Consider the following 144179-nt stretch of genomic DNA (forward strand, 5'->3'; position numbering starts at 1 on the left):
CTTATGATGTTGCTTACTGTTCTGGCTGTGTTGTTGATAAATAGTGTTGACTGCACAGTAATTGCTTTCCTTACTGAAACTTGAATTTAGTTTTCATTTAGATTTGGAGTAGAAGGAAATTACTTCCCCCCCCTCTCATTATTTGGGAAAGAATGCAATAACTGTCTCCCAGAAAGTAAGCTGAGTCATGAGCAAAGCACTCACCTGCATGGAGAACCAGGTGAAAGGACGGGGTCATTATGCTGCTCAGGAATGGTTCTTGCTTGTGCCTCTTTCAAACCACCCCAAACCTAAATTATTCTCCTCAGAATACCTGTATCAGATTGTCACTGTTTCCACAGAACTGAATTTTGACCAAGCCTTCAATTTTTCAGTGAGAAAAACATTCTATTGAAGCAGTTTTTGACCACTTCTAATGAAACCTGTCATTAATTTTACGAATATAAAAAAGTAAGGGCAAGACAAATCTTAGGACCTAAGCATCTGTGCTGAAAATCTACAGATAATAAAATACTGATGAGTCTATGAATCAGTAGGGCTACAGGGCTCTAGTTCCTGGGATTCATCTGAAGGTGGTTTCCAACACTTGCAGTTACAGATTTGAAATATCTCTTTCTATAAACAGGACTACCAAGGAGTATCTCACGTGTAGTATTTACTTTGAAATATCTGAAGCTGAAATAGATATCTATCTCAGAAGAGCGGGCTCAGGGGAGCTGTGGGAAGTGTGCTGGTAACTTGGAATAGGATGAGGCATTCTGCTTTTTAAATGAGAAAGGCTTTTAGAATGCATTTTGCATCTTTACTATGTGGTTCTGATCATATTGAATCTGGTGATATAAACTGGATTTCTTCCACATTCTGAAGAGTTTTGTTGTGTATCTGCAGTTCAGGTCCTCCTCTCGCAGTTATCTAGCCAATGTACGTTCAGCTTATGGTTAAATGGAAGCTTATTGCTGTTTAGAAAGAACTCAGCTTGGAAAAAGCCTGCTTGCAAATATGAGAAAGTAACAAAATGTGGTAATTATTTTCTTAAGAAAAAGGACAAGCACTGAAACTTTTCACACGCGGTATTTCTCCAGGAAGCGTGTCGGTGTAATGTATAGACCTACACACGGTCTCGTCTGCGCGACGGGGAGTTTTCAAGGGGAGTGGGGACTAACATCTCTTCCTTGCACTGAGTCCTAGAGACACGGTATGAGCACAGACCTTTAGGGCTTTTTCTTTTTTTCCCCCGTCTTTTCACACAATGGGGTAGTCGCCCTCCAATGTTGATGGCTCGTGCTTATTCAGGGCAGGATTGGATAGATAAGATATGCTATGCAAAGCTTTGCCGTGAATACGTTCAGTCGAGGAGCTTGCTGAAAAACATTATTGCAGAAATCGAGTGGGAGGTGTTGCCCGGTTTTGTGCTGAAACAGTTAATTGCAATTATTCACCATAGTTTACTGTGAGTCAGTTTCTCTTTTAGTTTGTAAAGGCTTAAGGTGAGCTGTGTGGGGGTAACAAAATGAGCACTTGGTGAGGGGGGGGTGTGACCGTGAGCCGCAGAGCGGGCGGGGCGCGGGGGGGCAGGTGAGGAGGGTCGGGCTGGGAGGGTCCCGGGGCTCGGCGGGGTCCGGGCGGGGCTGAGCGCGGGGGCCGTGCCGGGACCCCCCACCGGGCGGCGCTGCGGGGCCGGGCCGGGCCGGGCCGGGCCGGGCTGGGCTGGGCTGGGCTGGGCTGGGCGGCGGCGCCTCCGCCCCCCGGGCGGGCGGGGAGGGGCCGGGGCTGAGCCCCGCTGCGCTTCTCGGCGCTCCCCTCCGCCAGCTCCTCGGCAGGGCAGGGCTGGGCAGCGTTCGCCGCCGCTCGGGGCGGGAGGCGTCGGGAGGTCGTGGGACGGCGGGCAGCGCCTTTCGGCGGCACAGGTACAGCCTCCCCCGGGACGCCGCACGGCTCCCTTTGTTCTGCGGGACCGGGGCGCTCCGGCAGCCCGGCGCGATGGGGATGGACGGGGTCGGAGCTGCAGCGGCTTGGGATGGTGGTGTGGGGGGCTCGGTGCCCGCTCCTTTGCTCGGTGCCGGGTCCGGGAACCCCTGGGCGCCCCTTCCCCTGGCAGAGCTGCGGCTGCGGGACGCTTTGCGGGCTCTGTGTCTTTCCTTACCATTGAGGGGTGGTTGCGGGCTTGGGGCAGCTTCACTCAGGCACGAACGCTGGTGCGCGCACACGCAGAGACCGTCCGGGGCTCTCACCCCCTCAAATATGAGTGTGTGTGTGTGTGCGCGCGTGTTCTTTCTGGGAAGAGACCGTGGCATCTGTTTCTTCTTGTCTAAAATAATTACCGTGTGTGTGCGGCTTCGCTGAAATCAAAAGAGCGGGCTCGAGTGTAGGGCTCGGGGGGACCGTGGGAAGTGTTCTGGTAACTTGGAACAGGATGAGGGATTTTGCTGTCGGATAATGTTTGGAGAAGAGGCTCGAGGAAGGGCTTTCCAGGGCAGGGTCATTGTCCCGGAGAACTTCCCTGAGGGGACGGGTTGGTATAGCCTCCCAGCGAAGACCGTCTGTCTGCGCCCATGGAAGCTGTTGGGATGCGGTGCAGGACATCTGCTGCCGCTGTGTGTTTTTGGGATGGGCATCCCTTTGTTCCTCGGAGTGGCCAGACTCCCCGGTGGAAAACAATGGCCTTCCTAGCAGAGCCACAGGGGCTGGCGGTCCAGTCACGAAGTGCAGAGGTTCCTCGTCTTGCCGATGGTACCTGTGTGCTCACACGTCTGTGCACACACGTGCTATTTGCTTTTTTGAGTAATTTAAAGCTTTGGAATTTCAGACCATGTCATTACGTCAGTTGCTATGTATTTAATCAGGACCACTGTTCTAAAGGACAAATACAACCGTTAACAAAGTAGAAGCTAACTACTCTTAAAATTTATGTTATAGCAGCTATTTAAAATATAGTTGGATAAAAAGTTACCACTGGAAAATGTAAAGGTCATGTAAAATAGCTGACTTTGCAATTTTTGTGTTGAATCATGAGTCTTCTATATCCATCTGTCCTATTGTTAATTGTGAATTAAGGCTGGCAACAAGCTGCCCGTGCTTCCCTGGATGAATCATCGCTTTGTCAAGCCCTCTGTTAAAAACAAGGCTTTCCCCAAAAGTGTGCAGTGTTAGAGAACAGAAATAGTCCAACTCATCTGTTAAAGTACAGTTCAGTGCTTGGCCACTTTTAAACTTATTAAAGGTAATGATGCTTTTCTCATGATGTGCTTTTATTTCCAGTTGTCCCAGGCCTGAGTTTAAGAATGTCTTCAATTTAGTGCCTAATGCAATGTGGTTTGATTCTGTGTGAAGGCGTAATGGTTGGACCATTCCTGTTATTCCCAAAGTAACATAAGTGCTCCATGTCATGCTGTCATCATTACTGATGTGTTAGGTTGCCGCAAGTTCCCCCATGTCTTTAGGAAAGAGGATGTTTCTGAAACACCTGTGTGGGGTTGAACATCTAAAAAGCTTGTTTCCTCATGGGCACCAGAATGAGTGCTCAAGCAGGGTGAAGGTGAAAGGACTCATGAAAGCATCTTAAATCATAGCAGCTTGCTTTTTTAATTTCCTTTTTTCTTTTTTTTTTCTTCAGTAAGAGACCTTGGTAAATCACACCTGTGGGGAGGAAGTGTTAGAACATGATGCTGGGGGCCGTAGTTTATCTCTGTGTTAGCCCTTTCAAGCATTGTGCAAGACTTGATTTCATTGCTTTTAGAAGGGCAAGTGTACTTTGGAAGCCTACTAGTGCTTCTGAGGGAAGAGAAAAAATTCTGGTAAATGAGAGGAGGAATTGGGAGAGAGAAATTGGAAACATAAGCAAAGCTATTAATTTTTCCCACTGTGCACTCTTTAAGAAATGCTGCTGGCAATATACAGAAGATACTCTGCCTCATGGAAGTGTCATGGACTTGCTTCACACGATCCTCTGAGATCATCTGGTTTCCCTGAGCTCTGTGGGAACAGAAATTCCGAATGTTGGAGTCTGATCTCATCTTCCTTCAGCAGCAGTAACAGCAGTGGCTTGGGAATTGGAGAGGAAGGTGAAGAAAGTGCTAGTGGAACAGAGAACAGCTTAGTTCTCATGTAGGCCAAGCTGGACACTGTTTTTTCTCCTTTCTCTTGCCCTGTGTGGTCAGACAAACACTGACATACCCACCGAAGTTAAGTGCTTGTTGGACTGCTAGGCTTATTTAGCACAGCTTGTTTATCAGACTGTCCTATAAATCTTACCCTATCTTTCATTCATCCCTTTTACTGTACTAGTGAAGAAAAAACTTAATAGAAAGTGGTGACTCGAGTGACTGTATGCATCAAACCTGAGGATTTTCCTGAGTTTGATGTAAGACAAAAATAAAGACATTTTCCTATGTACCTAGTCTTTTAAATTCTCAGAGCCTTCCAAGTAGCCTCCCGTGTTTGTTGGGGGACTACTCGCAAAAATTTTAGGAAGGCTGCAGTAGTGATGACTAGCCCTCGAGTCTGTAACCTGATCCACAGCTTTTTCTCTTCAACCGGGAAAGGAAGTAACAGCTCTTATTACACCCTTATGTAACCTCTCCATTCATATCGTCCAAAAGAAGGAAACCAGAGCTTGATTTCTGATGTCTAAACCAACATCAAGGCATGCTTTGTCATAAAGAACTAGTAAAGAATAACATTAATTTTATTTTGTTTTGCAGAAAAAGGCTAAAACCCACAACCCTCAAAAAAGTTAAACATTTAAATTTTATGCTGCTGGGATAGTGGAAAACTCAACAGCTCTTTTGTCATATGCAGTGAAGTAGCTGTCAAAGAGGATACTGGAAGTGCAACAAGGTTCTTTTTGTGAATCTTTCCTGGTGGGTTTCAGCACTAGTCTCAAAACATTCATCCTTTGCAGTTGTGCCCCAGTTTGCTTGTGGTTATGCTGTTGGGCAAGAGGACCAGGAAAGGAAAATATACCAGGAAGCAAGTAAAAGCATGTATCAAGGAGAAAAAGAGGAGATAATTACAAAGAATAGATGCTGAGCAAAAGAAAGGGTTGGTGGGTGCTATTGGAATTATTTGCTGTAGATTTCTGTGACTGTTGGGGATGGTCCTACACAGGGCTAAGGGTTAGACTCAATGATCCTTGTGGGTCCCTTCCAATTCAGCATGCTCTGTGATTCTGTGACTCTTGATTTTCTAAATACAGCCAGCAAGGAAAGATTCATTTTTCTCTACTGTCAGCAAAAGCAGTTTTTAAAAGTCAGTGACCACAGCCTGGTCAGCTGTGGTAAAAGTTTCCTGGGTCCACAAATATGCTCTGTATGTGAGCTCTCTTGCTGATCAGTTTTGGTTGTGTTTGTTTTTTTTTTTTTTTTTTTTTTTTTTTTTTTTTATTTATTTTTTTTAAATTTTTTTTTTTTTTTTTAAATTTTCCATAATTTTCATAGTTTGTATGCTCTAAAGTGCTACTAGGGATATTTTGAATTATGAATAACTAAACTATAGGTTTTACTACAATAGAAGGAAAACCAGGTAGAGAGCCTGAAAAACATCCCGAAACATTTCTACTCTTCAATGTGTTTTCTTTCTGGAGTCTGTTCTCCTCATGTCTACAAGGAGAGCACTGGTGTTTGAAGATCTTTGTAAGAACTTGGTCTAAGGTAACCAGTTGTATGCACAACAGAGCATATGCTATGTCCTGAGACTGTGCTTTATCATTGCCTCTAACCTTTGGGAACCTGGACCTCAGAAATGAAACGAGGAGACTACTGGGTCATGAGGTGTTGAATTCTGTATCTTGGGAAAGCACAAAGGAAGTTGTGCTTACTCTCTGTATTTTAATGCCTTTGTGTAAAAACAACTTGAAGCCCAGTTAAGGGTGTCCTTTTAGATCAAAGAGGTGTCTTCGAAATCCTTATTGCATAAGGCCTCTTTGGCTGGCACTGGAGTGAGAAGTTAGCTTGCTTTTAGGAGAGCTGTTGAAGGGAGTGAAGATGGAATTAGTCCTCTCCATTGTTCCTCTTTGGAAGAAAATAAGCATGTTAATGTAGAGGCACTGGTGACGCTGGTCAAGCGGTGAAAAGGTGCCATTTCTTCTGGGATTCTGGGGACCAGTTCACTGCCCACTGAATAGCTTTGCTAGAGCTTTGTGTCTGAGGGTGGAGAAAAAAGCTTTTCCTAACAGAGCTCATACTTATCCCATTGGATGTCTAACTAGCAACAGAAATATCAGCTTGGAGAGAGGTCAGCAGGATGGTGCTAGAGGTTGAAACACAGATTATTTCTAGGAATAGTTAAATCTACAAGCTAAACAAGTAATCAGTTGGTTACTTGTGTGTCTGGAGACCCTTCCTAGCTTTTATGTATGAAAGTAGGACTGTGGCTGATGGAGCAGTTGAGCCTTGTTGTTCAGGGTAAGCTAGGGAAGTGCTAATTCCTAGTTAAATTTTGGAGAAGGAAAAACTGTTGTGGAGGAGGTAAAAATGAATCCCTCTATCTATGAAAGAATATTCCTGGTTGTGGTGAGGAAATACCACTGCCGTGATGTACCAGGAATCCTCTGTACAACCTTGGTTAACCCTGCTCAACAAAGATGGGCTCAAATAGGGTAGAGAGCAGAAAAGGGTGATTGGGATGGTCAGGGGGATGGAGAAATCACTGAGAGGGAAATGACCAATACCAGCTATATGTTATTTGGAATAAGGTTCATGAGATGATCCTCCCTAAATATTTTCTTGTCGGGGAGAAAACACGTTTAAATTTAAAAACCAAACCCTAGTAGCATTAGCAAAAGCAAGAAGAAGTGGATTTTAACTGATCATGAATAAATTTAGTCTAGAAATTAGGCACACTGTAAGAACTATTTCTTGTAAAACAGTAGAAGGCTGAAAAATCACACTCCGGAGTAGTACAGTATCGCAGTCATGATTGTAGGATACAGTGGTTTTGGCAGTGGTCTGGAACATGCAGAACATATATAGCTATCATGGCCATTGTTCAGCTCACAGGCTGTCAGGCTGCGGGAGTTAAAAGGGCTCTGGAGATTACCTTCAGTGATCAAAGAGTGCAGGGCTGTGTTAAAAGCAAAGTTCACTCCAGGAGAAACCCTGGAAAATCTTTTGGCAAGCAAGAGTAGAGCTGGAGCTCCTTGTACCTTGTAACAGATTTCTGGAACAGGGGAAGCCTGCCTGTATCTCACGTGAATAGATCTTTTTACGTCCTAAAAACTGCCAGATGATAGTTCTTGCAGAAAACTCAGTAGCTGTGAGTGTTTGTTGAGTTTGTCTGCCATGAGGCTGACTGTTTTCCTTTTGTGTGAGGGAGTTGCTTTCTGTTGATGTTTTAGGAAGGTGTCCCTCACTATAAATCTGTGAAGTGTTTTATTTCATTTGGAAAATCTCTGTTTATCATGCTAGTTGTTAATAAAAACAATGTCTGCTGGTGTACAACTTCATGGATCTCTGGAGAAGAGCAATTACTGTGTGTTGAAATGCAACTTCATGAACTGCTCCCATGGTCCGAAATATCTCTTGATACACAGGAAGAGCTGAAGATACTTTGATGTAGAAATTGATGACTTTTATTCTCTAATTTCAGGTGTCCAACTGAAAATGACTGTTGAGAATGAAAATGACAAAACTGGATATAGTTCAACACTTGTCTAAACAGTTCTTGTAATTAATCTAAGCCTCCTCTTCCCCTAAATAAATGGGGTTTTAGCTTTGGTTTGGGCAAATAATGCTCCCTTTTCCTGCAACACTTGCATCCAAGTTCTTTTATTCCCTCTTTTCATTAAAAAATAGCAGTGTTTTTCTGGACAAAAATTGATGTGCAGAATAGACAGTGATGGCAAATGGTAGGGTGAGACCTTGCACTACTGTTTTACCTTGACAGCTAGTCCTGGGAGAAATGGAACTAATTGAGTCTGACTTCCTGCAGGTTTTTCTCTTGTGATGAATTGACTTGAGAAGAAGTAATAATTTCCATTCGAAGTTTTTCAACAGCTAGGGAATTTTGTGGAGCAGTTTTTCTGCAATGGCTCTGTGGTATTTAATAACGGGTTTGTTCTCCTTACAACCCATGTCTCTAATGGGATGCCTCTGCTCCAATCTCCTCTCTTGCTTGCTTTTAGAGACGTGTGGAAAATCAGCTACTCACTTGTCATTTACTCCTCTGTTCTTTTGAAAAATTCAACATTAGGCATGTGAGAGAGAGTAGATGTATAGACCAAGAAATGTACAGCTGGTCTAATGTGTCTTATTTCTATGAAATACTAGGCTAAAAACATTCCAAACTTTATTTACTAATGTTAAGAGGACCCTGTAGTGAGATTTCCAGGAGGGGAAACTGCAATAGGCAAAAATAAGGTCTCTGGAGTGATGTCCAGATGACTTCTTTTCCTCTTATTGTAAATGGAAAAGAATAGGGGATGGTGTGGAAACACATGGTGCTTTCAGACATTCAAATTTGGGCTTTACCCAGACTTTTACTGCTTGGAAGGGAATATGGGTGCATAGAAAGTTAGACCTTGCTCTGTGGGTAAATCTGTGAGTGCAGTGGTGAGTGCCAGGGGCTCCGGGTATGCTCAGTTGTTGTCGCTGACTTGATGGTGAGTAGACAGGGGCACCAGTGCCTCTCCTGGGATCTGGATTTCCTGAAGCTCCCGATTATAGTTTTGTGTTCGTCTGTGCCCAGTTTTAAGTCTGGTTCAGTGACTGTTGTGATGACTTTGTGGGGCAGCTTTTCCTTCTGCTGTTGGCAGCAGAGTGAAGCTGTTGTGTTACCTGGCCTGTTATTTCATATTCTGCATATCTTCAGGGCTTATCACCGACTGCTTAGCAGGCAACCCACGAAGCATTTGAGGAGAAGATTATCGTGTACTCTGGTATTTTAACCCTGTAGTATTGAGACATCTCTTAGTACCCGCAGTGTAAATTAACGTTCACTCTAGTTGTTCCACCGTCAGCAGTTCTTTTGCATCAAGGCTTGCTCTCTGCCCACGTGCTTGTGTGGAGTGGAAAGTAAAAATCCTATTATAATGAAAGTATAAATGAAAGATCTTGATTACAGTTGATTGCTGGATTGCTCCCAAAGGAGTGAAACCTCAGTTGAAAGAAGTGATTTGACTTTGTGAGGGCTGGTTGTTTTTAAGTAGTATTTTGTGAGGATCTGCTACTGGAAGATTTTTTGAATGCAAGCTCTAGTGCGGTAGCAAGTTACTGGTGTGTGACATACAACAAACAAAGAAGATCCCCCAAAATAAATATAAGCTACGTTGGTTTTGGTGTCCCTGTTCTGCAACAGCTATGCAAACGTAACCTTTGGATTGGGCAGATTCTCCCAAATTGGCAGAAAACTTTGGGCGGCAGCTTGAAAGATTAAGATAATCAGTTTAAAAGGGCACCCACCACTTAGTGGAGTTTGGCTTTCCAATAGTTTAAGAAAATTTTTGTGGGTGTTTTGTTTGTTTGTTTGTTTTATTATTATTTTTTTTTTAAAGAATGAAGGTTTTTCTCTGTGTTCATATTCTGTACTGGCAACTTTTTAGAAAGTCATGTTGTCCCAAGAACATTTTCAGTCTGAAGTCTAGTCTTCGGTTTAGGGAAAGAAGGCAGGACCTTTGACAACTTTTGCTTTGCAGTCGTGTTTTGCTCCTTATTTTGAAAAGATTCAAGGAGATTTAATAAGAAGGTCTATGCCAAAAAGAGACCCCCTTTGTCCCTGAGTATCCCTTTCTGTAGATGTGGACCTGGAATGATTATAAAACGCTGTGGTTCGGCAATGACTAAGAAAAACCTAAATATAAGAAACCACCATGGATCCTGTTTCTGCTGAAGTCAGTGGGAATTTAACCATAATTTGGCCTGCAAACAGCCTGGTTAGTGAAGATCTATTTCCAGATGCCTTGAAAGTGCCCAAGGTGTTTTCCCCACTAAACTGAAGTAATTAAAAAAAGAAAAAGAAAAAAACCCACCCAGACTCCAGAATAACCATTTACAGAAAAAGCTGCTCCACACCTATATTCTTTGAAACCTGTCAATATAATCCAAAAAGTAAAGGAATGATTGCAGGCTTAAAATGAAGTACCAGACATATGTCGATTGTATTTTCACAGCTGCTAAAGAAGAGTGCTTAAGCAGCTTGGAGAGACCCAAATGTTTTTCCCAAAACCTGGTATGACTGTATGACTGATACAGATGAGTTAAAGCAAGGCAGCAAGTTGACTTAGGAAATAATATCAACCCCTGAGTGCGATTACTGGTGGCAGTTATTGTGTTGTGGTTGCAAAATAATTATTAGAAGTAATTGAAGACATTACTGCTGGGACTGTAAAGTAGGAATAGCAGAATAGATATACCCCACAGTCTCTTAGAACAGGTAATATCCATGCTAATGTTATTCAAACCAGTATGAAAAAAATAACAGGAAAAAGCCTTAAAGAAATGCAAACACAACCCCTCATTCCTTCCCCCAGGCCCGTGAATTAGTATTTTTTTTAAGGAAGAGAAGGAGGGCAAAGCTGTATCTTCTACATACATGGCTCATGTGATTTTGGTTTTGTGGTGAGGTACTGTGCACCTCTTAGGTGAAACCAGAGTTGTGCACAGTCTCATTATAATGTGAACAGAGGCACATCTCCTTCACTTTTATGGGACAACTAATTACTACTTAATGTGGGTTGTAGCCAAGCTGACTAAAAACAAAAGAATCCCACAACAAAACAAAAAAACCTTAGTGCCCACCCTCCCCAACCCCTAAAGAACTGCAGCAACAATCAAACCTCTCTCCTCTGCATATGTAAAGGACTTGAGTCCTTTTAATGAAGAAACTTTCAGTCATTGTTTGTCAGGAGGAGATAATGTCCCAGCAAACATTTTGTATATGTCGTAATGAAGTCCAATTATCACGCTACCAGTTTTTCTAAACTGCAATTAAGTCCTCATTGATAAACTATTTAAAAGATGATATTGCTTCACCTGGTTACAGCTGTTTGTTCAACAGTACCTTAAGTGGCCTGATTCTTTCTTGAAAATTACCCAATCTCTACATAAATGTGTGGTAGCAGAGGCCAGTGGAGCATTCGTTTCTCCTATGGAATTCTCTGATCAAATCTTCTGTCATCTAAATTGCAGGTAGTGGTGCGAAACTCTGTCCTAATCTGATATTGCTAAAGAGCTGTTCCCATTTAGCTGATGCTGAATACAAACATTCCTGTGGTCCTAATACAAATATACCCTGTAATGCCGCATTTTATTTTTGTAATTCACCAGAGCTGTTCGTTAAGTACTCAAGGAATCCGGTAACATGCGTAATTTTCAATGCCCACAGAAATTAAAGAGAAGTTGCACAAGGCTTCAAATAATAGCTCTTGCTTGGTAGGTAAGATGTGAGAAACAGTGGCTGATTCAAAAGCTCCAAACTATAAACTCTTTCAGTTTGGAAAACATTGATTTGTTCAGTAGGACTGTGGGGGAAAAAAAGGGAATTCAGAAGCTATTCAGACATTGGCAAAACCAAAAGTGAAGGTGGAGAGCCAGAGGAAGCATTTTAGTTCTTTGAGTGCTTTTACTGCTATTGTGATATCTATTAACATTCCTTCCTGCAGTTTGTCAGTCAGATTTCTCAAGTCCATTTTCTTGCAGGAAGAAACCAAGGGCTGCAACATCATGCTGTTTTCTGCATGCTCTTTTTTTCAGCACGTTGATAGCGTCAGAGCAACATCTGTGAGCAGTCACAGCTGGGCAGGAGGGTGCAGGTGTCCCTGGCTGACCACAGCCAGACAGCAGATGCTGAGTGCGTTGCTCTCCTGAAGCATCCAGAGACTAAAAAGTTAGGGGGTCAGGAAGGAAAGCAAGGATTTCCTTAGGATGATATCAATGTTTTTTCACACATACTGATGTCGGGAAATCTAGCTCTGAGTGAGAAGGGCATTGTAATAGTTCAGCTGCAGAGTCTACCTCAGTTTACCTGGAGAACCAGCACAAGGTGTTGCCAATGAACTTGTGCTTTCTGGGCAGCAGTCAGAGACTGGTGAGATGCAGGATGTGCTGGGCAGCAGAACAGGATAAGTTTAAATCCTGCCTCCTGATAAATTGGTACTTCGGCTTTTCATGGGCAGTTTGAGATTATGGTTGCAGTGCCTTTCGGTTTTGTTTTGTACAGATAATGACACTATGTCTGTGGCTGCTTTTTGCAGCAGTGGCCTGTCAGTGTCCCCACTCTGTGTGGGCTGATTGCTCCCTGACAGAGAAAGCAGGGAACGAGTGAGCAAACATAATTACAGTCTGATGGGGGCTCAGGATCAGACCTGGAACATGAAATCAGTTTGAACTCTGCTATTGAATTACTGATGTTGTACATTTTCTCTGTTAAGACTTATAAAAGAAAAAAAGGGGTTATTTTCTTCAGTGAGTTGGTTGCAGTGAAACCAAAGGCTTGAGGTTTTTTTGTTTTTAAGTAGTCTGAGCTTGAAGCATATGTGAGTACATCTGTGTAATTTTGATGGTAGGGAAATTGTCCTTTTGCTACAATGCCAGGAAAGAAATGAAACAAACCACCTCTACATCCAACGATAGTTCCTGTGGAGCAAACACTAAGTGTGTGATACAGACGGCACAGCTGTAGGAAGCTGCTGACAATTGTTGCTGCTCTGCTCGAGGGTGATGTGGAAAACCTCAGCCAATTCCGTAATATACTGTATGCCAATAACAGGGTATTACTTCATTTCCCCCACAGAGAATGTGTGCATTTTATTATATGAGGCTTTGGGGAATTTACCTATTCTCCATATCATCTTCTATTTATAGTTCTCATTAGCTGTTGTTTCAGAATGGCTGATGATAGGGCTGCTGTGGCTGTGGGTTAGTGTGATTATTTTTAATTTGCTATCTTTGTGGCCAAGAGGGGCAATAAGGTTATAGATTGAACTGGCCTAGCTGGGTGGTATTCCCAGGCACTGCAAATAGTAGATACAACAGTCTGTTTTAAAAGGCTCTTTGTAGTGTGGGAGTGTGTGGATGAAAGCATTTTGAAGACATAGCCTGCCCAGCACTTCTCCTCCCGAGCATGTTGTCCAACATAAAATAGATCAAACTGTGAAGGATTACTGAATAATCTCTTTTTATTTTTCTGAGAATGGAAATGTGTTGAGAATGTTCTCACTTTGGGATAAGAAAGGTAAATCAGGAGAAGCCTGAAGTGGTAAGTGGGTGTGGGAGAGATCAGGGAATTTTGAAGGAAGAATCTTAATTTGCAGACTGCAAGCATTAGAATTTTAGTTGGGTTTTTCCTATTTCTGAGCTAATTTGTTGCTATATTAATAACTTGCAGCAGTAATCTTTATACACTTGTTTTTCTTGATGCTAGCAAAATGAGATGTTACAGTCACAAAAGTGTTATAAGTAAAATGAAACTGAGTTGAAATATAGTAATAAAAATTTATTGAAGATTTATAGAAAAGGCAAATAAGCAAAACAGCATGCTGGGTGGCCGAGGAGTCTCCTGCTCCACTCACGGCACGCAAGTGTAGTGAACAAAATCAGTAACTTTTATTCTCTTATTAGTTCCCCTCCTATAGTTACTTGTTCTCCTTCTATTGGATCTGAGTTTGCAGGTCTGGTTCTGGTTGGTTTCTTTGCAAGTCCGTCTTAGTTGCCAGGTGCTTTCCTGTCCATAGTTTCAATCAGTCCTTAGACCTTGAGGCCTAGTATGCAGGCATCTCTAGATGTCCATCTTGGATACTCTGTATTGTTTCAGTTCCTGACTCTTTGGTCCTTGTCCTTCTTTCCTTTACTTTATGCGTGTTGTGAGACAATAAGCTTTTTATAAAAGTAAGATACAAAATACTTACTCAGTAAAACACAATAATTTGTCTTTCCAGCTTAAGAATTGCAAGCTGCATGACTATTAGCTTAACCATTCTGTAACTTACAGTCTCCCAATCTTAACAGAACATTGATTATAATAACATATATATGTATATAAGAATATAACATGCACTATAATTTAATGAGTAAACTAGTACTACTAATTTGATGAGTAAATTTAACTACTACTACTTATTACAAAAGCAAGGTATTATGTAAATTGAGGGAGTACCACTTATATTTTTAGGTTACTTTTTATTGAATTTCCGGTTTGAAGTTGCAGCACAGTTCAAATAGAGCCTCACAGCAGTACCTCTGTCCACCTTCCACCATTCAGCAGTCTTCATTTGAAAAACACCAGAAGTGTTGTTGTTTGATAGGACATGACCTGTTATGGTTCTTTCCTCAAACCCAATTTCCTGTTTCCTGGTGTTTGCTCTGTCACCAGCACAGCTGTGGCTTTGGTCACTCCTGCTCTCTCAGGCACTGGGAGCGGGTTTTGGTCCTGTTCCTCTCATAGCTTTGGCTCTTGAAAATGATTCTTGAGAAACATTCATCTTTTTAGAGGTGCATGAATACAGGCACAGGCAAAAGTCACCTAGTTTTTTGTACTGCTCTCCAAACTCTGGTGCACAGGCTGTCACCAGTGCTGATGGGAAAAGAATTCCAGCTGCAAGACATCTTTGAGTATATGACAAATACAAATAGTTGGATGTGAATTTGGATTGACTTTCTGAGCTTTTTCTGAAGTTTAGCCATGTAATGTTGCAAGGGTTTGATTATTTTTTTTCCTGTGTAATGTACTGATTTTTGACATGTTTTTTTAAAAACTACTCTAAAAATGGGTATTTGGTATTTTGAAGGTGCTGTGTATACTGATCTTCTACTGAAGATCTAGTAGATAAAGTTATTAATTCAATTCTATCTCATTGTATATAACATATGTTTAAACATCGTTGGCTTTTCTAAACAGTACTTTTTCCCCCACTTGTTACCTTAGATAGGCAACCAAATTATCCCACAAGCTTACTGGATTTTCCTTTGTTGTTACCTAAACCAGAGCAGGAATTATGATTGGATTCCCCCAAAGTGGAGGCTGACAATACTGGTATGGCAGAATACTCTTTCATACATAAGTGCATGAGATAATCTTCAGTGAGTATTTTGCAAAGGCGAAGCTATTGCAAATGATTTTGAGCAGTCAATGTTAAACAAGATGTTTCTCGTATTGTCCAATTTTTTCCTCATTTATGTTTGTCTTATCTTCTAACTCGCAAGTTAATGGAAATATTTTAGCCATAGTATGCTGTAAATTATTGTGGAAAAGCAAGCTGAAAATTGATCTTTGACCATAAAACTGAACCTTTCAAATATATTGATAAATTAATATTTGTCATACAGTTTTTTCATTTGTAATACAACTTTTTCATCCAACTTAGTAGTAGATATAGTGTCTTTGTGCACCTCTTCTGCAAAATGTGCCACTGAGCTTGGGAATACATGAATATTCTTGATGGGTTTGGCTGCTCTTGGTCCTGAAATTCCTGAGCAATGATGCATGAAGTGTGGTAGGTGGTATGTGATTTCACAATGGTAGATGAGGTATGCTACTTAGAACCTAAATTGTAGGTTGGAATTGCCCTTATTAGGATTTTTGTGTTGGCTTCTTTTATATATTTGGCCACAAACCCAATATTTAATAAGTTCCATACTTGAGAAAGGCTTTATTTTTTCAGCCTTCAAAAATTATTTGAGCATTAGTTGATGTATGGGAAGTAATTAGGTCTCTGAAACAAGACTGGTAGTTTAAAGAATTTGTCCTAATGGGATGCAGAAGTTGAAGTGGTACCTCTGAAAAGATTCTGTAAATGTTTAAAATTTTTTTGGTGATTCAGAGAGGTGAACTTTTAAGAGTAAAAGTATCTTTCTCTACAAAAATATTTGCTCAGTGTTTTTGTTTAAAATAAATGCTCTTTTGTTTGTTTAGCAGAGTTGACTCAGCTTTGGTTGGTTACCATAGTTCAACACTGTTTTTGAATTTCCATGTGAATTTCTATTAATTCCCAGGCTTGTTTCAGGTTTTGGGGGTCTTGTTGTATGACTTCTGTCAGCTGCCTGTGGAGCTGTGCTTCTCTTCGTTGAATTTGGAAAAACATCAAGCACGACTTAAGTTTTGATCTAATATCCCTCAAATGTCACTCACTGCTGAAAAACATCAAATAACATGTAGTAACTTAGTGGCTGTGGGCAGAAGGAAGAGATAAAAGAATTTGCTTATTTTAAATTACTTATCTGATGGAGAGCTACTATGGCAAGGTAATGCTGATTGGATAAGGTAATACCTGCTCAGCAGCATTTTGGAAAACAAGAGGGGATACAAGGAAAGCCTGATGGCAGTTCATGGCTGGGGGGGTAGAGCAGACTGGTTCAGCTGTTTAGTGTACCTGTGCAGTAGCTAGTTCTTGTTTTGTGTGGTCAGCAGAGTTGTTCTCTCACCTCTGGTTCCCTGTTTACCTCCTGCCGCTGTGAATCTGTTCATTTTTCAGTCTCATCACGAAAACTTAAAGCTGCAACTGTGTGCCTGGAGTTCTTGAGGAGCTCAGTGATCTTTTGTAGCGTTTGGATTGGAAGGGTAAAAGGCTGGGAGGATCAAATAAATGTCAAGTTTTGACCTGACCTTAACTTCTTTGTCTAAATTACTTCCTTTATCAGACTTGGTTTCTTTGTTTGATCCTGGTCCTCTGTTTAAGCCCAGCTTCTGACTTTTGCCACTGCAGTTGTATAGATGCAGGGTCTTCATTTGTCAGCTGGATTGTTGCTGCCCCATGAAAGTGCTCCCTTAAGCAATAAAGTTACAAATAAATCTGTGACTTAATTGAGTCTGATTAGGAAATGAAGTAATTTGGTAGCTTCAAGTAACCAAGAGCAGTACTGTAGTAGAATATAGGCACTCTAGAGTACAGGATTCATTAATTAAGATCAAATAGTGTGGTTTTTGTCTCGGAGTGGGTTCACTTATTTGGTTTCCATTTCAAAGTTGATGGAGTTGTAGAAATGCAAGTAAGGGCGAGAAAGAAATTCAGATTAGGGTACTGACAAATTTAAACCCTAGTTTGAACATCTTGGTGAAGCTTTTGATAAAATGTGGGTTTGCGACACTTGAACACTGTGTTGAAGTTGTCCGAAAAATCTGGTTGTGATGCCCACTGGAATAATCATTCCTGTTTCTTGCAGTTTCACATTTAATATATGGCGGACCAGAAGGCATTGTTGACAATTGGAAGTTAAATTTTTGGAGTTGTGTGGGCTACCTGGATAGAAGCAATGTCTTTGAGAATGTTCCTTGGAAAAATAATTTTAAAGTAGTGTCATTCGATGGGCTTTTAACTTTTATTCTTTAAGTAGTGTTACTAGATAATATCTGTGAATAACTGGAATAACTTTCAGCTAACTTAACTCTTTGTTTTATTCTTGTTTCTTTATTTTCCAGGAGGAAATGGCCAAAATGGAAGTCAAGACATCACTTTTAGATGACATGATAGGGGTGGGAGATATGGTTCTTTTAGAGCCACTTAATGAAGATTCATTCATCAATAATCTGAAAAAGCGCTTTGATCACAATGAAGTTTATGTGAGTATATGTTAAGAAATAACATCCTATGGGGAACTGTTTTGTCATTCTTAAGATATGTGTTTATTTATAAGGATACACATAGACAAATGCCTGAATATTATCTATTGTATTAGAGATGTTTTAAACCTTATTTGTGCTGTAGTCTTTCCCGTGCTGCATTGTTTGCGTTTGATCTTTCCCATCTGGGATATTTTTCCATTTTCTTTTTCCCATTGTGCGGCATGGGGGACTTCTAATTTTCATTAAGAACACTTCCAGAACTGCTGCTGACAATAACTTTGATACTGATGTTGTCAGAGGACATTCCAGTTATAAATAATTCACTTACAGGGAAGGCACTTCCAGGATGTTAGAGCAGGTTGAAGTAGGAACAATGCATGCTTAGAATATGCTAAGGCTAACTTAAATGTGTTGCCTGCTATCTTTGATTTGCAAAAGGGTTGTGTTTATTAGAATGACTGTATTTTAAACTAGATACAATGAGCTTGGGTATATGTGGAAGTAATCAAAATCTTCAGGGATATTAATCTCTGAGTGATGATCAACAGGAGAGATGTTGTAAACTGGCAATTGAAACATAGGCAGGGAATAAAGAGGCAAATTGTGATTCCGGTTAAACCTTTAATTTCCTTTTCCATCTTGGTTCCAGTTTTGCTAAAATGTGCACAGTCTTGTATCTGTTTTCCTGTTTGAGCTGTGTGGACTTAATGATATGTAGAAACTTTCCAAGGCTGCTGGTGAAAGATAAGTCTTTTAAGAGTAAAAGCTGAAATATTTAAGCCAAAGTATAGCTATGATCTGCAAGCAATTGTGTCTACAGCTTATTACAATCAAATAGATATGTTCTGTACTTAATTATAATTTAGCCCTCCCCCAGTTTTAATTTTTAGTGTGATTATACTTTTCCTTCTTGCTAAGCATTTGAACCTTTGTGGTCTCATTATACCTTCTCCTTTCCATCCTCCAGTATGGGAGGGTCTGTGCTATTTTTGTTTGCTTCTTCTATCCCTTATAGTCTGTGCTTTTGTATCTCTACTGTCTCATCTTTCTTCCCAAATAATTTCTCTGTTCAGCCATGCCTGTTCCCTTTCTGTAGTTAGGTTGGTAATACACAGTTACATCCAACTGCTATTGTATCACCTCTACTGGTTTGCTCCTTCAGTTTAACCTGACAAATTAAACAGAAAATGAGAATAAGACAAGGACTCTCAGTATCCGTTAAAACCTTGGAGAGGAAACCAGAACAATATGTATTTGTGGGAAGATTTCTTCCACAATGCTTTAAAAAAAAAATCTTCCTGATACCTTTGAGAGTTACATTTGGAAAACTTTGTGTCAAATTTTCCTTGTTCCTTGAAGATGTGTTCTGTTCCTTATTGATAACCCTTCGATGTTCGTACAGGCAGATAGATACCAGACTTCTCTTTTGTGCTCTTTCATCTTGCCAAAAGGCGGGTCCTCCATATTCAAAAACTGCAGTCACTGCCTCTTATAGGACTCAGAGGCTTTTTCTTTTTTTTCCCAGTCAGTGACTTGTATAACTAACATTTCCCCCATCAGTTTTAGGGTTAATGCTATATTCCTAATGCCTACAGTAAAAGTGGGTGATAATGAATCACTTCATTCCACTTTAGCTCAAGATAATATGAAGGGAAAGAGAAGGAAAGGGAGCTATTTTCCCAGAGAGTAAGGAAGACAGTACCACTGCCCAATCTTTGGGTCATATTTGAAAGTTTTACTTAAAGCATTAAGGATACAAACATGTTCTGTGAGGGCACCCTAAATTATGTAGTCTCTTAAGAAGGGTTGTTATAAGTCATATGGATTTCTTAGGGGTTTTTTTACTGTAAACTACTATGGATTGCAAAGTATTTAATTACACATTTCTGCTTAATTCAGACTGAATAGTTTTTCCATGAAATACATTTGTTTGAATGACAAATGGGTATTCTGTTTTGCCGACAACTGTGTTCAGACACTGTTCTTTGAGATGGTGACAATGAAGTATGTATTTCCCCCAGTTTCTGATTTGGCTGGGCCTGGCACTTACATGCAATGTAATTAGCTGAATTACGTGCTTTGGTAGGTGATATGAGATGTCACTTTTCTCTTGCAGTGTAGGATCCTTTGCATTGCAGGTGGGAAAGCCTAGTACTTAAATGTGCTCTGTTAAGAAGTGTGAACTGCTACCAAAACCAAAACTTTTTTATTTCTTTTTAATCATTCCCTTGTAGTTTTTGCTCTACCATTTACCCTTTTTCTCTGCAGGTTTGTTTGATCATGTGATTTATTTTTTTAAGGTCTTTCAGGTACTGTCTGTGAATGTACAATATGAAGGCAAAATGTTGCAGATCTTTACTAGTATTAAAATACTCACTACATCAGTGGTGGAAAGAATTAATGTTTATGCCTGTGCCTCATGCTGCTACCAAGTATGCATGTTACTTGGTTTGGGATACTGTGTGGTTTTATTTACCAAATCACTTGAGGAGTATTATCTCCTTACCGTGTCAGTTGAGTTCTGCTGCCCTGCAAATTTCATGCTACTGTTGCATATTTTAAAAAAACTTGTAAAACAGTAACACTTGGAATGGTGCTCACTGTACCAACCACATTAATTTTCAAGTACAAACTCTCCTCTACCTTCTTCATATTTCCACCTACTGTCGTCTCCCCAGTTTCAGTCATGACAACTACAGTTTGTGTTTCTAATTTTAAACTCTGGTGAGGACAATGAAGACTCTGTTAGACCTGGAAGTAGTGCTTGTTTTACTGTGTGAAATCTGTCATTTGCATGCTGTCTTGGGGAAAGCCAATTGCACTGTTAAAGAGCTACCTTAGGTGCTTAAGTAACCAATAGTGCAGATTTCTGCAGCTCCAACAAGCTACATACAGAAACAGGAATGGATCTGTCCTTTAATGGCTCAGCTGTGGGCTTAAGTTCAGTCCTCATGTCAGTGCTCTATTCTAGGTATTACCAGAAATTGTATCCAGGTTTAAAGAATGAAGTCAAACTGAAGCTGTGTGAACAGAAATGTTTCTCAGCAGTAAACCAGGCTTACTCAACGTCAATTTCTAAGCAGTTTCCTGCAGACTGAAGGGTGTATCTGTGCTACATATGTTAGTTTTAAAATGGAGTTACAGTTATAACCTTCAGAAGAGTTTCTTGTGAGGAACAAGACATGCAACATGCATAGCTTTGAAAATGCTTTGGTTGGCCAGATGTTGCATGATTGTGTTAGCCAGTCTTGGTAGGTAAACCAATTAAGGGGACTTATAAGAGTGATGGGGACAAACATTTTAGTAAAGTCTAGTGTAATAGGATGAAGGATATTGGTTTCAAACTAAAAGAGGGTAGATTTAGACTAGATAATAAGGAAGAAATTTTTATTATGATGAGGGTGATGAAACACTGGAACAGGTTGCCCAGAGTGGTGGTAGGTACCCCATCTCTGGAAACATTCAAAGTCAGCTTGGGGCTGGGCTCTGCTTGATGCCTCTGCTTATTGCAGGGGGGTTGAACTCTAGAGACCTTTAAATATCCCTTCCAACCCAAACTATTCTGTGATTCTATGAAAAGTGAGTCAGATCGAGCCATCAGTGAACAATGCCAAATCTCTCCCCATAGCCAAAGATGACAAGATAGTTGGGCTCATTCCACAGAACACTTTTTTTTTTTTTTCCCGAGTCTCTTTCACAGTTATGTTTGATGCTGAATGTTTGATGTTGGAGATCTTAGTGCCAACTCCCCAACTCCATTTACCTCTTTGAAATTCTACTCTGTAAGAGCTCCCCTAGCAAATGCATTCAGATCTGGATCCTCTGATGGTCCTTTTGTATCATCCCGGGCATGTTCACTGTAAGTCCTTTCAGAACCTTAGCTAAGTTTCATGCCATGGTGCAAACAGGGTAAGAAGTGTACTCCTAACTATTAGGGAACAGACTGCGGCTTGATTACCTGTTGTTCAATTTTATGTGTGTTTGATGGAAAGTTTAATAGACTTGGGTGTTGTGTTACATACCAGAGCGCAAAGCTGGAGGCTGTGCCTATAAAAATAAGCATGAAGGCTGGTGGAGCTGGAGTTTGGCCAAATATTCTACTAAAGGCCATCACATTCTGCAGTAATCTCATGCTGAGTGGCTTTGGGGGGCAGGGAGGGCTCATTGGGTAACATGCATTAATTGGAAATGGGAATCTTGGAGGTTAGTCATGTCTGGAAATGTCTGAGGTATGTCTGACCAAGAAAAATCTCATTAGAAAGCTGTAATTGTTTATTATATTGTTTTTGCAACTCTTAAACTTTTCATTGATAAAATTTGCATCGCTGTTCCACAAAAGTTCTTTTCTGTAACTATTGGTAACCAAAGCCCGTGAGAGTTTTTCGTTAACTTTGCAAAGTAAAAAGTGGCTCATGGGCAATGCAGTTAGCAAGTAGAAAAAAATCCCACGATGCTGATTATTGGAAGGTTCTAGGGAGCAGTTTGTCAGTTAAAATGTGTGCCCTAGAGACCTCATGGAAAACTTTAAATACATTCGTAAAATTCAGTTTGTGTGTGACTGCTGAATTTTTGACTTTTGCTGTTGAACTCCCTCCCTTAACTTTTTATTTTATTTTTTCTAAGTTGGCTGAAATATGCTCATCCAATCCAGCTCAGCAATAATTTTTCCTTTGTATTTTGGGAGGCAGACAAATGGGAGAGGGGCATCTGTCTATATGTGCATTTGCAGTGACTTATGAATGGTAGAGATTTGGGATAAAATGTAGTGTATGTGTTGGTCTGAAACTAGGTTTATTGCTTTGTGAGGCGTGTGGAAGTGTCAAGGGAGGTGTGAGGAGTCTGGAGGGGAGTGGAGCTGCGTAGGCTCATGGGAGTCAGCCTTTAGAGGTCAGATAGAGCTTTATTCTGCTGCCCTGCACATTTTTCCCCACAGTTATGTTGTTTCTTGAAGTCTTCCCAAATTTGCAGAGGTCAACATTTTGTTCCTTACAAGAAAATGTTTGTTTGCTTTTTTGTTCTTACAACAGAACAGAATCTTTCTCTGATGTCAGCGTTTAATTTGTATTTTCTGGTGCGTGGAGTCTGTGGGCTGCTTTGGGCAGGAACAGCCTTATGTTACTGAACATTTGTTGTTTTATCACTGAAACATTAAATATCTTGCATTCCAGTGTAATAACTCAGTTTTATCTGTTTGAGGTACCATCCTTGTGGCTGCCTCCTGCTGGTATGGCTCTTCTGGTGTCCTTGTTTCACAGACTTATCTGCTTCCTGTTGATCCCTATTTTAATATTTTAGGGGGAACCTTTTTGTTTCTGACATGCCTTTACTCCACTGTGTCTGTATTATTGATTCATCCCTTTTTCAGCTACCTTACAGTATTTAGGACTTCACTGAATTTCTGTCAAGCATAGGTGCTTTGTTCCTGCCGCACTCATACCTGCTATTCCAGATGCTGCATTATGAAAGAGTAGAGTAGGGAACAGAATTATGTGAATGAGACCAATTGTCCTGGTCTGCATCAGCCTTGTGTGACCATCTCTCGATATAACTCCATTGCTGCTGTGAAGAACAGAATGTTGTGGTATTGGGAAACAGAAATGCAGCTTGCTGGGAAAATCTTTGTGGTAATAGTGACCGAGTGATTGTTGAAGTTCAATTTTCTTCTCAATTTAATTACCTTCTGATGTCAGCACGATCATGTACGTCTCTAGTATGCTGTTGTTGAGGCCAGGTGGAGTCCTTCGTTGGGTTTTAATGAGGGTTGTTGTCCCCTGTGGTTTTGGTATGTCCTGGTTGTGTGGTTGTGTTGGTTGGTAGCTGCTCTGTGCTTTGCTGCTCCTGCAGCAACATGCAGAAGAATCTTTCCTCCTGCCAGATCTGACCCTGCTCTCTTGTACTTTCATGTATTTACTTGTGTTTATCCAACAAGTCCAGCCTGGGCTGCTGGTCTTCCTTCGGGAGTTTGAGGAGTGGCAGGTGTGGTGACTGAATAGTTTCTTAAAGGCAGGATGGTTTGAGAGCTGGAGCAGAGCAACCATCCATCCATCCTGTGATGGGAGCCCAGGGGACCTGAGTTTCCTCCCAGCTCCTTCTCTTCCTCCCTTGGGGAATGCCTGTGTCAGTTTGAGCAATTTTCCCATCAGTGCCTCAACAGTTTTACCCTTTGAGGGAAGCTATTGAGTTGTAGTAATAATATTGTTGCAGCTGCCACAGGCTAGGACCTTGAAGCCTACTGCTTCTCCTTCAGATGTGAAAAAAGGCTTGTGTGCCCAAGGCTCATCTTTTCCTGTGATAGCTTATGGTCTAAGAAGTATTCTGCCTCCCTGCAAATCTGACTTTGCTTGTTATCTAGATAGAAATCCTGTGAGTCCTCTGGCCCTTCAAATCAGCCTAATCTGGTAAAACAAACCTTATAACTTGCCCAGAGTCAGGAGTACAGATTTTCACAGGCAGCAGGTTGGCTGCTTTTTGCCTTGAAGTGCTTTGTGGGAGGAGAGTTATCTTAAGGCAGTGCTTTGTTTCCTTTTTATGCAGCTTCCACGATGCTGAGTGTAGTGTTTGAGGCACTGGTTTGTAGGACCACATGCAGTGCCTGCATAGAGGGGTAAGAAAACATTAATAAGGATCACAGAAAATTGTATACAGTTAGTGGGTTGTGTATAGGCGTCTCCTTCCCTACACACTCTTTTCTTTTTTGCCTCTGATGTGAAACCTTAAAAAAAAGTGAGAAGGTGTGGGAAATGCCTCCAGTAGGGCTCCAGGGATTGTTATAGTGTTGGCCCTGCCTCAAAATACTGTGGATTTCTTCACTAAGGCGATGACAACATTTGGGGAATTTATTAGTGGCTTCAGTGCACATTATATGAAATAAAAACACAAAAGAAAGATTAATGGAAGATTGATAAATGACAGAAATAAAAGCCAAAGTGTCCAAGTGCTGTAAAAACATGGTTTTCACCCAGAAGACTATAGGTTAGCCTTGGCTGCAGCGTGGCAGGAGGCATATCTCCCCTCCCCCCCTTCCCCATTTCATTCATACAGAAATAATGAAACATTTTTGAATGAATGCTCTCGCTAATGTTTTTACCAGTGGTTTATTGGCACAGACACTGTCCAATCTCCAGCTACTGCTTGCTTATGAAAACAAGTCTTTATCTTTTGACAAGTGGGCAAGTACTGATGTTCAGGGGTATGTACATGCTGTCTTTAAAATTCCTCATGTCACCTTTGGGTTGACTTCTTCATCATTTACTTTACAGGTTTGCCTGTAATTTCGTCCTGTGTAGAAATTCTGTTTGTTTGTATAAAAACATCTCAACTTAGTCAGAGAGGTGACCAGCAGAGATGATTAGTCTGCTTCATTAATAATAACACTGAAGTCTGTCATAATGATCTTGAGGTTAGCAGCAATATTCACTGAGCAGGAAAGAGATTTCTGTGCCCTGAAGAAACTCAGAAGAGAAACCCAACAATCTGTGCAGATGCATCCACTCGCTCCAACTTGCCGTGTGGGTGTCTTTCTCTGACAGATGACCCGCTCTTACTTCAAGGCTCGGATCTCAAACAGGTTGCAGTGTGACTCAGGGCTTGATCCTGGCCATTGTGGGTTGGCCACAGCTTGTTCAGACTGCTGCTGTTTGCACGGTGACTTGCAGGATCAAGCCCATATTGAAGAGTATTTTAGTGGTGTTGTTGTCCTCTTTGGCATAGGTGGCCTGTGTTGTGATTGCTTGCTCTGTGATATAGATGTAGCTTCTGCCTTTGTGTCACTTGTGTGAGCTTTGTTTCTTGGGTCATGATATCAGGCGTTAATGTGTTTGGTACAGGGCTGTTATTTGTCTTCTCTAGCAGTAAGGTGGTTTTGCTTGAACTGTGGATCCTATTGATTCAGTTTCTTATTTTTCTTGAATTTTGTTTTGGTTTGTTTTTTTGTTTGTTTGTTCTTTTCTCTTCCTAATTTCAGGAACTCATCTACTGCTTTCCTAGTTAGTTTTTTTTTAGTCTTTGCTCTCCCATCCAAGTTTTACAAGGCTGCCTGTCATAGTTAATAACTACATTAAGCACATGCACTAGCTTACCAGGATTGGTATTACAACATACAGACTTTGTCCACTGTATTTTGGGGACTAAAATGCTTTTTCTGGGAAGATGGTCTTGAGCAAGAGAGTTTTCATCATCACAGAGAATACACTGTGTCTGTTCAGAAATCCAGTGATATATTTCTTTAGTTATACAGACACAGTTATAAAGAACTACATCCAAGGTAAGATGAAAAACAGTATCAAGGAGAAGGAAAGGTTTTTCCATGTATATATATACGTGTGGGTGTATGTATATATATATATACAGAGAGAGAGAAAGAATATGTATGAGAGCCTAGTTTGTATTTCCAGTTTACTGCAGACTAGCTTTTAGTTCCTGTTCGTTCCATTTGACTGTTGCTCTCGGGGATCCTGGGGCGGTGTTGTGCCTGCGAAGTCTCTTGCAGAGGCCCTGCTCATGCTCCTGGCTCACTGAAGCTCAAGGGGAAGTGCAGCTCTTGGCTGGAATCACAGGTAGAGTTTTTGTATGTGTTGTCCTGAAGTGGTGCAGGCAAACCCTGGAGTGTTACAGGATGAAATTCTAGTTTGTTTGTCTTTTTCAAGTACCCAGCCCATCCCTCTCCACCAAGCAGCACAAACATCTACACTGTCATACACTGGAATACAGTAAATCAAAGCCCCAGAAACAGTAAAGGACTCAGGTGGTTTTGCTTTTAGTCTTGATGTTACTCTTTTCCTTACTCTTTTCATATATTGTCTCGCAACTGTTTCCAACGTGAAGAAAACCACATTGGACAGTGCATTTAGCTGTTTTGTTGCAGCCAACCACAATGTAAAACAAAATTTGAGCACACAGCGTGATTGTTCAAATAATAGATGATATTTTATTAAAGTACTGATCTAGTTGCTAATGTTTATTAAAATGGGAAACTTCATTATGGAGTAAAGTTGCAGTGTTAAATTTGCCAGGTTCTGTTTGAGATTGAGACTGTTCAGAAAACTTAGAACATGTAAGCACAGGCTGCCTCTGCCACCTTCTTGGCCTCAGCTGTTCTGAACATGCAGCGGCACACGTGCTTATGAGTTGGTTAGATCCAGAACTCCAGTAATTCAGGCAAATACAAAGGAAAATGAACATTGTATTAAAACTATAATTTTGCATATGTCACATTAAAAAAACCCCACAAAACCAAAACACAGCCCTCCCCCCCAATGAAAACAGTGCTGTGTAAGCCTTGGTTCTGGATTCATTCCAATAAAATCTAATCACATTTCTCTTTGATCTCTTTTGTCTTTATTTTCCATGAATTGTTTTAGTGACATGATCTGAAACTATTCTAAGTCATAGGAACCCAGTATGTTTGAGCATAATCATTACTAAAGAAATGTGCATTGTGCATATCTGGAGTGTTAAAATTGGTCTGCATAAATGGAAGAATCAGTATTTTACTAAATAATCTTATTTTACCAGAATTTTTTTGTTTTCTATTTCCATGCTCCAGTGTTTAAAAAATTAAATAAAGCAACCTTATTGTCCCCTGGGAATTTAGTGCACTTGAAGGGTACATCAGATGGGCATTTTACAGCAGGACTGACTTGTGTGCAGCAGCAATTTCTCTAGATTGTTACAGGCTACCACAGGATTAGAAGCTGTGGGTTTGTTTTTAACAGAGCTGGCTAAAAAGATGTACAGTTCCAGAAGGTTACAGAAGTTACAGCAAATCTGTGTAGCTGCTTAATGATTTTAAACTCTGCAAAAGGTTGATTTGCAGAGATCGCCACAGATCCAGAAAAGCTTTTAGATACGGAGCAGACTTTTACAACAGCCTCAGCTGTGCAGCTTCTGTGCTGCAGACTCAACTAGTGTCAATAATGTTCCCTGGCTTCTGCACATGTAATCTTCTCTCTTCTGGGCCCTTGGGGCATTGCAAGTCTGATTTTGACGGGAGAAAAAAATAGCTTTATTACTATACTGTATCCCAGGGTGTGAAATATTCTCACATAACCTGTATTAGTGCTCTTCCAAAAGCTCCCCTTCTTGGGTTGACCGGTGCTGCCTCTTCCCTGTGCATCAGATTTCACTGCAGTTCTTGAGCATCCTGGCTGTGGAGGTGTTTGGGGACCTTCCACTGGGCTCACTGTAAGGTTTTTGCAACCTCTCAGCTGAAAATGTCTAGTTTCTAGCAAGAACTTTACTCAGCCCTTGGCTGGGAAGAGGCTGGTGCCTGTACGTTTCTCGTTAGCAATAAGAGCTTTGTATCGTCTTGCTATTTCAGGCTTCTTCTTAAGGCAGGGTTGGCTTAGGTTAGAAAGACACATAAGGCCTTGCAAGGTGCCTGTAAGCTTGAAGTAGCCCCAGTATCTTGCCCCAAGTGGTTATGTTGGCTTCCAGTCCTAGGGGTAAAAAATGGGGCATCAAAGTGTCTTGGTCATTGCATCTCCAACAGTGCTTAGAAGTGACGTGTAACAAATGTCAACAGCTTTTCCACTTGAATTGGGATTTGGAATTTTCTTCCTGCTTGGGGTACAGGAATGAGTGGTATGTGTTGTTTTGTGGAGAATGTAGAATGCATTGTCGTTTAAGCTGATAAAAATTTGAATGCTCTTTTCTGCAGGTGAAATGTTAGCCCATTACAGGGTCTCCATGCTACATGACAGATGCACTGATAAATGCCGAGTGAGAGACCCTTTTGCTTTGGGTTCTGAACAAACACTCCAAGGAGACAAAAGTTGCCTTTGTGAGTTATTGCAATAAGGTAGAAACTGGAAAGAAGGAGGGAATATTATCAAGAGTCTAGTTAGCAAAACTTGAGGAGACAGCAGATCCCGTCCAAACTTGCATAACGAGACCATGTCAAGATCAAGAAAGAAATCAAATCTCCTGACTGTATTCTGTGCGTTCATCATCATGAGGCCGCTCCTCTGGGGTTTCATTTTTTTCCTTAAACAGGGAAAATAAAGAATGTCTTTTGTCCCTGGGGTGCTGTGGTATGGTCTCCCACTACTCTTGGGTGTTCTGCTTTCAGCAGTGGAATGTTTCTGCGCTTGTCACTTGCTCAAGGATTTAAGCCATTTATTTTGTTTGTTTATAATAGAGTTCTGGTGGGAAGACAGATGTTATGTGGGAAAGCTATTTTCCGGATCTGTTTATCCCTGTTATGTGGAATCTCTCAAACCGCTATTAGCAAGTAGCTATTAGGCATCAGCTTTGAGAGATTGGCATATATAGAAGAGGAAATGTATTAGTTCTTGTAAGCAGCTTTGCAGCAAAAACAGTGATTTCTTGGCACATTTTGGCTTGGTGTTTAAGATGGAAAGGAGCATGTCTTTGTTTCTATATGGTCATTTGACCTTTTGAAATATTGGTGTTTTAGGAAATGGTCTGTATTTGTTTGTGTCTGACAATAAAGAGCTGACTTGAATTCCCAAAATACGTTGTCTAAACAATACTTAGCTGTCGTGGTTTTTAGCTATGAAGAGATGCTTCTAAATAAATCTCATTTGAATGCCTGTATTTAAAAATAAAAATCAAGGTAGTCACTTTCACTCATCTTTCTTTACCTTGACATCTCAAGGTACTTCAAGGAACTTAGCAATTAAATTGTATGCTATTAAGGTAGCAAAATAGGGGCAAGTCTTTGCTTTCTGAAGAATTAATGTTTGAAAATACAGTCTTCAAGATTTGGCCTTCATCTCTCTTCTGCTGATACTTTCCAAAACTGATTTCACAAGACACTGAATTCACAAATTCCTAAGATTTAGAAGGAAACAAGTTAACATGTTAATGTTTTATCAGGGAAGAGTCCTAATTAGGGTATCTATGCACTTGGGAAGACTAGAAAGCTTCTTACTCTTGGGTATCTGTTACTCTTGCCAAGAATCTGTAGACTTGCAAATTGCCAAGGCCTCATGTGTGCAGAGAGAGCAAAGTAAACACTGTAGAGAGGCAATTTTTGCATTTTCATCTTGTTCGGCCAAAGAGATTAGACACAGTTGGAAAACACTTTTCCTCCATAGGGGGAGGATGACCACAAAACTAGAACAGTTTTTTCTCTGTTTGAAGAACACGTACGTAAGCACATGCTGTGGTTTGTGTTTAAAACAAGCAAAAATCTTAATTATTTTGGGGTTGATCTCAACAACCTGTATCTGAATGCCTCTAGGGGTGCCACCCTGATGAGTTGTGGTGTGAGGCAGATTGGAGCTGTCCCTCGGTTGGGTTGCAGCCTGACTGCTGAGGTGTGAAGCAGCTCCAGGCTTGCTCCCCCTCACAGCACTCAGCATGAGCCTTTGGGGTGAAACCAGCCTGTCCTAGGGTATTGGTTCTGTTCTGGGCTTGAATGCATGTCAGGAAACGCTTTGCAGAAGGTTTCTGGCCAGTTGAAGGGAGAGGAGGAAGTAGAGGTTGTTTAGAAATGGTGGGTCTTGAGCCCAATGGGTGAAGTGCTGTGTTTCATCCTAGCAGCACGGTACAATGAGCTGTCAGCAGTGGCTGCTTCTAATTCATCCTGTGAGTAGTAAACACTACAAGGCTGAACTTTGAGAGTCTTTGGAGACCTCATGCCACTTGTTTTGTCACTGCAGTCTAGTTTGTTCCACTCAGTTTGGGAGAGAAAACGCCACGTGAGCTCACAGATTGCCTGCGCATTTGTGTGCTATGGAAAATAGGAAATATTGCTCTCCTTGGTTTCTGCTTAGGACCAAATTTAGTTAGCATTTAGCATGAAATTGCTTTAGACTTGAAAGTTAGATAGGGAAGGGTTGCAGCAATTAATATTTTTCGTTTGTGACTTCAGCTCTGGCAGTAATTTGGTGCTCTACTGAACCTGTTGGTCAGTAACTTGGGTTCCTCATGCCTCTCCTCCCATTTAAAACTGCAAATTACAGCACTTTCCTCTATGAAATGTTAAGGGGTGAAATCCACATAGTGATTACAAGGTGCTGAAGTATCACTGCACAGAAGCCATTTAAAATCATAGATCATTATAAAAACTTTTGTGTTTTTCTTCCATCGTCACTGTAAATGTAATCCAAGTAATGGGAACCTGTGGCTTTTGTGTACAGCTTTACACCTCCCAGGTTATCAGAAAATTGTGTTTCATCAGATATTAATTATTTATTTCATGGTTGTGTAAAGAGATACCAAACACTTGAGGTTTTATTAGTCTTTAGTCCATATCTGCAGGAAGGATGGAACGGAGTTTTGGCATTTTTTGCCCCTCTGGTGTGTTTGGATGTGGCCTTTGCAGCCGGAGGGAGGTATAGAGAGGTGTGTGACACCCCGCAGTAGGCTCAACAAAGACAAGTTAATTTTGTCATGTGCAAAATTGGTACTCGTGGTGCACAGAACTGGTCTTCATTCAGCTCAGTAGCTGAATGAATGTGATCTAACAGAGTAAAATAAAAAGCTCTCCCTGTTTTTCAGTGGTAATGGTGAGTATGTTTAGAACCTGGACATAAAATTTATGCTTGGCATCATGGTAGGACTTTGTCTGACTTGAACTCTGATGGTAAATCTCTCCTTTGATGGAGACCTGTCAGAGGCTATTAACCTTCAGGTTTGTCCTCTGCAAAGCTGTTCTGTGCTCAAGACTTTCACAAGGTGTCATAAAGTTCCTCCTTGGGTAGGGGAGCACGGTGCAACTCCAGCATTTTCTTACGTGGTTTTGTGTGAGTGCCCAAGGGCTCCAGCAAAACTCGTGCAACATTTGCCATAGAGATGGAGTCAGTTCTTTGTGAACATCTGTGTCTTTTTTCCTTTCCTTCCCACAACTTAATTAGTCACAGAAATATAGTACTATTAGGCTTTCTTTTAAAAAATGTTCCTAAGAGGCTTTCAGTTATGTAGGAATAGTTTCTTGGTACCCAACAGTGATTTTTGAGAGAGTTTTAAAAGACATTTCAGGGTGTATATACCTATTTTATTTATTGCTACAATTAGGTGGGGTTTTTTTTTGTTTTTTAGGGGGTTTTGAGGGTTTTGTTTGTTTGTTTTTCCAAAACAGTAAATGGGCAAACAATATATAAGCAAAAGTATGTTAAAGAGAAAAATTCACAATAACTTTTTTTTCCTTTGACAGACATACATTGGCAGCGTGGTGATATCAATAAATCCCTACAGGTCTCTACCCATTTATACTCCAGAGAAAGTGGAGGAATACAGAAACCGAAACTTTTATGAACTCAGTCCTCATATGTAAGTACAGCAAAGAAGTTTTAGTTTTCATTCTGTCCTGGAACAGATGGTACCAGCTGTCTCTCTTCTCAAAAGCTCTGTTGATTAAAGCAAGCAAAACGAAAATCACACCACCACTCCCACAAAATGAATTTTTGGTAGCTCATCTATATTTTAAAATGAAGTCAAAATGAGATACTCTTTCATGCACTTAGGCTCTGGTATGTGCATTTCAGAACATCATCCCCTAATTATTAAAAGTAGTCATGATTACTGCATTGGAAAGTAAGCAGTGTGTTTTCAAGGAAATCTCTTTCTTTCGAAGTCCAGACTGCCTTGTGGAAGCCTCTAGAAGTTAAATATGTTTGACTTGTATAGTGTTACTTTTGATATCTGAAACTCTTAATTTATCTTTGTGCAATGCAAAAAAGAAAAAGAAAAAACCCTCATGATGAATGCAGAAACATATTGGACGTGTCTGAATGGTAACTGTAGGGAAAAGAAAGCTTGGTCTTTTCTTCTCTGTGCTGGGTGGAAATGAACTCATTCTAAGAGGACAGACAGAACGCCATAAATATATAATGCAAATTTTAAGGCTAAAATATATAGCAGAATTATTGGTCAGAGCTATTTAGAGTAAAGGACCATGGTTAAGCCCTGTGCATAATAGGACAAAATGTTGCAAGTATGGATGCTGTGGCTGAAAATGAGGTACCTGGGCTTCAAGGTCTGTATGTTGCAGTGATTACTTTGTCTTGTCAGACAAAGTGGTGAGGCTAAAGCTAGCTGTTCCTCTCCTCTGCATGACACTAAAACAGAGAAGTGTTTCCAGCTTGTTGTGAAGTTGTACCTGACTTTGCAGCCACAAACTCAAGGAGACTGACCTGAGTGATCAAATTAAGTGTCTAAGCATGGCCATAAATTTTTCATCTTCCTTCAGTGTTAGCTTTTAGGTTAAAAGGAAATTATATGTGGAAATAGTTCTGGAATTTATTTTGTTCTGATTAATTTTTGCCTTAAAACTTCATCTGTAACATTTCCACCTGTGTTGGGCTGAAATGCAAGTAGCCCCTTAATCAGATAGAATAAGCTTTTGGTAGTTGTTGGACCTCTTCGATCTGAACTCTGGCTATATTCAGGTTTTCTTTCTTCACAGTTTTGTTTAGCAAGCACAGTTGCTTGTTAAATCAATACAGTTCCTTGCTAAAAGAACTTTCTGCTCTGCTAATTTTGTTCAGCTGCATAAAATTTGCTGTCAAATGATGGAGCATTTTAAAAGTAAAATCTGGGAATTAAAGTTTGTCTGACATTCTGCAAGTCAGTACTGTGCCCTTGGGTACACCTTGAATTGAGTACATAGTAAAGTATTGATCTCCACATTTTTCCATTTCTCTTAAGAGATGCTTTTCCAGAACAAAAGTGGTCAACAATCGTTCTTGTGTGTATTAACTTGTTTTGACTTGACAGAAATATGTTACATGAACATAATTCATCACTAATGACAATAACTGTATGGTCAGGCTGCTGTCTCACAGCAAGAACTTCTGGAGTCCAAGTGCAGGACATGGAAGTGAGAAAATGTTGGCTTTAGTGTTAGGAGATCTTAACTGCACAATAGTAGTAGACTTGCCTTGCAAGTTTGGATAGAGTCCCAAGTCAAGAAAAATGTAAGCCTAAATTGTCTTGGACATCTATGATCTCTCCACAAGTTTTCTTTATTTGTTATTTCTCCTGTATGAAAATGTCGTCTTCTGACACCTGCTAAGTAGACAAAATATCTTTAAAAATAGAAGATTAGGAAATAATATTTGTTATTGTTTCTTTTACTGATACAGTGTTTTCAAACTGTAGAAATATAAAATCATCTTACTTTATGGTGACCTTGCTTCCCTTCCCATCTGCCTGTAGATGCTTATGGGAATTGCCGAATCAAGAGAGTCAATTTAGTCTCTGCTAAAATTGGTAAACTTCTCACCATCTTCAAAAGATATTTGGAAAGTATTGTAGGTGTATAAAATAAGTGCTATGTAGGCTGCCTTATGCCATCTCTGACAAGCCTAAACAACTTTTCATCCCCTTTAATGTGTAATGCACTGTGCTGTACCTAAGGATTCATGCCAGTGCAGTTGTTCAGTGTGTGAACATGCAGCTGGTCCTTGAATGCTGGTTGGCAGACCATGAGGTTAGTGCACAGGTTGACCCTATAGTCCTGCTGGAAACAAGCCTGGGCTGTTCACCAGTGGGGTGCTTGCCTGTCACACTGGTAAGTACAGACTAAGAATGGGGTTTGGGACAGAGCTGGCATCATTCCATCCTTAGAGCTTGCAGCTAATTCGAGGGTTGACTGCTCTGGCAGCAGCAGGCCACTGCTAAAAGCAGGGTTCAGGAGTATCTGAACCTCAGGGGAGGCTGCTGTCCTTCCACAGAGACCTTGCAGTCTTCAAAGTGGGTTTTTTTTTTTTAGCTGCTCAGGAACTTTAATGAAGAGATGCTGTGAGACAAATTGCAATTTGTGGTATTTGTTCTGCCGTGGGGGTAAGAAACCCCACATTGATTTGTGGAAATGTGCATACCTACTTTTCTTTGATGTGTAAATCTCATGGCCCTTCAGAGGTATTGATTGTGGGTAAGCCCACTGCACCATTTAAGTGTGCTTTGGGAAAAGGCTTTTGGTTCCTGTTGCGTAATCCTGTGCAAAGCAAAACTCGACTTCTTATAAAGAAACTAATGCATACAACCTAGAAAGTGTGTCTAGAAATAAAATTACATATAGTGTGGTTCTTATTTCAGTGTCTCTTTTGTACAAATAAGGTGCTTTTGTTACTAATGTTAGCTAGAAAAATGCAAATAGTTAATTGAAAAAATTTTTAGTGGTGATTTGGTTTGAGATTCCTGTAGAAATCAGGTCAGTATGGTACCAAAACTCTTCTGTCAGAAATAAATGTGTTATCGCCTGTTGGCATGATAACTCATGTTCTCTGAGGTCTGTAATTTTGGAGAGAACCTTCAGGTTTGGGAACCCCAGGTTTTAAGCGTCAGCATCTCTAGACTAGTCTGCCATGGGACATTCCTGCAGCTCTGGCCCTGTGTGGGAGCTCCTAGGAAATAAGGAACATAAATTATGGTTTGGTTATTTTCCAGTAGTTTTGTATGACCTTCCACCTATGCTTGAGGTACATCACATGTTCCGGTGCGATGGATTGATACAGGGAGGGTGTGCTTGAGAATGCCACCTGTCCCAGTTAAATAGCAGGCTTGGTAGCAAATGAAAACAGAAGGAAAGAGAGAAGTATATAATGCCATGAAGGAAATCCATACCTGGAGTTTTTTTTCCATATATGGTCACTGAAGAAAACACACGGGAGTGAAAAATCTGTTCACATGTTTTCTTAGCCCTAATCTCAAAGAGGAGGGAGGGAGGGAACACCTAATCATCTGCTCTGTGTTTCCTGAAGAGTGTCTATGAGAGTGATTGACTCTTTCAGTGACGCCAGTTAATACTTAATTGCAGGGTTTGAACAGGGTTGTTTTGGTGTTTTGTTTTGTTTTGGTGGCTTTTTTTTTTCTTTTTTTTTTTTTTTTTTTTTTTTTTTTTAAGTACAGTAAAACCACGGCCACACTTTGAATGGGCAGCCAAACTGAATTTCTGCGAGAAAGTTTCTGATCAGGTGATTTTGGATACAGTTACACCTTGATAAAATTTGACCAAAGAGATTTTATTTTAGTAGTTTGTTTCTCTCTAAATACACTACTGTTGTTGTGGCACCATGTAATAAAGTGTTACTTTTCTAGGTCTTCTGGAATACTTGTTTTCATAGTCTGTGGCTATTTGCATAGTTGTAATAGGAAGTTTACCAAGCTTTTTAATTGTTGGGTTGTTGGGGTTTTTTTGATGTTTTGTTAATCCTGCTGGTTTTGTCTTTATCTGCAAGGCAGGATCAAACTTGTCTGTGAATTGGCAGGGCAGAGTATGACATTTCAGCGTTCAAACAGTTTGCTGCTTGATTTGTGCAGTCCTTACATTTCTGTTCTGCTCTCTCAGTTGATGTAATTACTCTTTCAGTTGATGTAATTGCTACTTTGCTTACCTTGTGGGTAGACTGGTCATGAGAGCAAGCCAAGCTGTCTATCTTGCTATTTTACATTGATTTTCACCAGTGACAAAGGCAGCTGCTGGCATCTTTGAAGAGAATGCAGTGGGAAATCAAATAGATTATCATACCACATATTTGTAACCATCATGCTGTATCACTTTCCTACCAGTAATAGATTTGCTTTAAGGCATTGCAGAGTAGGTGCTTTCATGCATTTCCTATCTTAACAATCGTTCCTGGCTACTAGCAGCTCTCTGTCCCTGGGAGGCAGGGTGGAATGTGGCTTTTTGCTCCCCTTTATGTTCTGAGATGCCTTACCTGCTCGCTCTGGAAGAATCACAGAATATTTTGAGGGACAAAATAAAAGTGGCAGCTGTATTGCTAATGGCAAGCTGCAAGCAAATAAGAGTTCAGTCAATGTGCATTTGTTTTAGCTATGCACTGAAGTTTTTATGGTGAGTAAGTAGGAGCGCAGTAAAAATCTGGAGAAGGCTTTTATCAGACGTCTGTTGAATTCCACTTAGGCAATTTTGCTGTATATATTATTTACTTGTTATTAGTTCTTTTAAATCAGGCATTCCTGAAGAGACAATAGTTTGCATGTAAAGCTTTCAAATTTAGAGAAACCTAAAACTTTTACAGGCGACTCCACAAATCCAGCTTGCCTTTATATGGAATACAAGCACAAATATATCAACCTGATATCTGTTAACATGTAAGAATGAGGAACTTACTCATGTTCCCCATTTCAAGGATTGTCATATAGATAATTATTGGGTCAAATCATTGTCTTGTGGATATCTGCAATTACTCTGACAATAGATAGCATTTGCTGTTTCCTTTTCAAGTTTTGAGCTGATGGAAGCAGTGAATATAGAAGTTATATTTTTGTTTCTTTCTTTTTTTTTTTTTTTTTTTTTTTTAATTGTGTTCCAGGATTACATATCTTCGGAAACACCAAGATTACAGTAACTCTTTTTTCCTCTATGATGTAAAGCAAATATTTTTGTCTGAAGTGTATGATAAAGCCCCAGCTGTGAAGGATAGTTTTTAACTATATGTAAAACTAAGCTTTTCCCCATAGATATGAGACTTGTAAGATACATAGTAGCTGTCTTTATTTGTTGAGGAAAGGGGTGGTGGGGTGAGAGCCTGTGCTATGGATAAGTGTCCTTCATTGCCCCAGTATGTTTATTTTAACGTTTCAGTTTGTACTTTCCTAATCTTCATTTGCCTGTTTTTTGTTTGGTTTGTGTTTTGTTTTGTTTTTTTTTTTTTTAACCACCCCCTCCATGGTATTGTTCACCTTGCAGTATCTGCTTTTTAGAGACATTTTGTTCTTATTCCTAATAATTCCTGACTTCTCCAGAGACTCAGTCTTTGGACTTGTTCATGTGGCTCAGCAGAGTGCTGCTTTCAGAAGAGATATATAGTTGAGGGAAAATGATCAATTCAGAGGTTAGCTGGCAAAATTAACCACTGGGCAGGGAGGGAACGTCTGTGACTAATAGAAATCATAAATAGCAATTACGGAGGACTGCCAATACTTAATTGTTAAACCCATGCTAGGCATTAGTTGAAAGAGAACGGGGGTGGAAAAAAACCCCTACAGAGAACACTGAAGTCTTATTTTGGCAGGGGTCAGGATTACTGCTCTCATAACCTCTCTAGCAAGGTAGCATTGGATATGGTGTATCCATGAATGTAAGTCCCTCAAGCATAGAGATGAAAAGAGGATGAAGCATCACACTTGCTTCAGGAGTTGAAAGACTTTGTGCCTGAGAAGAGCCTCTTCTGTTGCAGTCTGCTCTCAACACCACCCATGGGATTCACAGTTTCCTGTATTTTACAATTGGTAGGAGACTTCAGAAGTCCTTTTGAGAAAACAAGAGTTTTGAGGATGGCAGTTATGATGTGGCTGTATTGAAATGACTGTCTCAGTCTCTGAAGAGCATTTTGGAAGTGATTTGCTGACTTGAATGCTTAGGATATAAAGCAAGATTTCTCTTGCATACAACAATAAATTTAGCTTTTTCCTGAAATTTGAGCAGGGCTGTTTTAGCGGGTTTGGATAGCTCATAATGCAGCCATCTCACCCCAGTGCTCCAGAGGTGGATGTAGTCTTATTGACAAGAACAGTAGTTGCTTGTTTGCTGCTGGTATTAGATTGCATGAAAATGTGTAATAATGCAGAATAATACAGGAAACGATTTTTAGTAGGATGTGTGGCTGTAAGGAGGCTCCAAAAATGCACCCAACATCCAAGAAGTATAAACAGCCTGAAAAAGCAGTGTACAGATGAATGTTGTACTTTATTTGAATTTTTAGAATGGTCTGGAGTGACATTTAGACTGGATTCCAAAGTTTGGTGGAATGAGCCTTTCCATCAGTCCTCTAAGCAGCGCTGTCTAAATTAAGGAATGAAAAGGCCCTTTAAATCCTTTTTGTATGGCACTGGTGCTGTCATTCTTCTGTGAGTGTCAGGAACGTGGGATGTCCAAGATGAGAATGTACAATGCCGTGTTGTAGCTGCAGAGGTGTCTCACAGATGAGGTGGAGCTGCCAGAGCTGCTTGCACACAGGCTGTGTGGAGTCAGGGTGGATTTCTGTGCTCTTGTGGCATTCAAACACTTCCTAGGCTAGGAATGAGTATATATAGAGACAACAGGAGATATAAAAAGCATCAAGACAAAACTATCTCCGAAAATACCCCAAGGGTTGGAGAGTACTGGCTGCTGCTGATCTCGATCTTCTGCATCTCTCCATCTTTTAGAAGCTACAGAAGCAAATTCTGCCATGACAAAATTATTCAAAAGCATCAGATCCACTGGCTCACAAACCATTGGAGTGTCCACAGCTATGCCAGTTGGCAGTGCTGTCAGCCACAGCTCCTGAGGTCCCACTGCCAGATATCCCTCCTCTCTGGGCAGGACCCTCCTGGCTCCAGTAGAGCCTGCTCATCCATCAGTGTCTCCTTTGGAGAACTGTGTGTGGTCCTAACCAACACTCATGTGTCCAGTGGGCTTTTTGAGGAAGCAAAATGTAAGACTTTGGGTACCTTTAGAGTGTGGTGAGTTTGTAAGGAAAACACTTAACTCAAGATCTGTTCCAAATGCTTTTGTAACTCTATAATGGTTGTTATGGTGTACAAAGGAAAATAATCTTGAAGCACCCTTCATGAATTAACTGCTGGCTTAGAGCCTCAACAAAATAACTTCATTTTCAGAACTGTTTTCAAATATTTACTCATACCTCTGTACACTGCATACTTCACATTTGACTTCAGTCATGTTGGGGATCGAGAGTCAAATGTTTTTAGTCATCTATGATGATCTCTCTCTCTCTCTCTCCTTTTTTTACATGTGAGTGCATTTGTCATAGTCTGTGTTTATTTGTAAGCACAAAAAAGTTAGGGGGTTGGCTAGATTATTAGACCAGAGATAATTAGGAAAAAAAGCCAAAAAAAAAAAAAAAAGCCTTTATATATGTTGGAGATGTGTGTAAAGGCTTCAGTAGTCTAAACTAACAGTAACTTTTTTGCCAGATCCTATTTCTCTCATTTTCCTGGAACTGGATTGTTCTGTCTAGCATTCATATTATGCCATTGATATTTTTAGGATATAAAACGCTGAGGGTTTTTTAAAATTAATTCACATTGTCACGTAAAGTAAAATGTTCCAATAGCTTCATTTTTCTTTTCATTAGAATTTTGGGGCTTTTTGCACACTGAAAAGAATGGGTTGTACTTACAAAGGAGACACTGCTATGTTTCGCTTTTTAAATGCCTCTGAAAAGTGAGGGCAGGTAGAGGCCCTGTCAAAAATGAGACAAATCCCATTTTATGCATTGTGTGTCCATGGACCAGAATTTTCATTACACCCTTCCTGCACTGGCACCATGGTACTCTCTTAAGATCTGGGATTTCAAACTGCAATTAAGAACAGCTGTTGTCCTTTCCATGGAAGTGTCTCATTGTGTTTAATGGTTGTCTTTTTTTCTTCTTCTTTTTTTTTTCTTTTTTTTTTAAAAACAATTTAGAGCACACCAGGAAATGCCCATCTGCTCTGTGAGGAGCCTTTGTTGTGACTTTAGATACAGCATAAAAAAGGCTAATGCTTAAAGCCTTAAAGAAACTTTAGTAAAATTTCAGATATTGTACCACCTTTAGCATCAGATCTTTTTCCATTCAGTCTCTTTTTATGGGCAACATTATGCAAAAGGCTGCTTTTTTCAGCTCTGGATACATCACAGTTAATGTAGTTTGGGTTATTAAAGATAAACTTTTTCATGTTAGGAATCAGGAAATACACAGTCTTAATATTTACTGTCTAGTACACTGAATAATCTTTTACTTATGTTTTGAACAGATAAGAGAGCTGGGATTGGGGTTTACAAACAAAGGTCTGAACTACAAAGACAGTTTAATTGTGGTCATTTCAGTAAATTAGTTCAAATCTGCATTTTTTTTTCTATACACAGTTTCTGTTTTACATATTAAAGAAATTGTTTTTAGTTGCTTAACCTTGTGGAGTTCAAACTGCAACTAATCATAATTACTCCAAGATGACTTACAGTGAGAATGTGTCCATAGGATGAAAAAAACTGTGCTGACATCCTCCTTGAGCAACAGCATTCCAAACAAGGATGTAGGTGCAATACATTGACCCTGGAAATAGTCCACATGGGCTGAACTGAAGCCTCGTGTTTGAGCAGTCTGAAGAAGGCTTTCATTTGCTGCTTTGACCATTCATAGAAAGATAATTTTGGACATATATCCACAAGTTTCATTCACAAACTTGAGCAAATGCCATTTAATACACTGAATACACACATTAGCTCAGTGTTGTACCTGAGCTAACAAGCTCTCATAAGCTTTAGTGCCTACTTTGCCTGGGGGTTCATGACAGGTATTTTGTTTGGAAAAGAGAGCTGGGAGGCAGTAATTAAATTGGGTAAGCCTTCTTAACTTCTTAACAAACTACTTGGTTTGTTAAGAGAACTTAAGAGTTACTTGCAAAATTTAAAAAGATTCAGTAACTCCTTCTGAGTAGAGTAGCAGCATAACTATGTAATTACATAGTGTTGACATTGCCTGTCAGATATTTTCCAGATAACTGAATTACTTGTATTTGCAGTTCTGTCTCTGTTGTCTCTGATAAACTTGTAGGCCACTGCATTCTAGCTTTTGTTACAGAGCCTAGATTTCAAATCTGATGATTAGCAACTTACTTTAGCTTACAAATGGCTGTGAGGATGTGTGAATACTCCCATTGCCCTTCTGCTCTGATGAGCCCCACCTGCAGTGCTTCGTCCAGCTCTGGAGTCCTCAGCTGGATGCAGCTGACAGGAAGGACATTGACCTGTTGGAAGGAGTCCACACGATTAGAGGGATGGAGCATCTCTCCTGTGAGAAGAGGCTGAGAGAACTGGGATTGTTCGGTCTGGATAAGGGAAGGCTTTGGGGTGACCTAAGTGCAGTTCCTGAAGGGAGCCCACAAGAAACATGGAGGGAGACTGTTGACAAGAGTGTGTAGTGACAGGATGAGGGAGAATGGGGGAATGGCTTCAAACTGAGAGAGAGTAGGCTTAGATTAGATAATTAAAAAAAATTCTCTTCTGTGAGGGTGGTGAGGCACTGTAACAGGTTGCCCAGAGAAGCTGTGGATGCCCCATCCCTGGAAGTGTTCAAGGCCAGGTTGGATAGGGTGTGGAGGAACCTATTCTTGTAGAAGCTGTCCCTGTTCATGGCAGAAGGATTGAACCTAAATTATCTTTAAGGTCCCTTCCAACCCAAGCCATCCTGTCATTGTATTTCTCAGATACTGTGATACAAATTTGATGGAGTGCTTGGGGTTTTTTTCTGCTGGCAAACTGTTGCCTTCCACTGCAGTGCATTGCACTAAGGCATGGCTGACATCTCTTCACCTGTCTCATCATTCCAAGATGTACCTTTTTGTGTGAGATGTTGTAGCTCTTGGGTGTGTACTGCATTCTGGAGTTTAGTTGTGCTGTTGTCCTGTAAGGCGAGACCTCTTAAAGCATGTCCCTTTCTATGAAGTGAGTATGTGAAACTGCACAACCTACTTCACTGTTTTTCTCCCCCCTGAGTACTGGGACACGTTTCTTTACTTTAGAATAAAGGAATAAATTTATTTTTCACTCCTCGGTTAGCAAAGCAGAACAAGCTTATTTGGAAAGCACTGATACATCTGCAGCAAAATTATTTGCAGTGAGAGAAGTCCCTGCATGAGCATGTGATAGCAATAAACACATATTGTGGAAGTCAAAACTTGACTTGCCATATCTCTGCTGTTACTGCACTGGGAGGAAATTATTCCTGCCTTCTGACTTCAGGGTGATGCTTCTTAGGGCTGCAAAAAAAGCAGGATTTTCCATTTGCTAAGCAGGAGTATGTTTTTTGAGGCAGAGACATAAAACACTATGTGCTAAACATTTTTCCATGTGAAATCATAAGAGCAGCACTCTCCTTTTCCCTGCCCTAGGAAAACCCCATAACCAGTACAGCCCTACTGTGGTTTGATTTGTGAGACCAGGAAGTCATTGGCATTTTTAAACGGAGCAAATCAGTGCTGTGCCACTGACTGGGACAAGCACAAACTGTAAGCCCCCAAAATACATCCTATTTAAATAATAAATTAAAAAAGGAAAGGAGAAAAGTGACTAACAGTATATTCTCATCTGTACAGGAAGAGCCAAGTTATACTGATCATTGCACCTCTAATGGGGTTATAGAGTCTTGTTTTCTAAGTATCTCACTTAACCTGTACCCTGGGCCTGTTTTTTCTGAAATAGCTATGGATAATTTAAAGGACCCATGTTTAACCATAGTCTGTGTTTTAAAAATGAGGAATAATTGTTTTGCAGTGTTTTATTGAGGTGGAAAAGATATTACTTGTAGCCACCTAAGTAAAGATGAATTACAGTGTTATTAGGGGTGTCCTCTTATAGCATGCTATTCTCATGGTGCAGTAGCATAATCAAAGCATTTCTTGTTCTGTGGAAAAAGATTTCTTTCATGTAAAATTTGGTTAAAGCTGACATGAACTAAGCATGTGTGTTTGACCAGTGAACTTCCCTGTGTTTCAGACAAACCCTGTATTGGGTACAGAAACTAATTCAATTTTCTGTAAAAACGTTGAGAGTCTGGATATTTCAGTGCAGAAGGGGAATGACTGTTCTCCCCTGCTCTCTACTTTCCTCACTGTCCCACCAGCCCTTCATTTCCACATATATGCAAGAGCACAGAGGTGCAACTCAAATCTACTACTGCATAGATGGAAGAGTAAACTGGGATTTTAAATAATTCTGTGCCCTCTAGTTAAACTCTGACAGAAGCCAAGCATGGCAAATCAGTTTGCACCTCTGTTCCCTTACTGTTCAGCTGTCTGATCTTGCTACTCCATCTGAACTGGAGAAGTGGAATAAATCCTAATTTTTTTCAAGCCCAGCCTCAGGGACTGCAAAGCTTCAGAAGGTCCATGGAGAAACCCAGATAGCTTGTTATCAGCACTTCTGGTGAGCCATGAAACTGCTTTCCCTGCTGGTGGCCACAGGCTCATGTAGTGCAGTTGGGTTGGCAGTGCAGGGAAAAACCTCAGGCTTCTGATGCAGAATATGGCTATGAATATGGCTTCTGCATACAGTTTGGAAGTAAAAACACTGAGCTTAAGGGGTTGGCTGGTTTAGGCAGTCATTAAATCAAGCGTGCAGTTGCTGATTTATCTTAGTAAATAAACAGCTAATTAAATAAAGTTTTTGATAAAACAATAGAAAACACTTCCTGTACTTCCCTTCAAGGGGACAGTAAAATTATTGGGTTTGTAAACAGGAATGCCTTTTCCCCCAAGAAACTTGAAATCCTCGCAGTGCACATTACAGCAGACTGATTTGGTGTAGGTATGTGAGAGGCCTGACTATGTCCTCCTGTGTGACAATGTAGGAGTGGTTGGCTACCTTGGATAACACAGCCCAGAATTTGGTTGGGGTGAGGGATTATTTTGGTTACAAACTCACTGGTAAATGCTGTGGAACTGGGAGTTACCAGCTGATGCTAGTGTGGGTGGGGAGATGATGGTTATGTGCCATCCAGGTGGCTGACATAATTTCAAGGAATATGGGACTAGTCAAGGGGGCATCCAAGTCAAGCTGCTCTTCTGAAAAGCAAGGTGGTATTTGCTTCCCAGCCTTGATTTATGTGTATCTTCACTTTAACTGACAAGAACCTGCTCCACATAGGAGTTTGCTGTTTTAATTCCCTTCTTTAGGCAATCTGAGTCACGAGTTACACCTGTTGCTTGTGTGCAGCTGCAGGTGTTTATGGTGTGTACAGCTGGCATTGGTCCATGTTGGTTTGGTTTGGTATGCCCTGGAGTACCAAAATCAGTCTGATGTTCCATGGCTAATGTGTCACCAGGACAGGGGGATGGACTTGTTGGCTGCATCACCAAGGCTCTGCCTACTGCTCCTGTCTGCCACCATCTTGCATTACTTTGGGGGACCCAACCTTGGGGCCATGCCCAGGTCACTCTCCTGATGGTCTGCTGGGTGTATTTCCCTACCAACTGACAGGACTGAGCTGTTGAATGGGATGTTGACACGCTTACCAGGTTTGCTAAAAGTTAGATGGATTGTAGTGTGGATGGGAAGGTGGTGGTGATCATCCTCAGCTACAGAGATCCTGTTTTGCATGAGTTGAAGGAAAATAAGGCAACAGCTGCATCATAGCCTCCTGGTAAAAGGCGCTTCTTGTTTGCCATCATACTAATGTGCAGCTCTAACAAGATTCCTTAGATGTTGTTGAAATAGGCAGAAAATCAATGGCTGCATTTTTGGCTCTTGTGTACAGTGTTGGGGAAAGACCACTGTTGGTTTAAAAAAAAAATAGTAATTTTTTTTTACTTATGGTAAAAGGAAGTGATCAAAACTGATAAAGCCTCCCTTGAAATGGAAATAGGTGCCATCCTGTGAGAGGGAAAAGAATCAGGCTGTGATGAGCTGCAAGGTTGTGCGGGCACAGTAGTTGGGGAGGAATCATTGGCTGAATCATTGGTTTTTGAGTTGAAGTCCATTGAACATGTATGAAAGTTGCCTCAGTCTGAGAAAGATGAGCTTTTCAGCAAAAACATTTTTTTTTCTCTTTTTGTCCAGACCTCAGACTATTGGCCTGAAACAAGTCTTCTAAACCGGCAGTGTATATATGGGCATCGGAGGGTATATTATATTCCCAGCCTACCGGAACAGAAAATAAATCTCTCTGGCTTAATATTAGCATGTGTCCTGAAGTGTTTTACTCTTAAAAATCAAGAGTGGCTTTGTCCTTTTCCCCCTCCCTTTTTCTCTGTCCCTTCCCTTCCGTAAATTACGGCTACTTTTTACGAATCAAATAGGCTGATTTACACAGCTTTGGGCTTTATTCTGCATCTAATAACGTCACAGTTGCTCATGTGAATAACAAAGCAGAAAAGCCTACGCAGGAGGTACCCTTCTGCTGCATGTATTAGCCACATAATATTGTTGATCAAACAGGTTTCTGTGCTCACCAGGAAAATAAAAATGGAGAATATGAATAGGAGAAAAGGCTTTCCATCTGTCTTAGTACACCTCTTTATCATCATGTTTAAATTTGGAGGTTTTTTTTTTTTTTTCCTGATTGGCGTTATTGAAAGAGCAGCTGCTTGTCTGTGAAGGTCTATCCTTGCTGATGCTCCATCAGTTCAGCTGTTACTTTATTCACTCCAGTGGCAGGCTAATCAACCTTTTCTTTTCAAGTGTGTCAAAGTGCTGAACATGAGACAGTTTGTAATTATGGAAAATGGGAGTACACTTTTTATCCTTAGGGCAATTAGATTAAATGATTCTGTACTATGAGCTAATACTGTAAATAATATCTTACAGTTGTTTTTCCTGAATGGTGAATTTTCCACTGAGCTTCTATGTGCAGGGGAACATATATAGCATACAGCGATGATTTACAATGTAAAGCCTCAAAGTACCTTATAAAATTTCCTTCTACTCTTTCCAGCTCAGGTTTGTTTTTATACTCAAATAAACTCTGATTCTGATGTTTTCCCACTGCATATTATGAGAGAAGGAAATAATTAGTTTGCTGTTACCCTGTTACTGAGCCCTTCTGTGCATTCAGAAAGAGAAGGAAGGAAATTAAATGATGCTGTTAGTTAAACCTGAAATAATTAAATTATATTTTATGCAACATATTAAAAGTGTATGTACTATTTACATTTTGCTGCTGTTCTTTTTAGTCTAGCATGATATATAGTCTTTGATAAGCTTTGATAAGGATACTTTTAGTATCCTGCCAGTGTGTTTAGACACAGTTGAGCAGAAATGAACCCTGGTACCAGAGCTCTGCTTCATGGGGAATTGGAATGGTCAAGAAGAGAGGTTTTCCTAATTTTTTTTGTAAGTAGCAAATGAGGTGTCAGTTGCCAACCAAGATTAAGCAATAGATGTTCTTAAATGGGGACCAAAAATCTCTGAATCAAAGTAACAGCTGGTGAAGATGGGATGAAGTGAATTGACTCTATTAGTGCATGAGAAGAGCAATTGGAGGGAATTTAAAATAGTGCTAACTAATTACTGTTAATTGAAAATACTAAGGAAAATGAAAGAAAGACTGAAAGTGATAGTGGAAAGAAGAACCAAAGGCTGGCAAATACCGATTCTTGTGATTTTTGGCTTAAAGGAAAAAGATGGTGGAAAAGCTGCTCCCGTGAGCTGAATTTCTGACAATAAGAGCAAGGTGTAATTGTGGGTGTAATCTGGAGGGTTCAAATGCAACCCTAGCAATTGGTTCTTGTTTCAGGGTGAGTGCATGGGAACCTTGCTCCTCTCTCTTCCTGACCCTGGAGTTATGTTTTAGCATAGAGATGCTGAAAATTGCCAGAGCCCTTTGGAAATCCCCTTTGGAGGCCTACGCTGTTTCCCTTTGTTAGAATTTTTGGGTTAGGACTTAGTGACAGATCTGGCCATCTGGAGCTTGTGGCTGACAAAGCCTTGCTATAAAAAAGCAGAGCCTTCTTACTGAGCTAGGTGTGGGTGGTGTTTCGATTTCAAATTGCTTCTATACTTAAGTCTTAGCTAAAAGAGAACTCCAGTAAATATTTCTGTGTTTGTTGTGGTAGGAGAATGTCATCTTCTTTTATGAAAACCTAGAAATCAAAGGAGAGGTTATTATAAGGTATGGTAACTGTCGCTGCTGACACACTCACCAGCTAATTTGAAACACATGGCTTATAACTGCTTTTTAAGCTACAAAATATTCTAAACTTTTACTTAGGCTCTGTAATTGTGAGGTGGCTCGAAGAGTGGTATGTGGTTTAAATCTGTAGTTGCAAATGTTGACTTTACAGAGCCATGTCTCTTAATGTTGCTAAAAAGAAAAGAATAGGATTCCTTGTGGTCTACAGATCACTAAAATGTGTTAAACTAAAATAACGTTGAATGCAATTATTTTTTAACAAATAGGGGACAGCATGAAACTATATTTTTTGCAGGTAGAGTTTGAACTAAAAGACTCAAAGTTTTTGTTTGGTTTTTCTTTTGTTGTAAATATAGAAGGCAAATAATAGATAGGAAGGACTGTGAGGCATAATGGTGTGCTATGGAAGTCAACATGATATTTTAATAGATCTGTCTTTTTCTTTTGGATAAAGATCTTTGTTCAGACTCTGGCATAAATGTGCTTATGCTGTTTCTTCAGTGCCAGAAAGACAAGGAAATCTTAGTTGTTAAAATAGATTCTTGGTTATTCCTCCTCCAGTTGAATTGTTGGAACAGTTGCTGAAACATCAGCAGTAGATTTTAGAACACTTCTACGAGGTAACTTTTGATAAGTACGTATGTAAAATTAATTTTGAAATGAGTGGGCTTAATTTTTCTTTTGTCTGTAGTAGATAATATTTGATATACTGGTGGAGTATTAGGCTTTGGTGGGTTTTGTAAGTTGTATGCCAAGCATCTCTGACTAGAACTGGATGAAATTCCCCTCTCTTCTCCAGCTTCAGAGGCCTCATTGCAATATTAGACTCTCTCTGTGGAAGGAGAAGAAGCATCATTTGGGGTTTTTAACTATGCAGTGCAGGCAGAGTTAATATATACATCAACCAGTAAAATATATTTTGACAGAGGCTGTTGAGAAACTTAAATTCAATGTATTAGAAAAGATGAATGGGTACTAAGCTGATTAACTCGTAACTCAGTGTATCAACAGAGAGAGAATACTTTCTCTGTGCTTGATGTCAACTTCATTTTCTGGTGTGAAACTACTGCCAAGAAAGTTGTTTCAGCAGTGAAAACCTAGTTGATGGCTGAGATTGTTTGAGGGGCAACAGACACAGAATGAGCCATCCAGTCTCTTAAGTTTGAAAAGCATCTCAGAGTCTTATCTTCTTGCTAAAAGTCAGTTTCCTCAGTCAAACCTGTGGAAATCACAGCATTGGTGTTGAAGTTGTCTCACATAGCCCATGAATGCTCAGTGCAGTTTATTCCTTTCGTCTTCATCCGGTTACTTTTTATTTTTTCCTTGCAGAAAGGAAAGTAATGTGTGCTGGAATAAGCTTTTCTGAGTGCTGTGCCTTGTACTCTTTGATTTACAAGTATATCTGCAGCAAATATTACTAATTTCCTAAACACGTCCTGTAAGGGAGTCTGGTAAAGTGTTATTGCTACTGTAGTTTGGATTCCGAATGGTGAAATGGATGCCAGAAATTGTGTCATGGTCTCACAGCAGCAGCAGAATATTATTTTTTTAGCTCATTCTCCAGCATGTTGACCACTTCACAATCTGACTTTGTTGTAATGCTAAAAACATTACAGCCTGCTACTTTCTCGTAAACAGATTTTCACCTCCAGTTGAACTACTGGGTTTAAAGGCTTCAATCACCATAGCAATATTAAGGTTTGGGAGATCAATCTTTCTCCTGGGTTCAGTGGTATATGTATAGAAGGAGTTAATGACCTTTGATCATGGGTGTTAAGTGGATGGCCCAACCATCTGTGCAGAGAGAAGAATTGTGATTTAGTGCCTTGGACAAAGTAAGCTGGTGAGAAAAGCAGTGAGAGAGATGGAGCCCTGGGTGGGTCATGTAACTAGGCAGGCAGATGTGGTGTAGGAGAGGAGAAAGAAGAGGGACACAAAAGGGGGGGAATCGATGGCTTTAAGCATCCTTGGTAAGTACTAGAGAGGGAGGGGAAGATCTTATTGTTTAGTAGCAAAAGAGCTGTAAGGTATTTTATTTACCCATTTTCCAAACTTTTCAGAATACCCCTCGCTTGGTAGGCTGGTCTCTTGCAGGGTGGTTGAGCTGGTAACATGATGAGACCATGAAAACAAACATGCAAATAAAACCAAAACCCAGCTAGGCAAATATGTATTGAGTCTAGTACTGATGAGGGATGAGGAAATAGAAATAATGTTGCACATGTGTGTGATGATGAACTGGGGACAGCATGACACGCTCTTCATAAACTTTTTGGAGAGAGAGGCCTGGAACTAAGGAACAGTGGTAGTAGTAAGTATTAGTATATGTAGGTTTAATATTTAAAGCTTTCAAACTGCAGCAGTGGGAGCCTCTAGAAAAGGCTCTCATTGCTTGCATTGTGTTGGTCGTGCTTCCCCTAGCTGGTGTCCTGACAAAGAGCTTGCTTTTCTATAAAGGGGCCGTGATTGCCTGTGAAAACACTGTACGACTAGTTGTTCAAAACAAATACTTGATCTGTTTGCAGTTATCAGCTGAATGCAAAGCTCCTGAACTGTTGTAGAATGAAGAATCAAGTTTCTAAAAAGTGTGTTGAACCTGCAACAATTATGCATTTTATGTTGACCTAAGAGTTCATATCTGTTTTTCATACATGGCTTGTTTGCTATAAATAATAAACAATATCCACTTTTAAGTACATACAAACACTAAATATTTTACTAGATGAGGTAATATAACAAAGCTCTTGGTCTGTTGAATAGATGTTTATTTCAAGTAAAAATACACCATGTTTAACTATCAGATTTTTTCTTCAATTGTGTAAGGCCCATGTGCCTTTCTGTTTGGATTTTGCTTTTATGTCCTTCTTTCCAAGGTGTTCTTATTCTTAGTTTCTAGAGTCCTTTATTCCATTAATTAAAAAATGCGTTTGAAAGAAAACCTTTACTCTTTCTCTGTCTCAAAATTACTGCTAAATAAAACTAAATATAAGGATGCATCTGCATGTCTGCAAAATATATGTTGCTGCAGCAGAGCACATCTGGATTCAAATTGCAGCCTGGGAATTTCAGGGTCATGATGTTCAGAGCTCCAGGAAAAGACGTTTTTGGTACAGGAAAGATGTTGGTTCTTATTAGATGCTTTAGGTTCACTACATGACACCATGCTTACTGAGTTAAGAACACAGTTATTGGGGAATAATTCTGCATATTCATGCAAAAGTCCAGCTATACCCAAAGGCTTAAAAAGCTTTATAAGGCTGTGAAATTGCTTCATACTGAATTGAAATTGCAGCTTATGGTATTGTTAATACTCAGGATTCTCCTGTTTCCTTTTTCTTAGATGTCTTCACAAAGAACATGTCCCTGCTGATGCATTGACATTTTTTCAATGAAGTATATGACATTTTGTTTAATGAAGAAAACTTGCTACATTTCCCTAAAATTCTGTTATTTTGTTTTGACTTTACTATCTTAAGGAAAACTTAAGAGATTATGCTTGCATGTTCCTGGAGAAAGTCTGAGTAAGCCTCTGAGAAAAAGTACCCGTTTTGCTTCTGTGGGGCTTTATATTCTGAAAAGTGAATGCCTCACCACTTATGGAACATCAGCACTTGGAGGGGTTTGGTTTGTTGTTTTTTTTTTTCCCCTGCCCAGATGTGTGAGGGACAGATTGTAATTAGTGTTGGTATTTGTGTTTTGGGTTTTTTTCTTCCATTTCTCAATTGACTCCTTCTTTCCTTGCAGCTTTGCTCTGTCTGACGAGGCTTACCGATCTCTAAGGGACCAGGACAAAGACCAGTGCATCCTTATCACCGGAGAGAGTGGAGCTGGAAAAACAGGTAAGGAGCAGTTTGGATCCTATTGAAAAACATTCAGAGTTATTCAGGGTCTTACAAAGTGATACCAGAATTTGTAAGAGTTGAGAGATATCAGTATCTTTTTGTGTCTGGCTGGTGCAGAAAATGAGTTGCTGTGGGTGTGAACTCACATAAACTAGTGTTTTTTCACATTGTCACCATGATGAAGTCCTACCCCATGTTAATACAGTGTCCTCATCAGTATACAGAGTCATACCAAAGTAATGCTGGTTTTTGATAGAGTACTGTAAGGGCCACAAAACATTTAGGCTGTGCTGGTGGGAAACATGAAGGCGTAGAAAATGGAATGCTCTTCGGTTTCTAGACTTGATGCTTCTACTTGTCTCTTAATAAATAGATGCATTCCAACTGGATTATGCTCTTTATCTAAGGAAAAGAAATAATAGTACCTGATTACTTTGGAAACTTTATCAGCCTTTTGCACACTATGCTCAGCTGCAGTTCTAAGATAGGCTTACGTTCCAGAACACTCTGTTTCTTAGGCAAAGCTGAAATTTCCTTGAAAACGATGCTAGTTTTTAAACTGGAATGTTAGAAATCAAGTGAGGATTGCATAACTGCAGTACATTTTAGGTAGACTTTAAAAAAGAAAGAAGCCAGTTATTTTCTAAAATAGCAGTTTAAAACAGAGGTGACTTGCAAAAGAGGCAGCGGGTAGGAAGGCATACATCTGTTTTCAAGTAATTTGAGAGATTTTTCCTTTGAATCTGAGAATATGTGGAGCTTTGTGTGCTTATTCTGAGCAAGATTTAAAGTGGGTAATAAGAAGTTGCTTTCCAAACCTTTTGTGAAAATATAAAGTATAGGTTTCATCTTTGGTTTTCTTTGATCAGTGGCATCCAAATGAGAGATCCCTGAAGTTTTGTAATATAATCCTTGTTTACAGTTCAATACCATCTAAAACACATGAGTTCAGTAAAAGTGTGTATTAAAACAATCAAGTTCTTATTATTGTGATTCTGATGTTCCGTCTAGAAGTTCAGACTTCAGAAAGGAGTTCTATATTGGTATTTCTTAATGTCTTGATTTCCTCAGGAACTGTGAATTATCAAGCACCTCATACAACTGAGGTACACGTTTTATTCATTTATTCATTTGAAAGGTAGATCAGTGGTTGAGTTATTGAACTTCTATATGTTGATGGTAGATTTTGTTTTGTATAGAGATTTTGACTGTTCTGTAATTTTCATAACTGTATGGGACATAATATGAATTGTTCCTCCTTTTTAAAGGTAAGTAGAAAATAATACAGTGTTTGAAATTCAAACCAGTAATCAAGTTGGAATCTGTAGTATTCTCTGACGTTTTGTGTAACTAATGTTGCTGAAATGAGGCCATTAGCTGAGAGATCAGGTTTTCATTTAAAAAAAAAAAAAGAAAGGAGGGCGGAGAGGGATGCAGAGCAAGTTCCTGGAGTTGAGGAAAGAACTTCTCAATACAGATACTATGTAACTCTGTTTTAAATTTTTGGTAGCCAGAACATTTGGCATTTTTGCATTGGAAGAACTGAAACTCACCTATCATCAGTTGGATCTTTTTATTTACTTCTGATTTTGTTTTTTGTTTCACTGCTTGTTTATATTGTTAAATGATAGTAACATTGGGCAAGAAAAGATGATACATAGCCAGAACAAGTTGTCTGTTTTAACATTTTGAGATTTTAAGGTGATGATTCCCTTCCTGATGTCCTTCTTGGACCAAACAAAGTTCCTATTAAAAGAAAGGGCCTTTATTTTCTTTCACTGATGTTCAAAGCCTATCTTACAGTCATTGTGTGTATACTATAATAATAGCCTATTTGCTGCTTCAGTGCATGCTTCTCTCAGTGACTGAGTAGCTCTACTTAAAGATGTCAACTGTTTTAGGAAATATTTCAAATTAAATAATTTGATAATTTCAAGCTCTGAAGGGAACAGGTTCTTAAAAATGAGAGCTTTGTTTGAGGTGCAGTTAAAGGAGATGGGAGGCCTTTTGGACACACCTATAATTCTTGTTCCTCATCTGCTTCCTGTTTGCAGGTTTGCTCAGTTTTCTCTGCAGTATTGGATAGTAGTATAATACTAGCAAATAAATTTGATTAAATAGGAAAAAATCAAAATCCAGGGGGTAGCTTCTCATCTGCCAGTTCTTTCCTGAAATGAGACCCTTAAATCTGTAACAGATCTCTGAAGATCTGTTACAAATATAATGAAATGATTTTTTTTTATGACCACAGTCATGAGTTGACAGGGTTTCCAGCTGTCAGTAATTACATTGTATTGTATATCAGCCGATATTGCCTCAAATTTCACTCTCTTGCATCATATTAACCATCACAAGCTCTCTTTATAGACAGAATCCTTTTTCAGGTCTTTGTCCTGACCAGGAAAATAGATAAGGATTGGATGGATTATTTAATATTTGTTTCTGTCTGTAAATGGGTGCTGGACATCCATATGAACTCAGCTTTGAGAGTCAAAAAATTGTTCCAGACTTTGTTAAAAGTTTGTGCCTTCAAATTAATTTCATTGTTTAAATGAATGCTTGGCTTTCTCTATTGGTTATACTTTCAAACAGAGTGCAGCACATCATGTGATGTTGCAGTTACTCAGTTGTTTGCAGTGTACTTTAGAGTAGTAATTACGCCTGTATGGGTGTTGTATGTTTATAATTGTTGTGTGTCTGCTGATATAAACTGATTGAATTTTGTGTCTTGAAACTCCTTGAGCCTGGGTTTTTTTTCAGGCTAGATTAAAACATTTCCAAGATGTCAGCAAAGGAATAATGTTCTTTCTTTAAAGAATGCTTCTTACTGAGTCTAAATGAAAAAGTAGCAGGTAATGTGCCAGTGGTGGCTTCTTTAGTTTGGGCAGGCTCTAGGTATTTAAATCGGGAGGATTGCTGATGTAAAGGCATGGGTCTCATGGCAGGATATGCTCCTCCTGCTTTTCCAGATGGTACAACAGTGTAGAAGAAAAGTGAAATTAAATGTATTTACAGTTCCTGTCTGGTGTTGACAAAATGTGATGGAGATTTAGTCTGCAAATAATTTTATGGCCTTTTTGCCAATACTTATCGCTGTTTTATTTGGCTTTCCCCCCACAGAGGCGAGCAAACTTGTCATGTCCTATGTAGCTGCTGTGTGTGGAAAAGGGGCAGAGGTTAATCAAGTAAAAGAACAACTTCTGCAGTCAAATCCAGTTCTTGAAGGTAAGAATCCGATAGAGTGTGTACAAGTGTATAAGCTCCATGTGTATCAGTGTTCCTGCTGGTTTGGAAAACTGTGCCTGTTGTTGTTTCATTGTTATCTGGTGTCCAAAACCATAGGAGATGCTCTCTGTGAATACAGTTGCAAGATTTTATTCAATTACGAGTAGGTTTTCTTGAGAAGAAAATGGTTTCCCTCATGAAGGGAAAGATTAGGAAGTTAGGTCATACTTCCCAGACTCCTCCTGCTGCTCTCTGAGGGCTTACCCTTTCTTAACCCTGCCTTGATGATGCTTGGCTGTATCAAAAGACTTGACTTCAGTCCCTCTGATTCATTTCCTTCCAAATCATATTATTGTGGTCTCTAGTAAACAAACAAGCTCTGTAAGACATTATTTTTCTTTGGGGAAAAAAAAAAAGGGTGAAGAAATGGGTCTTAGAAAAAACTAAGCCAATCCATATGCATGCCTGTTGTTCCCTGAGACTTATTGTTCCCTGGGTCTAGTGACTCTGTTGGCCTGTCGTCCTGACAACTGCCTTTCCTGCTCTCCCATGAAAAAAATTTCTTTTTTTTCTTTTTTTTTTTTTTTTAATTAGTAATTTTAATTTAAAGGTGTTGGCTACCAGAAACAGGATCTTCATTTTTTTCCTGGAGATAGCATATATATAATCCTCAAAGCTTGCAGATTTGTCCTATTGTCTAATAATTGCCTTCAGAAGTTCCTTGGTTAGTGTTGACTTATTTAGGTCTATTGTGTCGATTCCTGGCTGAGTCTTTCTCAAAATTCTCAAAGCCTGACAAAGTCTCAGGACTACTCTGCAATAATTTTGCATTATGGCCAGATGATATGTGGTGTTTGTAAGACTGTTGAGTGTCAATGTTATATTTATTGTCTAGCTATCCAGACAGCTATATGGTGATTTGGAGTCTACAGGGGACGAGTACTCTGCCAGAGAGAACAGGGGGAAAAAGTGAAAAAAAGAAGGAAGGGGAATGCAAAAGTGGGCAGAGAGCAGTGGGGAAATGGATGGTTATAACGTGGTCTTTGACTGTACACAAACCAAAATTGTAAGCAAAGGCTCACAAAGAAAGGATGAAATGTTAACATTCAAGAATATAGAAATGCTGGATAAGCCTTTCTCTGATGATCAGCTACGTTCCACTTAAAGCCGAATGGGGGGATTGCAACCTTCCATTGTTCTGGATTCACAGAGAAGAGCTGTGTTGCTTTTATCACCATTCTGGAAGCAGATTTCAGATATAGGCAGAAATAGCATGGGAGGTATGAAGGCTTTTCTTGCCAAAGCTAGATTGTTCCCCAGGGACTGCCAAATGTATTTGATTTCTTATTGGTTTATGAATCTTTGTTTTAATGCAAGAGGAATAGACTAAGCTTACAAAAGATTGCCTTATTGTTTTAAAGGATTATTTGTTCTACTTGACATGCTAGTAATTGCCTTTTTAGTCTTTTGGAAGGTAGGACACCGGATTATTCCACAAGGAATAAAAGCTGAGCAAACTGGGCTGCTTATATATGTTTTAGACAGAAATTAAGCATTTGTGGTCAGATTTATTTTTCTTTGGTTATGTAGTTCTGTTACAGTCAAGCTGCAGTGCAAGAAAATGACATAAATGTTACGTATGCATAATTTGTCTTATGAGATTATTTGTTTTTAAACTACAGTTGCTACTGTAAATTAACTTTAAGAAACAATGAACTTAAGGGAAACCCAAGAAATGTGTCTCCTTCTTTATAATGGAACGTTTGTGCTTGACTCTGTGCAGTTATAAATGACTCTACTGTTCAGCACTGTGTTTTAGAAAATGCAGCTCAGAGATTTGGTTGTTGAAAAGATGATTTGTTGCAGGGCATAAAGATTTTAAAAACAATTCTTTCACTTATCCTGGCCTTCAGGAGGAACAAACTTTTCATTTCGGCTCTAGTTCTTTGGTCAAGAATGAGTCTACTCATGCAAGTTTGTAGAAGCCTAAAGGCATGTATTTATTTCTGTCCAAAAAATATTGACTTTACTTGATCTTTGAAAATATATATGCTATGTAAATAAATACTGGGATAAATAAAGTCTCTCCTGTTGGAATATGAGTGTTATACTTGATGTAGTGGATATTCCTGTTTGACTCAATGTGCTCAGACAATGTGTGATGTTTAGAGCTTGAATCGTCCTCCAGTCTGAGTTCTTGTCCTGCCCATGTTCTAAACTGGTGACTGCCCATCTGAATGTAGAATTGCCCATCATAAAACTGGACCTAAAGAAATTTAAACCAAATGATTAAGAAAGCTAGTTTAGGCCAAGCTGAAGACAAACTTTCATTGTAAATCTTACTTATTTCAGCTGGTTAATATTCAGCTTAAGGTAGGATAAATGTGTTGAAGTAGCATAAATAAATCAGTTTCCAAGCACTGATTAAACTGTCCCATGCAAAAAGTTTTTAAGAGTAATTTTGAAATTTTCCCAGTTCATGACCATCTTTTAACCTATTCTGTTGTGGGAACTAAGTTTTGTTTCTTTCTCTGAATTGAAGAGAAAGAAGTGTTTCCTATGTTTAAAGTTATTTGGGCAATAAAATTTTTAATTTGTTGGTTCAAACACTAAGGATACACCCTTCATCTGAGTGCAGTTTTGTTTTGAAACCATTTCCCATTGTATGTTTTTCTTTCACTTTTTTAAACAAAGGAAGTGTTGAGAAGAAACTTCTTTGGACTTCCGTAGGTGTTTTCTCATTTATGGTCATGTCTGTCACACTCTGTCCACAGTGACTGATGCCTATACAATGAACAGGGTTTCTCAGAATTCTATAATTCTTTTAAATATATAAGCAGACACAGATATTTTAGCATTTAAATATTTTTTATTGATAGATTTGGTTGTCATGTTTGTTTTTCTCTTTCTCCAGCTTTTGGAAATGCCAAAACTGTGAGGAATGACAACTCCTCTAGATTTGTAAGTATTTTCTTCAAGGCTGAATTTGAAATTCTTTAATGGGAGCATGTTATGCTGTTGGCTATTTCTCTTTTGCCTTGTATCAACCATCAAGGCATCTATAAGGAGGGAATGAATAATTTGGAGAGAGAGCTTTCTTGCAGTTGTCTGAGGACTGTGGTGTTTGAAGAGGGCAAACACCTTCAGCAACAATCAGAATTTCATTTTGTACATTTGAGCGTGTTCTCTTTCCCCAGTGCGTTTGTAGATTATTATTATCAGTCAACCCTCTTTTTAAAACGTTTCACCTCCTTGTCAGAAATATTGTTGGTTTCTGGTGCGGGCATAGAGATCTATTGGAAATCCAAGTAGAGGCTAAAAAAGAAAGAAAAAGATTAGGATGTGGCAGCCTGTGACCAGATGAAAATGTAATTAAAGTGCGGCTGGATTCTTTAATTTTCTGGCACTGGTGGCTTTAATGTCAGTGACCATGTGTCTAGCAACTGGTCTGCTTAGAAAGTCTATCTTTTCATGTGATCTTGTGTTCCATTCATATGTATATAATTTTTTTGTTAAAATTGCTACTTTAGGTTCTCATTTGCTTTCTGTGATGTTTCCAAGTTTGTGTACAGCTTTGGTGTTAATATAAACACTTATAACTTTACTTTTTTGCTTAAATTCTTTATAATCAACTGATTGAATTCAGGCTTTTTCAGTGTGAAACTGAATGTGAAATTATTGGGATTGGAGGAAAAAAAAAAAAAGAGTTGAAGCTAGAGTTGGGAGATTCAGAAGTGAGAGTGCTCATCATAGATTCTCCTCCTAAAATCAGGAGGCTGAATGCAACTCTGTCATTTGCTCACTTGTGTCCAGAAGAGTAACATTGTGAGATGTGTAAAGCAGACAACAGAGGGCGAATCAATACACTGGAAAAATGGTGCATTGTGAGTAAAAGCAAATGAATAAAATTGTGGGATATCGTGAGACTGGAGGGCAGCTTTTTTTTTTTTCCATGTGGGGGACTTCTCTCTATGCTCTACGTCTATGAATGGTCCTTCTGCAGCTGTCATTGCCTCTGCTTGTGAACAGAAAAAAGGGTCTTCATCACAAGGTCAGGGCCAAAATTTGAGGCACCAGTAGAGATTTTGGTTTTTGGTAAAAAGGCTAGAAACAATGCAGTTATCAGAGATGATGTACTACATAACGGAGGAGGAGACAGCCAAGAGAAGAGTTTGCCTTTTGCAAAGAGAAGTCTTTCTAGGACAAAGTGCAACAAGCTACTATTTTGCCTTTCAAGTCCTTGCTTATAAACACCAAGCTAAAAATACTTCTGGAAACACCCAGCTGGCCCAGTCCTTGGGAAATGAAAATTTAATTATCAGATATAAGTTTTTATCTCTGAAATTTGAATCGGCTCAGAATTGTCTTCGAACAAGACAGCACAAGTACTGTCCTCTCTAGCCTGCCTCAGCTGCCAGCAAGAATAGAATTTAAGTATATTCAAGCCAATCTTGACAAAATACACCATAAATTAGCAAGTATCTTTGAGTCAACGTAAAGTGCCTGTTTTTATGTTCTGTAATTAAAAGCAAACTAGAAAAACAAACAAAACATAGTCTCTTTCTAAATCCAGTGAATAAGGAAGTACAAACACAAGGCTTTTCAATATGCAATTTTTGTCATAGAAGCATAGAATGTTTAGGGCTGAAAGTGACCGTAAAGATCATCCAATTCCAACCTCCCTGCTGTGGTCAGAGATACCTTCCTCTTGACCACGTTGCTCAAAGCCCCATCCAGCCTGACCTTGGAACACTTCCAGGGATGGGGCATCCACATCTTCTGTGGGCAGCCTGTTCTAGTGCCTCACCACCCTCCCAGTGAACAGAGTCCTCTGTTAAGTATGTGCCAGAGGGTGGAATTTAGTTGAATTCCTACTAGCACTTTTTATCGTTCTAAACTTCCTTGCAGGGCAAGCTGCTCTGCTTTTGCCTTTTCTACACAGTATGGGAGAAAACCAGTCCATTTTGTCACTGTTAAATGTAGCTGTTACTACATTAAACACTTGTCAAATAAATTAAAATGATACAAAGACCAGAGCAATCTTCTGTGATGTGGAAAAGTCAAAAAGAAGTCAAGGAAACACACTGCGCCAGTGCAGCTAAAATTGAAATCACTTTTGCGGTGACAGTCTGTTAATTGTTGCCTCTGGTCTCCTGAGTTACGAGGGAGAGTTCAGCGGGAAAAATCCATCACTTTTACAAGGCAGGCACACGCTTAGAGACAGACATCCCATGATTGCCAGCCAGTCCTCCAGGCCAAACTGAGTGGCTGTCCTTCAGCTTGCTGTGATTCATGCTCCAGTAAGATTTCCCAGTGAGAAAATAAGTCTGTGTGGAAGATAATTTCTTCCTGCATTCTTCTGTTAATAAGCATGGTAATACCTAAGTGGCTACAGGTATTGTTTGGTGTTCTTCGCATTCTGATGGAAGTTTGTATACTGTGCATTTTCTTCATATAACCTTAGAAACTGAGCAAATTGCTCAGGTTGCTTTACAATCCTGATTAAAGGTGTCCCCATAAAAATCTCTGGCTGTGGTAATGTCTTAGAAGATTTGAATAATTTTCTGTTCTTCAAAATTCTGATGGAGTGTACAGGAGATGGCTGATCTTTTAACTCTTTTAACCTTTTAAAACAACCAACTAACTAAAAAATGTTTTGAGCATTTTTTCTTAAACACAACTGACAGTCTTAAAATATGTTGCTTTCACAGGGAAAATACATGGATATTGAGTTTGATTTCAAGGGTGACCCACTTGGAGGAGTTATAAGTAACTGTGAGTATTACTTCCAATATCAGCATATTTAACAACTTAAAATGTTTTGTTTAAAAAGGAATGTGGTTCAATTATTGAAGAGATCATCTGTGTTTGTATAATAAAATCTCTCTCCATTCCGCTTTTTAATTTTGTTGCTGTTTTGGTGCTGAATAATGTACCTTAGAGTAAGTGAAAATAGACTTAAAGAAGTCAGCATGAATACTGAATTTACTGTATTGTTTCAAACATACTGAGTGATGTGCATGGGTTTGTGTATTATCTCTGAAACTGGTTGGCAGATGGATATGGGTATCTGAGCATCTTTTTCTGCATGAATCCCTGGTATCAGTTGTGTTGCTGTGTTTGATGAGTCAGGTATTTTTGGTGGATGATGTCCGAGATACGCTGCTTTGTAATTTGTGAGGGTGATACAAAGTGTGCTGGAGATAACCATGAGATGGGTATGTTTATTTGGAACCAAATCCTTCCGTGCTAATTTGTACACCTCAAAGTGTAGGAAAAGGCTTATCATAAGAGAGGATGGACAGCTTTTGAGTTTAGGGAGGCAAAGGTGGCCTTGGAGGTTGTTCTATGAAACCTATAGCAACTCAGAAAATTTAACCAGCTCTCTGTTGGGAACCAAGAGGCTGGGAACTGAATGGCAGCTCAGAATGCTTTCACTTGCTTTTGTTTTGAGAGTTTAAATGCAGCTTTTAAAGGAAATTGCTCCTCTGTGCTATATAAAGCTGTATTTGTTTGGTTTTCTTATTTTTAAAAGGGAATGGAAGAGGGCAGTGACTGACTATACTAGGTGTCACTGACCTAGCCTTGACCCCTCTTTCCACACAGCCAAATTCGTTGCTTTTTCTAAAGATGTGACTTTTGACTCCATCGGCATTTTACTGGTTGTGAAATAATGAGACTCACCCAAGGTGAACTGTACTCTCCATATATAACATAAACATTTTAAAAACACTGAGAAGAATTTTACACATAAATACAGGTTTTGGCTTTTTTTCAGAGGGCAAACATATTTTCTTGACCAGGTCACTTTTGGAACTGTGCCTGAAAGAGCATGATTTTTGTGACAGAGTAGATCTTGAAACTCAAAGCAGGCACAATTTAAGTGTTTATGGCTGTCTATTAGCTTTGACATTTGGCAGTCAACAAAATTAGAGGCCAAACACAGTCAGTGTATTCATCAATAATTAAGTGTGAACAAAAAGCTTCTAAAAGGCCGTGTTATTTGTTTCTTTTTATTTTGCATTCAAAATAGATACATAGAAATGAACCTTCCTTTGTAAGAGTGGACATTCAACAGTTTGTCTTTGAAAGTACCGTGCTGAGTCATCTAATTAACATATTGTGTCATACCAAAGGGAGATCCAAATAGTTGCTCTGTAGTTTATCTGCCCTATAAATCTTTGCATGGTGTAATTATAACATTACATTAATTGTAATGATGTGATGACATATGTAACAAAGGGCAGGCATATTTTTAGGTCTTTCTAAAAGATACCTATTTTGGGCATTCTTTGTCTTGTCACGTTTAACAAATTTCTCATAGCAAGAAAATTAATTTCAATTTAAAAATAAAGAGCTGATGTGTAAGCCCTGTTGTGGAAAAGATGTTACTTGTTGAACTATGAAACAGCCCATGATTGTCAGGGTTTGTCACTGGTAAATACTGAGTTCCTGTAGCTGCATGTTAGTACATCTCATCTTTGATTTAATGTTTGCAAAATTTGATAGTCCATCCAACTCTCTATAAAAGAGAATTTAAATTCTCTACCATTTCAAAGCAATTTGGTTGTCCTGCCTTAGATTTTTCCACGCATCTGCAGCATTGCATTGCAACACAAATGTTTCTGTGAAGCATCACCATTCGGAAGATATTTGGGGGCCTAAATTCTTTTACACTACTTAGAACTTACTCTGGTGTAAGTCAAAATCAGGATTTGTCTTCATAATTCATCAAGCATGAAGTCAACTAGTGCCAAAGTTTCCTATCCTTAAAAGGGAAAATGTAATTATGAAAAATATTTGTAAATTTTTTTTGATTTCTGACCATGTGTTAATATGATGTGAAGATGACATCGTAATGTTTTGATTAAACTTTAATGGTCGTTTCTGACAAGCTTGATTTCCGAACATCAATTAAGTTAGTGGGCTTTCTGAGGCACAGCCTGTGTCAGCAAGCTATAGCTCATACTGTGAGTGACTTGAAGCAGACGTGGTAAACATCTAGCTTATTGTGGTGGCAAGAATGGTAACGACGAGAAGCTGCCAAATTTATCATACTGGTAAGGATAAGCTGAGACCCATTAGGCTGAAAGGTCTTGTTTAAAATGGTCTATTCTGTTGTACTCTGGAAAGCTGTGAAGCTTTGTGAAAGGTTGGTGAATCTGCTCATGGTGACCCTTTGTGTAGTGAGTGATACTACTGTGACCTTCTCTTGTGCCATTCTCCTGATGCCCTTCAATAAGCTCTTACATCTTAATGAGAGGGGTTAACCTACAGGGTGAAATTATCATTTCTGTCCTATCCACTTTGCAGTCACTGGAAATGTCCATTGTCTTTAGCAAGGGCTGATAGAACCAAGACGTTTAATATGCCATAAATGGAAGGTAAATCTTTCAAGTAAAATTAGAATGGAAATAATAAAATGGAAGGGATTTGTGACAGCTATAAAGTCAGAACTGATATGTGCCGAAACTGAAGATAATTTTATGTTTGAACAGTGTAAAATATGTGCAGTCTCATTTCGTACTGGTTTCCGAGGAAATTGTCATAATGTTATACCATGGTGTACAGTCATGAAAAGAAACTGGGAATGGAAAATTGGAGATTAACGTGATTTATGCAAGCCTAAAGTATTTTACTTCAATTAGGAATTTTTTTCCCCTTAGACTACAAAATAAAAATGATTTCAGGTAGCACGTGTTGTACTCATTTGATCCTACATCAGCAGGTGTGGGGTGAGCAGAAGGGTGAAGAGGGCTGAGTGAACAATGGAGTAAAGCCTGAGTTGTTAGACTTCTCCCTTTTCATTAGTTTTCTGTGAAGGTCCCAGCTTGTTTTCCTAGTGGGTGGGAGGCCCTGGAGTCCCTGTAAGGTGAGGTCCTGGTGCTAGGTAACAGCCAGCCCATCCATTCACAGGTGACCTGTTTCACGTGTGTGGGGTTAGGGAGTCCAAATTACTGTTGTGGAAGTTGCTAAATGCCAGACCTTTGCTGTGTTGCCACCTGGAACTGTGGGCATCCCATCACTGTTTAGTAACAAACTCCAATCCCCACTTAAAGGTATGCTGCTTCTTGAAAAGGCACCTGCAAACAGGCAAATAGCATTTTTGTTTTCTCTCACTGAATTGAGTGTGAGGTGTATCTGCTCCTTGTGCCCTCCTATGGGGTGTTTACGATTGCTGCTGTTGCAGTGGACAGTCGTGTCAGTACTTATGTGCTCAGAGGGGTTTTTTTTCCCCAGAGCACTTGTGAGGGAGAGCAGTTGGAGTGTTGATTTCAGCTGGGTGGAATATCATGGAAATAAATTAAAGGAAAGATCAATACTATTCTTAGTTTTCCATTTATAATAGCTACTCAGTGAAAATGAAAGGAGAAGAAAGGAGAACAGTAGTTTCCTTTCCACCTTTTAGGTTACAGAATAATCTATATTTTATGTAAAAATAGGTACATTTGGTTTTGAAGTAATAGGTGCTAATTGCAGTAGCTTTTTCGGCTCTAAGATACGACTGTGTCCACAGATGCTGCATCTGGTTTGTACTTAAGGCAGTGTTTGTGTGTACACTTGGTTTGTTAGTTTTCTGACTACTTTTGTGTACAGTAAATTTTATGGTTGAAGTGGCTTTGCATAGTACAGCCCAAAATGTTTCACACTTAGAGTTGTTTAGACCTTCTGAAAGGTATGGATTTTACAATATCTTCCCCATAAGTTTTGTAAGTCTTAAATTTTTACATTTCACCTGTAGTTTCCTGCTGAAAGATATCTAGATTTTAGTATAGGGTGACCTTTCCTGATCTGCCTAAGCCCTTCAGTGATTTAATGTTTAACTAGAAGACAATGGCACTGCAGGTTGCGAAGTCCAGTGTATGCAATGCCTGCTCTTGAAAAGCCATTTTTAACCAGTACAGTGTCCTTAGAATCCAGGTAACAAGTGGTTACCCTGTTTTGCCATCTTTTTCAACAGCAACATGAAAGAAACCTATGATGTGTATCTAAGGCAACAACTTTTTTTTTTTTTTTTTAAGTTAGCAAAGTGATAACTTTGCAACTTGTTCGTCTTTATGACTTGGTTGTTCATTTTAAAAGTCGAAAGTAATTACCCTCTTACTGAGACATCAGCAGCTCAGGCTGTTGATTTAAGTGATTGCTGTTATTAAGTTCCTTTACTTAGGAAAATATTGCACAAATTTGACAATTAGACATTATGGGAAGAGATACCCATTCTTGGTGATTTTTTTTTTTTTAAATCTTTATTTGTTTCGATATCTCCCTTGGTGTTCTCGTTAGCATGGTTGCCACCATTTAGACAACTGTTTTGCCTAAACTAGGTAGATTTTAAAACAAACAACAAACTAAATTAAACATTTTGTTTAGCTAATTTTTAAACATCATTTATCCCTTGAGCAATGAGGGATGCTCTGCCCACACAGTAGTTTTTGTTTGACGCAATTACGGATCAATTATTTTGAGAGAACCTGATTATAAACTTGGTGGGAATAATAGGGAAATTTCCTCCAAAATTTGTGTTTTCCTTTTCATCTGTAGCTTTTTTTGATGACAGCTGCACAATCAAGGCAGGAAAACAGAAAACATAATGTGGCTGTAGAGATAAGCTTCCATGACTAGAACATGTTCTGTAACTTTGCTTGAGTTGTTAAAAGAGTCCTTGGTCATGGCCAGCTGAAGAGACCATGACTAAAATAAACTTTTCCTGGATTATTTAGAATTTACCAAGGTAGTGTCATTTTTTTTTGGTTCTGGTGTTTACTTATTCCTTTCTTGAATGTTGATTCAATTTCTAGTATATTTAGAGAAATACAAATATCCTACGTTTTTCTACATCAGTCAAGTTCATGGGTCAAGTATGCAAAAAGAATTTGTGTAAAATTGTACATTAGAGTTTGCAGAAGTATTCAGCATCTTTTTTTTCCTTTCATGTTCAGTCCAATGGTTTAGCAGGGTGCTTACGGAGATCTCCTGCATTTAAACCAGTGTTATGTAAGAATAACAAAAAATCTTCAGAACCTAAGGCAGGTAGCTGGATTTTGAGTTGTCTGAATCGATGTATATTCAGAGAATATGATTTCAGAAGTGTTCCCAAGGTTTTACTATTCCAAAGCAATTTAATTTTTACAGTTGCTTTGGTATGCATTAAAAGTTTCCACTCAAGAAGAAACGTTGCTAGATAATGCAGAAAGAATACTTAAATGTTCTCTCCTGATACTTCTGTATAGTCCCTACACATAATTCATGTAAACTGTGTAACAAAATGTGATCTGGAGAGAGTTTGAGGGTTTTTTGTTCTGTGGATTTTCATACAGATAGGCACCATCTGTCCACACATGCCACTGTCAACAGAATTACCAAGCGGCCACATGCAGCAGTCTGATGTGAATCTTTTTGTCTTCTCCTTTGAGTATTTTGATCCACAGAATTTGTACTCACGTGAGACTCAACACAAAAGTTACTGGTAGTGCAGTGGTTGCTTTAAGGAAAATATATTTGGTTGATTTATTGAAATACTAATTAGTGTAAACAAAGGGAAGAAGTTTTCTGAAGAGTAGGGCAGATGGTCTGGATCTGTCCCCTAAGTCTGGTTTCAGTCTGCATGTGAACAGAAAGAAAAGGAAAAAAACAATGAATGCAGCCTTTAAAAGAACTGGCAGCAGCTGCTTTTTTTTAAGGAAAATACCTGATTTTCTGTCAGTAACTGATTTGTGGAGCTTTTTTCCTCAATTATGAAAACTGACAGAATATGAAATGTTAGGGCTTCAAAAAGCTGACTGTTAATTAGTTAACTTTGTTGCTTCTAAAAATATATAGATAAGATAAGCTGTGGTGAAAAAAACCAAGACAGTTATACTTCTAAGATAACTAATTTCACATACCTTCAAGAACCTGTTTATTAAATCCGCTGAAGGCATGCATGTAATTAGAAGGCTTAAATACAATATTTTGCCAGCATGTGTGGCTGAGCTTTTATGACAGTATTTGAGTAAATTTATAGGCAGAATATTTTTAAACCCAAATAAGCCAAACCGCACTGCTTCAATGTCCCTTGAGAATACAACCATTTCCTGAAGTGTGTGTAGCCACTGCGGGAGCTGAAGTTGTTTATTTTTTTGAGATTAAATTTGGCTGTGATCTGTTCCAACACTTGACTGGAGAACCTTCACAGCCAGCACAACTCTGAACTGCCTGCCGCTCATCTGGCCTTTCCCAGCCCAAGTATTAACATTTGGATGGGGGATCAGCCTCTCCCTTTCAGTTATGAATTAAAAACTAGAGAGGATAAGGTATCCGATAGTTAGGCTAACTAACTAGGATGGCTCTGAGTTAGAACCATGGCTCAAGAAGGTGAAGGCCTTAGGTGAAGTCAGAAGTCGAGAGATGGCACAGTAGGCTGCTGGTGAGAACAATAACTTCTGGTCTTGCCTTTCCAACATAGCATCAACCATCAAAGTTAGTCAGCTGCATTAAAAAAAAAAAAAAAAAAAAAAAAGCCAATAAGATGGGAAGGGCAAAAGTGGGAATCTTTAATCTGCCCCTATAAAGATGAGCTGCTGGTAACATGTGAGAGCCGCTTGTTCGTGTATATCTTGGGCGTGCTTTTTCATCTCCATGTGCAAAACTTCCAGGTGCTGAACCAGGCCGTGTTTAGAAGGAAAGAGACTGTAGCGTTGTTAATTATAAAAACAAATGTCTATTCAAACACAGCTAAAAGTTCTGACGTGGTCACACAATGCGTGACATGGGGAAGAGGTATTTCTCCTCATACAGTCAGATGCTCTGGTCATTTAGGACCTCCGTTCAGTGTCATCTGCTGTACTGCTTGCAGTTCCTCTCTCAGGCAATTGCATGTTCAGGGAATAACATAGTTCAGCTGGTCTGTAAAATATTTGAAACTTGTCCTACTATAAGCCAGTCCGAAGATTAGTAATACAGTCTGAGTTTTGTCATTGTTGTCACTGGCTAATTTTTAGAGCAGAAAGTAATTTTTGAACCAGACTTGCTCTAGTTTATGTGGAGAAGTGACTCTGAAGTCTTGTGTAATTGTGTGGGTTGAAGTTTGGTCTTTAGTTCCTATTCTCTGAGCAAGGGTGTAAGCTTAGGTAATTACAGTGGGCAGCGTAAGCACCACACCCTGCCTGTAGCTATCAAAAATAGGAATATGCTCCATTGTACTCTTTTTATGGAGACAACCTCAGGGCAGATGTTCCCCCTCAGGCTAAGCCTTGCTGTGCCAGGGGCACCCCAGCTGGGGTAGGGGGTTTGCAGCACAAATGCTACTGACCTGAGTGCTACCTCTAACTTTCCAGATTGCTGAGACTAAACAGTCTCAGAGTTTCAGCAGACATGGAAATCTGAGGAAAGGTATGGTAGAATACACATCAGATATTATAGTAGCCCATCAGGGAAATGTTTTAACAACCTCACATACCCTTAATGGACTTGGTGCTCCCTGTGTCTTAGATTTGTGAAACCTCATCTCACTTTGTGGATGCTCTTCTGAGGAGTGGCATTTGAGATGTGACAGTTCCCTTTGGGAGCTTTCTTCTAGTGTGGGCACAGCTTAGAGAGAATTTAACCTCCAGTCATGGAAGGTGCATGGGGAAAGCCTTTGCTGTGCGCTTGGAATGAGGCATTGAATGTCTCTGTCTCCACGTCACAGGATACGTGTAGCTTAAGAGAAAAACTGTGCACTGGGAACTGTGTGTTTGCTATCTGGAAAAATGATGTTAAGCCCTTGTATAATAATGGCCAGTCTTCGCGAGCGAAGATCCGGGGAAGGTCTTTACACCAGAAAAGAAGAAAAAGCATACCTTTTGTACAAAAAGAGCGAGTAACATTAAACCTGCACAGAGGTTCTTTTATGGCATCCCTCTTCCGTCTCCTGGTGCACTGTGAACCACAGCCTTCCAGTGCAGTACAGGCTGAACAGACTTTGAATTGCCACCTCCATGGTAAATGTGATGTTGAGTCTGAAGTGGTTGCAATGTGTTGCAAGTCAGTTTGCTTATGCTACCTGCCTGGATTCCTACCCTTATGGAAGTTTTAGAAATGTGCCTGTCACTGAGAGCAGTGGACGAAGCAGTCTTCTTGTCAAGCTACTCCATCAGTGCAGTGATGCTTTTCAAAGTGCTGCTTTTCCATTTCCCTTTAAGTATATTAGGATGGAGCTTCTGTCAGCCCTATTTGGAATTATTTCATAGCCTGATGCACGTGAGGATCCCAAAGTGCTACGTGATTATTCAGGTTAAATGCTTTCTTTATTTCGTCTCTCCTTTTCATTTACCCATCTTTCATGTGCTTAGCCTTAACATTTTGCTTCTTTTCAAACCTTCACCCGTACAGTCATCCTCACCAAATCTTAATTTTGTGGTGGTATTGTAAATTGGTTGACATTTTTCGAGCACATTGCCTCCCTGTCCTGAGTTCTCTTTGCAGCTCATAGACTGCAGCATTTACAAGTTCACTGGGCTTGCCGCTTGTTCAAAGAAATATTTGAGATACATATAGTAATGTGATGTAATATGGTAAGGTTTGTACCTACCTTTTATCATCTTCTAGTCTGCTGCTGATGATATGAAGCGATGAAGTAGAAATTGATGGGGGATAATATTTGTTCCAGCAGTCTGTCCCTGACCTGTGAGATTTTGTTTGTTTGTTTAGATCTGCTGGAGAAGTCTCGTGTTGTTAAGCAGCCAAGAGGTGAAAGAAACTTCCACATTTTCTATCAGATACTGTCTGGTGCATCAGAAGAGTTTCTCTGTAAGTGCTGCCCTTGTGCCATGTTCAGATACAAGTGTTCTTTGTATTTAATGTGCTGTTTTGTGGAAAATGTGATATTGATTAATTTTTTGAAATTTTTGCTGGTAGTGGCAACAGTAGTACCTGAAGTCAACAAATGCTTTGATATTATCCAGGTACCTGAATCAGAATTGTCTTTGCAGTGTATTGTGAACAAATAAGAAAGTCTGTTCTTATTTAGAAGGCTTATAATTAAAAGATCCTTGAAGAAAATTTCATCCAATAATGACAATAGTTCCTGACAATACTGGTTCTTGGATAAAATTGCCACTAGCAGGAATGCTGTTACCAATGATATTATTTGATTTATTAGGCAAACTCAAACTGGAGAGGGACTTCAGCAGATACAACTACCTGGGCCTTGATTCTGCCAAGGTGAATGGAGTGGATGATGCTTCGAACTTCAGAACAGTTAGGGTAAGAAGTAGCAGGGGTTGGCTGTGCACTCAACACTGATGCAGAGTTCTTACACCCCTCTGTCTGTCGGTTCGTGCAGGGCTGGGCTGGGAGGGCTGTCTTTTCTCAGGGCTGGCACTCCTCGTGCACAGGCAGAATGTGTTTGCATAGGGAAGCTTAGCCACAACTAAAGAACAAGAAGGCCTGAGTTTGTGGAGTATTCTTATGGGAATACGAAAAGGACAGAAAAAAAATGAAATAAAAATTTAAAAAAAAAAAGGAAATGAAAAAGTAGAAAAAAAAGGAAGGGAAAAAAAAAAAAAAGACCAGACCCTGTGGTCAGATCATGGGAAAAGTTATGCTGTGGAGTGGCTTATGATGGCAGTGACTGAGCTTCATGAACCAGGTGATGCCAACCAAGTCAAAATAAAAACAGGGCTGGGATGATTCTCATGATGATTTACTGTGCTGTTTTTGCGTGATTCTACTCAGGGACAAGATGACTACAGGACCTTGTTACCCAGTGTATGCAAATTTAGATTCTAAAAGGTACTGGTCTGAGAAGACAGGAGTACCTGTTCGTTTGACCATGAAATGTTGGATTGGGTTGGGTTATAAACTAAATTAAGTGGCTAAAAAAGGTACTGCATTTTAGAAACCCATTTACTGAATGAGTCCTAGAAGTGGACTGGACTGAATGCCAGCTCCATTATCACATCTCCTTTAACCCATCTTTTGTATTAAAATACTTATCTAAGCATAGAAATTATACCATGTACTTTTTGTAGCAAAAGTGTTCATAAAACATTTCTAATTTATGTTAATGCAGATAATTCGTAAATTTCTCAAATATGATCTGTTTAAATGTAGATATTTTTATCTCATAATTTTATCTGTCCCCTTTCCAGAATGCTATGCAGATTGTTGGGTTTATGGATCATGAAACACAGTCGGTTTTTGAAGTAGTGGCAGCCGTTCTGAAATTGGGAAATATTGAATTTAAGCCTGAATCTCGTGCAAATGGCCTAGATGAAAGTAAAATCAAAGATAAAAATGGTAAGATGAGACTAGTGATGGGAGGAAAACCACTAATTTATTTGAAGTCATTATTAATTTTGTCGTTTCTGCAGACATACAATATCCTTACATATGAATTAAATTGTTTCCAGAGCTCACCCTCAGGCAAATATGGGTTGAATTCTGTGCAGTTTTGATTGCTCTATTTGAAATTCAAAAATGATAATTTTTTTTTTCAACTCTATTAACACTTTCTTCTGAAATCTTAAATGGTGCTCTGTGTGTGTGCTTCTGTTTCTGCCACTTGGTTTTTCTGCAGTGGAGACTTTTTTGTTCTTTTGCAGTGATTATCTCTGCCTGCACTGTCAGATTCATTTGGTGATGTTTTTGCAGTTGATACATTTTGAAACTTCATTTATTTTCATTTGAAAGTTTTTCATTATGAAAAGTAGTCCGTGATAAATGGAGGGGAAGTTTCTTCACAAAAATAACTAGATAGTGCTTTCAAAACCAATAACTCTGTTTCCTTGCTCTGTGCATATTTTTAACAACTTTGCTTGTCAGGGTAGTGGGTAGAGAATGTGACACTTCTGTGAAAGAGCATCTGTTTGGGAAAAATGCTACACTACTTAAAAGCTAGTAGTTTTGGGGAAGAAAAAACGATGGCTAGGAAGGATTAATTGTATTTACACTTTGCTTTTTGATGCTAGAACTCAAGGAAATCTGCGAGTTGACGGGTATAGACCAGTCTGTCTTGGAGAGAGCCTTCAGCTTCCGGACAGTTGAAGCCAAACAAGAGAAAGTTTCAACAACACTAAATGTGGCTCAGGTAAAAAGAGGTCCTGATTCTGTAGGAAAGAATTACTTTAAGTGGCAGTTTATTCCACGTGATTAAATCATTACTGCCCAAATAAAAACTACAACTAATAGGATGTACTGAAGAAATTACAAGAGTAAGCGTGCTTTTTTTCTTCTGCAATTTCTAAGTGTTCAGATACACTGGATGTTTTATTTCCATGTCTGAATTAACTTTCAAAAGATGAGGGATAGGAGACTGTTGTGGAGAATGTTGCAGAGATTGAAAAAATAAACAGACCTGAACAAAATGCGTGCTGCAAGTGTTGTGGCAGACTGTTTTCATTTAGGGTGACTGCTATAATTGCATGTGGGTTGTATGCCTGGGGCTGCTGAGAAACTTCTGCTGCCAGTGTGAATTTATCTTTGTGTAAGGCTGCAGAGCCAGGGTGATTGCCACCTGTGTCTCATCAGCTCAGGCTAGCAGGAATGTCGTTTCTCTAAGTGCAGCTGATCAGGTCCCTTTGCTTAGGATTAGGGTGGGGGATGTGAGTCTTTAGAGGGTATCTGGAAGAGCCCGAAGGGAGTTGAAGTGCCATGATTGTGGCTGCTGTTCCAGCCAGCTGGTGGCCAGCAAGGCAGAGGGGTGCACCACAAATCCACTGATGCTGCCTAAGTGTCCTGGCACCCCTTATCTGGCTCCTGTGCTTGTTTAGGCAGAGCCCCTGCTGCCTGTGCTGGTCTTACTCAGTTCATAGCACCTTTAAGATATGTCAGTGACAGAAAAAGGTTTGGTTTAGTCCAGCTTTTGTAATGTTTTTTTCTTCTTTTTTTTTTTTCTATTTAGGCTTATTATGCCCGTGATGCTCTGGCTAAGAATTTATACAGTCGACTGTTCTCTTGGCTTGTTACCAGGATCAACGAGAGCATTAAGGTACTGTCATTTTGTGCCTGTAAAAAAAATCAATATAAATCCTTTAAATTGAAGTGGACAGTAAAATTGTATTTACCAGTTTCATTTTTCCTAGTTTGTACACTGTTACACATAAATAATTGTATCACAGCTCAACAAATTGCTCTTTGCTCTGTTTTTAAGCTTATAAAAATATTCATGTTAAGTGTATTTTTTGGGAAACCATACTTAATATTTTAGTTTACAGAATTTGACAGCCTATTTATGAGATAGGTTAATTTTCTTGATTCTCAAGTATGCAATGCACAGATGACTGACTCAATCTTTAATTTTTTTTTTAAGGCACAAACAAAAGTGAGAAAGAAGGTAATGGGGGTGCTGGACATCTATGGCTTTGAAATTTTTGAGGTAAGACCTTTATAATGGTAAACATTTAATGAGAGAGCTGCTGTTAAAGGTTGATAGAGCAGTTCATGAATATTTAATCAGAATACGTGTAATTTGAATCAATTGTGTCATTCCTGACAGAAAAATATTAGAAAAATAAGCCAAAGAGAGATGTCTTAGCATGTCTAGCAATTGAAACAAATTTATGAAAGCCAAACTTCTGTTTTTTACATATAGAAAAATAAATATTTATGATGGATAGACTAAATATATTTTGTTGTGACAAACATTCTTGAGCATAGGAGAAACTCTGGCACTGTCATTTCTGCCCTTAGGCATTTTGTGGATGTCTTTGAACAAGCTTTGTATTATGCAAAAAAGAACCAAAAAACCCTGGCACAACAATAACTATACATTTCTCCCTGTCAAAATTAAACAAGAAATTATATTGTATTTCATCTCAATTCACATAGATAAATATTCTATACTGATTCCTAGCTAACAATCTGTGGCTCACTGCTGTTTGTTTACAGTAGTATTTTTAGACTAGTGGTATTTTGAAACAAAACAATCAACCAGGAGTTTTTAATTGGGTTAGAGAGCACCAAGGACAGGGCATTTTCATAAATCTTGCTCTGACAGGTTTTTTTAAAAGATTTATAGATCTCCAGTGGAATCTGTATGTGTTCAAACTAGAAACTCATCTAGGGAAAAACATCAGTAGAAAACATGAAGTCCTTATCCACTTCCCTACATCCCTCTTGAAAAATCCAGAGAATGTGTTTGAACTGTGTAGAATAATCCAGAAAAGGGTAATGGTTCATGTGAGAGTGGTGTAAGTTTCCTTTCAGAAGCATAACATCCAAACATGTGCAAATCAAAACACCTCCATGAAGAGGAAGAAGAAATCTGATACTTGCTTCGAGGGTTTACTGAGCGAGGTTGCACTGTTTGAATTAAACATGAGAGCATATTTATGAAAATATAGGCAAGACATGAGGTGGCTGAATGGAGAACTCGGTGCCAGATCTCTTTAGAGCTGGTCCTCGGCATACCTTTTGGAGAGCTGGACACTGGAATGGTACTACTGGCATCTTTGGGCAGGACTCTGGTTTCCATTAGTTCTTTTGTGTTTGATTAGGATAGATATGTATGATAAGGTGGGAGACAGGAGCTTGCACTGGTGCACAAGCCAACTGAGTAATTGTGTTTGTGGGATGGTGTTCCAGAGACAACTTTCTTTCTCGCATGTAATTTTCTTTTTTTTTTTTTTTTTTGGTAGGAATTCAACATCTTGAAAGGTCATAAGTGGTTGAGTACAGGAGAAAAATGAAAAAACAAGGCTCTTTTCACTTACCTGTCACAATGAATTATAGTTTAGCTTTCCCATTTCATACAAACTCGAAAGCTTTAAGTTAATGAGTAGTTATTGTTCACTCCTTTAAATACTGAGTATTGGTTTTATTGGAAAATGCGGTAACAGTTTTGCCTTGTGAATTGAGATCAAATTCATCAGCACATTCATACATGGTGGGACTCTCTCTCATGAGTTAAGACCTATGGTGAAAGCACAGGCCAAGCAGCTTGGTTCAACATCACAGAAATAATGGAATTATTTTGTTTCTGAACATTCAGAGTGAGTTGGGTGGCATGCCAGAAGCATACGCGTAGCTTGTACTACACCAAATTTTAATTTAGAGGTGTTTGGAAAAGCAGTTTCATTGGTTTAGGTTTCTAGAGGTGACTAGTACAGTCACTGGTTTTGGGACTACGTGGCAGTACTATAATTCAGGGTGAATGACAGAAAAACAGTCTATTAGAAAATCCTGAATCAGTTGTACTTCCAGTACCATCCACTGAGCCATCCCTGTGTTCCCAGACAGGTTAGTTTTATAACCAGAAACTGCCAGCTTACTCTCAGTTGCATCAAAAGCAAATACATTCTTTCAAGGCAGCCCAAAATTAATTTTCTATGCAGCTCTGGTTGGAAGAAAAGATGAAATTGTGTCAAATTTTCTAAATTGAGTAAAATAATTCTATAATGAACACTGTATATGCAAAGCATAGCTGGTCTTGTGGTTGTCTGAATGAATGTCATGCAGTAAGAGCAGGTAAGAGGATTCTGCCAAATATTTTTAAGTTCTGTAAAAAATTACTGAATACCACAAAAATTATTAAAGATCTTGAAAAAATGCTTACCAAGATAATTATTTTTGACAATTTAAGCAACCATTTCACAGAAAATATATTGTTTGAAGTTAATTATGTTAAAACAATAAATGAATGAAATTTTAGCACTGCACAACACTGTGTTGTGGAAAAATTTAATATTATCTTAAGAATTATAGCATAACAAGTATAGTGGAAGTTGGAGTGTTTTGCTGTGTGGTACATTTGTATATACAGGGGCTAAATATGCGAAATACTAGCTCAGGTGTAGTTAATGACAGTAACTATATCCATCTAATTATAAATTACTTAAAATCCATGGCTAATATTGTGCAGTTCCCTTTCAAACAGAATTCCTAAGTCAGATTTTGATTTTCGTGTCTGTTCCTGAAAGTTAGAACTAACATGTACTCTACAAAGAATTTTTGTTGGCAAAAGTTCACTTAAAAGACTTCACCTATAAACTTGTGGATTTTAAATATGTAAGCTCTTTGATCTGCTAAAGGTAAAAAAGGCTTATGTTAATCATGTTTCTGCTCAGGAAACAGGTTTATTATTAGTGCATGTTCTTTGACCTTAGGCGGCCTTGTACCCTGGAGACAGAATTTATACAAAACCATAGATGTAGCAGGAGTGTTTTATATACATACAAAATATTTCCACATGAAGCTTAATACCATTGAAATAAGTAGCAAGATATGTGTTTACTGAAGGGTGATTTTTACTTTTTTGCTTTTCCTTCAGTATTATACTTACCCATTAGGATTGCTGAAAGAATAAACTAATTATACTCTAGTTTATCTATTTTGTCCTGAGATTCTCACTTAAAAGTTATTGGAATACCTTATAGAATAGTCTGACTTCCAGTGCAAAACATTAGTTTGCTAGAGGTTTTCGAGGGTTTTGTTTTGTTTCATGATGGACAGGGCAGACAATATTTCTTGGGCCTTATTCCGGTTTAGGGTGATTCTTTGGATCATCCTACAGTTCTTCCTGTAAGAAGAGTGAATAAAGAAATCCAGATTTACCATTCTAAGAGATCCTACACTTCACCTTCTTGAGGACAATAGCAGTCTTGTTCTCTTGTATACAAATTGAACCTTATATAAATGAGATTTGTTTCATCTGGTTTTGAGTGATTATTTACTGTTCACTGCGATTTCTACAGTTTTTTGTAATTTAAGCTAAAGTTAATTAACAAATCATCTGGAGATTTCTTGAAATTTAACAAAGGAAAGATAACTCGAGTATTGAAAATGCTGGCATATACTCTTTGGGATTTGGTTTCTGTAGTATATTTGTCAAACACAAACTCCATTTTTCAGACAAACCCATCCAAGAAAGCAGATATAAGGACTTGGCTGTCCAAAAATCCAGATTAGGGAACATAAATCTATCAATAATCCTCAGCCTCTCTGGGTTTGACTGATGTCATCAGCAAGCTTGGCTAAACCATCCACAAAATAGGTGCTGTAAAGCTGTGTTTATTTTTGAATCCTGCCATGCCCTGTGTGGTCAACTGAATGCTTGGACAATGCCAGGAAAGCAAAACACTGAAATTTTGGGTGTCTCTGTGTGAATTGTCTATGGGCAAGGATTTAGGGACTAGGATTAGCGTGCAAATGCAGGCTGCAAGACCAGGTTGGTTGTGTAATGCTGCTGGAGCTTGAGCAATGGATTCAAACCTGACACTAAATGCTCCGAGTATGTTCATCCGCATTTTTGAGGGGCTGCATGCGTAGTCAGTCTGCAGTCTAGACTGTGATTTGAGACAGGGTAAGGATGATGGCTGGTGGCACTAGGAATTTTAGAGCCAGCTCAATTTCAGACCTCCTGGGGTAGGTTTGAGTCTGGTCCCATTTTATTCCACATTTGATTATGTATTTTTGGGCAGAAGCAGTTTCTGGATCTCTGCAAGATGTCAGGGTAGGGTTAGGGTAGGGTTTACGAGAAAGCAGTGAAGGCTGTAGGAGGCAGATGACTGAGGGCCTGGCAGGTTTCAGCAGAGATGAGCAGAAGGCTCTCTCTGTTTATTTGTTTTGGACGTTAGTTTTCTCTTGTGTACATTTCCTGTGTAGACAAGAGCTAGGGGTTGTTAAAATGAATGTCATGGAGCAAGTGTGAATATTTCATCCTGCCTAGCCTTCATAGATAAAAATGTCTGTCTGTGCTTGTTGGCTTAAAGGCTTTTTTCTGAATATTCAGGTACCACTACGTAGTTGGTCCATATGACGAAGTTAATGATTTGGAGTGCAGTTTTATGAAAGTTAAGACTGCCAAACAAGGCTTATTGTTGAAATTTGCCAGCCCCCAAGAAGACAGTCTGAGTGTGTGAGTGCTTTCTGCTCAGTCACTTGGCAGAGCAGTTTGTTCTACATATTTTAGCCTGACAAGAAACTGGGATGTGCTGGTGATAGAGCTGCAAGAAAGAGAGGGATTGTTTCCATTTGGCCCTCAGACATCTGCTGAGGGTTGACCTGCTGAGGTGATGTGAATGCCTTGTCTTTGGTGACAGTATCTGACCAACTGCTTTTGCTCCAGGTACACAAGAATATGCAAAGACATGGCAGTATTCATCACACTCTGCATAAACCCCAGCAGTAAATAAAACTATCACAAGAAAAAGAGCCAAACAAACATTTTGGTAGCTCTTCTTTTTATTTATGATACTTAGTTTGTTTCTTTTGTGTAGAAGTCCCTTGTAGTCACAGAAAGAAGTTTGGTCACGTTGCATGTTCTGTACAAGGTGTCATTTGGACAGTGATAAAATGCCAAAATCCTTACTGAAGGAATCTGTTAGAAATATGAAGAATGCAGTTTCATTATATTAAAAAGTTCATAGTTGTGTTAGTTATCTGTTTTTAGTGAGAGGTAACTAGATAAAGAGGGGGTAATCATTGAAAATACCTTTTGGAGATATTTAAGATACAAAAAAACTGGGGACTTACTTCCACTTTTTCCATAAACCTATAAAACAGCTTGGTCTGGTTGCTGACTGGTTGCTTTGCCTTTTTCTGCCCTGTTGACTACATGAAGGAAATTACGGTTGCAGAGCATGCTGAGCTCTGAGAGATTGCTGCTGGCCCAGGGGCTTCCCCCAACACCGTTAAGGATTATCGTACAGGAGAAAGGTCTAGTTATTTGCTAGAAAGATGACGTATTAGAGAAAAAAAAAAATCCTACTCAAGGAAATTGACTCATCGGGATTTTTCTTTACCTTAATTTTTTCCTTTGTTGTTGTTGTTGTTGTTTTGTTGTTGTTGTGGGGTTTTGGTGTGGGTTTTTTTGTTTGTTTGTTTTTGGGTTTTTTTTTTTTTTTTTTTGTTGTTGTTATTATTATCTCTAGACTCTGAGAACCCTTTCTTCATGTCTAGAATTTGGCTCTAACTCAGCCATGGATATCTGTTGTTTTGTTAGTTGCCTTTATCCTCCAGACAAGAATTTCCAGCTGCTTTTTTCTAGCCTGTCTACCTTTCAACGGATTTCCTTTTCAAAATGGTTCAGCCCTTTCCTGATGCCCATCAGCTTATCATAAACTGGGAAGTGGCAGTGCAAAAATGTGTGTACCCGGCCCTTTATTCAATCTGATCATCTAGTGCAAAGTCAGTCTAGTGTGAAAGAGAAGAACTGAATTTTTAATCTATAATTGATCAGTTACATCTGCTGGCAAATGTTATGGAAGAGAGGAGCTTTTCAGAGAGGGACCCTTGGTTTGGACTCCTAGGTGCTGTGTAGCTTTAAAAATAGAGTTAAAGCAATAATTTCTTTAAGCACTAGGATGCCCAGAAGCAGAGGTACATCCCAGGAAGTTAATCACAATTTAATTAATCACATTATAATGTAAGTATTTAGAGAGGCTTATTTTGCAAAAGGCATGTTTATGAAGTAAATCCCATTGGCTGGCTGTTTTCAACAGAGGAAATACTTGAAATGCTGGAGCAAATATACACAAATGCTCTGCTTCAGGTTGTGAGAATGATGTTTTGCCCTACAGCAGCTATTTCTGTCTTAGGAGAGGAATGGCTCTGATTATATGGTAGGTTCTTGCCTATTTGTAATTCCTGTTGTCCCAGGACTGTAATTTATCAGGTTGAGTTTGTTGAAGTGATTGTACCTGGGTGTTCCCGTGAATCACACGTGCATTGTGTGCTCTGGAGTCACAGTAGTTTCTTGCCCTTTTAAGTCCAAATTTGGTTTCGACCTGTGTGCATGGGCACCACAGCTGAGAGCAAGATGGATTTCAGAGTGCCTGGTTCTCTGCCAGTGACAGTACCATCAATAAGGACTGAAGTTGGTTGAGCTACACAAATATGGAAAATGGATAATCCCTGAAGCTCTGGCATCTACTTTCTTGCTTCTGTTAGATACACTGAAATATGGTTTGATTACAAGTATATGTGGAATATATATAGTTAAATGATATGCTTCTCTGGTTCTTTGCCTGTAGGGATATTGACACAAAAGCACAGAGCACCCTAATTTACAGGAGATAAGTCTGATTATTCAAATGTCTGTATATGTAAAGAGAAAAAAAAGGATAAATATTGATAACATACCTTCACTAACTTTGAAAAAATTTTGAAAAATTCTTATAACTGTTGCATCACATAACTGGGCCATTGCTTTCTGAGATTAAAATAGTATCTTTTTTCATTTTCTTTAAATACAACTTTTCCATTTTGCTGATTTTCACTTTTTTAGTTTCATCTCATAAACTCACATGCTTCTGTGGTCATACATAAAATTCCCTATCCCCAGACACCACAGTAGCAGATAAATTGGTTGGTTTCACCCTTCATTCCACTATTCATCTCAGTGAAGCGAGTATGTTGGTCTTTTATCATCATTGGTTTTGCCATCTGGCTTTTTCTCTAGGGGCTGAGGGAACTACTTGGGGTCACCTGCCTATGTTAGGAGGAGATCAGAGACTTCTGTTGTCTGGAGCTGCAAAGATTATTCTCTGGGGCTATATGTGATAGAGTGAAAGCATCAGTCTCTGTATGTCTTTTTCCCTCCTCATACTGGTGTAAAAGTTAATTTTAATGGCATTAGTCATGTTGATTTCAAGCAGTTTTTCTTTCAAATTATGCTTTTCCTTTAAATACTTTTCATGTATTTTTTTAGTTGAATGTGTTCATATAATATATTTGAAAAAGTGTTACTGGACAGCTTTTTGTCAGTGGTTGTAGACTGAGCAATATGCAGATTTTTGAATTGGCCCTCAACAAAAACTGATGTGATGAAAGATTAAGAAGGAAGAGGAGATATTGAGAAACACCTGTAAGGTGTAATACTGATGATATAGCAGAGTCTGCAGATTTGTATCAACAACATCTGCTTGATTTGAGGAAAACAGTGGAGAGGACACAAGAAAATGGAACACTTGATAAAGGACTTTATTAGGCAGGTGAAAGGTAGGAATTTATTTCTGTCTACTAGTATGGAAAAGCATCTCAGTTTCAATTTTGAGCAGGTGTCTTAGTTGCTTTGTTGTCTTTGAAAATCACTGGGAAGTGGGTACTCAAAAGTGAATTTAAATTCTTTATGGTGAGAGAAGTTTAGAAAGTATCTAGCATTGATAGTAAAATGCCCTGTTTTAGATATTTTCTTTTCATAAATCTGGTGGAGACATTTTATTCAAGACCCATAAGAGAGGGGTTTTTTTTAACAAAAATATTTTTATTTTGTTTGTTTCCCATTAGTGTTTTACTGGTGTAAAAATGTATCATGCCAGGAACACTCATATATGGTTTTTTCAGATGATTCTGTGATACACGAATGGAATGTTTCAAAGAAGAAGTTAGGTAAAATATTAAGGAACAAAGAATATTTTCTGTAGACTTTCAAGCACCTGTATGTAATTCATGTAATAGCAGTGCTTCATAATAGAACTTTATAGCTTTTCATGATTGACTCCAACAGCCTGAATGAGTAGAATGTCGTGATCTACTTGTCTGTATAATCACTCCATTTTTGCGTGGAGCAGAATTTTTTTTAGAGTTCAAAACTTGTTGTTCATGATCTCCCACCCTGATGCCCAGTAGTTTGAAGGTTGGTAAGGAATAAAGCTGTGTGAATGAGACACCATTATTTGTGAAGCGAGAAACATGGTGAAGTAGGCTTTGATTTTTGTTAGTGAATTTTTCTACTTGTCTAAATTTATTGTTGCATCTGATGAAAAGCTAAGGGTGGTTGATTGAGCTGTATCTATAAATTTGACATGACTTTAAGTGTATCTCAGGTGACATTCTGTTTCCCAGCACCTTTAATTTAATTTGAGAGACTGGTTTTATCTTCCCTAAAGCTTTTATTTTGTATTCCATGGTGATTTCAAAGGCGTAGTTGGAAATGCTGCCACAAAAATACAGGAATGGAAGTGATGCCCTCAATGTTAAAGTAGCAGAATTAAGATATACTCTTAATTATTTTTTTCCACAACATTTCCTAATATTTGAATTCACTAACTCTGCCCAGATTTTGGGTCTGACTGTGCTACTTCTTTGTTGATCAAAATGCTTTTTGTTGCTTAATGTGAGTGGTCAGTGTAAGGAACAAGTACAGTCTCTGGTGGCTGGGTGCCTCCAACCTGTGTCTCCTGAACAGATTTAGGGATGTGCTGTCACTGATATTGGTACTGCCTTCTGAAAAACAATGCCAGAAGTCCTTTAGATCCCTTCTGGTTCTATTGTATTAATTTCTAGAAGCCATCATTAAAATATTGGGGGACAATTCATTTGTGACCATTCGTATTTGCTTTGTGAAGTCCTCACATAATTAAAAATTGTAGATGCACATAAGGGCATGTGGTGTGACCCTTGGGGATGGTGCAAGGCTAAGGTTGGACTCGATGATCCTTATGGATCCCTTCCAACTCAGCGTATTCTGTAATTCTGTAAGGGGGAATAAATGCACAGTTTCTGTTGCTGTACTCAGATTTGTCTAGAGATAAACACACTGATTGGTTTCTCATACAGGGTTTCTTAAAACCTGTAAAAGGAAACACCTCTTTCTGAAGTCTATTTAATTTACCAAATGTCTTCTGGTCAGTTCAGAGTTAAGTGTTTTGAGAATTTCAGTAATTTCAAACATTCTCCCTAATTTTCTTTACTGTAATTAACTGTTAGCCTTTTACTCTGGATCATTCATAAAGAATAATACTGCTGCTGCTCTTCAATAACTTTTTTCCTGGAACAGCAATTTTCAGTGGCTTGGCAATGTCAGATAGAATTTCATGGCTTAAAGTGAGCGATTTGTGAATAACTCTGTGGATTTTGGTCTGCCTTTTTTTGGCAAACCATAAGTATCACAGATACACAACAAATTGGGAAAATATCTAGCAATTACTTTAATGTATTGTTAATGACCTTTTAGTTAGATGGTTTAGCTGGATTTACTGTTCCGTTTCCATCTTCTTTTGATGACTGAGCCTGTATAATTTATGAGTGAAAAGTCCTGCAGCCCTTGTAATCAGACTAACAAAGCCTTTTGGAGAAACATTGGTGGCATTGGATGGCACGTTCCTGGCAGGAGGATGCAGAGTGTATTTTACCCTTTCTCTTTGTCTAGGTGATGTGACAGCTAGGGTCCTTTTACTTCAAACTCTCTATATATGGAGTGATGTCCTTATCTGAATGTGTCAAATAAACTTATAGTCATTGTTCCTACAGTATTCTCTCTTCCCTTCCCCATTCTTCTCTCCTGTGGCTGAGATTTGTATACCCAAGGTTATATATGTGGATTTTAGAGACAAGAGGTACATGGTGATTTAGAGACAGGACAATGCAAGGGTGTTGTTCTGTGTTACACTATGATGTGTCTCAATCTCTTGGTTTATTTGATAATATTTGGACAGTACCTAAAGATATGCTTATCTATGAAGGAGTAATACATAACATTTAGGTAGTATTTTTCATTTTCAATGATAAAAAGATTGATCTACTTGATACACTAAATAAATGCTAATAGATGTATTCTGTATTGTTATGGAAGTATAAGTACTGACTGCAGTTTATTTAATTTCTTTTTCAACAGAATGCAGTAAGTATGACTTGTTTGCAGTGCTGATTTTGCTGCATGCCAAATTTTAACTCTCATCTAGAGCTGTGCAAGTTTTGCAATTTGAGTGATAATTGCAGTTGGTGAGAGGGGCAGTTTGATGTGGCTGCAAAAGTTTGGTGATCAGCTATGATTTTGCTTTCATTTAAAACTAAAATGACAAAAGTAATCCATGCTACCTCAATATTATCTAATCTGCTTGTGTGTTCTTAATCTCATTTAGCAACCAAATCCGTAATTTAAACATTTAAATGATTGCAGTTGCCTTCAGTCATAAAAATTCTATCAGCAGAAGTTGAGCTTCACAGGTATTGTACAGCAGATTATTTGGTAGTGTAAAAAGGTGTAGTGTTTTATTCTGCAATTCTTCAGTCTTCCTAAATAACGAGAGTGTTCTTGATGACTAGTTATTAAGAAAAGAAAAAAAAATAGGGCAGGAGGTAACCCCAAAGTCGAGAAGACCAGCACCGGATGTCCAAAAGTACTCTTGAGTGTAGTTATTTCTGCAGATATATATATGGAATTATTACAATATTAATTACTGCTTCAAGCGCTGTAAAAAACCAGTGAAGGTGCTGATTCCTTTTTTCTTTGAAACAGGCATTTTGACCTTGTCCTCAGAATGAGCACCTGGCCTCCAAACTGCACTCATTTAAGATAATGGCGATAAAGTGGTGAACCATAGCTTTTATGTTGCAGTCGTGGCCCTGGTGAACTTAGCAGTAAAACTTCAGCTGCCTTGAGCGTGCGAGAGCTTTCCCTGTGGTATTTAGGGCTTGATGTGGCCATGGTCTCTGTTGCTGACGTGTGTCCCTGTGGAAGCATGCTGCTGTCATGTCACAGCCCCGCTCCTGCAGCAGCCCTGCCCTGGGATATGGGGTAGGCTGCTGGGGCAACAGTCTCTGAGCAGCATTCCCACTGCCCACCCTTTCTCCTGTTGTCTGCTCCAGTCCCTGGTCCCTTCTGCCAAGAGTCACACATCTGCTTGCTCCCTAACCCAGTTTTATATGCATTAGCCTTTTAGAGGATTTTTGGTTGATGAAGTTCATTTGTTTCCCATAATTTCAAGGGGCAATTACATGAGCGGTTTGTTGGCAGGGAGGAGGTGGGTTGACCTTTAGAGCCAATAATCTCTTAACCCAGGCTCAGCTGCAACTGGAATAGCAGTTTGAGCCTCAATCTGTAATGAAATAGGATACTCTATTGGCTACTGAGTGGAAAAGAGCTAATGCTATCATTATAATTTTATTTATCAGACCCTCTGGGGACTACATTTTACATATGGGGACAGATCAGTGCAGGCAAAACTTGTGTTGTTTGTTCCCTGACACCACAGGTGCCCTTAAGACTTATTTCAAGGAATCGATGTGCAGACATCATGAATAAAACCTACAGAGAATTTTGTTCCTCCCAATGGAGAGAGCTTCAGGGAAGGATTTGGTCTAAAATTTCCAAACTAATCATGATCTCAATCAAATTTTACTCCAGCCATCACATCACAAAACTGGAAGGAGTAGCTAATGCAGCAGCTTGTTGACTTGCAGCTGCTGCAGTAACTTACTCCAGCTGAGTTCCAGGGTGTTTACACAACAGCAAACGCAAACATCTTTTATCTGACAGGACAACAGCTTTGAGCAATTCATTATCAACTACTGTAATGAGAAGTTGCAGCAGATCTTCATTGAACTTACCCTCAAAGAAGAGCAGGAGGAGTACATCCGAGAGGTAATACTTGAATGGGTCTTTCCTTATCCTCTCCTCCTTCTGTTGCCGCTGTGAAGATAAACAGGCATGCAGGCTGGAACCACCTTTCAAGGAACAGAGTCACTTTTTGACCAGAGGACTGGCATGGAGCATGTTTGTGTAGGGCTGTGTGGTTACTTCCATTAAGCAAAAAGTGCTGTTTTGGGCTTTGTTTCACATTATGAGTTCTCCAGGTAAAAACCAGACCCAACTCTTATTCATGCATTGGCAACAATGGCTGGCAGTTCTGAGTAAGGGCTTATTAATTTATTAGAAGACTAATATCACTTTGTGATATTAGTGCCATTACCCTACAGCCTGTGTTTTGGATTACACAGTAATGTCTAGGATGCACCTCAACAGCAGCCACAGCCAGTCCTTTTCCAAAGGGAATTGGCTGGCTAAAACAATAGCGTTCAATGTGAAAGAAACTACAAATAGAGCTCTGGTTCTGGTTTTCTTTCAGTTAAATATTGAAGGGAGCTCTGTGAGCTTTATGGGTACATTCAAGATGTCCTTTGGAGTCCAGACTCTGGTGTTTGATGTTATTCTGTGAGTGAAATCAAGTTGAAGTTTTAATAGGTTTTAGCAGTATATGCAGAGCTCAGACAAAATACCAGCTCACAGCTGTAAAAACTAGCATACGCTATCTGTGCTCAAACTGGATGGATACCATTTTGCTGTATAAACATTCTTAAAAATTACGTAAAGTTCCTGCCTTATAATCCTGAGGACAACACGAAATTTCAGCATGTCTTTTTTCTTTTTGCATTCAGTGGTGAACCATCATGACTAAAATTTGGTTCTTGAATGATATTTCAAATGCTGTGAAAAACACTAAACTGTAAGAAGTACCGCACAGTGCAATTTGAGAATGAAATTAGTATTTTCCTTCTTTCAGTCCTTTGCCCTACGCGTGTTACCTTGTGATGCATTGGCATCTCATCCTGGAAATTTTATTGCTGATATTTGGTCTCATCTAAATTTAGCCCTCTTTCTTCCTCCTATTTAAAAAAAAAAAAAAGGCCCAACAACTAAGAACTTAGAAATTTTGGTCTCAGATGCTTGCAGTGAAAGAGGCTGATTTCCTTCTAAGCAGTGGGAGCGTGGGCAGCGCGGTGCTGGGTGGGAGGAGCCTGGCCTGGTGCCAGGGGAGTGCATGGGAAGCTGACACGGGTGGGGGAAAGGAAAGGAATGGAGAACAAGTTTGGCAGCCGCTCAAGGACAGTCATCTTGCGCAGATAATGTTAGTAGTAGATGATTGCATTTCTTAAAAAAAATAAAACTGTTGGTAAGCGTATAGAATTAAGTTTGAAAGCAGTATCCGTGTTAACAGGAATATAATTTTAATTGCCTAGAGGAAGAGCTCCCTTCATTTTTTTCCTGTTCATATATTGATTTGTTTTTTCTTTATAGGGGATTGAATGGACTAATATTGAATATTTCAACAATGCTATAATTTGTGACCTAATAGAAAATGTAAGTTGTATTCAAGAATATCTCTGAATGTTAATGCATGGATTTAATTTATCTGTTAAGTCTTCATGTATCCTCGCGCACTTTAATTTTATGAAACAAGCCATTTGTTGTATTATTCATCTTATTTTCTATGGTAAAAGTTCATTTTATTAAAAAGGAGTATTCTATAAAGCTACAATTACTTTTTTAGAAATATTCAGCATCACCTATGGAAAAAAACCCCAAAACTAAACAACTCTTAAATGTTTGCATTTACTGCTGTTTACAACAGCAGATATCACATGTTACATTGTAAATAACATTTCTTTTTATATGGAAACTAGAAAACTCAATGACATGTTACTGCTTGAGGTACAGAAAATACTTGTAATTAATAAGAGGACTTCCTATGGACTTACTGCAGCAAGAAAAGAACAGTTTTCAATCATTAATATAAAATATGTGATGGTTTTATGCATAGACTGGCTACTTTCAGTTAAATTGGAGTTTCTACAGTCTGAGTAAATGACACAAAACTTCAGTGTGAATGTCAAGATTCATTAGCAGTCCTTCAAAAATGTGGGTGCTAAAAATCTGTTGGAAATGGTCATTAAGAAAAGAGGCAAGCTTTGAGGTGGTCTGGAGAATGTTTTTCTGGATAGCAGAAATCAAACAGGAGAACGATCTCCTTTTTATGCCTTGATGGAATGCAATGGAAATAAGTACTAAAGCTCTTGTCTTGAAACTTTAGAACCAAACTGGAATCCTGGCCATGCTGGATGAAGAATGCCTGAGACCAGGAACTGTTACTGATGACACCTTTTTAGAAAAACTGAACCAAGTCTGTGCCACTCACCAGCATTTTGAGAGCAGGATGAGCAAGTGCTCCCGGTTCCTCAATGACACCTCCTTGCCCCACAGCTGCTTCAGGATTCAGCATTACGCTGGCAAGGTACCTGGTGAAGCAGGGACTACGTGTTGTGTGGGGGCTACTGTGGCTGATTAAAAAATCCAGACCTATCTTAACCTTTTCTGCCTTAAGCCTAAGATTTGGGATTTGGGCTGGAAAGTTTTCAGAAGTCATATGATGGTTGGGGCTGGAAGGACCTTAAAGATAATCCAGTTCCAACCCCCCTGCCATGGGAAGGGACACCTTCCACTAGAACAGGTTGATGAGAGCTCCATCCAACCTGGCCTTTAACTCTTCCAGGGTTGGGGCATTCACAGCTTCTCTGGGCAGCTCTTTCCAGTGTCTCACCACCCTCACAGGAAAGGATTTCTTTGTGATACCTGATCTAAACCTGCCCTCTGTCAGTGTAAAGCCATTACCTTTTGTCCTGTCACTACCTGCCCTTGTACAAAGTCCTGCTGCTCTAGCTGAAATTCAAGGCCAGTTCTCCTTTCATCATGTGCTTTAGTGCTGCTGCTGTGTCTCTGGAAAGAAAACATTGTTTACAATGGGAAAAATTCATACAAATTTGAAGGCAACATATTTTGGAAAACATGCTCTTTGTCACTGAACTAGCTGCAGTCCTTAGTCATGTTGTTGAGAAAGTTTGAAGGAACTGAGTTTGATACTCTGTGTGTTTAAGCAGATGGAAGAGAAAACTACACAGAGGGCTTGCCAAAGTATTTACTTTTTACAAAATAAGCAATATGAATGAATATGAGTCTGACAGCTTTCAATGTGTAGTTCATTATGACTTTTTATTAATGAAAATCAAAATAATTAAATTGGTAGAGTGAAGACAATTTATTTTAAAAAAAATTCAAAAGGAAATGTAGGGTGAAAACTATATCTCATCTGAATCTGCTAAAGTGATAATTTCACAGAGCAAAGAATATTTGGAAAGTTTTTCATTTCCCTTGGACTGCTTAATACTTTTTAATATTTTCTCAGTCTTACAATTTTGAATAGCTCAACAATTTGCTTAGTCAGAATAGTTCTGGAAATATCAGACTTTCAGCCTTTGAGGCAACCACTCATCAACTAAACATTATGTATTTACCAGGAAGATCTTGTAACTGCATATAATCTTACAGATATTAATACATAGGTATTTCTTTGGTTGTCAAAATTCAAATTGATTTGAAAATACCCCAGTACTTTGGGAAGGACTGCACACAGATTGTGCCTTAGCAGACACTGAGTATCCTTGATTGTTATGGGCATTCTCTTACCCAGCAGTGCAGCCAGTGAATTCCTCCTATTTTGGGAGGAATGTTGTTTTTCCATCCTCATCTGAGAACATTTTGATCTAGTCACTGGACAACAAAAATTTGACCCTCCTTTTATGAAATATAAGTAAGTTCATACAAACAGGTTTTATTTCAGTAGTTGCATTTACTACACCTGCCAGAACCAGAAACATGTCCTCCAAAGTAAAATGCTGCCTGAGCTCCCAGTGGCCTGCTGTTATGTAAAATATGGCTATGTCAGTGCTAGTTTTATTTGGTATTCTGTGTACATAGTACATATCTGTACAGAACTGAAGCTGAAGAATCTGTATTACCAGCCAGATGACTTGTCACAATTAATCAAATTAGTTTCCTACCCTCAAAAATTAAAAAAGCTGGTAGCAATTCTGAGATCTGCATGAAGTTCCCCTGGATGCCTCCTGGGTCCTCAGCTGCAGGTCAGACCTTTGTATTCATGCTTGTTGTTGTTGGACTGCTTTCCTGGTAAAAGTCCTTTAAAATAACAGTCCCCTGAGGAGCTACTTGCTGCTGTAATAGCAAGAGGTGATATTTCATATTGTGTTTCACTGAGGCAAATAATGTAAGCATTAATAATTTGAAAGGAAAAGGCATTTTTGCTGTTGTGAGTCAAAAGAGAGGGAGAAAACCTTTTGTCAACCAAAAAAAAAAAAAAAGATTGGTTTGGAGCATGGCAGGTGGTGGCATATCAGAGTTATCATGGAAGAAGGGTTTGTCCCATTTCAGAAACCAGAATTGATCAGCTCAGGGAACTGTTAGCAGTATGAGAAGATTCATCTTTCTCAGGTAGCATCTTCACAGAAATTTTATCCAACAAAAAGTCTTCCAACTGTCAAATTTAAAACGGGAGCTGAAATGTCTTTTGTTTGTTTTGGATATTGAGAAAGAGGGATAAATTAATTTCTTGGGTCAGTTTTGAACTGGCCTATGTTATAGTTCCAAACCTGCTCTGATGAGACTCTTCTCTATTTTTCAGGTTATGTACCAGGTGGAAGGATTTGTTGATAAAAATAATGATCTTCTGTACCGTGACCTCTCCCAGGCCATGTGGAAGGCCAACCACTCTCTCATCAAGGCATTGTTCCCAGAAGGTAACCCTGCTAAGATCAATCTGAAGAGACCACCAACAGCGGGTTCACAGTTCAAGGCTTCAGTTGCTACCCTGATGAAAAATCTCCAGACAAAAAATCCAAACTATATCAGGTAAACTACCCTATGGCGAAGCTTTGGTGAATTTTTTTTGTGAAGTTTAAAAAAAAAGTCTCGATGTTCAAGGATAAATGGATAAACTCTTGAAATATACGGTTTATACTCACAAGAACTGTTGTTGACGCCTACAGTGCCGCAAAGGAGTGTCCCTTTTCGTTTTCCTCTCCAGGTGCATTAAACCTAATGACAAAAAGGCTGCACACATTTTCAACGATGCCCTGGTGTGCCACCAGATCCGCTACCTCGGCCTCCTGGAGAACGTCCGGGTCAGAAGGGCGGGTTACGCGTTCAGGCAGGCATACGAGCCTTGCCTGGAAAGGTACAAAATGCTCTGTAAGCAGACGTGGCCCCACTGGAGAGGGCCAGCCAGGTAGGTAAACAGGAGTATTTCCTGAGTGAAATCGCTATCTTCCTTCCACATGGTCTGATTTTTTTAAAATGCTTTGCATACGTTGCAAAATGAATATATTGTGGCCTTTACTGGTTTGGATCTGAAAGAAAAGGTGAGAGAGAGAGAGAGAAGAAGATACTGGAGTGGAATCAAAATTACTAGGAGTCGGGAATGATCAGGAGGGCACTTACCTTTTTCAAAGCAATTTTCAAAGTGTAGGAGCACTCATTTCTTTGAAGGCAGCCATACAATCTTCCTCTGTCCTTTCAAGAATGATTTTACATAGTGATTGGGAGCACTTCTGAGATAATGCCTCTTGCAAATCAATTGTATTAAATATATACTTTTAAGTTGCATAGTATTCACATGTGTTTTTGCAAATAATGTCTGGAGTAGGCAAGTAAGCTTCTATTAATTCTTTTTGCGTGTGACCACCAATAGTGTAATTTAAATTTCTTTCATGATAGATACACATCTTTAGCTGCAATTTGAATCTTTAAGTTTTTAAATCTTTAGGTTATCAAGATAATGGTGGAAGTGTAGCATCGATAACAATAGCATTATAATAATCATTGCAAAGATCTGCACAATTCCTCTCTTCTTTTTTCTGTTGACATTCATGAAATGCATTTGGTAAGAGAGTGGAACACTAGCATTTGTCAAACTTGTCAGTCTGTGTTTCACATTTTGACATTAGTGTGAGAGCCTTTCCTTTTCTTTTTAAGTAAAATAATTATAGATGTAAAAGGAAAAAATAGGCCATTGCTAATGCTGTAAAATAAAAATTACTCTTTTTTCATCAAATTATTCTGAATCTTTGTGGTGATTATTCTTGCCTTTAGCTAAATAACCAGTGAGTAAATGAGTTAAGTTTTCAATCTTCTTACATCAAGTACTATTTAAGGGTTTAAAATATGCTTTCCTTTCCATAAATTAAGCTGTGAATATGTAAACTAAGAAGTTTCAGTGCTAGGGGTCATGTTTGTTAAGCTCATTTACTCCTTCTTAGGGCTGGAGTAGAGGTGCTGTTTGATGAATTGGGAATCCCTGAAGAGGAATTTTCATTTGGTAGATCAAAGATATTCATCCGCAACCCAAGAACGGTAAGTGAAAAATGCCTTCTGCAAAATCCAGCCCTCTCTCATGAGGACAAGCTGTTATGAGCTGCATCATTCACTGCCTGGTTCCTACTGATTCTTCTACTTACAGTGCTTTGATATATCATTGTGAATATAGTGTTTAAAAAGGAACTTTTTACTGTTAGACCCATTAAAATTGGTGCGAATCAAGACTTTGCAATAGCTGTCAGCCTTAATTTATTGTAAAACTTATGCACTGAGTTGTGACAGTGTATCTGCCACAAATCTTGGTGTATCTGCTTATAGCTCTGGAGATAAATGAAATAAAATGTCTGAGAGGGGACTTAAATAAAGAAGAGAGTTCTCTTACAGTATCTGTGCTTATGGGTTTGGTTTTTTATCTTGTCTCTTCTTTCCTGCTCTTTTTTTTCCAATGTCAAACAAAACCCTGAAACCCCTCACACCCAGCTCTTCAAACTAGAAGATCTGAGAAAGCAGCGGCTGGAGGACTTGGCTACTCTAATTGAAAAGATTTATAGAGGTTGGAAGTGCCGTACTCGCTTCTTGTTAATGAAAAAAAGCCAGATTGTGATTGCTTCCTGGGTCAGGAGATACGCAGTAAGATACTATCCTTACTAAATGGGGGGTTCTTATCATTGTTTTATACATATAACCTTCATAGGATATTTTTCCTTGATAAGTATGGAGAGGCGTTGAAAGAATTCAATTTTATGTTAATATTTAGGTACCAATGGTGTGAATAAAGACAATTTAGTTTCTATAGACTACAATGAAGTGTTTACATTGTGCTTACCCTTAAATAATTGAAAAGCTCAACAGAATCTTTTAACTCTGGGAGAGCAGGATTATGATTTTTGTGGCCCAGCTGGGAACAGTCTTTTTCATTCATCTAAAATGCTGTGCTGCCCGACATTTACAGTGTTTTCAAAACATATGGCTAATGTGTAAAAAATGTTCAGTAATATACATGTGCAGTTCTGTGGAATTCAGTCATTCCCAAGCCTTTTTGTATTTTTGCCTTATTTGGAACCTTTGCATTTGAGGCTCAAGAATGCTACTTGGGAGGATCCCAGGGATTTATTTTAATTATAACTCCTAAGATTTGTAATTCAGTATCGTTATTGATACAGTTCTAAAGCAGTTTCAAATCTGTCTGTGGAGTGGTTGTTCTGTTCCATGAACTGAACAGCCCTGTTATATGACTCTTCCATGTCTTTTTGTCAGTTACTAAATAGTATTGACTTATATGATAAAACAGATTTGTTTTTTAATTTGAAACCCATTCTTAAACATCTGAACTGCATTGTGTTATTGTTAAGAATAGCACAAGCATATCAGAAAGCTTGATAAAATATGGAAAAAAGTCTTAAACTTCATGTTGCAGAGTTGACAATCTGTGTTTTTCAGTTGACAGGCACTTCTGTCTACCATCTTGAAAGCCATTAGTGTTTGGTTCACTTCTCTTGGATAATTAAAGGGAAATATAGATAATTCGGGAAAAGTATGAATATATGCTTTTTTACTGTAAAAACTCTTCTCTCTGAAGTTGTGTGATTGAATGCACCACTTCTACAAACCGCATCATTACAGAATTGCGTTGTGCCCATATGGCTTCATTATGATCTCATGAAATCTTAATCAATTTAAAATGGAGATACTGCAGCTAGATTGGTGCAACTTTAAATATAAAGAAATGAAAACTAACACATGACCAAGCACTGTTGATTTCTTAACTGTAAACCTTTATTGGGTCACTGGTGAAACACGGCAGCAGTCATCTTACTGGTTACGTGTGATGATAAAGACATTTCCTCTGCTTCTTCATGTAGATGGGAGGCACCATTCTCCTAACCCAACATGACTGTTTGGCACTGTGTTCTGGAAGTTATCATGATTAATCCCTTGCATGAATAAAGCTTTTTGACAACTCCTTATGCTGGACATTTGACCCAAGGATCTGCAGACGCTTGCCTGTCTGTCCCCTTGAAATGCATGATAGACATCAGTCATGGCATGATTGTGGCCTAGAGGGGATTCTCTCCAGCTTGCTCACAGAGATTTTCACTGTCATTGAGTAGACTGAGTGTCAAGTATAAAAGCCTTGTTACAAGGTGTGTCAAACTTAGTACTATACTAAACACTGGACTACTGGAAAACTGAGCTTTTTAGAAGGAAAATGTTTTCCAGTCTAGGGAAATTATTGTTCAGACTAGCGCACTTGAATAATACTCCAGCATTTCATTCAGGAATCAGTGGTTTTGGTTTTTTCCTGTTCCTTAGTTATCATCAGCATTTGGTATAATAAAGGGTCTGCGGGTAACAGGAACAGCACAGGTCTTATGAAAAGGTGGTGAAAAGCTTAGCTAACAAACCTGAGCATTTGTGACAGTTTGTGTGGTACTCTGGTGGTGGGAAAGACAAATAAAGCTGTTACTGTTAGCATTTAATCTGCATTTGTGCTGCTGACCATGAACTTAGTGTTTCTGTAAACAGAGAGTGACATTGTCCATGCAGCATTGTTGGTGTGCTTTGTTTCCCCTCGAGTTGGACACAGAATCTGCTCTTTGATCTGCTCAGTCAGAAGTTGTTCGCTTTTTATGTTTATCCTGAAGCATATTTTCAAATGTTAGTAGTGAAAGGTTTACTATGCAGTATTTTGCAGTTGCAATATTCTGTTCTAAGCGTCACGTATTTATTTCCAATACAGCAACAAAAAAGGTATCAGAAGATAAAGAGTTCAGCTATTATAGTACAGTCCTACATCAGAGGATGGAAGGTGAGTTTCCTGTTACTGCAGCTGTCTCTGTGTGATGAGGTAAGGGGCAGGTCAGAAAACGCATTCCAAGTGCTCTGAGACTCCTGCCTTTTATGCCTTCTGTCCATGGAACTGTGGCTGTGCTGTAGCCATTGTCAAGCACTCATGTTTGCTGTAGAGGAGGTGAGTTTGGGACATCTGCATATGCTGCCTGGGCTATAAATCCTTGCAAACAGTGCAAGTGGAATTCTGGGACCACACGAAACTACTGGGTTATCCTTGAGGCATCTTCTGCCAAAGAATTTAGAGAGAGGAGACCTCTTTACAGGGGCTTGAGTGTGAATAAGTGAGTCTGGTGATCAGAGCGCACATAGGTACATGCTAATCAGGCAGCCTAGCAGCTCCAAAGCAGGATTCTCTGGGACTCTGCCACTGGGCTTATGCAAACTGTAGCATTGGAATGATTTGGTAAGAAATAAGTTGTGATTGACAGTTATTTTACGGTTAACAGGATTCTCAGAGAATAAAAAAAAATTGAAAGCAGGCTTAAAATAAAGAGTTTGGATTGCCTGGGCAGCATGTTACTTGGGTTAAGTCTTCAATTCTCCTCTGTCTGCTAAGAGGAGGAGTGAAAATGTTGAACAAGTAGTTTTTCACTATTGGCTTGTCCTCTGATTCAATTTGCTACAACTTTGCTTCTTCTCTGAGAGGTTTGTATTTTGTGAAGGGATAATCCTGCAACCACTGTAGAGATTTAAGGAGTGATGCTTTAATAAGGGGTAAAAATGAGGTTAACAGCTCACATGAAAGCAGCCGTAGTGCTCAAAGCAACCATTGCTGTCCAGCTTCAGAAAAAATGACCCTGGGCTCCTCTGTTTTCTTATTAACTTTTCTCCACCCTGCTAAAGGAGTCTGTCCCCTCTATTTAAGGAAGAGAGAACTGCCTTTAGTTCTGGAGCCAGTTCCCTTCCTGTCAGACAGGGAAGGGGCTGCAGTTACTAGCTATTGGTGTAAACAGCCCTCTTCTGCCCGGAAGGCTTTAAAGTTTGCCAGCAATAAGCTAACGTAATTTGATTTTGCTATTTTTCTTGATTTTTACTTTGTCTTTATTATTTTGTTTAAATGAGTTAAAAATATCTTTTCGACCTTTCTATTGATGTGCTGTCTTTTCCCATGAGTGTTATTTGAAGAAAACTGGGTTAAAAGCATCATCTTGAGTTATGACTTTCTGTTTGCCATTGGAGAACAAGCTCTTTTGCAGTAGCATTACTGTGCATGAAAGCCTGGTATGACAGCAGCCTTTAGTGTGACCTAAAGCCAGCCGATTTACTTGTGATTTATTCTTTATTGCAGTGTAAATGGGTAAGACATTTACTGTGTGGAGAAGAAGTATTGTTGCCATTGTGCAAACAGGCATATGGATATCTCAAATAATGCAGCAAATCTGGGAGAAAACTGAACATCGAACTAAGATGCCCTGGAATGCCAGTCCCAAGCTGTCTCATGTGCACAGAATCCTTACTGGAACAGCAAATGTTATGCTGTGTGCCATTTGTGAATGTATTTGTTTGAGGGATTGGAGGCATTGTTTTTTTGGTTTTGCCTAGATTTACAGGTTGCAGTGCCTTAGTTTAAAATCATAAAAATCAGTTAGTAAAATAATGTTTTCAATTGCCTACAGGCTCGGAAACTTCTTCGGGAACTTAAGCATCTGAAGCGTTGTAATGAGGCTGCCACGATAATTGCCGCTTATTGGCATGGTACCCAGGTAAGAACAGGGCAATAAATTGTGCCCTTAAAGGTTGCTGTATGGAATGAAGAAGGCCCATCAGGATAGTTGTCTGTGAATATTTGCAGTGGCTTAAGCTGCTCTTACTGCTTATACAGGTGTGTTTTTTTTTTTTAGTTTCTCTTTGCTGCTAACATATTTTAGCTACTGCAGCCTGGGAAGCTGGGCCACGCTTTAATGTTTGCTGTTTGTAGTGACTGGTTTCTTTCTTTCTTCCTTGCACCAGTGGGAACTTGCAGTAACCTTTTCTCTCCTAAGCTTTTCTATATCCTATTTTCAAATGCATCACAGGCACGAGGGGAACTGAGACGACTGAAAGAGGAGGCTAGAAATAAACATGCTATTGCTGTTATTTGGGCTTGCTGGCTTGGATATAAGGTACTTCATGCACATATCACATGCCACCCTTCATTACCCAACAGTATCAACATTTAATTAGTACTAAATAGTGAGAATTAATGACTAATACAATTCACTCTTAAATAATATAGCATGATCATCAATTCCTTCCATTTCCATTCATGCCACCCTTAATAAATCTGATAGCATTCTGTATGCCAGTTTTTTTTGTAGAGTAGGAAATTCTTTGCATGGCAACCAAGTAAAGATTTGCAATAACAAGCCATTAGACTAGATTAAAAATGACTAGACTACAGTATTCTCAAATTAGGGAATGCATTTAACTACTACATGTGAATATGCAAAGCATGATCTGTGGGGGGAGAGAAGGTCGGGGTTTTTTGGTGTCTTCCCCTCCAGCCCCCAACAAGTGCTTTCAGTGACACTGTGTTAGTGATCCATTTGAGATTTTCACCAGGCTGTATAATCTGCACCATGGACAGTCTTCGTCTGCAAGTTCAAAACAACACTATTTTTTTAAATTTTAGTGCTAATTGGTTTAATTGATTATCTGGCTGTGATTTGAACCAGTAAGAAAATTTTAGTAAGTACAAGTAAAGCACAATTTTATGAGCTGGTCTTTTAGCAGAAAATGATGTTAGCTTGCAATTCTAAACTTACAGCCCTAGAAAAATCCCAGGAATTCCAGCATCAGCTGTTTGTTTTCAGAAGCAAAGTCCCACTGAAAGATTCTTGCTAATCCCCAGCCTGTAGTTGTGGGTTATGTGAACATTTGAAATGCTGCTCACTAGAGGTCAAAAATGTATTGGTTTCAATTAGTAAATTCCTAATTTAGTTGAAAACCGTATTCAGTAAATACATTAAATTTAAACATTTTTTCAGTTATTATTTAGGTTGGGGGGCAGATGTCAGAACACCTTGCCAGCTAGAAGGAGATATGTACTGAAATTACATCAGGAATATAATGCTGAGTTTGACCTTGGCTATTTTGATATAAACCTATTAGATTTCTTGTGAAATGGCAGCCCTGGGAATCCAAACAAGCATGTACAAAATTCCCTTCATACTAGAGAGTCTTTGGAACTTTTCAGTTCTAGCTTGATATTTAGGTAATTATACAATTCAACAGATACACAGTTTCCTCTGCATTCGTTTAAGCACAATATATTGAGAATTTATTTCTAATCAGAGTTCCTTTCACCAAAAAATCACTCAGTACTGCAGAAGTGATATTTATTTTCCTAGATTTAAGATGTTCTTTAGAATTAAAAGATACCTCCAGAAAGTGGATGCAATAGTGTTAACTGTGTTAAAGCTCTTCATTTAAATGTTTAGTAGATTTGGACAATTTTTAACATGGCTTTAGTAGTTATTTTTATCAATTGGCTCACAGGAATTTAATGAAAAATTGTCTTCTTGTTCCTTAAATATAAATAGTTGAAATATAGTATATATATATATAAATGATAATCTAAATTGAATCAATATTTGAGAAAGAATTACAGTGTCGGATAAGAGAGACAACTTTTTATTGGTGCGATACTTTATTTTTTCCCAGAGGAATATGGGGAACAAAAGTTTCTAGAAGTTATCATCAGAAATCACTTGCTTTACAAAAAAAAAAAAACAACAAATCCAAAACAAACCAAAAACCAACCAAATAAACCCAAGAGTGAGCCTCAAGTTCCCTTCCTTTTCATAAGACAGGCAAATAGTTAGCTTTGCATAGTTCTTGCATTTACACTGCTGTGTAGTAGTAACTTTTCTTCCCAGCAGATGAGTGAAAATGTAATCTGAGAGTCTACATCTAACACGCATTAACCTCTCCAGCTGCATCAGAAGAGCGTGACTGGCACAGGCTGGAACTGCTGCTACACAAGTCTGATAACTTATAACTTGACAAGTGCAGATATATGGCGAGAGCTGCCGTGACTGAGCCTGTAGTACTGGAACTCTTCCTTTTACTTGAACATTGTCATCAGATAATATTGGTATCTCCTAAAATGCGACGTTCTGTTAGGTTGCCCACACATGCCTCTGTGGTTAAAATAGTTTGCAAATTGCTTTCCTAAAATGGAATGATTGATGAAAGGTAGGTACAGGTGTCTACCTCTTTGTACAAGAGGAATGCACTAGGTTTGGGGACTTCTACCCTTGATTTCATAGACTTCATTTACCAGGCTAGAGAATTTTTTTTTTTTAAATACATAAAGGTTAAAATAAAAAATAACCTCCAGAATAAAAGCCCTCATTACAATGCTGGAAAGTCATCATGACACATGTGGTTTCGGAGCTGATTCTGTTCTGCCCAGGCACTTGCCAGTGAAAGAACTGACTAGTTAGGGAGATTTTAGTAAGTCTTCATTTCCATACGCATCATTTTGATCATGAAACTGCAGGCAAAACTCTCCAATTAGAATCAAGCTATGGGATCCTTACTACTGATTGGGAGTTGGAAAGAGGAGGGAAGAGGAGGAGGGGAATGCTGATAGTAATAGGTCAGACAAAACTCTTACCTGTACATGCCACTTAAACAGCGTCGGAAGCTTTTTTGACCTTCTACGTGGCTTCACACCAATTCACACTGACACCTCGGGTGTTAAAGGTTTAAATGCTGTTCTTCCATCTTTTTATCCCTCGGTTGTAAGTTGGCTGTTTTGTTTGGGAGAGGCCGTTTCCTGGTTGATGTGCTACCTGCATCGGGCTGTCTCTTTTGTTCACTATCTAAACCTTTTAGGCTCGAAGGGAATTGAAACGCTTGAAGGAGGAGGCTAGGCGTAAGCATGCTGTTGCAGTCATTTGGGCTTACTGGCTTGGACTGAAGGTACTTTCTCCAACACTCCCATCTGTCAACATGAACTCAATGAAGCGTGGCATCTTACTAACTCAAGCAGATGTGTGGGTTCACGAGTAGGGATGTGTTTTTTTAACAGAGAATTACATTGGTTTGTTTTGTCATGGACATTGCTGAAAAGTTCATAAGCTGAAGATGCCTCATTTACAGCAGCATTTGGGCATCGGAACTGCAGGTTTAAAGTGAAAGACAAATGCCAGATTAAAGGACCCTATTAGTGTTGACTTAAAAACCTGACCTACATTGGCAAAGGTCCTATCTGTAAAGATTACAAGGATGTATTTTCTTATTGTGACCTGTGCTTGTTTGAAAGGGAAGTAGGGTGGAGATCTATGACTCACTGCTGCTCACATTAGACCCCTGACCCCCATGTCGAGGGCATGACGTAAAGCTCATGAAAGGTGCTGTTGCATCCAGCAGCCTTTTTAGGGCGTGGCATTGCATGCAGTTACCTATAGCTTGTGACAGCCATGAATTCCCAGAAAAATTGAGATGTACAAAAGCCTTCTGTTTTCTGCCCCTTGCTTTCAAGGACTGGTTGGCAAAAGAAAACACATCTGTAATCTGGAAAAATGTAGTTCTGCTCTGTAAATAGACTGTGAAAATGGCATCTTGAGAGGTTTTAGGTCTGTGCCCAAATGATTTACATAACACAGTTTTACAGATGCAGTCCTGAAGAGCTGCGGAAATCTGAATCAGTTTTGTTTGGCTGGGAGTGCCTTCTGCTAATAGGGATATTGTACACTACAGAAGTATAAAAGGAACAATTTATTTGATAATGCAGAGGAAAGTTCAACTCTCATATTCTCATATTCATCCGAACAATGATGAAATGGGAAAAACAGTTAGAGAACATATAATTATATATAATACATGTTAATCTGTATTTAAAAAAAAAAAAAAAGGCATTACAATACATACATGGAAACCAGAGCTGGAAAATACAAAGGAGCCATTTTAAGAAGTCGTTCTGCAGATCAGAATCACACTTTCACAGTTCAGGTACTACTGCCAAAGTGGGTCTGGTTTTATGATTTTAAAACAAGAATATGTCCCTCCTGAGAACTCAGAGGCCGTTTTATATCAAACAGCAACATTTAAATGAAAACTGATGAATGCAAAACATTTAAGGAACATTAGAGCAGGAATATGTTTCTGCCTGTCTGTGGTGTGGTTTTCAGTGCATTTGTTAAATAACATAAGTGGCATTTCCAATTTGTATCTCACCTGAAATACGCAGATTTTTCTGAATACAGCCACAGTCTGTCATTCCAGTACATCACTGTTACCACAGGTAATTTGATGGCAAAGTATTTTCACCCATGACATATAAAGCTGAAGATTTAAAGCTGATACAAATGATCGAGATAAAATCATTAATTATTGAGGATTTGGGGTTTTTTGGTTTTGTTTTTAATTGTATGATAAGTAGATTTTAATAGCATTTGTGGTAGTTGGCAGATTTAGGCTTTTCTGGAGCAGCTTGCATTTCTCAGTGCTTGCTTTGCAGCTTCCTTGCAGCGCCAATAGGATGTGTGGGTGTATATTAGTCCCTTTGTTCCAAATTAATTTACCCACCCTGCAGCTTACAAAGAATAATATAAAGCAAGATCATTAAAGAGAGACTGTGAGAACATGGTCAGATTTGGAATGATTGTGGTTGGAGTGGCTTTGAGTGTGTTAATTTCCATCCCTATATAAGTAATAAAGTATGTACACTAATTACAGAGAACTAAAGCTGGCAGTAAATGAGCGAATAAGAACTCTAATAATTTTTCTTATAAATAAAGGAGGAAAAAGTTCTGTGCTGAATTTGCATAGAACAATGACAGCTGAATGCTGCCAGTTTTATTGATGCACCTTAATGCATAATAAGCAAAACCTGCTTATCTGTGGGGTGTTTTTAATCCCAAAATGGTGACAGATTCTTGCTTTCCAAATGCTGGCTTATTTTAAAATGCATGACAGTCATCATGTGGTGGAAGGGGTGCCAGAGTAAGCCAAGGAAATTCTTTTCTATTAGTTCATGTGGGGTTTTATTCTATTGGTTTCCCTTTATTTTCTGGTTACAGAGAATCCAGCAACACACAGTGAGTTAGCTAAAACCACTAAATGTTGCTGTGGGGTGAATTATGCAAAGCCACAATGTTTTCCCTGGGTTTTGCCCAAAACTCATAATAGGTGTGTTGCAGGCTGTGCCAAAGTTTGAAAAAGAGAGTTGGGGGATGTTTCAGTTGCCTTGATGTGAACCTGGACATCACATAAAACTGCAAACCCGTTGGGCTCTCTCAAATTGCCTTCTCTGAATTTCGATGTATGCTAATCAGCACTGTTCGAAATACAAGGGGCAAAAGAAGTACTCTGAAGCCTGCCTTTCCAAGCATATATTAAAAATTAGTATCACCTGCAAAAATTATTCTCATTGATCACTTTTTTAATTTTTTTTTTTAATAAATTTTGGGAGCAAATACCAAGCTTGCTGACATTAGGCAACCTTTGTGTTGATTCTCTGTTCTTATCAAGCACCAAAATCTTATTTTTGTTTTGGAATGAAGACTGCTTGTGTGAAAAGAGCTTTTTCTTGCAGAAGTCTGCTCTGAAAAAAAAATCCTTTTTTTATTTTAGAAAAGTCTGTGTATTAAGAATCTTAAAGGTGAAAAATCAGAAAAGTTCACCACTTAGCCCTGTAATTAACATCAAATCAGTGTCACTTCGGACACAAGAAAATTATATCACTGAATGTACCTCACTTTTTCAGTCCAACTTTATGCAAAAGCCTATTGAAAATTGATTAATACTGTGAATTCAACAATATTTGAATCACTTGCCTTTTTGGAGGGAAGTATTTCAAATTCCTCATTAAATTTGCAAATGGCTGAACTCAGGTCAGCCGAGGTGTCTTTCAGACTTCTTGTCTGTTTCATACATTTTAATCCAGGTAATGTTCCTATTTCAGAGAACCTTTTGCATGCATTTATGCTTGTTTTAGTGTTTTCTACCATAGACCTTTATAAAAGAGTACCTGTGCAAACAAATCCATTCTTTGTATTCACTTTGAGGGTTTGTTTAACTTTCCAGGTCCGTAGAGAGTACAGGAAATTCTTCAGAGCCAATGCTGGAAGAAAAATTTATGAATTTACCCTTCAGAGACTTGTATGTATATATCCATACAAAGCACATGTACATTTTCTGTCTATTAAGTTTTTTATTTTCTATCAAATGTAACAGCTGTGTTATGGCCTTGATAGTCTTCATAAGGAAATATTCAAGCTAAGCATATGGAAAACTGACAAGTTAATATTCTGACATTGTAAAGAAAGGATAGTGATAGTATTTGTAGGTGTAAGAACGGTGCTAAGTATTTGCCATACTTCTGTGATATCTAAATCTGCAGTTCTCAATATACCTGGCTTTTTAAATCCCTATTCAGGTTTATGAGAGCTGAGAGTTGCAGTTTGGTAACTGTGCTTTTTAATCACAGAGCATCTGCTTTTCTTTCTATATTTCAATAACTTTGATATTTGAACATTAATAAAACATCTTGCTTCAATTTTATCACAGATGCAAAAATACTTCCTGGAAATGAAGAAAAAGATGCCTTCTTTATCACCAATAGATAAAAACTGGCCAGCAAGGCCTTACCTTTTCTTGGATTCAACTCATAAGGAACTAAAGAGGATTTTCCATTTGTGGAGGGTAGGACACATTCCGGTCCAGTCTGTACAGAACTTCTTCACGTGATTTTCAACAGTTCATGAAGGGGCTATTTTTAGAATGTATTTCCTTCCATTCCAGCCAGGATAATTTTATTCCTTTGGAGGACGTATGGTTTTTGATCATTATCTTTGGCCTGAAATGGATATAACTATCCTGCCTGCTGCTTTCTGGGGCTGGGGAGAGAGGTTTGCTTCCTGCCATCAGCTTTTACATTCACAGTTAAACAGTATGTCTGTTAATTAATAGTTTGTAATACTTGTGTCCATGGCCAGGATTGGGACTAGCTCTTAGACCAACATTGGAAGTACTGGGTGGAATTTTTTACTTATGAGCTGTGGTTAGCTGAAATTTGTTTTGGATCTTTGGATGGAGAGAATGGTGAGATCTGTACGAGTGCTGATGGGACGTTTTACTGATCTTGAGGGGTATGTTTTCTGTGAATTGTCAAGGAACAGTTTTCCTTTCTGAGCCTGCAAAATTCATCCTCTCAGCTGAGTTTTTTTTTCTTTCTCTCCTTCCATATAAACTTCCACAATTGTGGAACTGTCTGTATGTTTCTGCGAAACTTTTCAGCACAGTTGTCCAGTGACTTGTATCTGATAGATTAAGCTCATGTTCAAGTGCAACGTGCTTACATGAGATGTTTTATGTATTGTTTTTGGTGTAATTCAAAAGTATCTAGAATGGATCTAGAGGAGAAAAACACCTCTGCTGTTTGTTACAGTGGCATGTAGGATGGAGCTGAGTCACTTCAGAAGCATACAAAGAATGTGCATCTTGAGCAATGAACAAACATTAGTCTGTGGTACTGTTGTGATTGGGAAAGATAATTTTATGGTTTGTTTAATGTATCTTGTTTTGTAGTGTAAAAAGTACAGAGATCAGTTCACAGATCAGCAGAAGCTTATATATGAAGAAAAACTGGAAGCAAGTGAACTTTTCAAGGACAAGAAGGCTTTATATCCAGCCAGGTAATGACTGGTTCTGCTGCTTTTAGTGTACAATAAATTCAATATCCTTACATAGATTCAGGAAACTAAACAAGATTTTGCTTTTTATCTTTAGCAGAAAAGCACATTTTCCTCGTTTGACAATGTTCCTTCATCATTTTACTTTACAATCCTGAAAATTGACCTCAGTTTGCTTCTTAAATGTTGTTGCAGCCCACTAATCCTGTGCCATCAAGCACTTATGTCCAGAATCCATGATGATTTGTTGTTCTAACTCCCCCTGACCTGTTCACATCGTAAAAGTTTGAAGAGCTTGCAGAAGGGAATAACTCTGACCCTTTCCTCTAGCTTCCATCACTCTGTTTCCTGCAACCAATAAAGGTGGAGTGAGCTGAAAGGCTGTGACTGTGTCACTCCAGGGAGCTCTTCTGTGTTCAAACTTAGTACATTCGCCATAATGCTCTAAGGTGAAGACTAGGTAATGTAAGAGTTACATATATTGGAGTATATGTTTTTGAAAGGAGACTTAAAAAAAAAGCTATTTCCATTTTAGAGGTTTTTTGTTTTCTTTTGGTTTTGTTTGTGGGTTTTTTTTAGTGATGAGAAATTTCTGCAAGTAAGTTTTTTGATTTCTCAGATTACTGAGTTTTTAAAACTGACAAATTCTTGTCATTGCTATCTGCAGAGCTAGCATTACTCGAGAGTGCAGTACTATCTGATTTTATTGAAGGAATACAGGTTTATTTGTACACAATGAAACTGACAAAAGATAGATCTGATGTCCTCGAAATAAGCTGATTTACACTTTTAAGTGAATATGAGCTTAGAAATTGTGTTTTTCTTGGAAACAAAGGTCTTGTCTGTCTCAGGAGAGTTCTCTCTTAGAAGCCATAGTTTGAACTGAGTAGGAACAAGGCACTGTAGAGTGAGAAGCAAAATTCAGCAGAGGAACAGGAATCTGATGAGAGCAGTTCCATGCATGGACAAGCTCTTCTTAGTTGTTTGGGTGTTTTGTTAGTTTTGGTTTGTGTCATTTTTTATTGAGCCATTTCCCCTTTTCCTGTAATAGGCTCAGGATATGTTTCTCTTTTGTTTCTCTTCTTCCCTTCAGTAGATCACTTATTTAATGACTGTATAGGGTAGATTGTGGTTTGCTCCTTGTTTGCTTTGGGATGCCTTTTTATGCTGCTGGGAAAAGAGAAAGGTGATGCCTTTGGACTTTCTAGGAGGAAGCAGGGGGTTTTTTTGCTTTTAGTCAGTCTGCATCTGATTGGTGTAGAGATCCTTGGGAAGGAAGAAATTCTATTTATATCCCTAGTTTGGTACTTTTTACACCAACACTGAACAGTGAAATATTATAAAGTAGTATATATATATATGTATATATATGAGTTATTTTCATCCAAGACATTCTTAAGTGGCATGTGTGATAGAAAGTAACTGTTGATTCATTTCAGTTTTAGCTTGTAAGTTGTCATCATTTGGTTAGGGACAAAGTCCACAGGGAATGTACTGTTTTGGTGACTATAATTTCATAATGCTCATTAATAAAACAACAAAAGAAAACCCCAAAGCCCCAGTGTGGTAGAAAGTTGGAATGCCTTCCTCACTCTGCACTCATTTACAATTATTTCTATCTCTTTTTGTCTGGTATTCAGAGCTGATTAGCTCCTACTGTTGTTTTGTTGTTTTTTTGGGGGGTAGATTTTTTTTAAATTGACCTAAGGGTAAAGGAAATTACTGTGTAAACTTTCTGATTAATTAGTCTGATAATGATTCATAGGATGTCACTAATTTTATGTGTATAATATAATTATTTAAGAGAAGAACTTTTTGTGAGTGCTAAAATTCCAGTACCCTTCCTTTTCTCTCCCATCTATCTCCCTCTGTTCCAGAGATGCAATTGCAAAGGCACTGCTGTTCCACATAATATATTCATTTCTCTTGGGCTCTAGTCTTGGCAAAGCTTTGCATTAGTGCTTTGACTGTAATTTAGTCAAAATGATTCCTTAAATTCACTTGGTAACAAAGCAACCAGTGACACTGTCCACCAATTCTTAACCTATAGTGAAGCCCTTGCTTTAACTCCCTGAGGTGGATAAAGATGGGGGGATATGCAGGCACAGCAGGTCTTGACAAAGAGCTGCTACCTGTTTTACAAACAACAGCGGATCTTGAAGGTAAGTTCATGTCCTTCACTGAAGTCCTGCCTGTCAGTATTAATACTGTGTCAGTCCTACTGAGGTTTTATTTTCCGTTTTCACAGAGACTGTTATTGGGAGATTTTAAATCACAATTGATTGCATGTGCAAGGGTGTACTTGTGTCTGATATCCATAGCAGTTTGGCCCATTTAATTGGAAAATGTTTGCAGAACAAGGAGGAAAACATCATATTCTGTCTTTGGTGATAGCTTTCTCTCTATTCGCCAACATTGGGCTGTTAGTGTATATAAGATTCTGTGTCTAATACACATACCATTTCTTTCCTCTCGTCCTTTCTCCTTTCCCCTGGGATAATGTGCTGGGAGATTTATCCACATTACTGTGTAGCAATTCCCATGCTATCTTCTGCTGACACACTGTGCCTGCATGGCACAGATTGATGCCAACACCAGAGTGAACAGGTAGAAAAGGTAGACATTGTCAGTAGAGGTTTCTGGTTTCTTAAGAGTATTCTCTCATTAGAAATGAAGCAGTGAGTGACTTTCTTTGGGAGAGGGTGTGTCAAAGTCTAAGGAAGCTTCTGGCATTGTAGAATCATTGAAAATATTTGGCTCTACGAAGCCTGTGATGTTGTCAGGAGGTTTGCATCTTCCCTGAGGTGTTTAACTCATGTTTCCTTTGTCCTTCTGTTGGGCAGTGTTGGACAGCCCTTCCAAGGGGCTTACTTGGAGATCAGCGAGAACCCCAAGTACAAAAAACTTAAAGATGCTGTGGATGAAAAGATCATTATTGCAGAAGTTGTGAATAAGATCAATAGAGCCAATGGGAAGGTAATAAAACAGAATTGCTATATCCACAAGTATAGATAATTTTTGTTATAAATACATTGAGAGGGAGACTTAATTTCTGTTATGTAACAGTCTAAGGGCAAGACTGGAAATGCTGGATTTCTGTAGATTGGTGATTTTAAACACTTGTTTTAAATTTGCATGAAGATTACTCAAATCTTGTTTAGCTTTGCAGTTTTCAGTGATTTTTTTTTCCAACAAAAATGGTATATCTCATCAACTGACAACAGACTGTGTTGTATATGCAGTCTCTGTACCCAGCTAAGGTCTTCTGTTTGCCAATTGAAGTAAATAAACATTTAGAGAATATTATTCTTGTTCAAGTATTTAGAAAACCTTTCAAAGTCCACACTGTCACTCCAGCTACTGATTATCACATTTTATTATCTTTTAAAATTATGAGTGGCATACTCTGCTAGCTTTGCCTGTCTTCTGATTGAAATCAAGAGCTCTTTGGAATGAAGAGGCAAGTGTCTTGTATCATTTGAATAAAGTTATTAAATATGGTGGGTACTTTTTTATTCTGCCAACACAGAACTCATTTTACATTTAAATTATACTTATTAAAACAGGAAGTATTATTCTACTCTAGTAAATTTAATTGCTTTCACTGTATCTGTCTAAATATTAGAAGTAGTAGATCTCAACTTTTCAGACGTAGATGTCATTTATGCATTTGCAGGAGTGAAATTAGGTTGCCTGTTGTTGATGCCAAGTTAATTTTCCGGTTTAGAAGAAAGTAACTAAATGAAAACAGTATCTTTCCTATACTTGCATTGGCTACAGCTCTCAAGATTGAAAAAAAAATATTAATGAGCTATGGTTCTGTGTGCTTAAGAGAGCTACATCTTAATTATAATCCACATTTTATTATTTAAAATTTTACAAGAGAAAAAACTGTATGTAGATTAAGTTCTCATTTCTCTTTCTTACAACTTTCTGTGACAAATTCAAGAACACACATTCCATGCTTTAAAAATATTTGTCACTTGAAAATATGAATGCTTATCCTCTGAAAGAGTTATTCCAATAGATAAAGGGAGGATAACAGAACACTGAAAATACCTGTGTGATTTGTGCTGTTCTGCAACATAGTTTTGGTGAATAATGGTCAATATTGAGGCTTAGTGGTGCATTAGCTATCACTGAAGAAGTGAGTTGGTTTTCCTGGAGACTGACAGAACATGAGGAATGAGGTTATCCTGATTTGCATAGTTTCAGAGTTTCACCTTCTGAATTTTATAACTGTGAGCTAGTAATTAGAGGAACTGTTTATACCTAAGCATATGTGCCAAAATGAGCTAAGCTTCTTAATCTATAATTAGACACATAAATAAATATGACCTGATTTTAACTGATCTGCAGTTTTTACTGAACATCAAATGTTCATGTTTGCTAATGTGGGCCAAGCTTTTTAACTCTGTGAACTCCTTGGGGCCTTAGTAGGTGCTCAGTGAAGACCAGTTTTCTTTTCGTGTAGATAATGATTTGCATTTTTGCATTTTCACAGGCTACATCCAGGATTTTCTTATTAACCAAAAATAACGTTCTTCTTGCGGATCAAAAAAATGGAACTGTCAAGTCGGAGGTTCCACTGGGAGATGTTACCAAAGTGTCCATGAGCTCCCAAAATGATGGTTTCTTTGCAGTGCACCTCAAGGAGGTTGGTTACAAATTCATAGCACAATCATATGACCATATTTTACATGCAGTGATACAAAACACGTCTGTTAATTATCTTGTAGCACTAAATCATAGTGGTTAGACTGTAGGTTTAGGAGTTTATCGAACTTTGTCATATCTGCAGAAACTTTGATTTAAAACTGCTCAAACCAAATGGGAACAGTTATTACATTATGAACAGTTTTTTACTTGTGAAAATCAGACTTCATATTTCACTGTAGCCTCTTCAGGATCAGAGTTTTCCATTTGTACTATGGTTCAGTTGCCTTGTAGCAGTGTTTTCCTTACACATACTGGCAGAATATTTCTCTCTTCTTTATAGGATGCCAAGAAATCCACGTTAAGGCACAGTTAATTTGGTTATTTAGTTCTAAAGAGTATTTAGTTCTAAAGAGTTCAGTGCTGTATTTTCTTCACTGCGCTGTTATCAATGCTCTGCTAAAGTCATTAAGTTGGCATTTATATTTTAGCTTAAATGGATTTGAAGAATGTTATCTACAGTGTCTTCTCATACTCGCCGCCTTCATCCTCATACTGGTGTTAGTAATTTGTTTCTATTCTGTTTCTATTTGTTTCTGCAAATATTGGAAGCTTGCTGTGGTGTATCCAAGAGGTGGATATGGAAATGCTAGAGTTCTGTAGGACAAATAACAGTGACTCCTTTAGTGTCAGAAGGGATTTTTTTAACCTTTCTCAACTGGTTTGTAGATTGTTTGAGAGCGACTTGCATTTTGATTCTATACACTGCGCTGCATTCCCTGTTCAAGTCACAAGACGAAAGATTGTTGTTTCATTGAACTGGGAAGAGAAGACTCTTTGTAAAACCTCCTGCTTGGCTGGCAGTCATATTCAAGGTTTTGGTAGTCCTAACTACTTTCCTTCCTGTTTCAGGGTTCAGAAGCAGCTAGTAAAGGAGATTTCCTGCTCAGCAGTGATCACCTTATTGAAATGGCCACTAAACTTTACCGCACTACTCTCAGCCAAACCAAACAGAAGCTCAACATTGAGATATCTGATGAGTATGTTTCTTGTTTGCTTAAACGTGGATTTGCTTCAATGCAACATGCTAAGAAATCAAGTGTCTACTGTTAGAATAACAAAGCACTGTTGTGTAGCTAATACTTCTTTTCTCTTGACAGAACACTTGTAAAGAAGGATCAAATTTTCAATGTGCACTCATTTCTAGTATTCATTTTCTCTCTTATTTCCTTGAAAGTCATTAGAGAAAATGTGCTTTCTTGAACTTTCAAATAGGGCTGTGAAACAGAAATGCTGCTGTAGAAATAGTTAAGAGATACTACATTTGAGAGAACTGTTTTGTGTGTGAGTGAAAAGTTCACAAATTCCTACGAGATAATTATGGATTAGAGTGGACACTAGATGCCAAGTTCTACTGAAAGCAATCAAAACAGAATACAAAGCTTCTCCCCAACTCGGTGATGGTGCTAGTAATATAGGTTTTTAAAGCTCTACCTTCTCTTTTTGGAAGGTGAAAAACATATTCTTAAAATTCCTGCTGATGGTGTTTGAAACACCTATTGTTGTTTGGGGCTTTCTGGTTGCTAAAAAGCTTTCTTTGATAAAAGAGTTTGCATCTCAAATTAGTATTTCTTTCTGCTTGGTACAGTTTCATATTTTGTCCTTAAGTAAGGACTGCACTTGTGGTGTTTGTAGCCATGGAATAAAAGTGTTTGTGTGTGTGTGAACTCCTAAAGCTTGCTGAGTAAGAGTCCCTCACTTAGTCCACTATTGTCATGCACTCCATTTGTTCTGTGAAAGGGCCCCTCTTTTCAGTAGTGTTGATTTGGTAGGTTTATTCATTTTGAATACAGAAGAAAATTTGGAACCTTTTAACAATAGTGAAGTAAAAATTCCTGTAGGCAAAAACTGAACCTTTTATCTGGCTGCACCGCATTGTGTGTATTCTAGAGTCATGGTAGTGAGTACAGTTGGTATCTATTCAGATTTAAGGATTTATTTAAAGGCTAATTTTACTCTTTCCTTGAAAATAACATCTGCCATTTTCCTTTGTTCTTTGTTGCCAGATGTCATTTAATTTGCTCAAGGGTGTGTGTGTTTTTAGTCTCTGAAAGAGTGCAGCTATCCCCAGTAAGTTTGTAGTTTAACGATGGCTACAAAGGAATAAACTATTAAAACAAAGTTTAAGCATGCATTACACTAGTCTGGACTGCCTGCCTGCCTTAGGTCTGGAAAACAGCCTGCTTCCTGGGAGTCTTGCTTTCTGGGATGTGTTTTTGTTTCTTGTCTTGCAGATTAAAAACATTCAAGTGTGTATTGCTTGTATTGAGTGTATCCAGACTAAATAATTTTAAGCTGTTTGATGGTGAAGCAGAACTCTCTTTCTTCGTGCAAGAGAACATTTAGATACAAGCACAGCTAGAGATTGAGAAGAAAATGGGAACAGCGGGTCTAGGGAAATGCAGAGTTGGGGATGTGATGCTGGCTGTGAGGCCTGCTTATGTTTTCCGGATGCCTGCATGGCTGGGAGCGCTGAACAAGTCCTGAGTGTCTGGACTTGTGCAGCAGGAAAGCGGGACCGAGGGGCAGCTCAGCACAGCAGAGGCCACTTCCTCCCCTGAGCTCTGCCGTCAGCTTGATTTGTGGCTTCCGGCTGCAGAGCAAATTCTTTGAAGTTTTTGGCCTCTGCTGGAGGACTTTTTAAGGATGCTAAAAGGGAAAATCGGCTGTATTACAGAGGACTTTTTAGGTCAGCGATCACTGCATGTGAGCCAAAAGGCAGCACTGCCCTGTTCATTGCTTTTAATCTCGCTACCCAGATCAGTGAGAGAGGTTTGAGGCTCCACAGAAGCCTGCTGGGGGTGTGGTTTTTTTTTCAAAGCAATTCTCCACATTCAGTGAAATTTCCCTTCCAGTAAAAAGTGAGGAGTCAAATCCAGATTAATTTACCCTGAATTGCAGAAAATGTCTAAATTTGGAAATTGCTGGGAAGGAAGTGAATTCTCCCGGTTGGTGAGCAGGGGGGCCATAAAGACTAACTAAGGATTGGACATATGTGAGCTGCTAAAATACCAGATGTACTAAATTAAGCATAAACCAGAAGAACAGTGCTCCTGATGTTGCTGTAGAAGTATTTAGCTTACTTCCATGGAAACAGAGAAGTTCCTTTGGCCAACAGTGAAGCAGTTGGAAGTAGTCATTGCTGCATTTCTGGTACATTAGAAATTCTGGTTTAAACTACTTTTTTTTTTTTTTTTCTAAAGGAATAGCAAACTAACTGTTGTAAAAAGTCCACAGTTTTAAGCAAAAGGCAATAATTATTAGATACTACCTGAAGGAGATTCAAGCTGTAACCTATGTCTTTTTTTTTTTTTTTCCTTTTTTATTCCCTGATTCTTTATTATTAATACAGAGCTAAAAATTACATCCTTTGGAGTGATGCTTGGAACCAAAGGGAAGAGGCTTCTGCTTTTCATGTGTGTGGGGTTTTTTTCCCACCTTTAACTAAACTTTATATTATTCTCTCTCCCAGGTTTCTGGTCCAGTTCAAACAAGACAAAGTGTGTGTGAAGTTCATACAAGGCAGCCAGAAAAACGGCAACATCCCAACTTGCAAGCGAAAAAACAATCGGCTTCTTGAAGTGGCTGTCCCTTAACTGCAGCTGGTGACTCTCCTTTCATGGACTTGTTTCTTTGTAATAGTGCAATTTTAGTTGTTTGGTTTTGCTATTTTCATCCCTTTCTGGAGCTGTTGACGGCTAATAGCTTTAGAAACCCTTGGCAAAACACTTGATCAGTTGACTTTTTCAATCTTCTTGTCCATGTTTTAACCCTCAAAATGCAGATTTTTATCCGGTGAGGTGTTTTTACCAGCTGGCACATATCTGTCACACACGAATCATTCTCTTTGTTTAGCGGTCATATTTTAGCGCAGCATATCATAAACCCACATATTAATGATGAATTACTCGTATTCCTTAGTCTAGAGATCCGCTTAACAGGAACATGGCCTTGATGCTTGATGGCCACCAGTGCCCAGTGTCTTTTTATACTGACCTGTTCAGGGGCTCTGACAGGCTCCTCACACTTCCCACTGCTGTGGAAACCGGCAGATCAGAGGCTGATGCGACAACTCCTGTAGTTCACACTAGGACCTATGTAACTCAGCCTTTTCATCAGTACAGCACAGAAACATCTAATTCTGCAAAACAGAAGGAATATGTGATTATACAAACAGCTATATGCATAATGTTATAGTAAAAAAAAATGCAGACATTTCGAAACAGCATTTTTAATTAGGTCAGATGTTTATAACAATTTTATGAAGTAGAAATCAGCAAAACTTAAGCAGCGCTTTTTTTTTTCCTTCACGAAAGCTATACAGTTCAAGGCATATTTTCTGTTCTGCTTTTTTTCTTTTAAATTATTAGTTAAGATTAGAGCCTGAAAAATGCAATAGTATTCGTAACACAAGTAAATGCTAGTTATTTAAACAGTTAGTTATCAAGTGAAAGGTTTGAGCCTTTCTTTTAAATATTGGCATGTACAATGTGCAATAAAACATACGTGACATTTTGTGAAAATTATTTATAATACACTTTTGTGTGGAAGAGAGAGGATTGGTGCAGATTGCATAGACAATGTAGGGGTTAAAATAGATCTGTGTTGTTAATTTGCAGTTTTTAGAGTGTACACTACAGTTGTCAATTTGGGAAGAATACTTTAAAAAAATCCTTAATTTGAGGGTCTGTATATAAATAGGTATTATGGTAATAAAACAATTCTAATTCTGTGCTGTTTGGTACTCCTGTGTTATAACCATATTTTTGTACTCCAGACTCTTTTATATAACTTGTGTGCCTGATGTAAATGCGTGCACAGAAAATACAATCAAGAGCCGCATTATCAACCTTTCAGTGTAACTGATTGCACTTAATCTTTGTAAGCCAGAAGCATTAGTTGAAATCCTTAAGAGGAGAGATGCTTTTCTAGATAGAAGTAACTACTCAAGTGAAAGGTTTGTTGGATGTGACTGTTTGATTTGTTGATGCAAGGACAGTGGAGGAGGCACATTGTATTTTTGCAGTCTGATATAGGACAGGTTAAGACCCTGGCTATCTGATGTGCAGTGCTGGAAGTCCAAGCATAAATAAAAGAAAGATGAAGAAAAGTTCATAGTCTCATTACTCTCCTGGTGGTGAAGTGATGCAGTACTCATGGTCGTGAAGGCTCCTCTGGGTAGTTCAGTGCTATCATTTGTTCTCTGCATTAAAACATCATTTATTGCAATAGATGTTCGAGTGCTAATGGTCGTCAGTTTGAAAAATACAGCTGGTTTGGGTAATACCACATTCTGCTTGGGATTAAACAGTTTTGCTATGATTTGGCTACAAAACAGTTGTTTTAACTGGTTGCTTTAATGTTGCTATTAAAAGTCCAAGCATGTGACCTTGAAAGGTGGGAGTAAATCAAAAGCTGTATTTCCCAAACTCCATGAAAATGTTGCGTCTTCCTTATAATTGTAGTTTGAACTCTTCTTCTAATAATTGTCAGGTTAATAGTTTAACAAAATTTAAGTAATTTTACATGTTTTGTAATTATAGAAGGTTATGAAGGAAGTTTTAGAATCGATTTGTAATGCAGAATTGATACTTGAAAGGAACTATTCCATTGCCTTAAGAAGACAGCACATAGTAATGCAGCATTTAAAACTCCTAAATCCTGTATTAGAATTTCTGCTTGGGAAAGATTGGAGGGTTTGTAAAACTGTTCACTGCCTTGAAAACTTTACAGTAAGAAACACAAGGAGCAAATTTTGAAAATAAATACAAAAATAAGGAAAACAAACATTTGAAATCTGATGTAATCCTGTAGTTGTTTGCAGTTAGGAAATGGGAGAGTTTAGATTAAGAACACCTGGATAATTGGCCCATCAAATTAGGGTATTACAGCATAATGTTAGGATATTTGACCCATCCCAGCCAGACCCAGTACACATGCCTTCTATTTTTTTGATCTTTGCAGCAAGTCATAATAGCTATAATAGCCATAACTGCAAAAGACTGGAACAGGGACAAATTCCTCACTTTGGTTTCTTTTGTTTCCTTTCTTTTTCTGGACCTCTACAATTTTTATCTTGCATATTACTTTGTGAGAATTACCTTTTGACTCTTAATATTTCTCAATGTATAGAGCAAGTTTTGCTGAACATGAATTATTAGATAGCTAGGAGAGCTGTAGTATCTTGATGTTTAGATTTAAGTATCTAGGATGTCAAAAATAAAAATGCAAGGTCACCTAGCTTTTTTTTCTTTCTTTTCCTCTATTCTCTTTTATAAGTGTCTATCCAATGGAATTGTAAAGAGAAGGCTATTCCTCCTATGGTGCTAACCTTACTTTTGCATCCTTTTACTTTGTAAATGCTAATCTTTCATCTCAAAGCTGGGCAAGGATCATTTAAAAAATGAGATTTGTTGCATGATGCTTTCTAGAATCAAATAAAATTCTGTTCCTAGACCTATGCTTTCTCTACATCTGTATCTTTCTTACTGCAAAAAGAGCAGGTGATTGGGTTTTAGGTTAAATATACACAACAATGGTGTGTGACTTTGAGAAGAAATTTTTATTTGTGATTCCTTAAGAGGCAGAACGTCATCTTCGGTGATCCACAGTAACCTCTTTCAGTCCAGTTCTTTAGTGTAAGTCTTTCCTTGACATAGTTTTCACTGAAAATTCTTCATACTCAACCTTTCTAACATTAGGGTTTGACCTGATTCCCTAAAAACAGTATTATAGCCAGTTAAATCTGATTTTTAAAAATGGCTTTGTGCCACAAACCTGTAATATTCCACGTTTTGTGTTGTGATCTGTTTCTCTCCTTTTATCCTTAACAATTCTATCCTGATTTATATATGTTTTTGTTCGTCATACAAATTAAGGAAGAAAGAAACTAAAATGTAAAATCAGAAAAAGCATCTTCAGGTTTTTTTCAGGTTTGCTTTCTTTGCCAAAATGAGAGCCTTTTTCTCTACAGTTCTGGGAAAAAAAATTTAAGACTTAGTTCAAAATTTTTATATGAAATGAGAAAAGTTTCCCCAGTCTGCATAAATTTCAATGTTAATTCTTAAGCTTTTAGATCCTTAATCTTGAAGGACAACAGATTTTCCATATTCTGTAGGAAATGGTCGTGGTTATTTTTGAAAAATTGCACTGTAGTGGGATGTTGATGGGCAGGAGGGAGATGCACAAGTCTATGCTGCTCTGGACACTAGAACTTCCCAACAAACACGTTTCAAAGAACTGGAAAGGACTATGGGGATGCTGCCAACTTATAACAATACACAGTGTGATTTGAAGGAATCTCTAGCATGACTAACAAGTGAGTTCTGATTCTCCTCCTATCTATCTTCCACCCTTATTGTAATATTTTGTACCTTACACTGACGTATGACTGTGAGTGGGAGGCACAATTGTTTACCAGTGTTTGTAAAACCCCCTCAAAGTGATCAAAATTCTCTGGATACTGCTTTTAATCAAGTGGTTGTAGGTCCAAGTGGTTGCTGCTTTAAATGCAGACTGTACAGACACTGCAAGGAACTGCCACGTTCTGTCTTGCAGGATAACTCCGCCCAGGGTACTCACTCGGCAGCACTGGATCTCTCGCTCCTTCCACACTTTTGAGTGGAATATAGAAACGTTGGAGGATTGTGGTGAATTTACAGCTGCTGTTAGTAATTGCTGTGGAAATTTGTATTTGCATAGGTTGGAATGCAAAGGGGGAAAAAGTGCTCCTAGGAATTTGTTGCTTTTAAGGAAACACGTCACTATTTTATGTCTGGCAGTGTTTGTCTACAGTGAACCAGTGCTATTTAAAGAATTGGGATTCTGATATCAACCTTATCTCTGTATCAGCTAGAGCCACTTCTGCTCCTGTTCCCTTCCACACACATAGATGACTTGGATATTCAGGCTTTAACTCAAAGTGGGAGTTAGGACAGTTCGAGGCCATTGCAGTTAACTGTGATTATAAGCAATTGATGACATTGAGTCCTAAAAATGTTAAGAAACAGATTGCCTCTCTCCTTTATCCTAAACCTTTAAGGCATTGGCACCTATTGTGAACTGACTAGGAAAAATTTTGAAGTACAAAGCACAAAAGGTTTTTTATGTGAATGAAAACCTGAAGAATCTGAATCTCTTAATAATTCAACTGATTTCCAAGGCTGCATCCTTGGCAGTAAGGATCCAAGGTAAGGATCTCTTTGCTATGTAACATTCTACTGTTTATGGTCTCCAGTTATTAAAAACCCCATAAAAACATTCTCCTAGCCAGGAATCTTCTTCCTTGGAAACATGGCAAAGTGCTGGGGATCTGCAAGGAGTCCTTCTGTAGGAACCTTTGCACAGACCCTGGGACTTTACTGCCCACTTTCACCTTCACCCGCTGAAATATCAAATGCCTTTAGATTGTTCTGTAAAAGTGGGAGATGGTGATTTTTGCCACAGTGATGGTGATCTTTACTGGCCTGGCAATGTCCCTTCTCAACTTTACAAATCCTTTCCCTACAAGTACCTTGATACTGGGTGGTCTTAGAGATGCTGTGTGATGTTTCCCACTCTGGCTCACATCACGTTCTGATTTCCTTCTGGCTGCATTCTCTCCTGCCTCGGATGTTCCCTGCAGTGATAAAGGGAGGTGTTAGGTCTCCAGGGTGCAGCAACAATGTGTTCTTTTAGGCTATTTCCTTGCATTATCTACCACTGCATCTTGCCACGTTGGTTTCAGCTGAACATACAGGAAATGTTTTATTTCCCCTCTAACCAAGAGCTGTTTTTAATGAGATGCTTTGTTCCATTTCGAGTTTACTTGCAAGCTCTATGGCAGTGTTTCTGTGACAAAACTGTGACAAAAAGCAAACCTGAAGCCTGAAATATGAAAAGCTGCTGTTGCTATGTGCTCTATCTCTTCCTGCTAGAAGAGAGATCTACTTAAAGTGATGTTGCGATGAAGCCTCTGCTGGCTTGGTTCACTGCATGAGGCCTTCAAGGTTGCTCTGCTTCTTTTAACCTAAAAAAAATGAATCCATCAGAATATGAAACAGATGGTTTCAAACTGTGATGTCAGGAAGAAGGAACTCATTTTTAACTAATGAAAAGGAGCACTGAATAGCTGTGTATCCTTTTGCTTGCCCGTATGCTACTATAGCTATGGCAAGGGACCCTGGCCTAAGTAAACCGTGAAGACTCACACTGGAGGTGTTCAAAGTTATGGTGATCAAGTTCACCATAAGCTACTGATAATTATTAAAAATAGAGTGTTGTGACTGAGCTTGCAGTGGAAGACCCCAAATGTTGATTTCATCTCAAACTCTTTAATATTATGTGGCGATTGTGGCTGTGTGATGGGAGGTTCCTGAGTTTTCATGAACTCTTCTGGGGATGATGTGTTTTTGTTTTTAATCAGCTATTTCTGGTAGAGGAAAATTGCATTTGTTTTAAACAAACAGCAAAGCTATTGCAACATAAGTGTAGGATTGTTTTCAGCTCACAGTCAGCCCTTTACTGGCACAGAGATTGTTCCCCCTAGCCCTTTATTTGAACACTGTTTAGAAAATGTTGTGTTCATATGACTTGCTGTCCTGCACATGCTTGGCTCCTGGGATGTGAGATTTGATCTTACCTGGGTGGTTTTCTTCCTTCTGTTGAGGAAGAACTAGGACTTCTCCCAGTGAAACAAACAAAATTACAAGAGAGCAAACTGGAAAAGGAACGGGAACTGTGAACCAGATCCATGCTTTAAGTTTCACTCCCATAGAATCACAGAACTGAGTTGGAAGGAACCATTAGAGGTCTATATTTCAACCCCCCGTTCAATGAACAGGGATATCTTCAACTACATCAGGTTGCTCAGAGCTCCATCCAGTCTGACTGTCTTCAGGCTTTTCTGTACAAAGGAGGTGAGAAAACCCTTTCCAAAGAGAGGAGAGCATCCTCTCCAGCTGCTGGACCCTGGGATATCACAGGTGGGGGCTACATCCTGCCAGGGTGGAGCAAAACCTGTTGTAGATTTGATCTGGTTTTGGTTACTGTGCTAATCCTGATCTGTGGTGTTATTTAGAGACTTCCCTTGGTGTGTCTTCCTCCTCACGCTTGGTTTTGCGCTGCCCTTCTCTTGCATTGCACACAGCTGTGCCCTACAGCTCCCTTTTCCCCTCCCTGCCCGTCTCTGCTAGGTCTCAATCATTGCAGGGTCTTTTCTAGAACCTGATGGGATATAAGAAGGGGCAGGCGAAATTCTCTCTGAAAGAAGTGCAAATCCAAAGCAGGGTATGTGTAAGAAGCATCTGGAAAAGGCACATGAGCTGCCAAGCATCAGAAGCTTGTCAGTGGCTGCTGAAGAGCAACCACCAGCTGCTGGATGCGATTCCTCAGTATCTAACGGATCTTTCCATTTTGTTCCTTGAAGATTGGTGTGGGCTGGGCCCTTTTGGAAACCATGATTCACGTGGAATATTTTTGTTCTCCTTTTTTTAGATTGTTGCACTTGCAATATGACATAAAGGTTGCTGTGGCTTTAAGGATGCCTCTTTTTTTCTCGTGGAAAAAAAGTAATTTTACACATTTTGTTTCTTTTACAATGAACTGGCTACTAATGGGGTTGAAAACTGTTCTCAGTATTGAAAAAAAAAGAAACAAGATGGATCCTAGCAACTAGAAATGAGACCTGTATTTATAGCTATTTCTTTCCTTAAAATGGCTGGAAAAGTAAAACTGAGGCTGTGGTTTCCAATTTCAGCATGAGCTGAACAGGCACATTCCGTGCCACTGCAGCAGCATGGTCTGGTCCTTCCTGCCCGCGGCTCCAGCCGTGCCACACGGACCCTCCGGTGAGCTGGGACCAGGGGCTGGAAGGGCAGAGAAGTCACCCTGTGACAGGAGCTCCCTGGGGGCACACAGGTTCCTGTGCAGCCCCGTGGGGTGGGACAGGGCAGGGAGAGGAGGACATGTGGATCTGTGACTCTGGTTCAGGGGTGATGCACAGCCATGTGCTGCCATAGCAGTTGTGCTTTTCTGCGGCCATAGCAGGTTCCAGGGACTTCATAAGCTCTCTTAAAAGATGTGGTGTGTCAAACCCCCAGATTTTCCAACTTAAAATAGATGAATGTCCCTGGATTTTTCCAGTTGTTCTTTGAAGACATATAAATGAGAACAAGCAGTAGATACAGATCCTGCTGTAACGTCACCGTCTCTTCTCAAAGTGTGGTTCAAAGCCTCTCCCTGCCCTGGTGCTGACTTTGTTGTTAGAAACCAGACCAGGGTTTGTACAGGCCTGGGCTGGGAAGCACTGGGAGCACCACAGCACATGTGCTAATGAGCCCTGCTCTTGGCAGCCACGCAGGGAAGCCAGACGTGCAAGGCAGCAGGTGGTGTGAATGCAGCCTACTGTGTCATTGCACCACATCCGTGTGGGTCACTCAGAGATATTAAAGATGAACACAGAATTAATGACTGTATGAAATCTTCCCCCTCCCAGATGATGATAAAATTCTCATCGGCTCTGCAGGGGCCAAAACCTCTCCCCATTCTCATGCAGGTTTCTGTGCAGACACCAAGCAGTTCATTAGAGAGCTTCCAGCTGGGATCATAATGTCATTTCCTTTGCTATTTGACTGGATTCCCTTTTCATATGTTCCTATTCCATCCTCAGGCTTGCTGGAGAACTGCTTTGTGAATTTACCATTTACCTGCCAGATAGCTCTGGTGTAAAGGTTTCTGTGGGTTGCTGAAGAAATAATTGCACTAATCAGAGAGCTAGTGCATACAACTCGCATGGAGCAAAGCACACGCCTCCTTTTGGGGTCTGCAGGTGCAATACCCAGTGTGCAAGCTTTGGCACGAGTCCTCAGGCTGGCCTTCCTCCTGGCCAAGCATCACATCTTCTATCCTTAGGGAACGTGAGGTTTAAATCACTGCAGCTCGGCAGTGCAGGGAATGTGCCACCAGCGATCCCTGACCCTGCTCCTCTTCAAAGCAGGCAGTGCCCACTCTCCCCACGTGCTTACAGCAAAGACAGAATGATGATGCACTGTCAGGGCCTCTGAACTTGGCTTCTCGAGCCCTCTTTCTATGCACAGTCTGACAATGGGCATGAAAATGGAAGGAAGAAGAAATGTGGGGAGGCAGCGCAGTGCTGGCACGCTTTGAAAGCTGACTCCTTCTCTCCAGATGTTCTAAATCACATGTGGAGAAGTGTTTGTGGTCAGATGCTGCTTGAAACTGATTGTTGATAGTCTCCTGAGACAGCCCGTGACAAATTGAATAATAAAAATGCTGAAAATAGCATAGTTATTCCTTGGAAAAGCAAAGTTCCCACAATCCAATGAGCTGGGAAAGTTGTTGAACTTTCTTGGGACACAACGTGCTCTTTTTTGTGTGTGTTCTCCAAACTTCCATGGGTCTCTGGGCTTTTTTCTTATGACCCTTCCTCCTCCTACCAGCTCCAAGCAGCCACGCACACTTCCAGCCTCCCCAGCCCCAGCTGAACGGATCACCAGCCTCCAACGTGAAAAACAATCTCTGGCATTCCACGAACTTCATAGTTTGCTCCCTGGTGTCGTTGGTTGTTGCAAGTTTGTTTTACAGAACATTTTTCCTGAACTGGGGGAAAAGCTAGCTCACAAGACACTGAACACAGATCTTCACTACAACAGGCCATCTTGACCAGCAGCAGTCTTCTCCTGACCGTGCCTAGCCTATGCCACCATTGATTCCTTTCCCATGTTGTCTGCTTGCAGCACCTCAGTGCACAACCCTGAGCTTCCTTCCTCAGTCATTGGGCAATCAGGGGGCAGCCACTGTGCCAGTGGTCTCTGTGTTGTCCCTGAAGCAGAAGGCTCGAGGTCAGCGAGTGTCCCAGGAGTGCTCGGTGAGGTCAGGCCCCTCTTGTGAACTTCATAGTTTAATGAGTGGATGTGCATTTTTTGGTGGTGAGGAGAGAAGGTTTCATCCAGGCTGCTTATGCTGCAGTAATGAATTGCAAATCTGATGGCAGAGATGATAAAAGCCACGGGTAATGACAAGCTGTGGAAATGTTTAGCGTGCCCACAAGTGAGACTGTGTGTGCTTTGCTAGTCGGCAAACCAGCTGTGTATTGGTTTTTGTATTTCTCTGATACTGGAATGAACAATAGATCCTGTCCTGTTCTAGTAAAAACTGCAGATCTGCAGGGATGTATAGTTACTTAAAATTTTCTTGCCAATAGATTTAGGGGAAGATCTTGCAAACATGGGCTCAGCTTAAGAGATGCATTGTGGCGATCTTTTTGTGGGTGATGATTTCAATCACAGCTCAATATAGTGATTTGTTTTATCTGACCACTCATTCTGGAGACCAGCAATACTTGGACTTCCAGCAGAGTTCATAACTGAGGTAGTCAGCATTTTAATATGTGGATTTGGTTAAATCCTGATCCTATGTGCCAAAGTCTTCTCTGATTCTTTTTGCTCAATATGGAATTCCACATACCCAGCAACCTGCTTACCCAAACTTCTGCTGCTCCCCTGCTGTCAGGAAGGTCATCAGCTGATGCCCTCTCTGGCTGCTGTGGGGCTGTGGAGTTTTGTTGGTGAAGCATCTGGGGTGCAGCTATTCCTTCCCCATGGAAAAATCTGAGGCTTGCAGTAAATTTAGGGGTAGAGTAAAACCAAAGAAATGGAGAAGGGTGCACTGAAAAACACAAAAGTTTTAGGAGTGTTATAGCCAAAATATGAAAGAGCTCCAGTTTCATAATGAAATTAAGTTTGTGCTGAGCTGTTAGTCTGAAGTTTAGATGCTGCGTGATGTGTTGAGAATAGCATTTGCAATAGATTTAATCTGCTGACAGACTGGTACTCTGTCCCAAAACCACCAGCACAGTTCTCTCCATGAATGCCTCCCACCAGGTAGTGCCTGAAATAGTCTAACAAAAGACAAAAAAATGGTGTTGCTTTTTCTGCCATGAAGATGAAATGGAATAGATGGTGGCTGCAGGAAGGGCTACAGTCACCACTGTGAATTTTCTCCAGAGACTGTCCTAGATAGTTGCCTGCCCTGAGTGATGATGCATTTCACTCACATCTTCATAGTTAGCCATGCTGCTGAGTCAGAAACTATTGTATGATCAGCTCAATATGCACCTACATGACTGTCCTGCTTACCCAGGCTGGCTGAGCTCTGCCACGCCCCATACCACCATTGCTGTCCTGCCAGCTGCCACATCATTCCCCATCCTTCCCTGAGCCTGAGAAGCTCAGGAGATCTATCTTGGCTGGGCCATTCCTCTGCATGATGGTGCTCCCTTAGCAGTAGTTTCCTTCCACTCTGACACAGTGGTTTGTAGATCTGTTGTTTGTGGGGACTACTTTTTGACATTTCTCCTCCTATTTGTAAGAATATGTTTATTTGAAGGCTGTTGTGTTTTATGTGAGGGTTGCTAGTAGGTCCAATCCTCCCCATGGGTCCTTCCTCCAACAATTCCCTGGCACCATCATTGGTAAATAAATAGAGCTCTCACTATTGAAAAAGATAATTGGCTGTGTAATGCACAGAAGGCAAAATTGCTTTCCTCAAGATTTATTCATCAATTACAGCTTGCCCTGGATGGCACAGTTTTAACCATTTTCTGGACGGGGAGAAATATGTCAAATAGAGAGGAAGCTGTTGTTATAATAAATGCCTGGGTGCATATGTGCATGACTGTGTGTTTTAGATCTTCCATTATGGGTATCCTATTAACATACTAATGAACATGCAAACAAGGAGCCAAGGATTATCATTATTTTTGAGACAATAATGTGTATTTTGGGATTTTTTGCTTGTAATTAATGAGAGTGCTGTCTCATCTGTTGGTGTCTTCTGGGCTGGTGGTTGCTCTGCCTGGAGGAGGTAGCAGCCCATGTGCTGGGCAGATCCTGCCTCTCCTCTTTCCAAACTCCCTTTTGCCTCCACCCACTAGGTCCTTCCATGTGCTGGTGGCGGAACTCCAATATCTTACCAGCCTTTGGGCAGAGGATGCAGATGTCTGAGTTAATGCTATAGCCAAGTCAGCTGCAGTAAATGGTCCAGATGTATTTTTAGTTAATGTTTTAATGGAAATGGTGCATTTCTCTGAAGAACGTAATGACATGAGAGTGCTGTGCAGAGTATTATGAAGAAATGATGCTGCCATGTACACTTCCAGTGGGTCATGGAGAATAACCAAAGTGACCATATAGAGGAGGAACGGTCAGGGATCTTAAGGGCTTGGGGGATGCTCAGGTCCCTCAGCTACTATTTACTTTAGAACAGCTTAGTAGGATTTGAGAGCTCTCAGCGTCCGGTGAGATCCAACCCCTCTGTAAAATACACTCTTTGAGGGTGCAAGGTGTCTCTCGTTTATGAAGGAGACCTTCTGAGGCAGGGATGATCCATAACACCTGTACACAGGGCCTGTCCCAGTAGGGCTCCTGTGATGTTTAGGTGCAGCTGAATATAATGAACATCTGTCAACTGAGAGGCAAAAATAACACCATGAATGTCTTTCAAGGAATCTGGTGGTTGCTGCTGTGCCTGATAATAATGTGAGAAGGAATCAAGGAGTACAGCCACTCCACCCATCCTCATGTAGCTCTTTAACTTCAAAGAGAAACAGCTAACAACCACGTTCACTCCTGTGCTCTGTCTTTTTAGGTCCTTATGTTACCTCATATAAGAGCAGCCAGTAATAATCAAAATATAATTGACAGATTGCTTGCTGTCCCACATTTTCATGGATCTAGAAAATACAGTTATTTATCACCCTTGCTGTCAGAATCATGGAGAAGTCCGTGTATCTGAGAGGGAAAGAACAGTTGTCACCTTGTAGCACAAAAAATCGTGTGTTTGTAGGATCATAGGACAATTTGGTGGGGGGTGGGATGTTGAAGATCTCCAGCCCAACACCCTGCTCCGGGCAGGGTCAGCTCTGAGATCAGACCAGGCTGCCTGGGACTTTGTCCCTTTGGAAACCAAGGATGGAGATGCTTCTCTGGGCAACCTAGGCTTGCCTTACAGTCCTGTGGTGTTGAAATCCTTGACTGTTGAAAAGGGCTGTTAAATGCAGTTAAAAAATTTGGATCCCTTATTTAAAGCATGGAAAAGAAGCTCCAGCCATCTGTGTTTGTAGTCTATTTCCTTTCATTCATTTATGAGATAAAATGAAATTGATTTGGAAGCAGTGTTGGGAGAGGGAATTCACATGTCTTTCCAAGCTATCAAATATTGTTGAATTTATTATCGCTTCAGGACACTCATGATCTGCCCAGAAGACAAGGTGCTAGGGAAGTTTTGAACTGTAATGTAAAATAAAAGTCCCTTGGGGTGAGGTAAGCCCCTTACCCTGCTCACTGCAACATGGGGAGAATAATATTTACCCCTTGTTGTGAGTGGGAGGATTTATGTTTGCTAGGTGCTGTGAAAATGAAAATATTCTCAGAAAGCATCTTGTCTGTAGGGAGAATCATGTGCCCAAAGAGCCTCTGGATCCTGTCCTTTGGTGAGAACCTCTTGTTAGCTTTTTTTAAATTACTCTCAATATAATCAGAAGGCTCGAGGCAGGAAAATGTTTGCCCCCATTCTTCTCTCCATATCTCTTCCAGCAGACAAGTAGGTGTGGAGACTTGGAGAGTGAGGGACAATGAAAAGAGAAGATGAGGAGGTCTCAGACTGAGGAAGGGTTGAGATGCACACAAAATCACGGAGACCCATAACTCGGTGCAGCATGGTCTGGAAAGAGAGAGGAGGACTCCAGGTCACTGGGTAAGAGGCTGCTCACACCGAAGGCTGCAATTACGGAAAGGGTAATGTATTCAAGCCGGGCGAGGTGTATTTATGTGCTGAATTGCCTGTTGAAAGCCTGTTGAAAGCTTTGCCTCCCCAGCGGGGCAGGGTCACTCAGGTAGGTGTCTCGCCCAACCTGCTGGTGCTGGCTGGGCCGAGGGTAATTGAAGCAGGTCATTAGCTGCCTGGCTTGGCTGGAGGCACAGAGGGAGAGCCCTGGGAGGGCCAGCCCCAGAGCTAGTGCAGGGATACACGAGGTGTTTGATTACCCAGCAGTGTTTTCCCACAATTCATGAATATACTTATCTCCAGAGTTTTGTAACTTGTAGACTTTTAAGTAGCTGAGTCCTAAAAGCTTATCAGACGCATCAGCCATGACCTAAAATCTTGAAAGCAAATTTTGCTTAGCTGACAAGGGAGCTTTAATGTCAGTGTGCAGTGAATTACCTCCTTTCCCTTCATTTTGCCTAAAATAAGGCTATATTTCAGGGAAAGTGATGCAGAATTTGGACACTGGAGCAGTGGGAGGAAAGCTATACTAAAGGTCTGGAAGACGTCTTTGAATTTATGAACGCTCTTCTGAAATTAAATGGGGTAAAATTGCTTCAAGATGCTCTGTTCTGCTGAAAGTCCTTTTGAGAGTCCCTGTAACTGATTTCAAGCCACACATCTAAAAATCTGGAAGGTTTTCCAGTGAACCTGTTGGTGACATAGGGCACAATGACAGTCAACAAGAGGGCTGTGGGTGGGATATTGTTCACACCCTGTGGTGAGCAGACAAGAGCTAAGGTGGTAGCACACCACACAGCTGCCTCATACAGACCCTGAACAATTATCTTCTTATCCTTGGAGAAGGGTTAAATAAGATATAGTTATTGTGTGTCTTGCATGATCATCAGGTCCCCCACTGAAAGTTATTTTTTCAGGACTGGTATCAGACAGGACCCTTCATTTCCAGATCATACTGAACCCGTACCTTCCAAACAGCCTGGGGAGGACAGAGCCACACTGCAGAATGAGTCTGCTGGGACTGATCGGGATATTGATAACCCAGTGTGGCTTTTTATGCCTCTGACACATTCTTATTCAAAGTTTAAGGGCTCTCCCGTAAATGCAGGGCACTGTGCTTCATGGATGGGATAATGGGGCTCATCTGCCAGGAGTTGGGGAAAGGGCACTTCTGTCAACTGTGCACCTCCCAGGAAGGTTAAAAAACATTTCTACTCTCCTGAGAAGGAAATAAAGCTGGGAGAGCAGCAGGCTTAGCACATGCAGAGCCCTGGGGAATCCCTCGGGTGCAGAGAGAGGAGGGGAGGGGAAGCATGCTGGCAGAGCACACCCTCAGCCCCACTGCCTGCAGCACAGCCTCTGCCTCATCCTGCTCAATGCCTCTGGTCCTGCCCTCCTCCAAAACTGATATCCCACTGGTGCAAATTAGATAAGAATTGGTTCAGAGCCTTTATTCGTGATTTGTATTTTTGATTTGCATAATTAGACTTGTAATGGGCTATTTTCACAGCCTCGGGGACTGCTCTGAGGTCGTTAGTGCTGGCCCTGTGAGATTACCATCTGCCTGGAGAGGGCAAGGGCCGCGGAGCAGCCTGATGAGCCTCCTGTGGTTCCTTCAAACCACTCACCACTTGAACCCCAGCTGCTTTCCCAAGCCACTCAAGGGGGGTACATCCTTGCAAAACATTAGTCATCTGCATCATCTGTGTCCTCAGCAGATGCAATCGTTTAGGGGAATGTGGGTGCTAGAGGAAGATTAATAGGGTTTGGGTTTTAGAATGACTCCTTTTGTATTAGCTTTGTCTTTAACGATAGAAAATTAAAAGAAAGGAAAGGAGAGGCAATACAGTAGCACCAGGTTTGTGCTTTCCAGGTTGTAAGGAGGTACTTGGAGGCAAGCAAGGGCTGAAGTGAGGTAGTAGAGGGAGATGGACAGGTACTTGGATATCCTAGGGCATGGACTAGGAGCTCTCCGAGAGGAAGCTGGTGGCTTTGGAGAGGGATGAGACTGACAGAGTGACTGGAAGGCAAGCAAGAAAAGCAGAGATGAGCCTTGCTGAAAATTTTACTACCCTGAAATCCACCTCCTTGCTCCCCACATGCTTACGGCTTCTCCCCTTCTTTTCCAAACCCAGCATCTTCCTGATCCTTCCCAAACCTGTTTCCCCAGCCATGTATGGCCCCAAAACACCCTTCATATCCCATTACTCTGTCTACTTTGGACTTTGCTGCTGCTATGAAGTTTTATTTTGCAGCTGCAAGGAGAAGTACAAAATAAATCTTCATTTTGAGGGTGGCAACATTCCCTGTAGCCTGTGTGCTGAAAAGCCTTGGGCTGGCTCTGCTGCCACATCTTGTTCTACTTAAACTGCTGCTTTGGGTAGACCCAAGATGTTTGCTTTGCAAAAGGTGTTTCCATCTCTTTCAGCAGAACCATGTCAACATGTTGCTGTCAGACATGGCCTTGCCACAGACCCTGCCGCCAGGGCTGTGCTGTGTCAGCTCGCGAGGCACCAGCAACATGAACACCATCAAACCCCCCAACTGGACATTTCCTGTTTTGACTTCAGTGGAAGCTAGACTGGAGATTGTTTAAAAGGAGGTTTGAGGTATCTCATGAAAGTGCATTTCAGATGCCACCTCCTACCTGTAACTAACCTTTGAAAGTGGTACTTGCCAATAGGGACCCATAGTAGAGTTTGGGAGTTGCATTAAGAGTAATTGGTAAATTTTAACGTTGAAGCTGGACAGCAGGTGTTAGCAAAGCAGTTCTCTTTTACATCTTTATCACTTCCCCATTTCAGGTTCTCCATGGTCAGTGGCATTTCTCATCAAATATCTTTTGGCAGACATTTCAAAAGCTAGTAAGAATCAATATCTAAATGATGTTCAGTGTAAGGTGCAGACCTTCAAACCCACACTAAAACTTTTGGCTGGGTAACGCTGTCCAGTTGCCTGCAAAGATCGTAGTGTGAATTTGGGCTGTGAACGTCATTGTGAGGTTGGAACAGTAGTGTGCAAAAAATGTGACGTTTTCTCTGCAGTAGTGATTTGCAGGACCACTACTTCTCCCCTCCTGCCTGCTCAGATCCAGTTTGGTGGTGAACAAGGCTGAGGACAGGCCAAGACCCCTGTGAGAGCAGCTCTCCTCCCTGTGAACATGGCAGCAGTGGGTGGAAAGCAGCAGAGAGGGGTGGCTCTGCCAGTCTTGGTATTAATTACATGCATTAGTGGCCAGTCACCATAATTGGCTGCACTGCTGCACCTTGCCACCTGCCCTGGCAATGCTGGCTCTGTGGAGAGCCCTGACCTGCCAGACAGGGGGTGCAGGCCCCTGCTGTGGTCAGGCAGCCACTGCTGGTGTCAGCACCCCAGGGTTTGCTCTGACCACCAGCTCAGCATGGCTGTTCTGTCTTGAAATCCAGCCTGCATCAGGCTCACACATCCGTTTTGGGAAGGGATCTGACCACCTCCTTAGAGCACATGGCCTTGCTAGTGTTTGAAGTTCAATCAGCTCCACGTACAGCTGCTCCTCTGCCTCAAAATAATCAGTAGACCCCAGAAACGCTTTTTCACAACAACATTTATTGCACCAAAGTGTTACTGCTCCTCCAGAACCTTCATGGAGGGCTCTCTCCTTCAGATGCCTCCGTTCAGCCAGCGGTTCTTGGCCACCTGCCCTGCGCCGGGTCGGGAAGCCGGGATGAACTGGAGCAGTTGGGCAATGAGGGCTTGGCAGGGCTCTGGCAGTGGGGGCAGCTCCTCTGGGTACAGCACCCCTTTCTTCTGCAGCTGAGGCATGCTGTGGATGTTGGTATCATCAAAGGGAACACGGCCGACCACCATCATGTAAAGCATCACCCCCAAGCTCCACATGTCGTACTTCTTGGCATCGTAGGGGATGCCCATCAGCACTTCTGGGGAGGCGAAGGCTGCTGTCCCACAGAAGGTGGTGCTCAGGTCCGGGTAGCCGTGGACCTCCTTGCTAAAGCCAAAGTCGCTGATCTTGGCGCGGCGGCCGTCAGCAGTGAGCAGCACGTTCTCGCATTTGAGATCCCGGTGCACCAGGTTGCGGTCGTGCAGGTAGCGCACAGCCCTCACCACCTGCACGAAGATGTCCCGGGCCTTGGGCACGCAGGGCAGCTTTCCCAGGTGTTCCACCAGCTGCAGCAGGGTAGTGTCCATGGCCTCCATCACGATGTAGAGCTTCCTGTTGCAGACCTCGATGAGCTCGAAGACGTGCACGATGTTGGGGTGCTGGATCTTGCGCACGATGGAGAGCTCCCGAGGCAGGAACTTGTACACCACGGCTCGGGATGCTCGTTGCCGATCCACCACCTTGACAGCTAAGGGGCCCTTGTGTTTGCTGGAGGTGGCTGCTTTCACCTTGGAGAAGCTGCCCTCCCCTAAAGTTTGACCCAGCCTGTAGCCTAGCTCATTAAGTAGCTTTTCTCCTCCATCGTTTCTTGGCATGATTTGCGATCCCGATGGGCTTGATCAGAGCTCATGTCTTGCTCCAGAATTTGAAAGGTGAGATGTCTGGTGTGTGGCAGCTCTCAACCTTTGCCTATGGCAACCACTGGTTCCATGGATGCCTCTGTGGGTTCCACGCCCCTCCCAGGCATTGTGATGGGGTGGAATGTTAGTGTGGCAACACCTTTGTGCCATGACATGAGTGTCTGGTGTGTTTCCTCTGCTCATGAGATGCCCACACACACGTTGGGGGAGTGTGTGCTGGGGATGGATATTTCAGAGTTTTCACCCTTTCAGCCTGTTCACTTGAGTTCTCAACATAGGGCTGTGTGGATGAAGAGAGTTTAATTGTTAGCTTTCTGGGATGAGGGACCCATTTGGGCCCCTGTACCAGTTTTCTGTACCAGGTTATTAGTTACATTAGTTACATTAAAATCCAAACTACACAGAGTGGTAAAAAGGAGTGACTTCTACTGGCACTAACTGCGAACCACCTTGGCTGGGTATAAATACTGACTTTTTTTTTGTGACGGTGCATGGAGCTATTACCAGGAAGGGTTTCTGCCCTTGTGTGGTGTGGACAAGGAACTTTAAATGCATCTTTCAGAAGGAAGAGCTTTTCAGTTTCTTGAACTTGCAATTTCTCTCCATCTCTTTTTATCAAAATTATATTTTTGAGACACAGAGAAGGAGATTTTAAAAGCTTTGAGTCAGTTTTAGTTGCCATAAGGTTGCTGTCAAATTGAGCAGAGGGCAGCTGAGCTGGGCTACAACATCCACTTCGGAGAAAAGCATCCCTCCCATCATATGCTGCATCTCAGGCCAGTGTTGACTCCTTCCTACAGGTGCTGCATCGTTTTTCACAAACAGTTGTTTCTGGTTTGTGCTGTTTTGCTTAAGCTGCTCGAGGATCCTTTCTTCCCTGCAGAGCTCACATATCCTTTCCAGCTGTACAAAGAAGCCTAGGACCACAAAACCCCTGTCTTCCTATATACCAACCCAAATGCTATTTTTAATTTTTGAATATATGTTTCACTTTTCAAGCTGGTTTTGAAGAAGAATAGTAATCAGCTGAAGATAGAAGAAACCCTTTCTGGTAAGTCCATTTAGTCAGTATTCTGGGGTGACTTGAGGAAATTAAATTAGCTAAAAGCCACAAACACAGGTCTATGTATGCTGTGGGGTGCTTTGCTCTGATGTTAAGAGCAAGTAACGTAACCACCATGTCAAGTTTTACCTGCCTAGAAGTTGTGGGTCCAAACCAAACCACTTTCCCACTTTAGAAGCTATTTCTACAGGCCATTTGGGAGTATGGGTATTCAACATGCTGTGGAAGTGTGGTTTACCAGGCATGGACCATCAGGCTCTACCATCAGACGAGCCATCAGAAGGCCAGGCAAGCAGCATGTACATTGCACTATGAAGGATTTGCTCTTAGGCAGGGGCTACCCTGCTACCCTGCCTGGTAGTGTTCCAGATCAGACTGGACAGGGCTCTGAGGATCCTGATCCAGTTGAAGATGTCTCTGCTCATTGCAGGAGGGTTGGACTGGAGATCTTTAACTGTCCCTTCCAACTCAAATTATTCTATGACTTTATGCTGCCCATTGAAGAACACCCTCAGTTCATTCTTATCTCCCCTGAAGAGAGCGCAGGCCCTTTTAACAGCAAGGACCTTGCCTGGGGCTGATGTCTTTGTGGAGGCTGAGTGGAGGGAATCACACACACATGCAGAAGTGCAGGACATTTACCTAGTGTTCCTTTTCTGTTTGGGCCTTCAAATAAGAGCCCCCAGATTTTGTATTTCTGAAGTGGATCAGAAAGAAGCCGTTTCCAGAAGTTCCCATTCAGAAACTGCGGTTACTTAAACACAGAACCATCCCACCTAGCAATCAGTAGGCCAGATGCAGAAAGCTGGATTTTGCTGGATATGCATGATTTCCTGACACATTTAGTCCTTGAGTCATAACCACAGTGACTTCAGCAGAGGCCTGAGCTGGACTTTTGGGAGGAGCCGGAAACTTTGAGATGGGTTAAACATAACTAAACCAATGTGAGCATTTTTACAAGGGAAAATGCTTAGACCAGGTGTCCCTTTCTCACTATCAGAGCACCTCTGGAAAATACCATTGCATGCTTCAGTGTGCAGAAAGATGTGTTTCCATATGTCTATAGGGGCTTGGATGATGCTCAGTATGTCTTTTAAAATAGGAATGGACAGTCACATTAAAGGCATGTTCCCAAAGCTTACAGGTAAATCCTTGCTTATAGGAAACCCCTTTGAAGCCCCTATAGTAACACAATCAGAAGAGGCAGTGCCCACATCACTGCAGTAAAACTGAAGTGGCAGCTACAAACCAGGTTGCAATGGTAAGGAGTAATGCTGTGGAGCTCTGCACTTCTGTAATTCTCCGTCTGCTTGAGGGAGCAGGTCACTTTTGGGAAGTTTTCTGCAAGCTTGGCTGAGGTGGGCAGTTTCAGTCTCAGCAAGCCCTTCTGAGAGCCCAGAAAAAGCCTTGTGCAGTTAGATGCACCTGGAGCATCCTGGGGACTGAAGGGCTTGAAGGAGACAGGAAAGAAAGCCCTGGCTCCCTAGGAAGGAAAGAGCTATTGTAGCAAACACTCCCCCTCCTATACGCTCCAGGCTGAAGCTCTGTGAGCTGTCTTGTCTGCAAGCATCACTGTGCTCCTGCCCCAGACCTGACAGCATGGCCTGGGACTGATGCAAACAGCTCCAAAGACAGACAGCAAGAGGCATGGATGAGAGGTTTTGGTTTGGTAGGGAACTGTCAGGCTGAGGGGGAGGAAAGACAGCTGAGCTCAGCTTTCTGTGTTGTACTTAATCTCAGAGAAACAGATTTTTGCCTTGTTGGCTGCTGGCTCAACATTTGTTGGTACAAAAATGCACCAAAAAATTTCTTTTGCTTTCAATCCTTGCACCTCAAGCATTGCTAACTGTGATGTAAATATTTAAGTCACACCAGTATACTTTAGTGGTGTACTCAGTACCAACATATATAAAAGGATGCTGAGCTTCTGCTCTTTCTGGTGCATTTTTTGCATCAGTGCTGTGTTTGTAGAACTTGCTTGTTCCATTGCTCTTGTTAATGAGAGCAATTAGAAGCCAGGCAGCAATTACTGGTAAACATGGTATGTGAGCAAGAGGAGCTGGTCTGCAGAGGTATAAATTATTGGAGCTCACTGTCAGGGTTTTCATTAAGGGACGTTTCTGACTCTGGTGGCATGAGTTGTGCATCAGTCTGGCATGCAGTTAGTCCCTCTGCCAAAGCATGTGGCTCCTGAAGGACCATCCAGGCTGCTGTGCCCAGAGAGCTACCTGGTGCCCCAAAAGCAACTCACCTACTCCAAACTCAGCATAAGCCTCTGAGTAAGTTCATTTGGGTGAGTTCTGCATTGCCCAGGAGGGGACTGATCACCAGACACCAAGCTGTGCTGGGCATCTCACATCAGAACCAGGAGGAGCTCTGAGTTAACCTTCTCTGGGCCCCAGGTATGACACAATTACACCATAAGGTTTTCCCTTCAGGTAACTCAGCCTTGCTGAGAAGCAGCTGAAGGTCTTTAGCCTTCTGCAGGGAGTACAGCTACCTTCAACTAGAGAGGAACACACAAGCCATGAGATGTAACAGAGAAGGGGTTTTTTTCTTTCTGCATCACCCTATAGATTTTTTTCACTAATGACATACCTGTGCAGTCCCTTTTGGGGGTGTTGCCCTCTTGCTGAACCTCAACAAGGCAGCACAACCTCAGTGTAATTACCAGATGAAATGCAGTATGGCCAACAGGGGAGCAAACGAGAGCCATTAGATGCTTTGGGAACTTCTCCCTCTCCCCTGTGAACCCATGACCCCTGAGGTCCCCCATCCTGTGCCCAATCCCTTGGGGCAGGGTTGTGTGAGTCCCACTGGCAGGGGGGCAGAAGGGCAGAGCAGCCACATGGGCTCAGATGCCTGCCACTGATCCGATGACAGACTGACACCTCTGGGGCAGGGATTTCACATGTGAGCAGACACTGTGGAGCGTAATATAGGTCCTGCTGGCACAAGTGTACCAAAATATAACTCCTGTGAATGCAGAAGACAAAACAAACCATATTTTTATACCTTATGCCATGAGGCTGTAAGTTACAACGTGTAGAACAACCTCTGCACTTGCATAGAGCCCTTGAGATTTCTTTAAATACTTCTATTTCCATACAAGCAGAAATATTTTGCCCAAGGGTTGTAATGTTCAAGACTGGTCCATGAATTCCTAAAAGTGCCCACTTTGTGGCCAGTCCATGACCAGACCTTATTGCTTAGCACCCTGTGAATGTGGGAATGGGAAAACTGATGCACAAGAAGTAAAAATAATGTTAACATTTTTGCTTGACTAAATCATTATGGGTAGCACAAAGGGCAACCACAATTTTTCCCAGCAGATGCTGAAGTTACCAAGATCTTCGGGCCAGCAATGGGTAAAGAAAACCTTAAACAAAAGTTTCTATGTTTTATCCTGTAGCTGATTCTAATACTTTTTAAAAATAAGACTGTTTTCCTTTCACAGAGAACACTGGCCTGATAAGAAGTGTGCTGCTCGCAGCACTATTTGCCATCCATTTGGATGCTGCAGGTGCACAGGGCTGGTGAAAATTTTGCAGGTGAGAACTACTCTGTAATCCCATGGAGTTATACTACACCCTCTAGGTAACAGTACCAAAGGGAACAAGCCAAGGTGAGGCTCACTTTTAACAGGTACAGCCACTCATCAGGTAGGGCATAGCCAGTAAAGAAAATGATACTTGGCAAGTACTCTCATTTTTCTAAAGATGTTATTTGCCCCTTTCTTGCCAAGAACTATTCACTGAGCTATTTAAAGGTAATTGATCGCTGGCCTGTGTGATATCTGAGCAGCTGGAAAAACGGGGCAGATTCCATGAAAAGCCACTGAATCCATGCCACCTCAAGAGCTGTATTGCTGTCACTGCCCTAGATCCTTTCCTGCAAAACCAAGCTGTCTGTGCAGTTCTTTTAGACACTGATGTTGAACAGACCTGGGAAGTCAAAGGTACAAACCCAACTGGAAAGCTTTGTCTTTGAACATTTGACAAAAGTTGTGCGTGTGTGCAATGGCAGTCTAAATTTGTGGCTCCTGACTGGCAGCAACAGCAGCACAGGCAAGGGAGAAAACCGAAGCTTCAGGTAGTCAGAAAGCTACACTTGGTAAGGTGTTGCTTTTGCTTTTTCTTTTTTTCTCTCATGTTCCAAGGATTAGTGTCTGTTTAAAATACTCGGGCTGTGTTAGGGTTTTTATCCCTTAGGCAGATAAGATTTGGGACCTCACATTCGCAGTGTTCAGAAGCAGCTGTGATCCCCACAGTTGCTTGCTGTCAGATCTTGCCCTTACCCTCTTTTCAAACAGAATAAACTAGTGGAGCTGGTTGTGGGACGAGTACAGAGTCTCCTAGAAGTTCAGCAGGGTGAGAGGAACACCACGAAACAGCAAACCCTGTGCATATTCACTTGATTAACCGAGATTGTTCAGACACCAAAGAGAAACCTGAGGCTGGCATGCCTCATGTGCCAGAAACATCTCTTCATGTAAACAAGAATTTAAACGGCGTGAGGGACATAAACTGGGTTTGTAAGCCATCAGAGGGAATAGATGTGTGGCAATAGGCCATACCACCAACTCTTGGAGCAGCTTGTGAGTGCCTCGTAGGTGCCAAATGAGATAAAAGATGGAAGTGCTAATGAGCTGGTCTGCAAGCAGGATTTTGCAGCTGGCATCGTCAGGCTGCACCTGGCAGGAATCACAAACCTGAAGGCAATAAACTAGAGTGGAGTGGGAGACAAAAGGAGCATTGGTAAATGTTTCTGAAGGGGTAGAAAGGCTCTTCTGGCAAGTTTGTCTTTGAGAAGCTTTGCACCAAAATTCTTATGGAAAGAGGAAGCAAACAGATTGTATGTCTCCATCCTTGTGGTAAGTGGAAAGTCATGCCTGGCTTGTCAGAGTTAAGGATAACCAGCTGTGTAGGGAAGCAAGCTTTACTTTTTGGTGCTGGAATGCCTGCTGAGAGGAGTAGGCATGGCTGGGGAGAGAGGGAAGCAGAGAGGAGGACTTGGTCTCAGAGCTCACCACACCCTTTCCTGGCTGCATATGTTGATCTCCCTGTGTCTTTGTTCAAATGGCTCCTTCCCACCACCTCCCTTCCGAAAGCTGGGAAGCTATTTCTCTCTTGGCCCATACTGCAGACACTTGGCTTGGCCTTCAAGTGGCTGATTCCTGAATGCTTACCTCCCAAGCCAAAGGGAAGGACTGAGCAGCACTGACAGGCTGCTGGGTCGACAGAAGCACTAAGCTTGCTCTTCCTGCTCCTCCTCAAGGCTGGGGAGAAAGCCTGGGGAGCCTGCTGGGATTCTTCTTGGCACTGGACAGCTGGTAAAGAGGGTGCGGGTAGGAACTGGGGTTCCATGCTGCACATCTCCTGAAAGCAGGGAATATCTCTTTGCTCTCCTTGTTGCTTCAGCATCCACAAATCAATTCCTATAGTGAAAGATTACATGCCTGCCACTGCCGATGACTGGCTTATCTGTGTTTGTGTGCCTGCTGTCTGTCCCCAGGCAGAGCTAGCTGGTGTTCCATCATGGAACACCAGCTCCTGTCGGACAGGAGGGAGAGGGCTTCAGGTGAGGATTTATGCAACGCAAAGCTTTCAAAAGCCACAGCAAATGCCTCTTGGAATTGGAAATGGGTGGCCATGAGTGTAGAGAGAAAAGTTGGGAAGTGAGCTTTTCTTACCACGTTGAGTAATGTCTGTTAAATCCAATTACAATCTAGAAAAGCAGGTAAGCCTTTTGTGGTTAACTATCCCAAATGAACAATACTTAAATTTCTTTCTGGGGAGAGCATTCTGTATTCTGGAAGAAATTTATCTGTCTGGCGCTTGTTGTAATTAATTTGTGGCCAGTGAAGGGCTGCAGAATTTGGCCTGTAATTAGGATATGACAGCCTACGTAAACAGGGTTGGAAAGTTGATGGCAAAGTGTTATAGCTGTGAAGCACGTGTTTAAATGCTTTTGAATAGTATGGATGTTATCAGAGGCTGATTTCACTGAGATGCTGTAGAGTCATGTTCTAAAACCTTTTCTGAAGGTGCTCAACCAATCCCTGTGGTGTCTTCTCCCACAGGTCTCGTTAGCCCTGGATGAGCCAGTCTTGTGCCAAGAGACTGGGAGGACTGGAGTTAGAGATTAGACGTGCAAACCAAAGAGCTTTCAGAGCTGTCAAGTTTGATGAGAAAGTTCAGACTGAGTCTTGGAAGGCAGTAAGGACAAATTCTAAAGGTACATTTTAAGTGGCAGATGGAGGTAATCTTGGACCAGATAGCTGGTGTGTGCATATCAAAGAGGAAGGGAGGCAGGCAGGCACTTTGGGAACAAGGCTGGAGGCAGCTGACAGGGTCTGAAGGTCTGTGTGTGGAACAGACTCCATCTGTTTACTCCATTCTGCATCTCCCTGAACAGGCTTTTATGGTATTTGAAGCTGAAACTGCCTGAGAAATCAAGCAAGAAACCAGCCATGACCCTGAGAGGAAAACCGCCGAGGCAAACTGAGGCTTATCACACGCAGCTGTGAAGGGACGGGTGGTTTGGATGGGCAGCAAGCATGGACCTGCTCACAACAGTAGCAGCAGCTCCTGCTTTACATTTGCTGCTCTGCTTTCCAGGAAATGGAGTTTTTGCTGGTTTCCCTAAAAGGGAAAAGAATCCATTGAGGCCAGAATCCAGGTGTTCCCCTGGCCGTGCTGGCAGTGGCTGCAGAGCAGGGAGCTGGGCTGGGAGGGAGGGATGGACGGTGTGCCTTCACCCCACTGCTTGGACAGTGGGTGTTCCCAAGCCATGAAGTATATATAATATCACAGTGCCCTCTTGGGGGCAGGTGTTCCTTGGAAATAGACCTTTATGATTTGTGTGCTGTGGATCTCGCTGCTCGCCACTGTTGTTTGTTCCTCGTGCTGCCTGGCTAAATCGTGGAAATTCCCACTGAACTCTACTCCTCTTTGAGAAGAGTTCAGAATTTTGGTCTTGGGTTTTTATTTTTCTGTTATTTCTCCACTGCTGATCTGCACTTTAAATCTAAAATGACTCCTGAGTGAAGATGGCAGTCTGCCCTCAGAAATGAAACCTGTCTTGTTTAAATGCTGTCAGATGAACTTGGCCGCAGCAAGAAACAAATTGTTTTAACAATAGATTTAATTAGTTAGTGTTTGTATTCCTTCACAGTGTGCTTGAGTCCTGGTGCACCTGCTGCTAGACCTGTCTGTAAGCCCTGGCATCTCCTGCACAGGAGCGTGAAGAATGACTGAAGCGTTAAATAGGGATGTGGGTAAGTGTAGAAATTCCCTGCTGACTGCTGGAACAGCCTGGAAAGGAGGGGACTGTGGCCAGTCTCTCTTCCCCTCTAGCTTTTGCAGTAGCATCTTTTGTTAAATGTTAAAAAAGGAATAAAATGTAAACAAAAGCACAACTTCCAGTAAGTATTTGGGATCATTCTGTGGGACCGTAGCTATATCATAGCTAATATGGCTCTTGGTGAGCTACTGTTGTCATTAATGCTTTGAATGTAGGATACTTAAAACCAAATACTTTGGCTGTACTGGAGCCACTCTGACTCACACAAATCGGCCTCTACTCTCAGGCATCTAGTGACAGGACAAGGGGAAATGGCCTCAAGTTGCACTAGGGGAGGTTCAATTTGGATATTAGGAAAAATTTCTTCACTCAAAGAGCTGTTGAGCGTTGGAACAGGTTCCCCAGGGAAGTGGTGGAGTCACCATCCCTGGAAGTGTTCAAAAACTGAGTAGATGTGGCACCTCAAAATATGGTTTAATGGGCATGGTGGTTTTTCGTCAAAGGTTGGACTTGATGATCTTGTAGGTCTTTTTTGTAATACAGTCCTATCATTTCCCTGATTCTTTATGTTTGGCAGGGTTATGAAAGAATCTCTGTTTTATGGAAGATAGGAAATGACAAGCCTTTGCATTTATGACAGTTTTTCCTCCATGTACACATACAAGGCTGCATGTGTGGGTTTGGGGGTTGGGTTGGTTTGTTTTTGTTTGGTGTTTTGTTTTTGGGTTTGGTTTTGTGTTTTGTTTGTTTGTTTGGGGGGTTTGTTTGTTTGTTTGTTTGGTGTTGGTTTGGGGTTTTGTTTGTTTGTGGTTTTTTTCACAAATTTAGCCAGAAGCCTGCCTGTGGTGAGGATTCAGTTGAAATAGATGTGCCACCTGGCAGATGAGTCCATGACCCTAAAAGGTGGTTTTGCTGAAAAGCCATACTCAAAGATTGATGCTGAGGGCTTCCCTACCTTTTTTTCTATTTCTAGATCCAGTTTATTTCATATCAGAAATAGAATTTTCCTAAATGCCACACCTGAAAACTTGTTCTGGGCCATGCCAGTCAGTTTTTCGTGTTGCTGCTTCTCTCCTTCCCTCTTCTCAAGTCATTATGTCCCTAAAGATAACACTTTTACAGGGCAGCCCTTGGACATCATCCAGCTATACCAGACAGCACACTCAGTTGGAAATATGGAGCATGGGCAAAAAAACACATGGTGTGAGGAATGCTTATCCCACAAGGTGCAGTTGGGAAATGCTAGGATAGATCTTCTGTTTTCCTTGATCAGTAGCCCTTTGTTAGCTGGGAGCAGGGAGAAAACCTTGTATTTCTGAGCACAGCTCGCTTGTGTGGTGAAGCCTTTTTCCTTGCTTGGTCTCCCCAGCTCCCTGCTTTCCTTCTAAGCTTTGACAAGGTAGGACACAGAATCTCCTCTGTGCTGGCTTGGTTTCTTTGGTTCTTGCTTGGCCTCAGACTGTATAAAGGCATCACCTGATTTCATTTTGCTGTTCAGTGGCCCTATTTTAAGGGTTGTTTGATTGCTACTTACTGGATCCTGCTCTCAGATGATTGTTTTAAATTCAGCAAGATTTAACTGCATTGCCTGAGCTGGTTTGTGCCAGGCTGGACTACAGCTGAGTATTTTAGGAAAGTATCTGTATTTTAGGAAAGTATCCTTTTTGCGGACATGGGAAGAGGAGGAAAAACCTATTATTTGAGAGGCTTAGTCTCGCAGAGCACAGCCTTGGCACATGGAGGAATGATAGCCTTTGCCAGGGACATGGCTTAAATCTGCTCAGTTCTGTACAGCCTGAGAGCCCATGAGGAGCAGAGTCCAGCCATGCCCTGCAGGCAGTGGTTCCAGGGTGAGTGTGGAAGGATCTCCTCCTGCAGCCACTGCCAGGGCTCTCAGAGAGCAAAGCAGGGAGGTTGCTGTTGCTCATGGTGTCTCTGCCTCTGGCATGCAGGAGCAGGCTTTGAATTTTAAGAAGAGAAAAACCTCTCTTGCACAACTGTTTTCTTCCCTCACAGTTGGTTTATTTATACATCTTTCAGACTTTTTTTTTTTTTGAGAACGAAGTGGATTCAAATCCCCTTTTGCTGTCCCATCAAGCCTGTATCAGCAGGCTGCAAAGGTAACAAGATGAGCAGGAGTGCAATGATGGCATCTCTGGGCTCTTAGGCACTGCTAGAATTCTGGCAGTCATGGGAATCAGGCACAGTCGGTTTGTAAAGACAGCAAATGTTTTATTCCTCTCAGATATTTGTGTGGCAGGTAGGTGTGATAGAGAGGCATCAGTGTGATCATTAAGGTGGTATTGTCTCCTTGCATGTTCTTCCTTCTCCAAGTCACTCCAGTGTCCTGAATGCACAGGGGGCATGGAGAAGAAATGAGGCAGGGTTTCATCAGTAGCTGTCAGAGGCAGAAATAAATTACTTCAAGTCGTATAACTTCACTCAATTTGTACCTGCTTGTGCTGGCCATACCTTGTATTTACATGGTGCCACTGGAAATTATTTTTAAGTATTAAAATTTAAATGAACATACGGTCCTGCAGGCTAAATCTGTTACCAGTGATAACATTTCCACTGCAGTTTGTTTTGTAGAACCTCAAGAAAAGCAACTGATTGGAGTGATTTATTTTCAATCCCAAGGAAAAAAATAGCTTAGAGCCTTTGTGAGCTCCAGAGGAAAAGCAACCACAGTGCTGGGCAGGCAATGTCTGCAGTCACGGAAGTGGCTGATAACAACTTTCTCATCTTATCACTTGACAGATAGGTTTTTGCTATAGGATGCAGACATGAAAGAGTCTCTAGGGCCCTTCTGCCCTATATGGGAGCTGCAGCAACAATCCTGGCACAGCTTGAGAAACTGGTCGGCTCTTAGTCACTGTGTAAGAACCCTGTTGACTGATGAGGTTTGAGGGAGGCACAAAGACCCAGGGTGGGGTGAGAACTGCCTGAAATTTGGAAGGGGTAGTACGTGGTGTGAATTACACCCACAGCATGAAGGGTCCCCAGGCACCCCTGTGTTTCATTTCACCCAGGTAAGTGAGAAGTGAATTGTTACCCTCTGCACATCTGGGCATGGTTCGCACTTCTGGGACACGGGTCATGACTGTGCCATGACAGGCTGGTTGGTCACAAAAACAAAATGTAGCAGTAGCCATCCAGAGAGTCTTCAGATCTTGGTCACTTACCACTTCCTCGAGTGGCTTCCCATGGATACTGCACAGCAGCACTGATGAAATTAGACCACTGCTATAGACAGATTACTTCCCTGTGTAATACATCTGAGAAGTTGTTTGGCATCAGCTGAGAAAGCCTCTGAGGGCTAGTGAGCAAGCAGTCACCACCTGTGACTAAAGCCTCCCCAAAAGGTGTGGTCAGACGGGGATTATGTGCAAGCAGCTTTTCAAAAGGTTGATGTGTATGATGATGGCTCTCTTCCCTCCTAGTGTCCCTTTTCCTGGGTTTCTTACACTCCCAGGAGAAATGCATCATCCCTTTGTAGATTTTACAGCTCCAGTTTCTGAGGGGGAATATTTGAAGGGGAGTTTCTAGATCTGAATTACTGAGGAAAAAAAATATCTGTTTAGGAGATGACTATTTGCATCTCTTTTTCTGACTTTTCCTAGTAGGAAAATGCTCTTTATCCTTATAAGGAGGGGAATTTCCCACCTAGCTGCCTTGTTTTCAGCTTGGATGTTCTTTTGTCTCCTTACTGGCAGACACAGCCTCTGGCAAGGGAGCAACTGCTGTTTCTCCAGCCCCTCTGAAGTTCCTCCTCACCTCTCAGAATACCAAACATATCTGATAGCTCAGGCTTAACTGCAAGATGCCAATCAGGCAGTTTGTCCTCAGGCATGGGAAAAGGCCCTGAATTACGAAATCTTCAGTTATTCTGCTGCCAAAACTTGTGGATTCTCCCAGTGCTGCGGTGACCCCAGGTGGAAAATGTCCTCAGCCAGGAGGCTCCTGGTGGTTTCCAGGCAGCACATTTGCTCTCTAGCCCCTCTCCCCACTCTCTTTTAGAAGGATCTGATCTTTAAGCACTCTTGCTGTATCCTCCTAACTCCAAAAATAGGTGTCTCTGTCTAATTATGCTTAATGCTTCTGGGTGCATAATTGCAGAAGCCAGGCAAGAGTGCAGTCTCTTTCATCACAAATTGATCAACCTGGCTAGATGATGGTGTCTGGGCTGATGTTGCTGAGGCAGACATGGGAACAGGAGCAGCGTGTCCTGCAGCTCCCTCTCCTGTGCCTGCCCCCTGACACACATAATCATCTGCATCTGCTGCAGCTGGGAGACTTGCTGGGCAAGGCACTGGGTGGGCAGCAATTATCATTGCCCTGGTTCCTGTCTCTCCTGCACATCTCCTGGAGGAACTCTTATCACAAGGCCATTTCACAAGGCCTCCTTGTAGCTGTGAATCTCGGCTTTTCTTCTTGGATCAACCTCAAAGGGCATTTTACTTCCTTGCTTCCTAGCACAGAACTTATGTGGGCACACTGGTATTTCCAGCCCTCTGCTGCAAGTCTTGGAGGGACCTTTCAGTTCCTCAGATAAAATATTCTGGGGAAACTCTACTATGTGTTTTCCCAGTCTCTGAGACATGTGATATGATTTTTGGGGTTGTTCCATGCAGAGCCAGGAGTTGGACTTGATTCTTGTGAGTCCCTTTCAACTCACGATGTTCTGTGATTCTATGAGGTGGCTACTGTCGGGGGCAGGGAAGGGCACTGGAAAGATCTCTTACCCAGCCTGGCTATTCTTGCATGCATGTTGTGCTGAAAAGAAAAAAAAAATTATCTGCTGGTTGTTGCCATGGTGTTGCCTCCAGCTTCCTGTTTCACTTTGCTCTGTGTGGGCAGATTATCACCTGTTTTCTTTCTAAGGTGACTGCCACCAGCGCTGTAATTCTCAGCTAATGCAGGAGACCCTAACGAGTGACACCTGATGTAAAACCAGTCCCCTGCAGCGCTGCACCTGCCTGGGAAGCTGCATCTTAGACAGCTTTTGCTTTACTGCCTCTACCCGACACAAGCCCAAGTGTTAAAAATTAGAGCCTTTGATTGAAACCTGCCAGAAATTATGTCTGTTTCTCACTGCCTGCCCAAGCCCGCCCTGGAGACAGACCTATATCCAGTGTGGATGGAGGTTTGCAGAGGGGTTCTGCAGAGGTCAGGTGTACCCACCTGCTTCCCATGCAGCATTTCTCCCTGCACGGGGTCTCCAGCTAGGCAAAAATATTGCTGCTGCAGGAGATTTCCTTTTGGTTGCCCATTCAGGGGTAGCTTTCTTCTAAATAGTTAGCAAAGAGCAGCTTTCCAGTTATCTAGGGGGACATCCTAGCTGCTGCAGGATGGGCAAAGGGAGGACTCATCCCTGCACGGCGGCAGAAAGGAAAGCTGGCTGGGCTGGGGTGCCAGCGAGGGCAGGGGGAAGGTACTGTTGAAAAAGGAGGGTGTTTTTGGCCGTGCTTCATGCTGGGAGCCTGTGTGGAGGGTTATCATTTATCATCGGTCTTTAAGAGCTTGCTCTACACCCTTCCTTTGGGCAATCAGAACCACTTTGTAATTCACCAATTTTGGCCTTTGTTAAGATTTATTTTTCTGCCAAACTCTTGTAGGAAGGGAGAATCTGGGGCAGGTAGGTAGCTTTAGGAAGCATAAACCTCTTGAACTGAAAACAAGTTGTCTTTATCTCCTGTTCTAAATCTCTAACTTCTCCAATGACCTCTCTGACAGATCCCCAGGAAGCAAAATAAACATGGGGTTTGGACTGGTTTATTCTGCAGAACAACTACTTGCAAAATCAATGGTGTGTTGTTTTTCTTCTCCTTTGCTGAAGCCAGAAATAGGTCAGGCAGCAAACCAGCATTTCTGAGGCAGCCAGGAGTGACTGGTGTACGCAGGTGTGTTTCAGAGGTGGCCTCTCTCTGGGGTTAATGCTCTGCCTAAAATCCCCTCATCTCCCTTCTGCTAGAAGGAGGAGGAAGTGAATTGTTTGCAGCAGAGAAATGAAACCACTTAAGATTTCCTTGAACAAAGAGGGTAGGTTTTTCAATAGAAAAATACATCTGGTACATCCTCCTACAAGGCACTGTGTCCGTGACACTCAGCTCTGCTTGTTCATGCCTGACGTCTGTGCTCGGGAGCCTCAGCCCTTCACTCAGACCCCCTCTCATTAACACTGTACCTTGCCTGCAGTTAGGCTGTGCAAGGCAGAAAATCATCTTAATGGAAGTGAATAACAGAGTCTTGCATTGTATGAAGCTTTTCTGGATCACACATGGGCTTGTGAGGTCTATTCTAAGTCACGTTAAAGTTAATATGGTCACAGCAAGACAGCACCACTCACAGTATTTTAGGTCTACTCTTCAGTAAGGTTGTCCCACTTAATTTCCCTTGGAAAAATCCTAGCCCTGCTGATTGGCTTTATTTTCTGCAGATCTTTCAGATCTTTGCTTGTCTCTTTTGAATGTCTGGCAGCATTTTCACTGACACAGGCTGTAACAAGCTGCTGCATGGGTTTTTCACAAGCAGTCACTGCCTTGGAAAAAATAGGGATCTTTGTTTTCCCATGTGTCATGTGTCCCCCT

The 144179-nt window shown here is 40.3% G+C and overlaps 2 protein-coding genes across 4 annotated transcripts; one reads left to right on the forward strand and one right to left on the reverse strand.

Annotated features, from left to right (window-relative positions):
- The first annotated feature begins 1757 nt into the window (after nt 1-1757).
- MYO1B (myosin IB) lies at nt 1758-114381 on the forward strand. Of its 3 annotated transcripts, XM_050340118.1 has the most exons (31): nt 1758-1907; nt 17344-17484; nt 31610-31725; nt 50782-50876; nt 54000-54104; nt 57019-57065; nt 59816-59879; nt 68775-68873; nt 69226-69329; nt 70217-70364; nt 71036-71154; nt 71968-72054; nt 72376-72441; nt 84265-84369; nt 85804-85866; nt 86597-86797; nt 89039-89265; nt 89441-89641; nt 90672-90765; nt 91210-91359; nt 93470-93538; nt 95199-95285; nt 95598-95684; nt 98404-98490; nt 101599-101673; nt 102082-102216; nt 103102-103208; nt 106049-106181; nt 107710-107862; nt 108774-108901; nt 111394-114381. In XM_050340118.1, exons 2-31 carry the CDS (start codon nt 17350-17352, stop codon nt 111515-111517), a joined length of 3411 nt encoding a protein of 1136 aa, XP_050196075.1. In that variant the 5' UTR covers nt 1758-1907; nt 17344-17349; the 3' UTR covers nt 111518-114381. The 3 variants fall into 3 exon arrangements, with proteins under 3 accessions (XP_050196075.1, XP_050196076.1, XP_050196077.1); XM_050340119.1 differs by lacking the exon at nt 95598-95684; XM_050340120.1 differs by lacking the exons at nt 95598-95684; nt 98404-98490.
- Nucleotides 114382-128342: 13961 nt separating this feature from the next.
- TSSK6 (testis specific serine kinase 6) lies at nt 128343-129242 on the reverse strand. Its single transcript, XM_050340124.1, has one exon. The coding sequence runs from the start codon at nt 129174-129176 to the stop codon at nt 128343-128345; it is 834 nt and encodes a 277-aa protein (XP_050196081.1). The 5' UTR covers nt 129177-129242.
- Between the last annotated feature and the right edge of the window lie 14937 nt (nt 129243-144179).

Source organism: Myiozetetes cayanensis, unplaced genomic scaffold, assembly GCF_022539395.1.
Source record: "Myiozetetes cayanensis isolate MyiCay16 unplaced genomic scaffold, myiCay2020 scf9, whole genome shotgun sequence".
In the NCBI taxonomy this organism is placed as follows: domain Eukaryota; kingdom Metazoa; phylum Chordata; class Aves; order Passeriformes; family Tyrannidae; genus Myiozetetes; species Myiozetetes cayanensis.

Coding starts and splice junctions, on each gene's coding strand:
- MYO1B (XM_050340118.1), top strand. CDS start 17,350: ATGGCCAAAATGGAAGTCAAGACATCACTTTTAGATGACATGATAGGG. Junction 57,066..59,815: donor ATGACAACTCCTCTAGATTT/GTAAGTATTTTC, acceptor TTGCTTTCACAG/GGAAAATACATGGATATTGA. Junction 72,442..84,264: donor ATGGCTTTGAAATTTTTGAG/GTAAGACCTTTA, acceptor TTTATCTGACAG/GACAACAGCTTTGAGCAATT.
- TSSK6 (XM_050340124.1), bottom strand. CDS start 129,176: ATGCCAAGAAACGATGGAGGAGAAAAGCTACTTAATGAGCTAGGCTAC.